This window comes from Hirundo rustica, chromosome 18, assembly GCF_015227805.2.
Source record: "Hirundo rustica isolate bHirRus1 chromosome 18, bHirRus1.pri.v3, whole genome shotgun sequence".
In the NCBI taxonomy this organism is placed as follows: domain Eukaryota; kingdom Metazoa; phylum Chordata; class Aves; order Passeriformes; family Hirundinidae; genus Hirundo; species Hirundo rustica.
Window position 1 is genome coordinate 832,305 of NC_053467.1, and position 139,163 is coordinate 971,467.

At 52.6% G+C, this 139,163-nt stretch overlaps 3 protein-coding genes across 14 annotated transcripts; 2 read left to right on the top strand and 1 right to left on the bottom strand.

Annotated features, from left to right (window-relative positions):
* Window positions 1–1,686: 1,686 nt before the first annotated feature.
* On the top strand, window positions 1,687–90,465 carry MYH10 (myosin heavy chain 10). 7 transcript variants are annotated; one of them, XR_009208419.1, is made up of 44 exons: window positions 2,308–3,788; window positions 4,141–4,521; window positions 15,679–15,835; window positions 31,436–31,463; window positions 42,067–42,169; window positions 46,651–46,680; window positions 50,215–50,307; window positions 52,401–52,464; window positions 54,168–54,266; window positions 55,067–55,210; window positions 55,515–55,610; window positions 59,287–59,405; window positions 59,995–60,147; window positions 60,504–60,677; window positions 61,726–61,899; window positions 62,626–62,740; window positions 63,838–63,900; window positions 66,203–66,396; window positions 66,676–66,797; window positions 67,111–67,180; window positions 67,279–67,439; window positions 68,009–68,117; window positions 68,206–68,337; window positions 68,841–69,047; window positions 70,104–70,241; window positions 70,703–70,826; window positions 73,046–73,217; window positions 73,938–74,150; window positions 74,259–74,403; window positions 77,261–77,467; window positions 78,438–78,542; window positions 79,552–79,704; window positions 79,984–80,232; window positions 80,730–80,942; window positions 81,730–81,942; window positions 83,451–83,612; window positions 84,165–84,293; window positions 84,993–85,081; window positions 85,350–85,473; window positions 85,556–85,764; window positions 86,607–86,715; window positions 87,527–87,699; window positions 88,810–89,153; window positions 89,248–90,465. XR_009208419.1 is itself a non-coding variant. In XM_040081810.2 (43 exons), the coding sequence occupies exons 2-43, from the start codon at window positions 4,177–4,179 to the stop codon at window positions 88,952–88,954; spliced, it is 6,024 nt and encodes a 2,007-aa protein (XP_039937744.1). In that variant the 5' UTR covers window positions 1,687–1,727; window positions 4,141–4,176; the 3' UTR covers window positions 88,955–90,465. The 7 variants fall into 7 exon arrangements, 6 of the variants coding, with proteins under 6 accessions (XP_039937744.1, XP_039937748.1, XP_039937745.1 ...); XM_040081810.2 differs by lacking the exon at window positions 2,308–3,788 and adding an exon at window positions 1,687–1,727 and having other exon boundaries at window positions 88,810–90,465; XM_040081811.2 differs by having other exon boundaries at window positions 88,810–90,465.
* Window positions 90,466–92,974: 2,509 nt separating this feature from the next.
* Window positions 92,975–116,659, bottom strand: NDEL1 (nudE neurodevelopment protein 1 like 1). 6 transcript variants are annotated; one of them, XM_058422902.1, is made up of 10 exons: window positions 112,332–112,936; window positions 108,292–108,389; window positions 106,805–106,958; window positions 105,502–105,650; window positions 104,209–104,345; window positions 102,678–102,851; window positions 101,807–101,898; window positions 98,615–98,766; window positions 95,201–95,235; window positions 92,975–93,224 (listed from the first exon to the last, which is right to left on the bottom strand). In XM_058422902.1, exons 2-10 carry the CDS (start codon window positions 108,375–108,377, stop codon window positions 93,217–93,219), a joined length of 987 nt encoding a protein of 328 aa, XP_058278885.1. In that variant the 5' UTR covers window positions 108,378–108,389; window positions 112,332–112,936; the 3' UTR covers window positions 92,975–93,216. The 6 variants fall into 6 exon arrangements, with proteins under 6 accessions (XP_058278885.1, XP_039937461.1, XP_039937463.1 ...); XM_040081527.2 differs by lacking the exons at window positions 95,201–95,235; window positions 112,332–112,936 and adding an exon at window positions 116,590–116,659; XM_040081529.2 differs by lacking the exon at window positions 95,201–95,235 and having other exon boundaries at window positions 112,332–112,935.
* Window positions 116,660–127,531: 10,872 nt separating this feature from the next.
* RNF222 (ring finger protein 222) lies at window positions 127,532–128,188 on the top strand. The gene has a single exon (XM_040081956.1). It carries the CDS (start codon window positions 127,556–127,558, stop codon window positions 128,186–128,188), a length of 633 nt encoding a protein of 210 aa, XP_039937890.1. The 5' UTR covers window positions 127,532–127,555.
* Window positions 128,189–139,163: the final 10,975 nt, after the last annotated feature.

The window sequence follows — 139,163 nt, forward strand, 5'->3', positions numbered from 1 at the left end:
GTGGCACAGTCCTTGCGCAGCGAAACGCAGGGGAGGAACCAGTTCGAGCCTTTTGGCTTTCATCTGCCTGCGAGTCAACACCCTGATTTTTCGGAGAAACAGGACGTGCAAGACCTCCCACCGCCACGGTAATTAGGAGGGAGACTTTCAGGGAAAGGCGAGCGCCGGGAGCTGCGCAGGGAGCGATGTGTGTGCCGGGGGCTGGGGTGACCCGGTGAGCGCCAGCTCCGTGCCAGCAGCCCGGCACCCCAGCCTGTGTGATTGCCTCCTGCGGCACCCCGCAACCCGCCCAAGAACGGTGGAGTGTAATGGCAGGTGTGGTTTGAAACGCTTCCCTCGCAGATCACGGCAAGCCCTGCTTCCCAAGCACAGGGAAATCGGGAGACATCCCGACTGCTGTCCCCAGCCCGGCCCAGGACCCCCCAAATTCCAGCTCTGCCCCCGGGCAGGTCTGATGCTCCCTCCTGCCGCATCTGCCCTCTCCTGAGCCCGCTCGCAGTCAGGAGGATCCAACACAAATTCCTTCCACCAGAACGGCTTTAATTCCAGAGCCCCTGGCGGGTGGGGATGGCAGGAGCCGCAGCGAGCCCGGAGCTCGGCGCTCGCACGGCGCCGGGGGCACCGCGGGGGATGAGGCGGCGAGGAAACACGGGAAAGGCTCTGGAAAGGCCGGGAAAGGCCGTGGTGCCGGGAAGCTCTCCGCGATGAGAGATGCTCTCCCGCAGCCCCGGGCCGGGGCTCCCAAACCTCGGCGTGATGCTCAGGGAGGGGAAAGCAGGGGCTGGGCCGGGCGGGCTGCGGCAGGGGAGCGGAGTGGGGACACGGGGCCGGGACACCGCGTGTCTGCCACCGTCCGGGGAGCGACCCGGGGGCGGTCACCGAGGGCTGCGGCCGGGTGCGCCGGACGGGCCGCGTGGGAACCGGGCCCGGGCTCCGCACAGCGCGGCTCCGACCGCGGCCGCACTCCCGGTGGCGGGGATGGGGACGGGAATAGGGACAGGGATGAGGACAGGAATGGGGACGGGAATGGGGATGGGGACGGGGATGGGGACGAGAATGGGGATGGGGACGGGGATAGGGACGGGGATGGGGAAGGGGATGGGGACGGGGATGGGAACGGGGATGGGGACGGGGATGGGGACAGGAATGGGGACGGGAACGGGGATGGGGACGGGAACGGGGATGGGGACGGGAACGGCGATGGGGACGGGGATGGGGGCAGGAATGGGGACGGGAACGGGGATGGGGACGGGCCGCGCGGCCGCGCGGGCGGTGCGGGGGAGGCGCGCGGGCGGTGCGGGGGAGGCGCGCGCCCGCCGCTCGCCGCAGCACCGGGGCCGCGCCCCCGCCGGCCGTGCTGCAGCGGGGGGCGCGGCCCGGCCTGACGGGCGCTGCCGCGGGCCAACGGGAGAGGCGCTGCGGGGTGACGGGAGCCAATGGGCGCCGAGGGGGCGCGGCGAGGCGCGGGGGCGGGCCGGCCCACGGCGTGCGGAGGTTGCTATGGCCGTGGCCGGAGAGCGGCCGCGGCGCGGGCCAATGGGAGCGCGCGGAGCCGCCGACGGACGGGCCCGCGGGCCAATGGGCGCGCGGCGCGCGGCGGCGGGGGCGGGCGGCGCGGCGGGGGGCGGCGGGGCCGGCGCGGCGCTAAAGGAGCGCGGCGGGCGCGGGGCGGAGCGGGCGCGGCGGAGCCGGCGGGCGGCGGGCGGGCGGCGGCCGGCGCTGCACAGGTGAGGCTGCGGGGCCGGCGGCGGCGGCTCCGGGTGCGGGGCGGCTTCGTGCTCGTGCTCGGCGGGGACCCGCCCGCGGCGGGGGTGTGGCGGGCCCGGCGCACAAAGACCCCCTTGTTGGGCCGCCCGGCCGCGCCGCCCTCCCCCCCCGCTGCCGGTGCCGGCCGGGAGAGGAGGAGAGGAGGCGAGGAGGGGGCCGTTCGCGGCCATTTTCTGCCTTCCCCGCGGGCTCCGGGCGGGGGGCGCGGGGCTGCGGCCGCTCCGGGCCGAGCCGCGGCCGCCTCTTTGTCCTTCGGGCCCGGCGAGCGGCAGCGCGGCGGCGGCCCCGGGGCGCTGCTCGGGCCGCCCGCGCCCCCGGGGATGCCCCGCCGTGCCCCCCGCCCCCCTTTTTGTTCAGAACGTGTGTAGGCTTTTTTTCTTTCTTTTCTTTTTTTTTTTTTTTTTTAAATTTTTTTTTTCCTGCCTTTATTCGCACGTCGTCTGTTGGGAGTGCTGGATTCCTGCATGATAAATGTGCTCATTTGTGTGTTTCATTTGAATGCCATTGTTAGCGGAGGAGCCCTGGGTAGGGTGAGCTGCAGCTTTGCTTCGCTTCTGCACGGGGTCTTTTGTGATGGGCTTTGAGGGATTGGAAGCCCGAGTGGAAGAATGACCCTGAGTGCTTGTGATCCGCCGGTGTTTACGTTTATTCTCTGGAACTGCTCTAAAGTCAGTTTCACCCTTTGTGTGTGACTGGTGCGTGCGCTCGTATATGAATGAATCCATTTCAGTCTTGGCCCTTTAATCCCGCCGGGGAGCAACACTGGTTAATTTCACCGTGTGAGCTTTATTTGACCTTCAGCTTTCCCTGCCTCTTGGTGGGTGCAGACGGGGTTCTGGCTGCCTTGGGCCGTGTCTCACCTGCCCAGGGAGCGCTCAGGACCTGGCACCGAGGGGCATGGGCACACCAGGGTGGCACTGGCGTTCCAGGGCTTTGCTGGAGCTTGGGCTGGAGTCTGGCACATGGGGACAAGTCGCCTTTCTCACTTGGGCTTTAAAGCTCGGTTATTTAATCCGTGGGCTTCTCCAGCCAAGCGTGGCATTCATTGACTGGACCTTCGTTTTCCTGGCGGAGGAGTCCAGCTATCACTTGAGGTGTCCCTTCGACGGTTCCATCTTTGTTCATGGAAATGTTCTCTGAGAGGCTCTTCTAAAATACTTTGGATGTTGAGTCATCACATCTTGACTTGAATTGAGCCATCTGTGCTATGGGATGTGCTCCTCGCACCTCTGAAGGGTTCAGGGACTTCAGGCTTGCTTTGCAGTAAAGTTGGACAATGTAACAAATCTCTCTGCCTTAGATGGAGCCGCAATTATCCTGGTTAATTATATGCTCCTCTCGGGAGGGTTGGGTTGCAGAACTTCCATCGGGGCGCGTGCGGTAGTAGCAAAGGTGACAAATGCAGTTTGGGAACCTCCCTGGCTTTGTTCCCAAGCTGGCCCTTGGGTTACCTGCTGGAGAAGGATTCCGTAGCCAGTGTGAGGTTCCTCAGCAGGGAGGATGTTGTGTGTTACCAACCAAGAGGTTTAAAGCCCTGAGTACAAGGGGTCAGGCGTTACCTTGGCGCTCCGTGGGCGGTTCCAGATGGATCTGGGGGCTCCAGGAATGCTGGCAGTGCCTATGGAAGGGGCAGGGGCCTCTCTTGGATAGAGGCACGCAGGTAAAATGAGTGTGCTGGGGCTCTTGTCAGTCAGCGGTTTTTCTTTCTGCTTCAAATTACCCGTGGAGTTGTTGGAAAATCCAGCATCATTCCTTGCAGTGTTTTGAGCCTTGAGGTAAACTTGAGATCTGGAGACATTTTTTGGAATATGGTGATGTCAGCACTCAGGACTGAGAACAGGAGCAGGCTGTAGAATTGCAAAGCTTTTCAGGAAGAGCACGAGCAGGGTTTAGCTGCCTTGACGGCCTGCAGAAACCCCAAGTGTCCCAAGTTCTCGTCTGCAGTTGAAAATCCACATTTTAAAAAGTAATCCTCACCGCCTTCTGGTTTCCACAGCAGAATCCCCTGAGCGGATTTATGGGTTTGTATCTATCTCTGTATTTTTTGTTTTTTTTCACTGTTCCATCACAGCTGAGTTTACTGCCAAGCTCCTGCTCTGTTTGCTCTTGTTCCTTATCTCAGCCCAGCACGCAGGTGCGTGTTTTTCCTGCCCGCAGCCCTCGCTGTGATTTCCGTCCCTTGCTGCTGTCCCTGCGCCGGGTTTGGGTGGCACTTGACAGGTCACCGAGCTTCTGTGTGGCAGAGGCGCGTGAGCAGGGCCTCAGGTGTGCAGCAGCTCCTCCAGGCTGGGAGCAGCGCCTGGGCAGATAGAGGGATCATTCCATCCGGGCTGCTGTGTAACGTGCTCCTTGCTCTTCCCTCTGTGCTGGCAGGGTGACTGGGAGCCGAGGACACCTTCTCTTCCCGGGATGGCGCAGAGGTCGGGGCAGGAGGATCCGGAGCGGTACCTCTTCGTGGACAGGGCTGTCATCTACAACCCTGCCACCCAGGCCGACTGGACTGCTAAGAAGCTGGTGTGGATCCCTTCGGAGCGCCACGGCTTCGAGGCAGCCAGCATCAAGGAGGAGAAAGGGGATGAGGTGTTGGTTGAACTGGCGGAGAACGGGAAGAAGGCGCTCGTCAACAAAGATGATGTTCAGAAGATGAATCCTCCCAAGTTCTCTAAGGTGGAAGACATGGCAGAATTAACCTGTTTAAATGAAGCCTCTGTATTGCATAATTTAAAGGATCGCTATTACTCTGGGCTCATCTATGTAAGTATTAATTATGGGATCCGTTCTGGGTGCTAATTCAGCTGACCTTGCCCAATTCCCACCCCTGCTGTTAGAGTAGGTTTGGTCTTTGATTCTTGGCAACCTAAATACTTTGCGTCCCTGGCATTTACATTAGTCCAAAGTCTTTTTCCATGCTGTGTATGGGTCAAGAACTCGGTCATCCAACAGATAATACAATTCTGTGAGCATCCTTCAGCCACAGAACGTGAAATGGCAGCTTGGGGGGGCTCTGCTGGTGCTGCCCCTTGCAGCACTTGCCTCCTGCTGCACTGATCCAGTGGCAAGTGGCTTCCTTGGGCCGAGGGAGGTGACAAACCCTCACTCTGCTGGATTGCTGTGTTTAACTGCTCATGGCAATGGGCACATCTCTCATTTTAACTTGCTGCACGCTAAAAATGGCAGTAAGAGGCTCTGCTGGTATTTAAAAGATGAAGTTTGAGAGTACTGGGAGTGCAAAATGTCCTTTTGGAACCGAGTATCAGCCTGGTGGCCAGGAAGGGATGTGTTCAAGTGCTTAAAATAAACCAATGAGATAAAGCTTTTTTATTTTTTCCAGTGGTTTTGAAGCACTAATTGAACATCTGGCTTATCACCATCTTGCTCTGGAGCTGGGAATCACAGCGCCCTTGGTGCTGTGTCTGGCCCTGCTCCTCCCTTGGGCTCTGTCCCAGGTCTGTGCCTGCAGTTGGGAGCAGCTCCTGCTCTCTTGGCAGACTGATTGCACAGCGACTGGTTGGGTCAGGGAGTCACGAACAGCTACAAGGAGACTTTCTGTCTCAAAAGACACTGGAACATCTGCTTAAATGCTTGGTTCACTTTGTACACACTTAATGCTTAAGTCCGTTTTATTTAGTCCTGATAGTTGGCTCGTTTTCCCCTCCCATCTGGGTACATTTTTAGCTTGACCCTTGATAATATTTGGACATATTAAAAATTATATACAACTTCGAGGTGTTTTTTCTTATTTGTGTGTCTTTGTCAACTTCCTTTTCCAAGGCCTTACACCAAGGTGCTCACAGCAGAGCTGGGTGAAAAATAATTCTGGAATGATTCCTGCATGAGGAAACTAATTGGATAATTAATGGAGACTGGATTGAAAACTAAAAGTAAACAGGTTGATAGGTCAAAAGCTTTCAGTCTGTGTATCAATCCTAATTACGGCTGTTAAGAAATTCATTACAACTATTATAACCCTATTTCATTATGAAGATTAAAAACCTGCAGGCCTTAAATGTCACAGCGAGCTCTAGAGCAGGGAGCGCAGGCAGCGAACACAGCCACGGGTGTTTCTGGGGAGGTGTCAGAACGTGTCACTGCTGTGCACAGAGGCTGCAGGGCTGTCACACCGGGGTGACTGACAGACCTCCCTCTGTGAGGGGCTGGCTGCTCAGGGACCTGGAGTTTGGGACATCCCACAGGTGCCTGACCTTCGTTCTCTTCCCCGAAGGATTCATTCCTTCTCTCTTGAGGCACTGGTGCCTGTTCCTTGGCTGTGTGATGCTGCTGCCACACAGGGGGATCGGTGCCCGTGGGTTTTGTGACAGACCTCCCTGCCCCAGCAGAGAGCTTGGCTGGGGTTATGGAGCTGCAGCGTTCGTTGGGCTTTACTGGAGGCCTGGGTTCCAGGGACATTGCTGGAGGATGCTGCTCTTCCCAAGGGAGCTGTAAGAATTGGCTTCTGGGCTGAAACTGAAGCTGGCTGGCAGTGTGAAGAGCAGGGGTGAGATGTGTGGAGCACTGCAGAGATTCCCAGGCCAGGGAGACGCTGCAAGACCTCGAGCTGGTGGTGTTTGGGTGTCGGGGTCTCTGTTGGACATCCCGAACTTGGTGGATGTGGCGGTGCTGTTGCTGCTGGCACGGCCCAGGAGCAGTGCCCACAATTCCTGTTTGCCTGGTGTAAGGAAAGGAGCTGAAGTGAGTCCTGGTGGTTTGGCAGTGCTGACAGGAGCTGGTTAAAGGTCTGTTTGCATTTCCAAAGAGTACTCCCGTGACAACCAAATGAAAATTGTATATTTTGCTGTTGGTCTCAAGCGGTTGAGGTGCAGGTGGTGAATCTGATTTGGTGTCCTGGTATTTCCCACCAGGCAGCACGGAGTGTTGCCTTTCTAGGAAGTGAAAGATGCAAGAACGTCAACTGAAGCAGACAAATGTTTGCTTTCAATCCCTAGAAAGGAAACAAGCGAGTTGAGGGATTTGGCCGTGGGTCAGTCATCTGTCTGTGATCTCCGTGTCCCGATGACGCTGCTGCAGGAACAGGGAGGCTGACTACAGCCCACAGTGACCTGGGCAGTGGTGCTCGCTTCCAGGAGCTTCATGTAACATCCAAGTAGGGATGGCCAGCAGTTTCTGGAACTTGCAGCATCTCTGCTGCCTGCCAAGTGACATGATCTCAGGCTCCGAGCATCACTGCTGAGCCGTGGGACAGGAACACAAGTGGAGAAGGTGGAGGATCAGGGTCTTGTAAAGGGTGGTTGGAGTGTAAATTATGGTGATCCCAGTTTTGCTTTGGAGATGAAATAACTTTAATTTCTTGCTCCACTTTTAACAACGTCTGTTCCACTGATTGCCACAAGGTTTATTTGGAGTGTAAGTGCTGGTTCTGTGAGGGTGCAGCCACCTGCAGCAGGTAGTTCAGTTGTTTTTATGTTGCTTCTGCCTTTGCTTGGAATTTTCACTGGCCCTTGTGATTCACAGCTGAGCTTCCCCAAATCCTGTGCTTTTCTAGGGATATCAGTGTTTCTTACGTATCACTTGAGTCACTGATGTTCTAAATCGATCCTTGTCTCCTGCTGGAGTGGGTTTTGGTTCCTGTAAATGCTTGTGAACGTTGGCTCTCCAGCTTCAGAGCTGAACTGTTGTGGCTGCCCTGCTTTGGAGTGGCCAGCTTTAATCCTGGCTTCAGGCTGCATTAGTGACATCCTTCAGCTGCAGGTCAGGAGCTGGAGGTGGTTCACTGGGAGGGCACCCAGGAGGAGAACCCACAGGCTTAGGAGGTCCTTGGAAGGTTTGGAATGAACATGATTTTGCTCAGACTGGTTTTATGGTGGCTCTTGAATATCCTTATCCGGTGAGCTGAGTTCCAGGTGTCTTTCTGGGAGTGCTGGTTTAAGAAAGGACTTGTTCTAATCAGGTTTTGGGTCGCTGAGGTCTGGACCCTAGGTCAGGAAACATCTTTATTCTGCATCCTAAATGTAAAATGCCACTGTGGAGGCTTCTAGATATCAGCTCTAGGGTTTGGGTTGTGTTCAAGTTGTGATTTCATGGGGGGAAGTAGTCCATGAATCAGACAATGAGGTGGAGAAATGAGATCCACTGGGGGGAGTGGATGGTGAGGGTCCCTCAGCCCTGCAGGCAGCTCTTTCAACACCACACTGAATTCTTTGTCACAGGCTGTGACAGACAAGATTGCTGCTCCAGTAATTTCCCCTTCATGAGCTTTGGGGTTTTTCATGAGCCACCTTTCAAGCTTGTCATGTTAGTCCTTTTTTTTTTTTTTAACCTTAAGAGCAAGATGACTGTTCTCCTTTTGAACTCAATACAAATTTTAACACAAACTATGCCACTTTTTCAATACAAATTTTAACACAAACTATGCCACTTTTACAGCTGCAAAAAGCAAAGCGGTTCCTGATCGCTCTAAATAATGTCTCAATGCTTTGTTAAGCAGCATTCTGGTCCTAAGTTTTGTAGTATTTTGAGTTTTGAAGTCATAAAACACCAGAGTGGATGTGGTTGGAAGGGATCTTGGAGCTCTTCTTGATCTTCCACCAGACCAGGTGGCTCAGAAGCCTCAGCCAGCCAGACTGGTAAAAAAAGTATGAGAAGCACTTCTTCTGATGAAAATGCAGATAATTGCATGGATCAGGAATGTAAATACCTCGTTCCTACCTCCATGGAAAGCAGCTTGTTCTTGATATTGCAAACCCTGGCTGGAATTGGAATGAATGACTGCTAACTGTTAATGCTTCTCAGTCAGGGCTAGGTGACACTTGACCCAGCAATTTAAAGCTCTTTTGATGGTGAGAAAGACTCAATCCTACTTTTACAGTGTATTTTAAATTTAGAAGCATCACCTTATGTACCTCCTGTGTGCAGAAATATTCTGCCAGAAGCAGTGGTTCTCTCGTGGCTGGACAGGTTTGCCACAAGGTTCTGATTTTCCAGGGAATCCAACACCTGAGCTGCAGATGGCTGTGTTTTAATGGTCTGACAGGTGAGTGCAGGTGAGCATCTGAGCAGTTCTGGGATAAATGGCACTCTTCCCACTCGCTGGGTCTGTAAACTTTTGAGTCTCAGTGCTCTGGCAGGAGCAGAAGTCAGTGTTGTGCAGTCAGAATTTCCCACTGCAGTAGGATGGGATGCAGGAATTGCTCACTCAAACACAGGGTGCAGTTAAGCTGCAGTGAAAACCAAGGTATTCCAAATTCGATGGGCTTTATAGTCATTGATTTTAAAGAACGTTGCTGTTGCCACGTCTGTCGTAGGCCCAGCTTTCCTGCAGGCCCTCGCCCACCGGTGTTTGTGTGGCTTTCTGAGACCCCATAAATCACTGCAGCTACTCCTTAACTGCTTCCTCACCTCCTCCAGGCAGAGGGATTAAAATGAGCAGAGTTCCCAAAGGCTGGACTCGGTGCCACTGCTGGGGGATGCTGGGGGGCCCCTGGGCTGCGTTTGGGGGCTCGGGTGGGACGTGGCAGGTGGGGACAGGTACCCAGGGTGTGTGTGCTGTGGGGAAAGCCAGGCTGGAGCTGATTCGTTTTGCTGTTCCTTGTGGAAGCTGGTGAAGCTCGAGGAAAGGTTTGCATCCAGCTCCAGAGTCCCCAAACTCCAGTGAACCGTGCATTATCTTCCCTGCCCACTCCCCCATGGTTTTTGGTTTTTTTTAAGCCAAGACTTTTGAAAAAGCGTTGGAAGCTGTTTATGTGAGGCTTAGAGTTCTGGAAGCCTCCTGCTGGTTCTGCTCTGGCACGGGGCTGCTGGGTTTTCTTCCCACCAGTGGAGGAGAAAACGTGCTCGCTGTTGTGCAAGTCAAGTGCTGCAGCAGGTATTTGTTGATAATTGCAAGTGTTACCTCCGTAATGAGCCTGCAGCCCTGTTATTCCATTTTTGAATGTACTTTCCATTCTCTTGGAATAGAAGAGGGGGAGAGTGAGAGCTGTGGCACAGTCCCCAGCTCAGAGCCTGCTGTGGGTGGCAGCTCTTACAGCCCTGTGCTGGAGGAGCTCTCTTTAAGCTGTTCCTTCTGTTAAGCCTCCTGTGAGGCCTGAGTGCAGCCTAGAACAATCTGTGGTATTATATAAGCATCTGTGTTCTAATTGCTTTAATTTTCCTGCTGGTCCAGTTGGGAATGTTTCACCTTACTGACTGTCAGAGATTGGTGTTGAAAGAAACCTGTGAGAAGTGGAGTTTGTTTCTTAATTCTGTCTTTTTCCTACCACACACCAGTCACTGGATCTAAAACCCAGCATGTGGCAGCAGAAATGCTGGGGTTCACGTTGGTGGAACTGCTTTGGCATAAGAACTTTTTTTTTTTTTTAATATTGGCTCTGATTTTTGGAAGACTCATAAATGTGATCAAGTTGAGGGAACTCTGTGCAGGCTTAGAAATGTCTGAGGGACTTTAAGAAAGCAAATCAGGCGAGTGAAGGTAGAAAAAGCGCTTGTTCTTGTCAGGCTGTGTGTTTCTCTAAAGAAGGGCGGATGAGGAGCGTAAAAAGGAGCAGCAGTTTGCACTGTTCGCTCCTGTGCGGGTGCGCAGGACACTCCTGCAGCCCCTGCGCGTGTCCCAGCTGCTGTGCAGCGCTCAGGCTCTGCCGTGCAGCCCTTGGGAAGGATGTGGAAGCTGCTGTGGCGCTGCTGCAGGCTCCGCTGGTGTTTTAGCTGTGAGCAGTTGTGAGCCCAGGCTGTGCCTCTGGGTGTGCCTGTGAGAGGAGGAGCTGGCAGGGCAGGGCACTGCTGGGCTCAGGGGGGTTCTCTCCAAACACACCACCTGAAGGCTGTGGATGTGGAAATTCAGCGCTGCTGAGCCCCAGCTGTGGAGAACATTCCCAGACAAATCATCTGTAGTGTGGGCAGAGCTCTTCCACTCCCAGCTGGGGTGTTGTGCTCCTTCCCTTTCTCATTCTCCTGCTGGGCTGCTCTGAGTAAATCTGTGGCTGTCATCCCCCGGGCTCCCTGACCTGCGCTTCCCAGGCTGTTCCTTCCCCTTCTGGAGCAGCCTTTGATTGCAGCGCTGTCCCCAGCCCGGGGCACAGCCTCACCCTCATCCCCTCTGAGGATGAAGAGCTGCCTGCCCTTCTTTAAGGCTTGAATTGGGTAATTTCTGGGAGGAGAGGTGCTCTGTGAGCAAACCACGTCTATCTCAGGGAACTCAGTAGGGCTCAGTGTGACAGGTGAGTCTGTAACCTCAGGAAGTGAAACCAGGCAAAGAGAGCGCTCTGTGGAGGCAATTTATCAACTGGAGAGTGTTCCACTCCATTAGCTGTGGGATATTGCTTGGACCACGTATTGCTCGCTGGGCTGGGAGTGGCTGGTTTGTGTTTCAGGTGATCATGAGAGCTCTCTGGATGCTTGCTTCAGCTTCATTATTTATGCAGTAATTGAGTGAATCTGTCACTTTTTATATTTGAAGGACTGGAGATAAACGCTGAGCCTGCGTTCTGGGGTGATGCAAACTGATTGTTACAAAAGTCCAACCTGTGCCTGCACCTTGCTAATGTGCTCTCAGGTGGTGCTTTAAAGAGGCCTTTCCATGGCACGGCAGAAGAGAGCAGCCCAGCAGCCACAACAGCTTGTTCCTGGCTGCAGGAGCCGTTCATCCAAGGAACAGCACCAGGCTTTTTACCCCGAGCTCCTCCACGTGTGTCTGCACGGGAAGGGCTGATGTGGTTTTAAGGGAGCCACACTCCAGGTGAGGAGCTGAGCTCCCAAGTGTGTTCCCCTGGGAATAACTCACCCTGTTTGTCAGTTGCTCGCTCGCACCCACCTCCCTCCCAGCGTGGAGGGATGGAATGGAGTTTGGGGCAGGCCAGTGCCAGGATCCTGAGCTCTGCAGGTTGGGACAGCTTTCCAGAACCCAAATTGCTCCGTGATAAACTACTGGATACAGGCTGGAAGCATCTGGAAACCTTCAAGCTGCCCATTTAGTGTCCTGGAGGGGAGCTTGTATAACCAAGCTCTCTGTCAGGGCTCTCCTTTACTGTTTGTGTCTGGAGCCCTGCCTGGAGAGCACATTCCAGGGTGTCCTGTGGCTGTGGGCTGGTGCTGGCTGTTCCTGGGTAAAGCAGGAATTCAAACAGCTGATCCATCAGCTCGAGGTGAATCAGCATCTTTGCTTGCCTTTCAATTCTTAATGTGCACATCCACCTCTGTCAGCTGAAAAATGAATGAGGGCTGGTTCTCCCTCCAGCCTGGGCTGTCACTGGAGCTCAGCAGCGCTGAGCCCAGCTCTCGTTCCCATCTGACCGTTCCATCAGAGTCCACCTACCGCAGGATGGAGTTCATTAAATGGGGTGTCCGTTTGCTAAGCAGATGTTTATGTGTTCCTGATAATTCCCCCTCTGGCTGCTCACCAAGAAGCTTCCTTGAGGGGCTTTAAACGGTCTCTTCTTCTCCTGTGTTTGGTTTCCACGCACAAAGCCCTCTTCTGCTTTTTTAGGCACGGTGATGCGCTGTGAGACCTGCAGTTATAAAACAGCTGCGAAAGATTTTGGTGCCATTTGCCTCCCTCCCAATCAAATTTGGCTCATTAAAAGCATTCTTTTTTTTTTCTCTGCCTGCCAAGCCACAAAGACAGCCCACCAATATGTTCATGCATTGCTTTCTGCAAGAGATGACAGGCAGGAAATCGGGAAAATTCAGTTCCATCTTGCTGTGAATCAGTTAAGGCTGTGCAGGGTGGTGCTGGTTTGGGAAAGGTCTCATTTTGAAACTCTGCAGGGAAACAGCAGGAGAATGAACTGGGTGAGATATTCAGGAAATCAAGGTGTTGGATTTCAAGGTGCTGCATGCAAGGAGCTGTCATGGCACAGAGGGAATGGTCTGGGATAAAAGCCTCTCCTTAGATTTAGTTTCAAATAAATGAACTCTAGCACTGAAAAAATGGAGAATTTTGTGCTTCATAACTTCTAATTTGGCCCTGTTCAATATAGAGCTCCATCAATTAACCCTTTTCCATTGCCCTGGATATTTGTTGGCCTTCTCTGGATTGGTTATTTTGGGCTTTGCTTGTTCTGGTCCTTACAGGTTCATCCAGCTGCTTCAGGAGATAACCTGGAAAGGCTGCCAGGTATTATCAGTACAGGTCTGAAGGGTTGTTAAGTTTGTTTTTCTAGGTTATTAATTCTTTATGTAGCCCAAATAGTAACATTTACTCCATGTCTGTGCTGGGGAAGCACACTAAAGATGACAAAGCAACTTGGGGGCAGGAGAGAAGGATAATCTTCAAAGAACTGTTTTATCCCAGCACATAAGATTTTTTTTTTTTTTAAGTTATTTACCAGATTGATATATTTATGTCTGAGGAAGGCCAGTGATTCTGGGGGAAAAACACCAGCTTCCCTTTGGGAACAAAAAATGCCGAAACAAAGTGGAAGTTCTGGATGAACTTGCAGAGGAATCGAGGCGTTGCTGTTGGAAGAGAGTCACCCATGTAGGGGGGTTGCAGCAATTCCCTTACAGCTTAAGCAGCCTCTGCTCTGGGAGTTGTGTCCTTGCTCAGGTGAGGGACAGCAGCCCAGGGAGGGGAAATTGCAAATCCCTGAAGCTGAGTGGGTGAAAAGCTGAGCAGGGCTCGGGGTGCTGCTGGGTGAGAGCCCAGAGCCCTGCTGGCCTCAGCAGCTTTGGTGCCGTGGCTGGCACTGCCCAGGGCACTGCTGGCACAGCTCTGCCTGGGCTCTGGCTCTGGGAATGCCTCTCCCAGGCCCAGCTCTGCCCTGCAGTCAGCAGCTCTCTGCTGGGCTGTGGCTGCTCTGGAGGAGCACAGGGTGGGTGCTGCTCGTGGCTGTGAGCTCTGGTTCTGTGGTGGCCTTGGCAGATGCGTTCTCTCTTCTGGTTACTCTCGTTTGAAGCCTGCACTGGAAGCCAGGCTTGTGGCAGTTCTGACAGCCTCTGTGTCACTGGTGGTGGTGCCACAGGGCTGTGGGTGACCTCAGCTGAGCGCAGGGAAGGTGGCTGGGGACGGGTTCCCACCGTTCAGCACTTAATTAATTGGCTCCTTGGATGGCTGTACCCAGCTGTTCAAATAACTGCCCTGCCTTCCCTCCCTCCCAGTCTCACCATGAGGGGGCTTGGGCAGGGAGCTGCTGCTGTTTCCAGCCCCTTGTGTCTGACGTTTGTCTGCAGGAGTACCGGGGCAGTCAGCAAGGGCAGGAGCGCTGGCACTGCCAAGAGGGACGTGGTGGGAAGGGGGCTGGGGAGGAGCTGCCCACTGGCCAGCAGCCCCTGTTATGTTGAGTTAATGACTGATAAGTTGTTCTTTATGCTTGGGTCAGTTGCCCTGATAAGATCTGTTGCCTTTCTCTTGAGAAATAAATACCTTGTTTAGGTGGTAGGGCGCTGCAGTTATCACCCAGCAGATCTGACCAAAGCAGAGGGAGCGTTTTCCTGCAAGGACATAAGATGTCCCTATGGCAGGATATCTGGCTCAAAACCAAGTTATTTCTCTTTGCTGATGGTGCTCCTGGACTCGGTTCAGAGAACACCTTCTGCCTGTCTTTCCAGAAGCTGGTGGAGGTGTAGAAAGGACAGGGGGGCACCTTTTCCTCCAAATAAAATCATCTATACTTACAAAAGGAAAAAAAAAAAAGGCAGATTGGGACTATCAGCTGCTGTGTTCATAACCAATGTAGCAGATTTAAAATGGACAAATGTTATGTCCTGAGTGACCTGCTCAGGACTCTGGGGTCTCAACAGCTGTTAATGCTTCCTGCTGATTCTCCCCATTCTTTCCCTCCTCTCAACCTGCAAAGGTAAGAAAGGTGGTTTTCCTGACATTCAGAAAGATGCATCCTTACTCCTGCCAATCCTGGTGTCTCTTGCTCGCTCCCTGAGCTGGTAAGGATGGGAATTTCAGTAGTGGAACACACAGTCCAGGCACGTGAGCAGATAACAGTGAAGGGAGAGATTCTGCTCTCTTAAAAGCTCAGTTGTGGTTGCTGCTGAAGGGGCCGGGGCCAACCAGATTCCTTGGGTAGGGAACACCCCGGGAGAGCTGTGGGGTGTGCAGGGAGCAGTGGCTGAGCTCAGCCTCTGATCCTGAGCCAGGCCAGCCTCATCTGTCCCTCCCTCACAGCCGAGTGGCCGTGGCTGCCTGTGCTCCTTCTCCTGCCAGGGATGTTCCTGTCATAAATTCCTTAGGAATACCTGCTGGGGAGCAGGGATGGAGCTCGCTGGAGCAGCCTGTGGTACTTGGATCCCAGGGAGATGCAGCCCCGTGGGCATTGCTTCAGTGTGGGCTCAGTCCTGTGACACTTGAGGCATTTTGGCTGAGCAGAAATGTCTCAGTGAAATCAGCAGTTTGTGCTGGTTCCTTGATATTCCGGTAGTCCACTTCTGCGGAGTGTCAGCTCTGAAAGGAGAGCGTGGAACATCTGCAGGGCTGGGACAGGGCAGGGAATGAGCCCTCTGTGGGGCAGAAAAGGGCTGATGAGCAGGAAAGATGGACAGTTAGAGACAATAACAGAAATAATGGTGGCTTGGAACTGTGCTCTTCCCTCCTCTGGGTTATTTACTAGAGCAATGGGTATTATCAGATCCTTCAAAATGAAAATGCACATTTTACTGGAGGAGTTGAACATCAAAAGGTGTCCATAAAGCTGGAACTTGGCAAACGGAAGAGAGATTTAAATGTCAGTGGGAAAGAGATCAGATACTCCTCTCCAATTTTACCTACGCTTGTTATCTTTAAATTACTTTTTATGCAGGTAATTAAAGAGCCTTTTAAGAGAACTAGAAACCAATATTTGAATATAGCATGTACTTTGAGCTGCTCTACAAAAAACACCTCAATTTTGTTTTGAGATAAATATTATAGAACCTGTGAGAAGGCTTTCTGTTCTTTACGACTTTATTTCAATGCTGTTTACTAACAGAAATGCTTGTTACTTCTCTTTTTTTTTTTTTCCTTTCTTTTTCCAGACCTATTCAGGCCTCTTCTGCGTAGTCATAAACCCTTACAAGAACCTCCCAATTTATTCAGAGAACATCATTGAGATGTACAGGGGGAAGAAGCGCCACGAGATGCCACCGCACATTTACGCCATATCCGAGTCTGCCTACCGCTGCATGCTGCAAGGTAAGGGGCGCTCCCTGGGATTTCACAGCTCCCTGGCACCTCCTCCCTGTGCCCGCAGCTTGGGCTTTCCTTACCCACCTCCCTGGAATCACAGTTTTAAAGAGGGGGAGAGAAGCGCGTTAGTTCGGCTCACTGAGGCGCGGCAGCAAAGCGACGCCAGCGCGTGTCAGGAATTCTTTGTTCCCAAAAAGAAGAAAGAAGAGCTAAGTTGCACGTCAAGAGACGTGCATGGAGGAAGAGTAAAAGAGCGAGATTGGAAAGGCGGTGCTGTGAAAATGTTGGCATTTTGGCAGCCGGCAAATAATGCGAGGTGACAATGGAACAATGGTGTGTTGGAGTTCAGAAGGAGGTCAGGGAAATACTTAACCTGCAGGAATTTCTTTTTTTATTCCTTCCTAAGTGATGCATGTCTGTAGTAGAATAGTGAGTTTATGGAGGTTTGAATTATGTTTTATGAATTATTCATGGTTTGAATTTTGGCTTTAAGGCTGTGCTGGACAAACATGAAAACTGAACCTGATACAGATTTGTTGCGATGCTCACGTGCGGTCGAACCTGCACAGCTGCGTTTCTGACGCTGTTTGGAGGCACAGCTCATTCTGCCCCATACTGATTGATATTTAGGGGGCTGTTGAGGATGTGGGGACAGCAGGGTGTTGTATCCAGACAGGTGTGTGTAACCAAGGTGTGCACACCCTGCTGTGTGCTGTGCTGTGGGTGGACTGGAGGGAGGGGAAAAGCTGTTTGACCTACATCCCACAGGCTGAGGGAGAGCTGTTCCTGCTGCCAGGTTAACCAACCATTTAAATATTCACTTTCTTTTTTTCTCTCTCAGACAATTGATATCTTTAGATGCATCACACAGGTCTTAGTTTCTTGAATTGTGACTTTGTCTTTAGGGCTGCTTAATCATCAACTACAGGTTGCTGAGTGTCCTTTCACCTCAGGAGAGCTGTGCCAGCAGAGTGGGGTGATGCAGGGACAGGCAGGAGAGCAGCAAATTGGGGCCATCAAGAGTTGTTCTGCTTCCCAGGGGATATTTAGGGCTCTGTTTCCATGTGTTTTTGTGAAAGAAACTCTGACTTCCTGACCAGAACAGCAGCCTCTAACAGCTCAGATCAGAGGATCCCTAATTATAAGTGCACATGGGATAACAGCAGAGCAAACCTTAACATTTATTTTAAGGAGTTTATTGTAGCAGTCTCAAGTGGATTGTGATGAAGTGCTTCCCAATCTGAAAGCACCTCTTGAAATGGTCTCAAGGATGCACTGAAATGTTCTTGAGACAAATGTCCTCTAATAAAGTAAGTCAATGTCAGCGGTTACCACACTCCGGGTGCTCCATATATTTGCTCACATACCCTGCTGCTACTGATTTGTATCTCTGGAGATCTTGCTACATGGATAAATGTTACTATTTTTGGAAGGAGCAATTAAAAAAAAAATGCACACGGTGGTGTATGTTTGGTTACAGTCCTTTTTTCTTTCCTTCTGATGCATGGGGGTTCATATTTTGTATCGACTCTCCCTGTGCTTGCTTGCTTTTTGATTTTGAGAGTTTTGAGTTCTCATTTGGGCAAATGAAGGCATAGCTTGGAACAAGAATAGATGAAACCCATGCAATGGGATCCGTTGTTTAGGGAATAACTTGTTTAAGGGTAACTAAATCTGTGTTTCTAGTGCCCTTCACCTGTATGGAGCCAGTCCCTGTTTATTTCAGGAAGCATTTGGAGGAGTTAGTGCATTTCCCATGGATGATTTGTCTGCACAACTGCGTCGCAGGGATAAATAAGAACTGCAGCGCAGGTGTTAGTGCTGGTGAGGGTGAGCAGTGAGTGTTTGTGTCAGGTGGAGTGGGCAGCTCTGGCACCGGCCCTGCTGCTGCTGTGCCTGGAGAGACACTTCGGGGGCCTGACTTTGTCTCCATGTAAATAAAACTTACAACAAGCAAGGTTTTGTAGCCATTAGAGCACCAAATAATATTTCTCTTAACAGTAGCAGATTATGACATTATTCCGTTTGTTTTCCGGTTATCAGTGGCAACACAAGGTCAGCTACGGAGTGTGCCCAGGATTTGGTGAGGATGGGTTTTCCCTATCAAGTATTTAACACAATGTGCAAAACGCCTTTAATCTTCCGGCTCTGCCTCGTGTTTTAGTCGGCCTCCAGTCTTCAGTGGAACAGAAAATACGTGTCAGAGGGTTTTGGCTGGTAGAAATATGTCTCTAACCGAGAACTAGCTGGGTTAATGGAAACGCTTCAGATTAATCATCAGGGCTCCCTGCAAGCGTTTATTTGCAGCAGAATCCTTGGCCAGGATGCTCTTGCTGATAAGTTACTGACACATACTTGTAAAAGTGTTGTTGTGCAGTTCCTGTCTGTGTCTGTGCACGTAGCTGCTGTGGGAGATAGAGCTGGGATGGCAAAGAGAGGAGTTTTTCCAGTACTATTGCAAGTCGTGCTTCTGCTGTTACAGCACATCCATGGGTTTCTTTTGATATGAATGACTGCTGTGTTTCCAGTATTTGACGTCTGAAGTTTAATTATTAGGATTCAAAGCTGAAATTGAAACCGTAGGAATGCAGTTCCTTTGGAGAATATGACCTTCCCCTAATAGAAATATCCTGGCCACTAATTTAGATTAATGAAAGCGGTTGGCTGGATTTTCCTGGCCTGTTCAGTGGTATTTTGTGCAGTATAATCATGTTTATTTTCCTTGCAGCTAATCACAAACTACTCATTTCCAGGTGTTTGTGAGCTGTTTACTGTGATTAACAGGATACCTGGACCTGAGCTGTGACCCTGAGCAACCTGATTTCCTAAACCACAATTTTTCTGTGTGAGAACTGGGCACAGTGAGTAAAGTGTTACTCAGTTTCTTAGTGCTTTCATGCCTCTAATTCAGAGCACGGACAGTCACAGCTCAGCTTCCAGTTTCTGCTTCGCTGAGGTTTTGTATGTTTTAATATTTAAATGAATAAGAAAATGGAGATTTTTATTTAGATTATGAAAGCATACCATTTTCTGGTCAGCAGAACTGGTGCATGTGCACCTCCGTAGTTTTTCCTCGTCCTAAACATTGCTGGAGCCCTCTGGATTTTCCTAAGCTGGGGATACAAACAGATCCCCGCAGCTCTCTACGTGTGCTGTGGTGGGAAGAGTCTGTGTTGGAGGCATTGCTGCCTGCCAGCCATCAACCCCTGCTCTGAATGAGGCCCCCTGAAGAATCTGCTGTCTGGGGGGACCTCGTGCCCCCCCGGCTGCCCAGCTCAGCCCTCCCCGTGCGTGCCCTCTGGGGAGGGAAGGATGGGCTGGAAGCGCGGGTCAGTGCCTGCCAAGCGCAGAGGGCATGTGGTGGGGGAAGAGCTCTGACACACGGAGCAGGTCTGAGAAGCCAGCTGGGAGGGGGATGGATTCCCCAGGGGGACAGAGTGACTTCTGCAGGCTGCCGGGGAGAGGGAGGCGCACGGTTGTTCTCCGGGCTGTGGAGAGGGCGAAGGCAGCGCTCAGGAGGTCAGCAGGGCTCAGTGCTGATCTGAGCGCTGCCTTGGCTGCAGCTGCACTAAGGGTTGAGCTGAAGGAGCTCTTGTTTGAGATGAGCAGGACTTGGGCTGCGTTCTAGTTGTGCCAGTCAGGATTTCTCTTCAGGAAAAGCCTCATTACCCAGAGCCTGACCGCAGAAGATAATAACCTGCAATTCAGCTCTCCAGACTGGATTTCCCCTCTCTTTCCCCCAGTAATTATTTTTCAAAGTGCTGTGGTAGTAGGGTGTTACTTCACAGGTGGTTTAGTGGATTTCTCCTGCACTTTCCCTTCGTTTCCCTGAGGAGGAGGTGGAGCAGGGAGTACCCATGTCCCAGGGGGGATGGAGTGCAATAAACCCCCCAGCAGTGGGGTAGGGCTGCTGCTGGCCCCCCAGAGCACTGACATGATCATGAGGAGTTGCTGTCCTAATCCCTGTGACAATGTTGACCTTAATTCTGTCGGGTTATACAATTTGCGAGCCTTGCTGGCGTTCTTCAGTCCTGCTAAAAGTTAGGGGCCATCGCAATTCGCCACAGACCAGGGTTTTCTTTAAGAAAATGAATTTTCTAGAGCTCATAGGTCTGTGACGATACTTTACCAGCAAGGGAGATCTGATTGTGCAAAAGCAGCACTCGTAAATTTCTCTCTAGTGCTTTTTCCACAGCTGACTTTCTCTTTGCCCTCTTCCTTTCCGATTTTCCCACTGGATTTCTGGAGGAAGCTTGGCTTTGTTTTATTGTTCCTCTTTGCTCAGTGACGTTCCAGTTGCTTCGGAAGAAATCTTGAGGAGAACTTGTTGACTTCTTGTTGCCAAAGCCCAGCTTGCCTATTAACATTACTCTTGTATAATTATGCTTAGTCTCTCCTTTTTATCCTGTTTCCCTGGGGACATCTTGATGAGCACCAAATTAGCACTGATATTTTAGGCTTGCCTTTAATCCCGTGGCAGAGAAGGTTTATCGGAAACAGCGTAAGACGGGAAGGGAACGCTTGGTGTTGGAGGAGCCAGAACTGCCTACAGGTGCAATATTTCTCTCTTCAAAACATCTTATTGATCTATATTTGTCGTTAATCTTGGTTTAAGTCCTCCCTCGGGGGCATATCCGCCCCCAGATACGGAAGAAAAGAACTGAAACTGAAAGAAGAGGATTTTTTCTTTTCTTTTCAAGCTCTATTAAATCTTCAAATGGAAGAGGGGAAAGATTGCTCTGAGACTGAAAAGCTTGGGAGTGGTGGTTGGTGTTCTCTGTTGTGAGGAGCAGATGGAGCCTGATAAATGTGCCATTAATGTTCTTGGTATTTTCATTACATCTTGGATTCCCCAAAGGGTCCCCAAGGCCGTTTAACGAGTTGGGAAGTGCAGGATGATGATCCCAGCAGAACTGGCTGCTTGGTAAATGCCATGTGAAGGATTTACGGGTCCCTTTATTGTTACTTGGAGAATTCTGGGGTTTCACTTGGTGCGCTCAGGCAGGTTTGGAATATAAATACTCAGGTGACAATACCATTAACTTCCAGCTTGCTTGTACACCTCCAGGAGTGTCACATGCAGTGTCTTCATGGCTGAGGGCAGGCAGAGAGGTTCTTGAAGCAAAAACAAAGCGGAAAAAGCTCAAATCCATCATGCTGAAACAGTCTGCTGCCTCGTTATTTTTGAATTTGAAGTAAAATGATAAATACCTCTGTCAGCTGAGCTTGTTTTGCAATATTTCATCTCCTTCCCCTCACTTTTGTCTTCTGTCTCTTGATATTAAACCTGTGTGATTCAGAGGCTGGGAGTTGGCATGATTGCAGTTATTGCACCTTGCTTGGCCAGCTGTGAATGGCATCAGTAGCAAGTACTGACTGGACAAGCTCGCTGGAGCTTACACAATCCAGAAACTGCATTTTAAACTTTTTTCTGTTGTTGTTGGACAAGTTTCAGTTCTTTACTGACCTTTGTCCTTCTCTGTGTCAAAATGTGACTGGATCCCTGTTTATTGTTCAGCCTCAAGGTTGGGCTCTTAATTAGGAATGATGATATTTACAGCGAACTGCCCTCTCTTAAGGCTTAATTGCTTAGAACTTGCCATCTTTTTTTACGTAATTTCAATAACTTTCTTGTATTTGCAGATGAGACAGGAGTGACAATTGTTACATAAGGAATTTTTAGTTTCTCTGGTGCCTTGGTTTTCTTCCCCCTTCTGAAGTGAAGTGCTGCAATAGCTGAGCCACCTCCATGGGCTTTTTTGGTTGATATTCTCAGCAACCAGAGATGACTTCAGTTTCAAAACTTGCTATGCAAGCTGGCCTCATAATTGAATTGTGACTGTGCCTACAGACAGGAATTCGAGACTAAGTGCATCCAACTTGGGAAATCGTTCATGAGATGAATCATTTTGTGCGATTACTCAGTCAGCACCTGCTCCTGCACCGAAGCTTGAGTTTAAATTAAACTCCTTTTATTTCGAGGCCGTTGTGAAATGGATAATTTGCTCCTGCTTGGCTCAAGCCCGGAGATGACGGGCACAAGCAGCGATGCCTTGATGTAACAAACCCTTGGATGCGCTCTGATCTGGAGAGCAGCGTGAGAGCCGGGCCGGGCGCAGCGTGCCGTGCACAAAGCTGCGTTTTGTCAGTCCTGCCTGCGTTCCTCTGGGCTGCTGAGCTGAGTGCAGCCCTGCCACAACCACCACTGCCAGCGCTTGCAGCAGCTCCTGTTTTCCTCCTCCTTCCTCTCGACTTCAGTTTCTTTGCTATGCCTTGGCGAGGAAGCAGGGAGCAGCAGGGCAGGGTTTATCCCTCAGCCAGGGGGAGAGGTGAGGGCTGCTGCTCTCCTGCTCCTCGTCTTTCACCCCAGGCTCACATCAGCAGCACAATTGCTAATTTATACCTTGGTGTATCTCCAGCCTCCTTTCGCCTGTCCAAGCTTGATGCTCTCAGGAATTCCTGGCAGACTTTGGGAGCCTTCCTCAAGGACTCAGAGTTGCAAGGAGTTGTGCATCTGTTTCAGAGAGTTTCATGGCTTTGTGATCACCCTGTGGCATTCAAATTCATCCTGTTCTAGGGCTTTTTCAAAGTGCTGGTGAAGCCATCAGATGGTGTGGAGAAGGAAAATGCAGAAGAGAAAGCAGGAAAAAATAGGTGTCTAGCTGTTCATGCATATCTGCTGTGCGTGATAGGGAAGTTCTTGTGGAAAATTTGAGGAAAATAGCAGGAAATCGTTCTCTGAAGGGCTAGGACATAGAAAATAGAAAACAGAAAATCTGCAAGAACCAAATCCTTCATCTCAGAGATGGAACAGCTGCTGGACTGTGCTGCACAAAAACATTTGGCAGCAGAGCAGCCAGAGGTGAGTCACTGGTGCCATCTCTGAGGGTCCTGCTCAAAATCTGGAGACCACTGTGCTCACAAGCAGCTTTCCTAGAGGAATTTGGGAGCAGTCCTAACCAAAGGAGGGTTGTAAGCAGTGTGAGGAAAGGCCTTCATGTGGGCAAAGAGCTGGTTAAATATTGGTCAATCTTGCCCATTGTTTTGTGCTTTTTATGGTTTGGGAGTTGCTGCAAACCCTGGAACCTGCATTCCTCTGCTCGTGCTCTTTGTGCATAAACTTCTTGGGAAAGATGAATTCCCTTGGCAATGTTAGTGCTTCAGGAGGAGCTGAAGGGATGAAGGGGCTGTGGGCATCTAAATGCAGCTGTCAGCTGTGGTTGTAAATCAGGTACAGAATGTGAGGAGTAAGTGGAAAAGGGATCAATCCAGGAGGCAGTTTAACCAGAGGCTTGACGTATTTTCTTTCTATTTCCATAACACATATCATCAATCTATAATAAGTAATATTTTTATGATACATAGGGTGCACCCCAAGCACAAAGAGAGGTGAGACCCCACCTGCAGAGCTGCCTCCAGCACAGGGAGGACGTGGAGCTGCTGGAGCCAGGCCAGAGGAGGCAGCAGCACGATGCTCTGGGAACTGGAGAGGAGAAGGCTCTGGGGAGACCTTGGAGCTCCTTCAGTGCCCAAAGGGCTCTGAGAGAGCTGGAGAGGGACGAGGGATGGAGTGGGGGACATGGGGGGATGGATTTAAACTTGAAAAAGCTGAAGTTTAAATTAGAAGTTAGGAAAAAAATTGTTCCCTGGGAGGGTGGGCAGGCCCTGGCACAGGGTGGGATCCCTGGCAGTGCCCAAGGCCGGGTTGGAGCAGCCTGGGACAGTGGGAGGTGTCCCTGCCATGGCAGGGGTGGCACCGGATGATCGCTGACGTTCCTTCCAACCCAAACCATTCTGGGATTTAATCTGCACTTTGTACAGCCCTGGGCTGCCCTGCTTTGAGCAGAGAGGAAATGGAACAGGAGACATTGAAAGAGCAAGCAGAATGAACAAAACTGTTCAGTGAGGAAGTGACAATTCAGGTCAGATGGAATAGAAGTCTAAATCTGAAGTGGCACAGGGAATAGGGAGCCTCCTCCACCCATCTCTTTCTATGCAGGAACAGAGTCATTACTTGAAATTTGCAGATACCGTGTCCAAAACAGCAAAAAGAAGCATTTTTTTAACAGCAGAGCTAAACTGTGGTAGTCTGTGCCCCAGGATACCGTGGGGGCTTACAGCCTGTGCGAGGAATACCTGAACAGCAGTAGTTGGGTGAGGAAGGTGCAGAATTTGCTGGCTGCCGTGAGAGCACGTGGCTGGCCTTGCTTTGGGGTGGTGTGCGGGGTGATGCGTGCCCCGTGTGTGGCTGAACGCGGCGCCCAGCCGTGCCCCTGCCGTGCCCCTGCCGGCACACTCGCCGTCTCTCCAAACCCCTGGAGCTGAGGCGTGGGCACACAGCCTGGGAAGGAGGGCACTGCCGTGGAAGCTGCCAGCCCCTTTGGTTAAGTGGTTTGTGCTCGGTTGTTTGTCTGGAAAGGAGGAGAGCAAAAGTGAAATGAGGGAGCTTACACGGCAGATCTCACAGCTGAAGGGCCTCCTTGAATCATTGTCTCAGCTGACAGTGTAATCTTTGTCTAAACAAAATTATTCTACGTGGGAAGTAGAACAACTTAAGCGGGATTGATGGAGAAGGGAAACCGCTGCTGTGCTGAGTGCTCTGCAGTTCAAATAAACCTCGTCCAGCCTGTGGCTTGCCAGCTCCTGCTAATCTTAGGTTACCTCTGAGCAGAATGCAAATAAGAGCCGAAGTGTGAGTGTAGGGACGGCCTGTGTGGGTTTTCCTTTCTCCTGGGAGAGCTCCTTGGGAGGCACAGGTCAGGGAGGCAGGGATGCGCTGCTGTGCGTCGCTGGCTGCACAGGGAGCAGGTCAGGTCCTGGCAGCTCTGCCCGGGGCGCTTGGAGAGGTTTTTCCCTCTGGATTGTCTCTGCCCTTCAGCTGAGCTGCTGAAGCCCTGCTGTGTGCCTTGGCCTGGGCAGTGAGCTGTGCCTGGCCCCCAGCTTGGCGCTGTGGCCATCGGGGGCACCCAGGGGAGTCTGCCCTGATTGTCTCCAGCCTGAAGGTGCCTCGTGTGCTCTGCTCATCTCCTAAGTTACAGCGTCTCCCCTTTTGAAAAGGCTGGAGAAATCAACCCAGACCTGCTGGAATCTGTTAGGGGAGCATAACAGATGCTGTATTACCTATGAGCTGCTGTTGGCAAATGCAGCAGCTCTTGGTGTTATTTCTAAATTAGACCTACTAAAGCTTCTCTTAATGATCGTTAATAAAGGCAGTGAAAGACAGTGACAACTGCACCATATTTAAGGTTCTTCCAGCTTAAAATTCGGGCTAAAAAGTCAAATAAAATTGCATTTCTCGCTGGTCTGTGGGAGAAGCTACCCTCAGTTGGCAGGACAGAGTCCTGTTTGTTTTGTCCTCTTGTGCTGACTCAGCCCTGGCTGGCAGCGCTCAGCACGTCACACTTCTCTCCTCAGGAATTTGGGGAATTTCAAGCTAATGTTGCAAATGCCTCACTCGTGATTTCTAAAATAGTCACAGTTCCCGGCTTGGCTGAGTCCTCCCGGGCTGGGGCTGTGCTGGGTGAGGGAATTATGAGCGTGGGCACCTCGTGTGCTGCAGACATGCAAAAAATCCCTGTATCCAGTGCTCTGGGTCACTGTAACGAGTGGCAGGGTAAGCCAGGACTGGGCTCTGGGTGACCTCTGCTATGTGTCCCTGCTAATTATTAACTGAATGTGCCAGCCAGCAGCAAACCTGGAGCGTGGCTCTTGTGATTTATCTCAGATGTTCCCGAGGAAGGGATAGAACCGCATTATTATTATATTTTTTTTCCCCCTCCTGTTTAATAAAAGCTGTTGTTCTTTGAACTTCACAAATAGCAGGAATACCTGGAGTGTTTCCGTCGGTGCGGGGTTATTTCATTGACTGGGGGTCTCCTGCGGTGAGAGGCAGGAGCGGAGCGCCGCTTCGTCCGGAGGGTTTGTGGCAGCTGGAGCTGCGGTTCCCAGGCAGGCAGAGGAAATGCAGGAGACACTGGCTGTGCCTGTGGTGTTCAGGCTGGGTGGGAAATGCCAGGTGAGCTCCCGGGGCTGGGACTGCTGAGTGATCTAAAGCAGCGCTGGTGGGATTGCCTTTGAAGCTGGGCTGCAGCGACAGGGTTGATGTAATTCCCCACGGAGTGGTGTCTGAGCAGTGCTGGGGGTTTGAGACAGGGCTGTCTGGGCACTGATGGAGCAAAGCTGATAAATGTTGTTATTCTAGGAGTTAAAACCACTGGATGCCCACAAGGAGTGGGCTGCACCCGAATTTGATCTTTGCTCTGGTATAAATTAATGTTACACCTTTTAGGACAAAGAATGAGAATTGCTGCCAGTTCATTGCTTGACAGCTTCAAAGAAATAGGAGTTGGATGTAAAACCTGACCAACAGATGAATGAGCTGATGATGATGACAAGGCAAGAAGAAAAAAAAAATGAAATGCAGTTTGAAGGTGAACCAAGAGAGGTGGCTTCTCCTGAAGTGCCCTTGAGAATTTCTGACTCCCAGAGGTTCCTTTCAGCTTTTGGGAGGATAGGTCAGTGATCCTGCTCACGTTTCCTGGGGATAGCTGTGATGTTTCCATGCTTTAGTCACCTGAAACCTCCCTGGGTAACCTGACAGCGATCCTGCCCAGCTCCCTGCTGCGTGTGTCACATCAGATGCTTTGGGCGTGTGTGGGTTCCGCTTCTCTAAAGCTTTGAACAGTTTTAACTTGGTGAAACTGAAGTGTTAAAATTTAAAATATGGACTGCAAATGTCCCTCTTCCTGCAGGGTTCCCTGGGGTGTTTGGTGGGTCACTGGGGGCACAGTGCTGATTTATCCCTGCAAACTGCCCTGGCTTTGGGAAGCTGCACAGGAGCACTGGGGAGGGAGGGAGCTGCTGCCCAGGGAGGTGAAATGTGGGATAACCAGAAATCTGGTGGTGCCCAGAAGTGTGTCAGGGCACATTTCGGCTGGTGAGAGCCCAGCAAGCAAACTTGTGCCTGTCACTCTTCCTCTTGGCTCTGGCTAGAGGTGTTTGTTGCAGGTCACTTCACGGTGCTAAGTGTTTGATGATAGTTTAGGGAGTAACCAGGCAACATTTTAAAGACAAACACAAATTAAAACGGCATGCTTCATCTCTGTAACCAGATCTCTTCCCATGCTTATCAGCCCAGCAGGAAAATAGGAAAAAGAAGATAATTGGAAGCTTGGAGTTGAAGAGTGGCAGGCTGTGGGACAGCTGTGTGCTCTTCTTGTCAGGTAGAATTCGTGCAGCAGTGCTGGCGGTGCTCTGGCAGCAGCAAAATCCGTGCAGGTGGGGAGGTCTCTGTCCCCCAGGCACTGAGCCCTTCTCACAGAACTTGTCAGGAATGCAATTTCTAAATGACCTTGGGTAGATTGACATCTGAGCTGTTCACCTAGAGCACGGGGCACGCACACAACAGCTCCTTGGAGCCTGCATCCACAACAAACAAGGGCCATCCACCAGGGAGCTTTTCCTGGGATGTGCTCCGTGGCACCTGGGCATGAACCAGCACCTGCAAATAAACACCAGCCCTCCCTTCCCCTCCACAGGGACTCCTTTTGGACTGCCAGGGATTTCTCCAGTTTGAGAAATATCAAAGAACTCGCTTCCTCCACCTCCCAAAAAGGCAGGATTTTTTTTTTGTGTCTGCTCCAGAAATAGGGCTGGCATTTGGTCACTGCTCTGGACAGGGAAAAGGAAAGGCTGTGCCAAAGTGAATGATCCACAAGAATTTTGTGCCTGGATTTGAGGAAGGACAAATAATTACCTGCAAATATGTTAGATCATCCATCTTATATCAGTTTATAAATGACTACAGTGTGACCAGAGCAGAACAAAGTCACGCTTTGAAGAAAAGCTGCTTTTAAAATACTGTAGTTCTTTTGTAGACTGAGTCTATAACTTTGAAGCAGAACTTTTCAGAACATCCTGCCTGAACCAACTACCCAGTAAATGTTGAATGTACATCTGGAGCCTTCCCCTGGAGTTCACAGGGGGTTTATCAGCTCTGGTCTATTTTGGGAGATACAGCTTGGTGAATGAAGAGCTGTAAAGACAAATGTTTTTGTGTCTGATAGTCGAAACTTCCTGCGTTCTGTTATAACATCAGGATCTCTTTGGACTGGATTTCTAAAAACCCTTTTGCAGCTGAGCACCAGGTTTGTTTGAGCAGCTGCCAGCTGCTGTCCCCAGAGCTAATTCCTCTGGGGAGGGCAGAGCAGAGTAGGTAAAAAAGACTTTTAGAGCTGTAATTCTTCCTGTGTAGTGTTCTGGTAATTCTCCTCGGCCTCTCTTCCAAGGGTTTGTCGTGATGGATCCGGGATTTCAGCCCTGGGCTGGCTCTGGCTGCGGGGCTGCTCCTCACCTGGGCTCAGATCCTGCCTGGGGGTGCAGGAGAGAGGGGCAGGCTGAAAAACGTTCACTCCTGCGGTGGGAGGAGGTGGAACCTTCTGCTGGGGATGGTTTGCAGCTCACCTGAGCTGGGCTTTTCACAGCGGCTTTTGTGTGTCCAGAGCCCCAGCAGCTGCCACAAGAGGTGGTTCTCATTTTCCATATGCTCATTCCCGTGTTGGTCTGGCTCTGTTACAAACTCCACCGGGGAGCTGGTCTGGTCCAAAACTCAATTTTGCTGTTCCATCAGCTACTGTGCATGTGCCCAGTCAGCTGCTGGTTCCAAGGGAGGAATGGGATGGGACAGGGCTCAAGTGGAATTACAGCAGCAGGGGAGCTCCAGCCTGAAGCTGGAAGTTTTTGGAATATCAGGTGGTGTTGCCTTTGTGCTTCCAGGTTCTTCCATTCTAAAGGATATCCTGGTCTAGAGAAAGTCTGTATTTTTCTTCATTGGCGGAAAATGTTTTTTATTTTTTTATTCATGGACTCTGCATATCTTTAACTCTGGTTTTCAGATTAGGAATATTATAGAAAATCTTTTCTGTACAATTTGAATGTTGTGGTCTTCAGTGTCACTAGAAGACCTTGGATTGTATTTAAATCCAGGCTGCATAAGTGGTAGATTCCAGTGGGACTTGCCTGTTTTGGTTTGTGATTAAAACCAAAAAGCTGTCTTATGATGTTACTTAATTTAAGAGCTTGGTGTTATTTCATTACCTCTTCAGTGTCCCCATCCTCGTGCTTCTGTTCACCTGATGGAGCTGCATTGATTTTCTGAGCATCTTCGATTAGTGAGCTGCTTTAACCCCTGCTCAGCCAAGCCCTCGGAGGAGTTCAGAGCTTTCCCCAGCTGGGCTCAGCCGCTCTGGGACCAAGGCTGCAGACACATTGTGTTATCTGGGGCAGGACAGGAGCCACAGGAACCAGCCATAAATGGCCCTGCCACCTTGGGCATGTTGTCAGAGGCTTTTTCAGAGTGACCCTGGGGAGATGAGCTCGCTCTTGGGCCAGAGGACCCCTGGCATTGGGCACTGTGTGTGGCATCACCCCGAGCCTTCGTGTGGAGGGTTGGCTATTGTCAGTGCCAGGGAGGCACAGCTTGGACCTTGCTGTTGTCTTCCTTCCACTCCCTTGGTCTGTGAGGTTCAGGGTCCAGGTGGACACAGAGAAATGGGTTTGGAGAGAAATACTCGAGTGCAGATAATTGACTTTATTAGGGCTCTGTCAATTCAGGCTCCTGGACAGAGAAAGTTAAAAAGCTTGGCTGCTCTTGCTGGAGCTTCTGGCAATTCCAAATAAATACAACTTTGTGGACTCGTAGATTTTCTCTAGGACTAATGGGGTAAGAAAATTCATTCATAGTGTGCCCTGCGTGTTGTGGCACAGCAGCATTGCGTGGTAGATGCACAGGTAACAAATGTCATGATACAAAGCATTGACAAACTCACGCTGTCTTTAAATAAATTAAACTTCAAGGCAAATGCTAGCCGTGTTAACTTTTTTGAAGTGCTAAGCTGAAGAGGTCTGGTTCAGAGGAGACTGTGTTTTTTGAGGTAATGTCCCAGCTTCACTGCCAAAATTAGAGTGAAGTTATTCCTGGGAAGAAAGAAAGGGAAAAATCAACTTGTCACTTTAAAGAAATGCCTCAGTAAATACCAAAGCTACGAACTACTAACTTTGAGCTCCGCTCAGGGTACCAGCTTGGCTTTCATTCAGCTGTTTCTTGTGAAAGGACAAATGCTCTGTGCTGTCCTGCGTCACCTTGGGCTTGTGCTGGCGCAGGGAGCTGCTTCAGTGCCTGAGTCACTGCTGGCTGCCCTGGGAGCAGGTCAGGGTCACAGAGCTGCTCTGTCTGTGCAGGACATGCAGCTGCGCCTGGGCCCTGCCCTGCCTCTGCTCCTGCCACCAAAAACCTACTTTTGGTAGGTCTTGCGAGACCTGCTGCCCGATGTCAAACCCAGAAGAACATAAATCAATGTTTTCTTAATGCTTTTGCCCCCTCTCATCTTTCATTTCTTGCAGTCCCAGGCTTCCCATTCCTTTTATTTTTTTTTTTTTTGGTGTGCAGGAGTTGCTGCAGCTCGTGCAGCTGTGGGGAATGACCCAGAAGCATCCCTGCAGGCTTGTCAGGAGGGTCACCAACGCTTGGAATTTTTCTTTCCTGCTTCTGATAACCTAAACTACTCTTCCTCAGTTCTCCTGCCTCATTCTGCTGTTGGTTCCCCTTAGGAGGGGTTTTTGGAGCTCACAGCTGCTTGCAGGCCACGGTGACGGGCAGGATTCACCTGGTGATGCCCCAGCAGCTGCTCTGCCCAGCAGCCCAGGGATCACTCCCAGCTCTGAGTGTGAACAACGGGCTCAAAGTACAACTGACCGCACGTTTTTAACATTATTTCAGCCAGAAAGCACCTCCATTTTCTGTCATCCTTGGTGTTAACGCAACCTAAAACTTGCCAGGGGTGGCATCTGTGGCTCAGCCTGTGCTGGCGGTGTGCAGGAGCATCTGCCTGCTCTGGAAGGCTTTAACTGAAATGTTGTGCTTGCTGCGGGCACGTTCGAATGTTTTGATCACATAGTTTTTAATATGGTGCTGAAATACCTTCTGGGCAGCTCTTGCCATGATGAAATAGCCCTTGCAGGCTGTACCTGACCTTCAGGAGCTCCTCTCAGAGGTTCTGCGTGGCACGGGAGCGCTGAGCTGCAGAGTTTTCTGGTTCCCCTGGGTGGCCTTTAGACGAGGATTTCATGAATAACCTGAATTCTGGGAGCTCTTTGGGCCTGCATGTTCATTTGAAAAAGAAAACAAAAGGCTGGGGAGGGAAGCACTTGTTTGCTGGAGATGGCAGTGCTCTCTCCAAGTGCGTGGTTGTCGATATTGCGTGCTCGAAACTGTTTCTCTGCTCATGTAAGGTTTTATATTCTTCATGCATTCAGAATAAGAAGTGTTAGGTGCACTTTATCTGGAAATACAGTTAAAAACCTTACCGTGGATGATTATTAAATTTAACCAGAGTTTTGACTTTGTTATCTGCAATGTCAGGACTTTTGGGAACTTCTAAGCTGCTGTTTGAGGGGTGTGTGCATGTGAAATGGGGATATTATTAAAGGGATGTTATTAAAATTGCTTCAGAGTGTCCTTAGAATTGTTAAACTGAAAAGATGACTGTTTTGCAGATGACAGAACGGTGTAAGCAAAGCCCTGTAACCATGTTTGTTCTTGTTTTGCAGACCGTGAGGACCAATCCATTCTCTGCACGTGAGTGACAATTTTTCATTTGGGCACTTTTGGGGGTCTGTATTGTGAGAGGGGGCTTTGATACAGCTGTGGGAGTCAAAGCTTGGTTCTCAGTCCTGACAGGCACTGGGAAAAGATGTAGCATGAAGCAGTATTTAATATGGCGATACAATCTTTTAATACTGTAATTCACTTTATTGAGTTTTCTGGGCATGTGCTACATAAGAAATGTAATTTTAAAATGTCAGTGAAGAGCTCTGCGTCCAACCCAAAAGCTTTAAGGAGTTCCCATCTCTGCAGTGCTGGGCTGTAACTGGGAAGTGCCTGGGGAATACAAGACCCAAAAGTGGCTCTGGCTGTGCCTGAGCAGCAGCTGGGCTCTGGCTGTGCCTGAGCAGCAGCTGGGCTCTGGCTGTGCCTGAGCAGCAGCTGGGCTCTGGCTGTGCCTGAGCAGCAGCTCAGCTCTGGCTGTGCCTGAGCAGCAGCAGCTCAGCTCTGGATGTTCCTGAGCAGCAGCTCGGCTCTGGCTGTGCCTGAGCAGCAGCAGCTCAGCTCTGGCTGTGCCTGAGCAGCAGCAGCTCAGCTCTGGCTGTGCCTGAGCAGCAGCTCGGCTCTGGCTGTGCCTGAGCAGCAGCTCAGCTCTGGCTGTGCCTGAGCAGCAGCTCAGCTCTGGCTGTGCCTGAGCAGCAGCAGCTCAGCTCTGGCTGTGCCTGAGCAGCAGCTCGGCTCTGGCTGTGCCTGAGCAGCAGCAGCTCAGCTCTGGCTGTGCCTGAGCAGCAGCAGCTCAGCTCTGGCTGTGCCTGAGCAGCAGCAGCTCAGCTCTGGATGTGGCTCATCAGCAGCTCGGCTCTGGCTGTGCCTGAGCAGCAGCAGCTCAGCTCTGGCTGTGCCTGAGCAGCGGCTCAGCTCTGGCTGTGCCTGAGCAGCAGCTCGGCTCTGGCTGTGCCTGAGCAGCAGCTCGGCTCTGGCTGTGCCTGAGCAGCAGCAGCTCGGCTCTGGCTGTGCCTGAGCAGCAGCTCAGCTCTGGCTGTGCCTGAGCAGCAGCTCAGCTCTGGCTGTGCCTGAGCAGCAGCAGCTCAGCTCTGGCTGTGCCTGAGCAGCAGCTCAGCTCTTGGTCTACCTTGAGCAGCAGCTCAGCTCTGGCTGTGCCTCCGAGGGGCTCTCTGAGGAAGGTGACACGAAGGTTCCCTTTTAGCTGAGCTCACCCCCCTGCAAACAGCAAACTTCTCGTGTAGCTGAGGTTTTCCTGGGGCCTGGAGCTGCGGTGCTTGGGAAGCCAGAGCACAAGTGGGATTTCAGGAGCCTTGTGTCCCTGCTGAGCTGTTGTGTGCTTGGAGTGCAGCTGGAAGGGGAGATGCAGCTTCCTTCCCTCTCCCCCTGGACTGTGTGTTCCTGCAGCTTCCTGTGCTGCTGCTGGGAGTGTCAGCAGTGTGATAAGGATTCCCTGCGTGCTCAGGGGCCGGGCTGGCCCAGCCCCAGCCCTGCACAGAGCGGTGCTGCTCGTGTTCCGTCCCTGGGCACTCCGTGTGCCAGCCCGAGGGTGCAGGAGGGAAATTGTCCCAGGGAGCAGCCGGGGGTCGGGATGGCTCCTCTGTGCTGGAAACCACAGCCTGGCTCTGTCCTGAGACAGGCCTGGGTAGAACACAGCAAGCTGAGGTGTCTGAGGGACAGGGCAGGGGTGCCAGTGTGCTGGGGACGTGGTTTGGGAGGATCCTGCTGCCCGGAATAGCTCAGTGGGGAGACTGGCTGCTGGAAGAGGCCTGGCTTCAGTTTCCTTCTTGACATGGGAGGATTCAGATCTCCATCTACTGCTGCCTACAGCAGTGCCTTAGCTCTCAGAGTCTGTACAAGACTGAGGATGGAGCCTTTCAAGCCACGCTTTTTCCAGCTCTGGATGCCACAAATACAAGATTCTCGGGGCCTAAGGACACAGGAGCAGAAAGAGTTCTGTACTTAAGATAAAAGTGGATCCAGTTAACTCAGGCTTGTCTAGGTCTGTGGTTCTTGCTCCTAGCAGGACTTCTGTTTTGTGTGATGACTATTTCATGTGCAACGCACCAAGCAGCCCTGAAGCAGGGCTGGCATCCCAGGGTGAGAAGAAACGCTTTGTTCTCGTGTTTGTGGATGCTTTGGCAGCGTGTGCTTGCCCCAGGTGAATGTTTTGAAGTAGCTTTGTGTGAACTTCAGTCTCCTTTGCGTGGTCAGCCGAGCCCACAAGGTTGGAATGGCAGCTCTTGGATTTGGTGGATGTCCAATCTGATCATTTACAAATTGGAAAGCCTCGAAGCTCTCCTGCTCTTCAGCTTTGTCATTACCTCACCTCCAAGGCTCCCGTGAGCTTTTGATCCATCTGTGCTGCGTGCACACTTGGTCCCTGTGTGTATCTGGCACATGGAATTTGGAAGAGTGTGGAATTTGTGCATCTCGTGCTGGGTTCCTCCTCGTCTGGGCTCGGCTCTGCCCTGCGGAGGAGCTGGAGCTCAGGTGGAGAGGGGTGGGAAGGGGCACATGTCCTTGCAGCCAGACCTTGGGAGAGTGTCACTGTACTTCCCGGGAGAGCCTTATTCTTTTGCAGCTCTGCGTTATAAACTGGGATTTGGGGATGTTAAATCCTCCTCACGACTGGGACAGGGCCACGGGGAGCTCCCTGGTGTAGCACGCTGGGAAGAGATGCCGTGTTTTCATCAGGGGTGGGAAAGTGTCCAGGACTCCCCTTGCTTTGCTGCTTCTGGTGAGGAGGTAAATTGTGTGTTCCCCTTCATGCCAGTGGTTTTGCAGGTCCTAGACCAAGGCAGGAATAAATAAAGTGCAAGGAGAACGTCAACCACACCAGAGGTGGTTTCAGAAGCTCCTGTGGCAGTTCATGAGACTCATCTTCTCATCCCAAACTTGCTGTCTCAGGACCTGGATCGCCTGATTGAACCTGATGTGTAGCAGAGCTGGAACCCTCAGAATACTTTCTCATTTCTCCAGCAGGAGTGGTTCAGGGCAGCTAATGGGGAATAAACCACGTCCTGGGTGCACGGCTGTGGCGTGCCTGTCATCTCCTGGCTCCGGCTGCCTGGACAGGAATTGTCTGCACACAAAGCTCTCCCACTGCTTGCTGAAGCTCTGCTTTGCATCTTCACCTCTCTCCCCCTGCCCCTTGCTGCAGTTTCCTGGTTTTTTACCTTCCGTGCCTTTGGAGGAGGGGCAGTCACTTCTGCAGCAGTGCTGTTTGAAGGACACTCTGCCAGGTCTCTGGATCCAGCCCCCTGTTCTTCTTGCCAGCCAGGAGTGCTGCTTTTGGGGGAATCCCTGGCTTTAGGGTTGGTGCTGTGACAAGCCTTTGGCTTCTTGGTCTTCAGAGATTGTCTCTGCAGTTTTCCAGATGCCTTCCCTTGGTTCTGACTTAGTGAATGTCCGATCCATTTGTACTTATCTTGTGAAACTTTAAACACTCTGGTCTTCAGTTTTGTTGTCTCCTCACCTGCAAGGTGACCATAAACTTTTGATCTCCTGAGCTCAACAGACAACTGAATGCTGATTTGAATGTGGCACACATGGCATTTTTATCCTTGGCACGAGAGTGTGTAACTGTCTGGGGTTGAGGCAGTTTCCTTCTCTTCCCCTGTGCAGATCTTTAGGGAACACCAGGCTGTTTCCCCAAAATGGCATGTTCTAGTAAAACAAGAATTCACTAATCTAGTAAATAACCAGCTCTGTGAAGAAGGTGAATGCAAGGATCTTCTTGAGGAATTCACTTTGCTGAAAGTTCTCTGAATTTTTTTTTTTTTTTTTTGAGAGTTGTGCTGAAGAAAAACCTTTTCATTTCACTGAGCTGCTGCAGGAGCAGGGATTTATCTCAGTGCGTGCTTGGTGTGGGTTAGCCCGCATGGATGATTCTCCAGGCATGTCTCTCATAACATCTCAGTGTTTGGAAGGCAGTGGGATTACCTGCAGGTTTCCTGCCTCAGCCTCATCACCTGCTGATGTTCCATCAGGAGTCCTGCATGAGCTGCTGGTTTTAAAGTCAGTAATATTTTCCCAGAGGAGGTAAAAAACCCCTCCACCAAACTGCGCTGCTGCGTTGTCTGGCTGCAGAACACCTTGTCCTGACGTGGGATCTGGTTCTTAGCGCGGATTGCTGGCACTGGCAGCTGCTGTGCCTGCCCTGCACCTCTCCACCCCAGACTCATGGCAGATGCCTTCCTGCTCCTGCTGTAGACAGGAGGTGTCTCTGAGCACGGGCTGTTGTGCTGTCTTGCTCTCTTTGTTACCTTCTTCTCTCTTCCCTTTCTGCTCCCCACCTTTTAGGCGCCCAGATTTTGACAATTGTGTTGTTGCACAATTGGACCTGTGTTCCAGAGCCTGACTGGGAGTTACTGGTGTGTGACAGACACTGACTCCCTGGTTTCTGGTTTTTATCTTGGTTCCTGGTGGCACATCCCCTTCCCCGTCTGGCTGGGTGAGTTGGGCACTACAGAGCCCAGGGACGAAATTTGTAGGAGAAACTTCTTGATGAAATTACTCATTATGGGTGGGCTTTTCTCAGAGTGAACCAAAAGCCCTTTTCCCATCTCCAGCAGCCTCTGCTGCTCCATGGCATCCCCCTGATTTCCTCAGGAGCAGTGATGGGATTTCTTCTGAGCCTTTTGGCCTTTCACCACCCAAAAAACCCAAATATGTCCAGAGAGAGGAGCATCTCCAGCTCCCAAATCCATTGGACAATCCATGGGTGAAAGCCAGATTATTGCCTGGCTGAAGATGAGATGGGAGGAGCTGAACAAACAGTAATGGTGAGAATTTCTTTTTAGCTTTGGGGTTGGATGGTTTAATCTTGGGCTGCTAACCACTAACAGATGGTGAGAAAGGCTGCTGGAGCTCTCCTCTGCTTTGGAGTTTTGTTCATCCAGCTTTTCAACGAAAAGCAAACGAGCAGCCCTCAAAAGCAGCACTTTTCTGGGAAGCTGGACTTAACCAGCTTCCATCTCATCGCTCCCCCTTGACTGAACTGCAAACGAAAGTTTATTTTGGACCTTGTCTCTGTAAATCCTTAGTTTGCTGAAAAGAAAGGAAAATATGTGTAGTTCCAGAAACTTCATGTTCTTTCTAGCTTATAGGTAATATATATATATAAAATATAAGTAATATGTATATATTTATATATCTCAGAGCAGTAGCTTTCAGCCTGGGTTGACTCAGCATCCATCAGTGATTTGTGCAGAGATGTGATGCCAACACTGCAGCATTCCCAGACCCTGCACCTTTTCCTGTTTCTGTGGGATGTGGAGCTGTGCTGAGCAGCTTTTCAGGGTGTTGGTTTTCTGTTGTTTTTGTCTTTCTTGGAGAAGCTGCAGCCGCTATTTTGTTACGTTTCGGTGTTTCTCTGCTCTCTGCGGATGCCAGGCTGATGACCAAGATGAAGAAATTCGTGCTGTGGCAATTGGGAATTTGGGAAATACTGAAGAAAGTCAACTCTGAGAATGTGCTGCGCTGCAATTTTAAAGGCAGCGTGTTCTGAAGTGGAGACTCTTACCACAGACTTCTGGTATTCCCAAAACCTGGCCCCGGCTGATAAATAGGTGTTTAGCAGATGCTTGCAGCCCTACAAGGATATCTAATCTGAGCTGGCTTCCGTAGGAGTGATGGGGTGTGGAGGGAATAGAGGCTGCTTATTACAGGCCAACAGCAGCAAATACCAAAGATTTTTGTATACAACCCCTGGCTGGAGGCCAGCTGGGAACATTCCCATGGTGTGGAGATGATGGGAAGCATCAGGAGGGAAAGGAAGCAGCTCTAAAGCAGCCACGTAAATGGGAAAGCCAATTAATGACTCTTTTCCAAACTATCAGTTATACCTCTTGCAAAATATAAGCCAGGTGATTAAGGCACCCTTTAATTACAGGCCTTGTCTGTAAATATCTGTCAATTTGTAACTGGCAGATGATCTGCTCAGTTGTGCCTGAGAATAAGCGTCTCCTCTGTTCTTCGCAACTGCTGTTGTGAGGAGGACAAAAGGCCATTGTTGGGGCTCTTACATAGGCAGTTACTTTCTCCTCCAAACAATTCAGGTGCATATTTCCATATTTCCATGGTTTGGAGCCTTCTGTGAGTGGCTGCTGCCGTGTTAGGAGGCGTTGCTGGCCAGGGGAGCTGTGAGCTGCAGGTTGGGTTCTGTGCTGGGAGCTGGTGCCAAGGCACTGGTGCCACTTCTGCACAGGAGGGGACCCTCTGCTGCCACGTGAACTTCTCATCCCATTGTTCCTGATCATGTCATCACTGAAATTCCTGGGGCAGAGGAAGGGTTTGAGTGACCCAGTCATCCAAAATGTAAAACCCTGGTTTGGTCTGGGTTAGCTTTTCAGGAATTTAAATCACAGTGATGATCTCCAACTGCTTCTGACCGTCCTAACACATTCCACATCTTCAGGAGTATTGTTAGTGTGCAGACTGTGCCCAGGCAGAAAGATAAGGAAGCCTGTCTTGGGATTTCAAAGCTTTCTTTGGACGTGTGGGTTTGTGTCCCTGTGTCCTGTGCTGCTCGTGGCACTTTGTACCTCCCGGGAAGCCTCTGCTCATGGAATTTATGGCTCTCTGGGGAAGGGGGCTGGAAAAGGGCCAACCTGTGCAGTGGGCCTTCAGTAAACAGCTTTAACCTCCTCTGATTTCCCTGGAGTCCGTAAGGCATTTCCCAGGCCAGGGAGAGGTGCTGTCACTGTCACGAGATGTGTGAACGTTCAAACCTGCCTGACAGCGAGGGAAGCAGCTGTTCACTGCTGCGTTCCTTCAGAAGCGGTGTTTCCTCTCGGAGCAGATCCCCTGGAAGGGGCACTCGAGCTGTTCCTGGGATAATAGCTGCTGTTGGAGGTGATGCTGGGGCACAGGAGCCGTTCCCTGGGAGGAGCAGCTCCCCTCCCTGCCTGCTGCCTGTGCTTCATCACCTGCCATCCTCTCCCTCTCTGATCTGCCTGCTCTCCACACGAGAATCCATTCAGTGCTGGAAGTGCTTCTCCTGCAAGGTTTGGGCTCCAGCTGCTCAGGGAAAGAGCTGCAGCTGGTTGAGTCAGTGCCTGGATTTTCCTAACCAAATCCGAGCTGGGATGAATTTGCCTGGAGAGTTCTGGGCTTTGCTGAAAATGACACTCCAGCTTTACATGCAATGAATTCAAAACCATGTTAAACTTTAAAGTGCTCATGCTGGCTAAACTTTTCCTATTTTAAATGTGCATGAAGCTGCTTCAAAGCAGCAGCTTTGCTGCTCGGGGGAAAGATCCCTTGGACATGGGATCCTGCCTGAATTCACCAGGCACTGTCAGATTTTGTTTGACCTGTCCCTGCAAGGTGGTTTCCAAGGGACAAATCCCTCAGTGAACGGATGGAATAACCTCATCTTTCCAACTGGAGGCTGTAGCTGAGGAGGGTTTGCTTCGCTGGCAGCACTGGCACGGCCCATGGCTGGAGCTGAGCGTTCCCATTCAGAACCAGAAGGTTTTGGTTCTGCCAGTGGAGCTGAGCCTGAAATGAGGGAGGTGAAATCATTTAGCAGAGCTGCCACTGACTGAGGTGAGGCTGCTTCTCTGCCCAGGGCTTTGTTTAATTTATGTTAACAGATGGAGTTGTATTAAAACAAGGTTTAGAAAAAGTTAAGCTTTAGCTTGGTGATTCCATCCCCATTCCATAAATACTGCACACGGTGTTGCTCGGAGTTTACCTTTTTTGGGCAGGTTGATAGAGGTAGAAGGGTTTAATTTATTTTTATAATCCGTGTGTTTGCACTCCTGGGAAAGAACCGAAGTATGCAGATGTCATTATTCCTATAAATGCAAAGGGCTTTATCCTAAATCTTCTAATTCTTTCACAGTAAATGGCAGCAGAGCTATTTGCCACGATGCTGCAGGAAATACTTGGCATTCTTGTAAGCTCCAGGGCGAGCAGGACTGGGATGATAACATCCTCTAGTGCTGCTTTTGAATGAGGTCTTGCATAAAGACTCTCTATAAAATACCCCTCTGTTAGATTTGGAGGGTTTTTAACACAAGGAATGTGTTTCAAGCTGCTCCTTTTCCTGTGCTTGTGTCTGCAGCTGACTCTTCCAGCCCCGTGCTGCCCTTTTCCAAAGCTGACATCTGAGCTGTGTTTATTGTACCAGCTTCTCGGCACTGCCTGTGTTACAGGAGATTTGCCTCCTTTTAAATGTAACGACCTTTCTTCGTGTGATCTGACAGAAAAGATTATTTCTGTAGCTTTACAGGCACGGCTAATAGTGCATTCCCAAGCCCTGCTGACAATAAGAACAAATTGTATTGTTTTAAAATGTAAATGTATATTTTGCTGCGCTTCTTACTTCTCTTACCTGCTGGAATAGTTTTAGCATTAGCATATTTTAGTACACATCTAGAAACAGGCAAAGCTGCTTTTATTATTGCTCATGGTCATGAATTATGTTAATGTAAACACTGCAGCGAAAGGGAAATGAGAAATAAAGACCTGAGAAGCAAGAATTGGCACCTGATGGTTTGGTGGTTTTTTGCTTTTTTTTTTTTTTTTCTGCTTATCAGCATTCACATTTGTCTTGTTTGTGGGGACTCTGGGCTGGGTGGAAATGGGATTTTTCATGAAGTCAGAGGGTGTTGTTCCACTCGTAGCGGTCCCAAAGTACACCCAGTTTCTGGGTTTCACCCTGATGGTATCTGGCAAAAAGGAAACCCAGTTATCCCTTAGCCAGTTCTCAGAGTAATCTCCTTTGCAACCAGCTTTTCAGGTAGGACCTTCCAGGTTTTTCCATGCTCTGAGCAAAGGCAGCCCAGTCAACAAATCTGCAGGGAACTCCCTTTTCTCTGGAAAGCTCGGCGTGACTGAGCGCAGTGCTTTCTGATCTTTCATATTCTGTGTTCTCTTCCAACGATTGGGAGGAAGAATGGAACCAAGGTGGTTTTAGACAGGCTGAGGGAGTTGCTTCCGAGAAGCAGATGCCATCAATAAACCAGTGAACTTGGTTAGTGCTTTGGAACTACAGCCCACAGCTGGCTGAGCCAGGCTCTGCGCTGTCCCGCTGCTCATCTGCAGCTCCTTTGTTGCTGCAGCTCCTTTTTGCTCAGGGTTTTCCAGCCACACCTGGCGTTGCTGCTGTTCTGTCAGGCCAAACAGGAGCTGTTTCACCCAAGGCTCTTGTGAGGAGTCCCACGAGCTGCAGTCAGTGAAGGTTTTGCTGCTGGGTGCAGAAATGCCCATGCTGCCATGCCTTAGCAGAGGTTCCCCTCTCTTAGCGCCGTTCCCTGGGGGGTCTCTGTGATTTTGGACTGTTGGAAGCAATGAGGGTGTTTGAGTCTTGAAAATCTGAGCTGGTATCGCTGTCCTTCCTGTACATGCAGAACTGAAATTCCGAGTGCTCTCCCTCCTCCTCTCTGCTGAGCGCAGTGTGAGGATGGGGATGCTCCTCAGCTCTTACCTGATCAAGAAGGGCAGGTCTGGAGGTGCTGAATCCCCAGGCAAATGCAGGTTAGCTACAAAACTGGGGTGTATGATGGAAAAGGCTGCACAAGGATGTGCCTGAATTCCCCTGGTAAGTGGACATTTCCATTAGAAGTAGCTTAGAGGAGAAATGAGGGGCAGGGAAAACGTGTGCTTGTCTTCTTACAAAGGAGCTGGCTTCCAAACTGTTAATTTTTGAACAACTGTTGAATGACAGGAGTGCCTCCACTCTTTCCATGCAAATCCCTGTAATAAAGCCCTTTTTAGCTTCCCACACTTCAGAGCTGTCTCCCTGGAAATCCTCTTCAGCGGCTCTCACTGTTTGAGTCCTGCCTGAGGCAGCCCTGGGTCCCTCTGGGGGTGGATTTGTCTGAAGATCAGACCCAGGTTAGGGAAAAAAAACCCAAACTGTCATTTTCAGAGCTGCAGTAACATCGTTTGTGATTGCAGGACATGAACTTGGTCACATTTCCTGCCTCGAGTATCTCCTGTAAACCTCTCCATAAATTCTGTCTAAACGTGGTCTGCTTTAAATCCACCCCTGCCTTGAAAATGAAATGTGCATTTGCTGTCTTTATTGATCTGTGAACTCTGCCACTCTACACTGATAAATTCATTTCTTCTTGGTTTCATGTAGCCCTGTGCAATTTAATATGTTTTTAACCTAGCAAAGGTTCTGAGATGAGCAGTGGAGAGAATCTCTTGTTTAAAATGTGTTTTGCTGCACTTTATTCCTGGCTCCTGCAGGTACTGAGTGCTTCCCTTAACTTGGTAATCCCCATAACCAGATCCTGGTTATTAAAATCATGCTAAATGTAAAAGTGTGTGTGTGTGTATCTCATGATTTAAAAATGAAAACGCATCAGCACCCCGAAACCTTCTGTCTGCAGTGATGCGGGCAGGGCACAAGCGTTTCACGTCGCCTTGGGCAGCGAAGGAGTTCAGGCACAAAGCCCTTGATCAAACTGCTCTCACACCTTGTTTGAACATCCTGAAGCTCAGGAGATCCTTGGGACGAGGGAAGGATTTTAAACAAATGCCTTGCAGTTCCTGCAGCGTGCCTGCCGTTGGCTTTTTGCTCTGTAAATGGGATGGAGCGAGGTGCTGGGAGCAAAGGCTTGCTGACCTGGTGACGATGCATTTTGAAGGAAATGTCTGCCCTGTTTTGCAGAGGTGAATCTGGTGCTGGGAAGACTGAGAACACCAAGAAGGTTATTCAATACCTTGCTCACGTTGCTTCCTCCCATAAAGGAAGAAAGGACCATAATATTCCTGTAAGTTGGGGTATTTTCTCATTTCTTTATTGCTCTTTTTGCAAATTGCCATTTTTGCATTTGAAAAAAGTGACTTTTTCTTTATTAAGCTGTAATATAATCTGTGTAATTTTGTCTCAACGATTATTTTCTCTTTAGCAGTGGCTGAAACGAGCAGTTACATCAAAATTTCTAGTCCACGTCAGCTGCCTAAATGCTGTTGTGAAATTAAAGGCTTTACACAAATCAGAACCAAGCTTTCTGATGCAATAAACCCCATTTTTCAAAAAGATTCAATAAACCCAGGCAGTTCTAACTGAATTTAGTTCCCACTGGCTGCAGTTTTCAGTACTATCTTTGTGAACAAGCTTTCTGTGCTTTCAAAAATTAACTTGTAAATGGGAAAAATCCTCCAGCTTAAAAACTGCTGTACACGTGCTATATCTAGAAGCCAGCATCTAATTAAGAGCTCAGATTTTATTACACTATAAACAAGTGAGTATGTACTTTTATATCAGAGAATATTGGTTTTTATGGTAGCTCGAAACCAACTCTGATTTATATAGAACTTTCTTCAGATTTCCTGCCAGGCTTCAACATTTGCACTGATTTTTTAGCGATTCTTTGCTTTTAAAAAACAGGGAATGGATTTGAATATTCTTTGTTATGCACACTTGGATCTCTTTGCAGTGAAGTTTTAATTCAGCTTTGCTACGAACAGTGTCTTGCTGTAATCACAAACGGCACGTTCCTGGTTTTCCAGTAGTAATCCTGGAGTCTGGAGCCTTCAAACTACGTTATCTCATGGAGTTATAGCTTTATTGTAGGATTAGAGACGTACAAAATTCTAGCAAAGACTTCTGAGATCCAGTGCAGCCTTTGACCGATGCCCACTCCCATGAAGTGTCGCCTGCGCTCCTTTGTGAGCCCCTGCAGGGATTCCTGGCTGGAATCCTGCTCCTCCCTGGGCAATGTTTGACCGCTCTGTCCGGGGAGGAATCTCTGCTGAGATCCAGCCTGAACCTCCCGTGGCCATTTCCCCCTGCAGCAGCTCCAGGTCCTGTCAGTTTAGTGCAGGGCGCTTCATATCGAGGCATTCCTGAATGTGCCAAGGCTCAGACTCCTCCTGGAGCACAAAGTGGCTTTTTACCAGTCTGTGAAGGAAAAAAAAAAATAGGTGAGGATTTGAAGTGGGAGAGAGGGAAAGGTTGCAGGTAGATTTGGAGAAATCTGCTGAGGTCTGTGGGGAAAATTGACCCTCTGCTTTAATCAGGAGTGAATAATGTGAGCCTGTGCATCGATGCTTATTCAGACTGGTGCTGGTTTTTCACAGAGAAAGGATGAAAATCAGTCTTTGTAAGTGTTTGCTGAGCAGGCTGAGAGTGCTGCAGGTCTCAGGGGGAGGTTTCTCAGGGCTGGAGTGTCAGCAGAGGGAGGTTGTGACTCTGGGTGACGCTGGCTGGGACATCATCCCCCAGAAGTGATTTTCTGTGCAGGTTTTGAGTTGTGCATTTTCTTGGCTTTAGCTCTGCGCAGCCTCCAACGAGCCCAGCGTTATTTCAGTTTCTACAGGAGCAAAATTGCCAACAGGCTTTCGGAGAGAAGGGAATTGTGCAGGGTTTGCACCGAGTACTTCTAAATAAATATATTGTTGGCAACTTTGGAACGCCTCAGGCTGAAAGACACCTCTGGAAGCCTCTCGTCCAGACACCTTTCAAATTGTGCCTTCCTTCAAGGTGGGACTGCATTGCCCAAGCCCCACAACAGCTGGGGTTTGAAAACCTTCAGGGATGGAGATGCTGCAACTTCTCAGGGAGCCTGTGAAGGCACGGGAAAGGAAGGGGAAAGCTGGGATGTGAGCAGGAAGAGCAGGGAGTGTCCTGGATAAAAGTCTTGGGTCGTGCCCTCCATTCGATGCAGTGCCACAGTGAGCCCTGGATTTGCCATGTATCCTTGAAAACCAATTTTGAAAATATAAATGAGTCTCCTTTGTTCTGCAACAATTAGTTTTTCTTTTATGTGTTGGAAACAAAGAATGTCTGACCCTCAGAGGTGCCACTGGAAAGGTAGGAAGTGTCAGAATGGGGGTTACAGGAGCAGCCCTAATTTGGTCCTGTTTGCATTTTCATTAGAAAGCTGTGGAGGGCTGGTGGTGATCACAGATCCACCTGTGCATTGCCCCGTGCACAACAAGATGCTAAATAGGCTTGTTAAATTAATCCATGACCTGCAGGGTGTCTGTGCCCGTCCTGTTACAGATAATTATCAGTGACGTGTACATTTCTGAGCCTGTTTGAATGTCTCATTGATTTTTTTTTTTTTTTTTTTTTTTGAACAAAACAATTAGCGTGCTGAGCCTGGGGTTATCTTTGATTTGCCTGACAGAGTGCTGTAGAAATAGAACAAAGCAAAGGAGCCCCAGTGTGACAGCTCAGAGCAGCCCTGGTGGCACAGGGGCTCACCAGGCTCCATCCATAGCTGTCCATGAGGATTCTCTATCCCAAAATCCCTCTTTCCTCCGAGCTGACCAAATCCTGCACAGCCCTTTGCACGCTGTCCTTGGAAACACTGGAATTTCAGCCTGAGCACTGATGATTCCTCATTTTTGAGTGTTGGAATCCGTGGCCCCAGTGTCTCATTTCCTGTGGAATCCCAAATTGTTGTCTTGGGCGCTGCGCTCGGAAGTGTGGGGAGGAGGAGGAGGTGCTAGAAGTGTACAAGAGAAACTTCAGTAATTGTGGGGTTTGGCAGAGCCAGGTGAGGCTGCAGCAGTCCCTGCAGTTGGGAATGGAGCCTGGGCTCTCCAGAGCAGAGCAGGAGGGAGGGGGAGAGAGAGAGGTGCTTGGCAGTGGGTCAGAAACCAGAGCTGCTGGGGGTGGGGTGAAGGCAAAACCTTGCACGGTGTCGAGTGTCCAGACATGAAACCTTGGATTGAAGGGCAGATCACAGAATCCCAGAATGGTTTGGCTTGGAAGGGATGCTCCAGATTGTCCAGTGCCACCCTGCCATGGCAGGGACACCTCCCACTGTCCCAGGGAGCTCCCAGCCCCAGTGTCCAGCCTGGCCTTGGGCACTGCCAGGGATCCAGGGGCAGCCACAGCTGCTCTGGGAATTCCATCCCAGCCCCTCCCCACCCTCCCAGGGAACAATTCCTGCCCAAAATCCCATCCAGCCCTGCCCCTCTTCAGCTTCAGGCCATTCCCTGTGTCCTGTCCCCCCATCCCTTGTCCCCAGTCCCTGTCCTGGAGCCCCTTTAGGTCCTGGAAGGGGCTTTAAGGTTTCCCCAAAGTGTCTCTGTTTTCACTAAACCCAGCTTTCATGTGGATGCTATTTTAGACTTCAGAGCTCATTACTGGCGCTTTCAGGTTAATGATTGCTTTCAGTGGTAAAATGCTAAATTGCTTAAATTGTTTTATTAATTTCTAAAGAAACAGAAATAGTTTTTGAAGGGCAGGATCTCGGGTAGGCTCACTCAGGCTAAAGCTCCCCTGGGTTTCCCAAGTGGGCTTTAGCTGCCCCAATTTAAACCCAGGGAAGTTAAATCTGTGCCTGAGCGTGCTCAGTTCTGTTTCTGTAGGACAAGAGTGGACACCCAAGAGTGCAACTCATCTTTTCTAAACAGAAACAACTGAAACTCCTCTGAAATCCGAGGTGTTCCCATGATCCCAGGAGGGGCAGTTCTCTTCTTGAAAATTCCCATCACTTACCTGACCAAGCCAAACCTCTGCCAGCTGCTTTGCAGACCTCTGTCAAAATCTGCCATTCTGCATTAATAAAATAAGAGTCACAGAAAGAGGGACTGCATTGGGCTTGGTACAAAAAATCTCTTGTAGTGTGTGTCGTTTCTCCACAATATTTTGCCTCGGGCTCTCGGATATGAAGCTTAAGATTATTAAACTCACAGACTGAGCCAAGGAAGAAAGAATGGAATTGAAAATTTCTGCCAGAGCTGTGCAGATTTGAGTTTCGAAGGGTTTTTATTTTACCCTATTGCCTTCGCGTTCCCTTTGTCCTCCTTGCTGGCAAAACTCCAGCGCCAGGTTGTGCTGCTGCTCGTGCTGGCGCTTGCGAAGAAGGAGCGAAGGTCTTGTCTCGGATGTGGCTTTGCATTTCTTAAATATTTGTGCAAAACCAGCCCCTGTGCCTCCTTGGTGTTGCTTCCCTGGTGTTGTTCCGTGAGCTCCGTGGGTGTTGAGGACAGTGCTCATCTCCTCCCTTTCTGGGGAGAAAGGCACTCGGGGTTGGGCTTCCTCTGGAAAGCGGTGCCCAAATAACGCAGCTCCTGCCCTTCCCCTCGCTGCTCAAGGGCCACCTCGGGTTGAATGAGTGTTCTGCACGTGCCAGTAACTCGTGTTCCGAAGTGGATTTGGGCAGTTTCTGTGAAACTTTCTGTGAAGTGAGTGAGTGCGTGGTTCAACGTGCTGACGGTGCTAATTCGGGATGTGACGTGCAGCTGGAATGCCTGCTTGCTAACTTATCATTTGTTTGTTTGCAATGAACAGCCTGAATCACCCAAACCCGTGAAACACCAGGCAAGTGGTTTTTTTTTTTTTTAATGCTTTTAAAGTTATGTAGGACAACTGATGTATATTCTTCTCTTTGTGCTGATAATGTGGGAAACCTTGAGGGAGCACGCCGCTAATAGAGAATTTTGGAAATGTTTAGCTGGCTTTGAGAGAGGGAAGAGCGAGCAGCTCGTGAGTTCCTCAGCATTGCAAAGGATTTTAACCACTTTGAAGCCCTGAAATGGAAGGTTTGCCCTCTCTCCAGCCACCCTCCTCCAAAATACCCTGTGCATATTGGGTAGTGCTGTTGAGAGAGTGCAGGACACTTTTTAAATAGTAAACAAAGCACTAAATAGAAGATTGGATTAATGGGAGCTACAAAACTCTTTTGATTAAGCATTTTGTCTGAATATTTTTATAGTTTCTCAAATCCCCAAACAAAGACTTTGATCTCAAGCGTAAAAGGCTTGGCATAACCCAAAACCTTCCGAAATCGAGAGTTTCCCCTGACTTTCTAGGACGAGTGGTGCGAGCAGAGTGGGCTCTGCTGCCTGAGGTGATGTTTGCAGATTTATCTGCAGCTGCCCTCGCTGCTCAGGCTGCTGGGCAGGTGACACTGCCCATCCCATGCCCCTGGTCCCCCGGCCCTGGGCACTGCTCTCTTTGATCCCGCTTTTCTGGGTGAGAGAAGCAATTGCAGTGCTCCAGGTGGAGCTCACCCGAAGGAGGCTGAGGTGGAAGTCGAGGGCAGGAGTGTGCAAAGGGATAAACAATTGCTGCCACAAGAGAGATGCCCCACTCGAACCCCGGCTGGGAATGATGCCTTTGTGCTGGGCACCAGCTTTTAAACCAAGACAAAGCTTTGCCCCAGCTCCTCAGGGTGTAAGCAACCACAGAAACTGAAGCAGGGTTCTTTAGCTGGGTGAATCCCCCCGTGCATTTCTCTGAAGCTGCTTAGTGCAGTGTAACTGTAGTGCAGAAGGAAATGGTAAAGGAAGCTCCAAGTGTGATCTGTGGGAAGCAAAGAGGCGATCCCTGCACACTGTGATGCCTCTGGGAGCGTGTGGTGCACGTTAAACCTCTGCACCCCAAGTGTGTGTCTGAGCCCATGGTCTCACTTTCAGAAGCTGCAGACTTTCCTAGTGTTTAACTGAATCCTCCCTCCTTGCACACATCAGTCAGTTCTAGGGGTTTTTACTGAAATATTTGTCAAGTCCAAAAAGAGACGGGGCGGTGTTTGGTTTAACCCTCCTTCTGCTTGGAGCTGGCGCGCCAGGGCTGGCATAAAACGTTTGCTGGTGAACATTTTAACTGTGTCCGTGGAAAATGCTAATCCCAAGCTGTTGGTAGTGCATAAGGCATGGAACCATTAACATCTCTGTTTCAATGTCATTTGGAAGTCCAGAGCGGATCCCTGTTGTATGTGAGTAGCATGGAGCTGGGCTGCTGGTTTTCCTGGAGCTGAGACAACAACCTTGTCTTCGTGGTGCCTGCATGAACTCCTGCATGACCTCACTTCTCCCATGGCTCCCAAACTGCTTTTTCCAAGTTCTGGGGAGATGCCTGTGCAGGAGCCGTGCCCAGGGGCCAAACTGACGCTCTGCACTTCGGCAGCGTCTTTGCAAAACAGCGAGCTCCTCAGAAAGGGGATTGCTTCTGGCTGAAAGCAGTCCCTGGAGAGAGGAAAACTCCCAAATCAGGAGCCTTTTTCCACAGTGAGGGGTGTGCTCTCCTCGGTGTGCAGCTCCGCTCGTTCCCATGGTTCTCACCCACGGCCGAGGCTCCGACTGCTCCCTTCAGCTCCTCAGAGGCGATGGCAGAAACGAGCTGCTGAGCCCTTCCTGCCTCCACTCAGAGGGTGTGGATCCATGTGTTCGTGCCCATTCTCTGCTGCTTTGTTCCAGGTTTATTCCAGGCCTATCCCACCCCTGCTGCCCTGCTGTGCACAGCCCCGGCCGTGCCCGTGGAGCGCTCAGGGCGTTTCTTTCCCAAAATATTCCAGAGCTGGATGTGCCAGCTGTGCCACCCTCCCTGCCTTTGCTGGGCATGCTGGGCTTTATCCCAGCAGCAGTGATGGGGGAATGCTCCCTTGGATCTTGGGGTGCCCGCGGGAGCTGGCAGGAGAGGGGAGGGGAGCTTGGAGCGTTCCCAGGATCTGAGGCTTTTCCATGGGAAATTTGGGGAATGTCAACTGCAGACAGCACAGAGTGGGTGTAACAGGCATCCAGTTTCTCTCCAGTTGCAGGGTTTTTGTCATTTTGGCATTAAAAGCCCATTTTTTAAAATGTGCTTTTAAACCGTCACCTTGGCAGCCCTGCCATGGCACTGCTGGGTCTGCTCTGGGCTGACACTCACATTTGTTCCTTCTTTACTTACCCCAGGATTTAGAGAATGTAAAATTCCCTAAAGAGAATACAGTTGGAAGTAAGCAGCTTCTGAGCAGACAACGTGAGGTCACATAAGAGAGGGAGCAGCCATTTATTGCCGGGCAAGCTTGAAATATATTTCAATATACAAATAAAACCCTTTCAGGTGTTAAGTAGTGAATTCTTAAAATTCCTGTCCAAGAACTGACCCGGTGTGGAAGCCTTAGGAGACTTAATGCTTCCTGTTCTTTGATGCTTGCTCTGGGGCCTTTATTCATCAAGACTATAAATAATTGGAAAAAGCAGGTTCATGGAATGTCAGATTTGGAGACTACATTCCAGACAGCTTCACTTAATTTTTTTTTTTTCCCCCAAACCATCCTTCAGAGCAAGAAGACAATATATTTTCCTGTGTACATTTGTGCCCCCTGGGCTCTTGGAAGCAGCACAGACTTTTTTTTGTTACCAGACCTCCTGACGGACAGCGCTTGCAAAAGCTGTTGTGCAATTTCCTTGAGATAAGTACCTCAAATTCTAAACTCTTTGGCCAGAACTTAGAGAAACATGGAGCAAATTCGTGAAGCATCCTGAGCAGCGCTGGCAGGGTTGAGCAATTTGAAAGCAGGGTTTGTAGCTGGCGTTGCTCTCAGGTGTGGGCAGCTCAGAGGTGATGCAATGAGATGAGTTTCAGTCTGGCTGACTGAAGCGGAGTTTCACTCATCTGAAAGTGACTTTGAGCAGTTTCTGAGTTTGAAAAGAGGTGTTCTGAGGCAGCTGTATTGTCAACACGAAGTTTAAGTCTAAAACCTTCAATCAGTTCAGGTGGTTTCTTTCCCTGACGCGCTCAAGGTCTGTGCCGGATTTCATCAGCCCTAAATGTGAATTTTCTTTCCCATCTTCGGTGACTTTCACATCCATCAAGTCCTGTCTGGTCCCTGCTCTGTCTTTGTGTGTCTCTGTGTGTGTTTTAACAAGCAAACCCCAGCCAGAAAAGCACCACCAAAACTCCAGCCGCGTTCACCCCTGGATGGAGGAGACCCTGCAGGTTTGGGAGTGAGGAAGGACGAGAATCCCCTTCTGGAGGTGGTGGCACTGCCACAGCCGGGGCAGTGGCTGTGAGGAGAGGCAGAGTGCTGAGCCCTGCGCAGGTGCTCTGGGATAAACGTGGCTGTTTTTCTGTCTCTGTGGTTTTTAGGGGGAGCTGGAGCGGCAGCTTCTTCAGGCCAACCCCATCCTGGAATCCTTTGGGAACGCAAAGACAGTGAAAAACGACAACTCCTCCCGCTTTGTGAGTGCCTCCTTGTCCCTCCAGAGTCTGGAAATCCCTCTGCTGTTTGTGGAGAAATCCCCTTTTTCAGCTGCTTCTCTCATTAGTGTCAGAGGGTTGCTCTGTTCTCTTCCTCCATGAATCCAGGTGCTCCTGTGATGCCTTCTGCATTTTTGGGCTCCATGAATCCAGGTGCTCCTGTGATGCCTTCTGCATTTTTGGGCTCCATGAATCCAGGTGCTCCTGTGATGCCTTCTGCATTTTTGGGCTCACCGGAGGCACCTCCTCACTGGCTCTTGGCAGAACATGATTTTATTGTGACTCCAGCCGTCCCTGAGCTGGCAGCAGTTCACAATCTAACAAATGTCACTCTGCTGGGGAGCTGAGCTGGGGTTTGTGTGCACGAACCCTGCTGGATTGCTGTGAAGGGGCCGGGACTGTGGCATCCCCATGGAGCTGTCAAAGCCTGCAGCCTTCCTGTCCGTGGCTGTGACTTTATCCATTGATTGGATCGGTGAGAACATCCTGAATTTCTACAGGAGGGCAGAATTCACATATAAAATGAACTGCCACAGTGTGACCTAGCCCAGGTGTCAGGCACTGCTGTCGCTGCTCCGTGTTTTTGTTGGGTCCCTGCCTGCTGTTCACAGAGTGTTTTGGTGGCTGATAACCACTTCTGATGGGTTCCATTGTTCTAAAAGTTGTGGTGGAACTCAGGACGACTAAATAGCTTTTTTACCACTTCTTAGAACTTCCTTTGCTTTGAAGGAAAAAAAAAAAAAAAAAAAAGCTGTCTCCTATTTCAGGGGGAAGATGTTTTTAGTACAACTTCAAAAGTGTACAGGAGGTATTAAATCTTTTTGCTTGCGAGAACAGCACTAAAATCTACAGAACAAATGAAAGATTTCTTGTCTGCCTTTGACATTTCAACAGTTGCTTGGATTTATAATGCATGAACTCAACTCCACGATAAGAGCTCTGGAGGACTGTATGACTAAATCCTTCAGCCCTTTCAGCTGAGAAGGGAGAGTTTTGTGGAAATTCAGCGTTTTTAATTTTACAGCCTGTAATTTATAATGTTGCCCGATGCTTATAGAAGCTGGGTGCAGGATTTATAACATCAACAGGTTTCACTGCACAATGAAACTCCACTTTGTTACCTGTCTCGAGTCCATCAGAGGCTGTACTAATTTAACGAGAATACTTCTTTCCCTGGAAGATGTTAGCATCTGGTTTGTGTTATTTCGAGCTCTGCATTGCCATCATGAACATAATCACTCTGATGGCTCCAGCTCTGTTTTCATAAAGGAGCAAGTATAATTCATTCCAGATGGTCTCATCTCATGCAGGACAAAAAAATAAAAAATCATCTTTAACAGCCATTTTAAAACCTGACTTTAAAAACCCTCTCTCCTCCCACGAAGTGAGAGGTGTTGTTGTTCAGCTCCTGAGAACCCAGGGAGGACTCAGAGAAGCCCAGTGGCCAATGGGTTTTATTTTTTCCCCTTTTTTTTCCTTCTACCAAAGGCAGTTCTCTTGTGTTCCAGGGAATAAATCTCTGGTTTGCATTGCATAGGAGAGTGGGCTCGCTGGATTTATGGGGCAGCACCGAATGCTTCCCTCTGATGTGGTTTTCCCAAAGCCCTGGGCTCAGTGCTGTGATGGTGTCAACAGAATTCAGCCCTTGATGAGCTGAAGAGAGAGGCCGTGGAGGCCTTTTGGAAAAGGGAGGAGAAATCTTTTGGGCCAGGCAGCACCCGGGATTCGGGGGTGGGAGCCCCTTCAGGCAGCAGAGAATGCAGTGGAAATGTGCACACCTGCAATCTCAGCTTTGCTCCCCACCTCAGCCAGAGCGTTTGCTCAGGGAAAACTGAGCCTCACGTTCAGAGGAGCTTTGCTAAGTCTGGATCCCAAATGAATCTGCCCCAGGAGCTGCTCAGTCTTTGGAGCGTGGTTGTGTGCAGCGTGCTCTGTTGGAATGATGGCCGAGCCCGTGGAAAGGGAGAAATCCTTGATCCATGGGTGCATTTGGATTATGTTTGGTGTGAACGGCATTGTCTTAATTAACAACAAAAAAAAAGTAATTAAGAAAAAATATCTTCTTTTCTTTGCAGGGCAAATTCATCAGGATTAACTTCGATGTCACTGGTTACATTGTTGGGGCCAACATTGAGACCTGTATCCTTTTTCCTGCCACATCCCTGCAAAAAGTGCAGCTTCCCTGCTTTGTTTTGCCTAGAGCCCTAGGATTCACTGGAATGCAGTGAAAGGTTGCCACACTTGGGCATTCCTTTGACAGCATCCATCCCTTCCTTTGTTTCAAAATAACCGATCAAATGTCACGCATTCAGCAGCTCGGAAATCCAGAACTCCCGAATTCCACGCTCTGAGACCTGCAGGATTTCCAGACTGGCCTTAAACCCGGGGTGTGTTAGCAAGGGAAATGATGTCAAATGTGCTTGCTAATGTTTCTGAAAATCCCCCAACGCCTTCCTGAGGAGGAGCTGGGCCGGGAGCAGCCCCTGCCTGGAGAGGGATGCTCCTGCTCCAGGGACACAGCTGGGCCACCTCCTGCCTGCTCAGCTCTCCAGCTACCCATGGAGGTTCAATAACACAAGGCCTTCTATCATACTTCATGAATTATAATGAATTCCAAGGCAAATTCAGTTTCAGCTCAATGATTCGTTTTTATTTACGAGTGTAAAACCAAGTCAAAATTACTGGCAGTGAAAGCCATTCTCTGAAGTTGTTTTCTCTGTGCTAAAAACGTTTTCGTTGTGTAATTTTGAGTTTTCTGGGAGGATAGCAGTGGACTGGTCATAAAATGATGGAGTTGGAGGCCTTGGTAAACATTGTTCAGTGAATATTGATCATAAACAATGCTGTAGTTAAGTTTCCATTTGGTTGCTGGGTTTTGAAACCGCTTGATCTGAAGTTCATTCAGTGTTTGGAATTGTCAGAAGATGTGATTTCCCAATAAGGCTGGGAAAGATCTATAGTTGTTCAAAATATGTCGCAATGATAAGTGAGGTTTTTTTTTTTTTCATTCACCACAGCAGAGGAATGAAGGCAGCTTTTAGGAAAGTCCATGAATTGTTTTGCCCAGAGCTCTGTGAAAGCAGAAGGATTTAACTCTTGGGGAGTTTCTTCTTCATCACAGAAACTCATCCATGCCACTGTCATTTCAAATCCCTGACCTACATTTGCTTTACAATATGGAATATCAAGAAATGAAAAAAAAATTGAATAAGATTACAGCTCATGGCAGCTAATCAGGCACTACCTGCTGCAGAAATTGAATTTGGGAGCTGTTTAAAGGCAGTGTGGATTGTCATGGAAAAATGCAATGCTTGGAAGGAATGAGAAATGCACTTTGGATGACAAAGGACTTCTGAGTTCAGCAGCTGCTGCATTTTTGGGATTAAGAGTTCAGCTATGACCTCGATGGAAGAGATGGAGATGGGTGGGAGCTGCCCTGACCAAAACTGCAGCTGATCCACGGCAGGCAGCGGTGGCTGCAGGGGATGCAGGGGAATGCAGGGGAAACAGCCAAGGGATGGGAGTGTTGGAATGTCAGGAGTTTGCAGAGATGAGAAGTGGGTTTCTGCCAGTCTCAGCTGGAAATCTCTAACTTAGTCACTACAGGTTCATATTGGCCCTGGCCCAGTCACAGGATCCCAGGCTGGTTTGGGTTGGGGGGGACCTCAAAGTCCCTCCTGCCATGCAGGGACACCTCCCGCTGTCCCAGGCTGCTCCAGCCCGGCCCTGGGCGCTGCCAGGGATCCTTGCTCCCCAAATTCCACAGGCTGCTTTGAGCTCTTGTTGCTCTGTGGGTTTTTAGGCCGAGTTTGCAGGTGAGCCTTGACTCCAGGCGCTCCCAGACTTGCTGGAGAAGTCTCGTGCCGTGCGTCAGGCCAAGGACGAGCGGACGTTCCACATCTTCTATCAGCTCCTGGCTGGAGCAGGAGAGCACCTCAAGTGTAAGCTGGGAGGGGCCGTTTGCAACCTGCTGGGTGCTGCATTTGTTGTTTCCCTGGGACAGGGTGGGTTTGAATCGTTCTTTGCTGGTGAGTGGTGAGTTTTAAAGAAAGGAGAGGCTGGGTAGCTTTGCTCTGAAATAACTCCTGTGATTTAGCACACGTGCTGGGGAGCCACTCTGGCATCTCAGTTTCCAAAGCCCAGTTTGGAATCCCCGGATTGGAGCTGCAAAATTCCCAGCTGAAAACAGCCCCATCTCCTCCAGCCTGCAGAGAAATGTAACCCAAACTTCATGAAAGCCTGGGGCTTTCTTCAAGCCGTTGCAGTGGCTTGGGGTGGCTATCTCAACTCTGTTGGGGTTTTTTCCCCCATCTTAGGGGATTTCTGGTGGGTTGTGATAAGTGAAGCTGATAAAGGTACAGACTTCAGGGTCTGACCCACTCCTCGTGTATGAGAGGAGCTGGTGTTCAGCATCCTTGATGTGATCATCAGTCCCCATTTCTGCCTGGGTCTGGTACCCTTCAGTAGAGATCTTCCTTTCAGGATGTTCCAGATGAGGATTTGAGATGATGCTGGATCTGGGTGATGCTCTGTGGGCTGGTTTGGTGCATTAATGAGCTGATGGAGAGAGAGTCTGAGTCTGGCCTCAGCCTGGGAGGTGCACTTGTATTTTTAGGGTTTCACAAGCTGCTGGCCTGGCTTGTAGCCACGTCTGAGGAGCGGAGTGAGAACAGAGCACCAGTGGGTGTGAACAGCATTTCTGAGCTTATTTTTCTGTCTCTTCCCCTTTCCCCCAACACAGCTGACCTGCTGCTCGAAGGATTTAACAATTACAGATTTTTGTCTAATGGCTACATCCCCATCCCCGGGCAGCAAGACAAGGATAACTTCCAGGAGACGATGGAAGCCATGCACATCATGGGCTTTTCACACGATGAGATCCTGTGTAAGTTACGGAGCCTCTGGAATTCTCAGAGTGTTCTTTTCTCTCTTACACACGCTCCCTCTGCTAATTTCATGTCACCAAATTTAACGTTGCTTCAGTGTCTTTGACGGCCTGAAGAAAATGTTTGCTTAACTCCAGCTGGAGTTGAATTCCAAGCCCTTTGCCCAAAAAGCACAGTACAAACTGTGATTCCTCCCCTAATTCCTCCTTGGAATCTGGAAGGAAGGTGACACAAGAAACAGAAGAATTTGTTGAGCTGAGCCCTGTGCCCTGAAACTGATGCAGGTGTCTCTTGTTGTCACAGCGATGCTCAAAGTGGTGTCCTCAGTGCTGCAGTTCGGGAACATCTCCTTTAAGAAGGAGAGGAACACGGATCAGGCCTCCATGCCGGAGAACACCGGTGAGTTGCTCGCGTCTGGAGGGCGTCCTTTGGCCTGTGCCGAGTTCTGCTGCAGTTTGCCAAGCTCAGAGCAGTGCTCAGCATCCCTGGGAGAGCTCTGGGCCAGAGTGGGGCCAGGCCTGGGCTGATGGCATCCACAGGCAATTCCTGAACCTCTCCCCTTCCATCTCCTCCTGCGGACAAACGCGAATGCCCGTCAGGGGAATCGATGCTGTTTGCATTGAACAAGTATTTTGGTTGTAATCTTGTTTATTGCTCTCTCCGAAGATTTAAGCCCTAGGAAGGAGTTCGTGCTTAAATCAGTTTGTTTTCTTTGGTTGCTGAGAGGGGTTTTGTTGCCAATGATAAGAGCCCTGGAGCCAAGCACAACTTCCACGGTGCAGTGGCTGAGGACAGGAATGCTGCATTTAGAGCAAGCTGATTTCTGGAGTGTCCTGGCGGTGTGGCTGACACTGGATTTATCAGCGCCTGCAATGCAATCAGCATTTTGAAGGATATATTTCTTCCCCCGCCCAAAAAAAAAAAAAAAAAAAAAAATGCTGCTGAGGCACATTTGAGGTTTTTATTTAAGGATCCAGCGCCAGCCTTTGAAATGTTCTCATGGAAAGACAGTTTGGAGAGCTGACAGCAGTGGGAAGAGCAGTGGGAACCCCAGTTCCCAGGAGCTGCTGCGCAGGGACAGCTCAGGTTCTTGGCTGGCTCTCAGTCTGTAAGTGTCCCAAATTGCACGTGCAGTTTGGGCACGTGGGGCACTTGCAGGGCCCAAACTTGTCCTTCCTGAGAGCAGGGTTGTCCTGCTGCCCAGCTGGGCAGTACAGGCCAGTAGTTACTGGCTTTTGGCACTTTCTGTGGGGCAGTGAAGAGAAAAAATTCATTTTCTGGGTTTTTCCTGCTGGTTTAGAGAACCCACCTGGGTCATTGTCTGTGTGGAAAGACAGAGGTGCTTCCTGACTGCCTTCACTTCACTTGCATTCCCATTGCTTTTTAGACATCAATTCTGAATTACAGCACTGGCTATTGATGCTCTTGGATATTTAGAGTACTGGATACAAAATTCTGGCTTCTAAAGTCAAAAGGATGAAAAGCTCAGATCACAGTTAAAGCATGTTTTTGTCCTCTTGTATTTAAAATTTTGGTGATGTGGGCTATGTTATTGCATCTTTCTGAAGAAACTGAGTGTGACTGATCTCTCTTTTCTTGTCACATCTCATTGTGAGGGGTTTCCCTGCATCCTCTGGAGAAATCGGTGTGTCCTGATAGGGACTCCTCTTGTTGAGAGGCTGGGTGTGATACGGGTCAGGCTTTGTCCCTGTGGATGGGAAGGAGTTTGTGTGGGCAGTGGAGATGGGAACCAACTCAAATTCTCCCCTGTAGATGGTAAATGCAGATAAACAAATCCTGGCTTCAGGTCCAGATGTCAGAGGAGCCACAGAGCCTTTGTGGGTTAGGAGGATGGAGAAGCTGTAGCTGGAGAATCATTTCATGCTCACCAGATTGGGAAGGAGCCTTTCTGCTGAGGGCAGGAGTTCAGAGCAATCTCGTAAAGCTCACGTTCCCCTCTGACAGCAGCTCCTCGGTACCTTGGCCTTGTAATTAAATCAGACTTTTCTGTGCAAACCCCAGCGGTAATAAAACCTGAGCCAGGACACTCAGGCTCTTCTCCAGTCACACCTTTTAAATGGCCCTTTCTGGTTACAAGCACACGAGGAGCTGCCCCTGCCTGTGCCAGGGGCTGGGACTGGGTGGTGTTTGAGGTCCCTGCCGCCACGAACCATCCCGTGGTGCTCAGATGGATGGTGCTTGTTTCCAAGTGCAAGGTGAACCCAGCTGAGCTCGTGTGACCCAGTCCTGCCCTTAGACGTGGCACTTGGCACTTGGCAGTGGCATCGTTTTGTTTTCTTCAGAGGAAGCTCAGGAGTGCCGGCTGCAGCCTCCTCCAGGGGCTCAGCAGATGTGATGGCCAGGATTCCCCCTGCTGTGTTTGTTGGTATTGTTCTCACCTCAGCTACAGTTTCTTCCTGACTGGGAAGGGCTGGGACAATAAATTCCATGTCCCTGGTTTGTGCAAGGAGCTGAGTGTGGAATTTGGGGCCCTCTGGGAGAGGGGGACCCCCCTTCCTTGCCCCCAAATATCCTTTACAGTATCCAGTGTGTCACTGCACCGAGCTCGTGGCTGCTTAAAATCTTCAATTCCTTGTTCTATTTGATTGCTTTAAAGATCCTGATAGCGCTTTCTGCCTGGCCCCTGAGGTTGTGAGCTTTGTCTGATGTGCTGGTGCGTGTTTTTCTACTCAGGGCCCAGAAATGCTCCTGGTTGGAGCTCGAGTGAAGGAGTGCTGTGTGTGGGACACTCCCCTGATTTCTCTGGTTGTGTGTCAGGTCATGAACCCTTCTGGTGAGCACATGGCCACACACAGAATCTCAACAGTAAAGAGCAATAATAGGGTTTTTTCTAATATTAAAGGAAAAAATAACGCAGCAGAAGCTCTCATATATTTAGTATGAAAACCTGTTTCCCAATGCTGATTTGAAAAAACAGCTTTTCCTTTTCATTTTGACAGTAAAAGAAGCTATCAGATGATAAAGATAAGGGGCCAAGTGCTTACTGGGTGGCATGGAGAGCTTCCTGCTAAAGGGCAACACTTCCCTGCACCTAAAAATACCTTCAGTATCACTGTCATTTTTAGAAGTGTGGAATCACAACCCCCCAGCCTCATGGGCCACGTGTTTAGGGAAAGGGATTGATGCAACAGGAGTCTGTAGGGCTGGCGTGGGTAATGCACTATTTAAATAATGAAATGACACCAGGAGGGTTCTGCTGTTAAAGTGCACTGGTGCCTGTGGTGTTTGTTACTCCAAAATACCTGGAATCCCAGACTGCTTTGGGTTGGGAGGGACCTTAAAGATTATCCCATCCCACCCCTGCCGTGGCAGGGACACCTTCCACTGTCCCAGGCTGCTCCAAGCCCTGTCCAGCCTGGCCTGGGGCACTGCCAGGGCTGGGGAGTGCTCAGCTCCCTGGACAAGGTCACAGGTCCCTGCACTGCAGTTTTTTAAGCCACCCTTAGGATGATGGGTTTGATGTGTGATGTCCCCATGCCGTCCTTTTTACCCGGGGATGAGAAAAGGGGATGCTTTTCCTTTTAAAGTAATTAAAGGAGCAATTGTACCTGAGCTGTTAATGAGCTGGCACCTCACAAAATCCAGCATTTCCCTGCTCCCCGAGGACATCCAGCTGTGTCCCCAGGGAGAGCTCTGCCAGCCTCGGGGACAGAGCCCCTGAGGACGGGCACTGTCCTGGGGTGGGGGGCTCCTGAGATGCCAGTTCCTGGTGAGGAGCTGCTCCCAGGTCCGGGCAGGGTCTCAGAGCTCCCTCTGTCCCCGTGTCCCTGTGTCCCTGTGTCCCTGTGTCCCCGTGTCCCTCTGTCCCTCTGTCCCCGTGTCCCTCTGTCCCCGTGTCCCTCTGTCCCTCTGTCCCCGTGTCCCTCTGTCCCCATGTCCTTCTGTCCCTCTGTCCCCGTGTCCCTCTGTCCCTGTGTCCCCGTGTCCCTCTGTCCCTCTGTCCCTCTGTCCCCGTGTCCCTCTGTCCCTCTGTCCCCGTGTCCCTCTGTCCCCCTGTCCCTCTGTCCCCGTGTCCCTGTGTCCCTCTGTCCCCGTGTCCCTCTGTCCCCCACAGTCGCACAGAAGCTCTGCCACCTGCTGGGAATGAACGTCATGGAGTTCACCCGCGCCATCCTCACCCCCCGCATCAAAGTGGGCAGGGACTACGTCCAGAAAGCGCAGACCAAAGAGCAGGTGAGCTTCCAAAGGTGCTCCAAAGACCCAGGGGAGCAGACCAAAGAGCAGGTGAGCTTCCAAAGGTGCTCCAAACACCCAGGGGAGCAGACCAAAGAGCAGGTGAGCTTCCAGAGGTGCTCCAAAGACCCTGTGGAGCAGACCAAAGAGCAGGTGAGCTTCCAAAGGTGCTCCAAAGACCCAGTGCAGCTGCCTCATCCTCATTAGCTCCTGACAAAGAAAATCGGCTCGGAGTGTTTGCTGCTCCGTTCAAGCTTTGCTGTCTTCATGAAATGTGCTTATATGGTAAAAAAACATTTGTAGAATAGAAGGAACCTTTCCCTTTCCTTGACTTTCTCCTGGTTTCATCCTTTTGTGTTGTGACATGATCAAATACTTGGAGACCTTTTGTTTTTATGGAACAGTTCAGAAAGACGTTTTTCTTCACGTTGATCAAACTCCAGACTGTTCCTACTGCTTGTTTTCATTCCTCGCTGGTATTGACTCCATCCAGCTCCTGCTTTTACTGAGTTATTTGTGATAACATCCATGTCTGTGTCCTTTTGATGGCTTTTCCAGGGTAAATAAATGTTCCTGTTTGGATTTGCAGGCGGACTTTGCGGTGGAAGCTTTGGCAAAGGCCACCTACGAGCGCCTCTTCCGCTGGCTCGTTCACCGCATCAACAAAGCCCTGGACAGGACCAAACGGCAGGGAGCCTCCTTCATTGGAATCCTGGATATTGCTGGCTTTGAGATCTTCGAGGTACTTGGAAATATCCGCGCTCAGGTTTTCCTTTTCCCTGGTTTTGTGGGATCGGGATGCACTGCAGAGGTTCTGAGCGCAGCGTGTTACACCAGGGGATTGTTCGGGGTGGACAAGGGCTTTGACAGTGCCCAAACGTCATCATTTAATCTTTAATCCTTCTTTGATGTGTGACAGTTGTTCCCACTATGATTTATGTAAATGGAGGTTTGTAGAATCTCTTCCCAGTTTTCTTTACGTTACATTCGAACTTTGCAGAGTTTTGGAGAATTTCCTTACAAAGTCAAATCTTTGGCTCCCAGATCTGCGGTGTCTTGTCACTGCCTCATTCTTGAGCACTGATGTTGTTCTTGCAGCTGAACTCCTTTGAGCAGCTCTGCATTAACTACACCAACGAGAAGCTGCAGCAATTATTCAACCACACCATGTTTATCCTGGAGCAAGAGGAATATCAGCGGGAGGGGATCGAGTGGAACTTCATCGATTTTGGCCTGGATCTGCAGCCTTGCATTGACTTGATTGAGAGGCCGGTAAGTTTGCACAGGAATAATGCTCTGAGGAGGAGAGCTTGCAGTGCTGGCTGTGTCTTCTGCTGCTTGCAAATGAGACGTTTCTTGTGGAGCTGTCATTGAAAAGGAATTAACAGGAATGCTGGAGTTCAAATCTAAAATACAGTGTATTGTTAACAAAAGGATTTATCCAGGGGGGATTTTGCCCTTACATCAGTGTGAAACACTGAGCTCACGATACGAAGTTGCTGCTTTTATACCTTTTTCCCTGGTGCTAATGAAGCCATTAATCCTGTCAGTGTCATTAAACTGTGCCATTGTGGTGTAGGAGCTTTGGGACTCAGGTAGGAAGTTTTTCCAAGGCTTGTGCTAGACTTCCTTCATTTGAAATCGATAGCAAAATTCCCAAAACTTTGCGTAGAGTTTTCCCTCAGAAAATTGCCTTGCAAATAGGAAAGCAGGATCTTACAAATGGTTTTAGGCGCTGTGGTTTTTAACATCCTCCTCCAGCTGCTCAATTTATGGAAGCTGAAGAGGCCTTTAAGGAGCAGGAGGAGCAGATGGGGAGAACAGAGACTCCTCAAGGTTTCTCCTTTCCATCTCAGAACCTTTTAAATTAAGCCTGAGCCATGGCACTTACTCCTCCCTGCTTGGGCTTGAATCGTTTTGGACTACCCTTATTGTGATGTTGAGTGGTGTGTTGGGAATATTAAACTTAAAATATCCCTATATCGCTATCTCTATATATATATTTATGTAAAAATATATTAATATATATTTTATATAAATATACAATATATATTAATAATTATATATACAATATATTTACTATATATATTTATATAAAAATTTATTTAAAATATCATATAGAATAGATCTATAATATTACATTATATTGTATTATATTATAATTATCTATGAAGAAATAAAATAGATATAAAATATGTTTATATATACATTTATATAACATATACATATATATTATATGTTGTTTTTTATATATTATATAAAATATAAAATAAATATAAATATATCTCAAGCATGATCACATTATCAAACTGCATTTCAGGCCAATCCTCCTGGTGTGTTGGCACTGCTGGATGAAGAGTGCTGGTTCCCTAAAGCTACTGACAAGACATTTGTGGAGAAGTTGGTCCAAGAGCAAGGAACTCATTCCAAGTTCCAAAAGCCAAGACAGCTGAAGGACAAAGCAGACTTCTGCATTATTCACTATGCAGGGAAGGTGAGGGTTCAGTATGAAGTTCTTGTTTGGAGAGGTTGGTTTGGGAAAATACTCTGCTTTCCTTCCAGAGCCTGGATGCAAAAATAGACAACTTCTGTCCTGGTTGAGGCAGAACCATGCCAGTCCACAGAGATTTTGTTGGACTCAGGGAGTTTTTGTGTTCCCTGGGTTGGGATGAAACCCAGGTTGGTGTCAATGATTTTTTAGCTGCTGAGCTGGGGTTTATTTGCAAACCACGGGTTTGAATCTTTCAAGACAAAACCTTTGTTTTCTGTATAGAACCAAGTGTTTAAATGTAAATACTGTGGAGAAACTTTTAAAAATCATGCTGCAGCATGTCCTTAATTTACTCCCCAGTAATGGAGATAAAATAATTGGTGTCTATCCTAGAGCTGCTTTTACATCTTCACAGTGAAACCTTATTTTGGCAATAAACTGGGCAGCAAATAAACACCCAGCTGTCAGTAAGAAAGAGTTTTCAAGAGAAAACTCCCACTTACTCTTTGAAAAGCATAACAGACTGTTCTGAGGAGGCTCAGCAAGCAGATGTGAGCAGCCAGGGCTGCTGTGGCCAGGCAGGGTTGGACCCTGAGCTCCAAGACCTTTTCCAACCTTTGTGGTTCTGAGCGCTGACAGCGAGAGGAGAGCACCAGTGGTGTTTGATGCTGAGAAACAGAATCCTGCAGCTGGCTGTGCTCTGAGCCTGTGGCCCTGGCTGCTCTGCAGGTGGACTACAAGGCAGATGAGTGGCTGATGAAGAACATGGACCCCCTGAACGACAACGTGGCCACGCTCCTGCACCAGTCCTCGGACAAATTCGTGGCTGAGCTTTGGAAGGATGGTAAGAGAGCTCTGAGCACAGATTGTCGGTGATTTCACCTTGCTGGATGAGTTGTTTGGGGCTTTTTTTTTTTTTTTTTTTTTTTTTTTTTTAATGCCTGTTTCTTCCTCACCCTCCAGTTCTCCACTGTAAATATCTAGAGCGTTTTCTCTCTTATTTAGTGCCCAAAGTGCACCAAGGAAGCTGAGCTGCACCTCTGGTCCCTTGCACATGTACCATTTCTGAGTAGCTGCTTCTCATGTTCATTACTGGAACTGATGCACACTTATTACTTGTTTCTCTGTGTCCAGTTTCATGTGGATTCTTGTCCAAAACTCTTGGTTGGGACTTGCTGCAGTGGAGTCCTGAGTGTGAGCAGCTGTAGTGGTTCTTGCTGTTGGTAAAACATTGTAAACATTGTCTCCTGTGAGCACCAGCAGTTATTTCCTGTGCAGTGGTGGGTGGTACTCTGCAAATCCACGTCTCCTAAAATTAATTGCATTAACAGCTGTAGCAGTGCTGAGGTACTGCACGTTAAAATCAAATCCTGTTTTAGCCGCACACTGCTGCTCAGCCAGGTTACCTGCCCACAACCTGGAAGTATTTATCAGTACTTCTACCTAATGACTCGAAAAAGCAGAAATAGCCACATAAATACTTAGCAGGGACTTTTCTATTCTGCTTTTTAACATCACAGTCACAGATTACGTAAATACACAGATTAGAGTGTATTTACGTGTCACAGGATATAAACGCTGTAGTTTGTTACTTGAGGAGGAAATGAAGCTTTTGATCGAGGTGCTGCTGGAGGTGAATGCTGAGTTTCCCTCGTTGGGCAGCCACGGAGAGCAGCTTTAATGAATCTATAAAGAACTTTTTGGTTGGGATATCTGCTCCTTTCCCTCGGAGGACACACACAGAGCAATTGTGTTTCTGTCCAAATCCTCAAGCCCCGTTCCCACAGACCATTGAAATGTGCATGGAATATGTTGTGGCCTGACTGCTTCTGTAGCACAGTGAAGTGTGTTTGCAATTGATGAACCTGTTGTTTTTACTAACTCGAGTGTCTTGTGTATCTGCTCTTCTGTCTTTCTGTTTCTGCTGTTTCTCTGCCTTAGAGATTCAGAATATTCAGAGAGCCTGTTTCTATGACAATATTTCTGGTCTTCATGAGCCACCAGGTGAATGGATATAAAACAGTAGGCCTACTAAAGGCAGGGCTGTGGTACCTCCAGGAGAACCATTTTTGCTCGTAGGCTTGCATGAACTTCTCATTTCATGCTGAATTTAGGTGAAACCCCCCCAGCCCCCGTGGGGCCCCCAGTGCATTCCTGTCCAGCTGCTGCTGCACACACACAAAGCATCTCCAGTTATGCCTTGCAGATGGAAAGGTTTGTTGCTTCCTGGTTCCATGAGGAGATGTAGAATTGCCTCTAAGTGACAATTCTGGTAGCTCCCAGCATCTGAGAGAATGCAAAAGCTTTGTAACACTATCGAGCTTCTTTCTGCAGTCCAACATTGACAAAACCCCGGGATGGTTTAGGACGTGGCTGTGTCCTTTTGGGAGGAGAGCTCAGGAATGTTTTGAAGTACCAGGATGAGTGCTGCAGTTTTAGTGGGGGTAGAAGGCAAAATGAACTTCTTCCAGCCTTGTTGGAATTGTTCTTTTATTTAAAAACCTCTTGATTTTAATATTTGTATAAGCTGCAGATGTTTTTTGGGGTATTGAGAAATCAAGACATGCACTTGGAATGTATTTGAAGACACTTTAGATATTTAATTCAACTTCCTCATCCTGCTTGGATTCCTCTCCCCAAGCTTAGAAACACATGGATGTGAAGGTTGTGCCTTCAGATTTTGGGTTTATCTTTCCCTACTCCTGATACATCCCATCCCTGAGGAAACCAGGGGAACCCCAAGGAATTCCTGGGGAGCTTTATTCCAGGGGCTTCAGCCAGGGGTGATGGTCCAGGCACGCAGTTCAGGCTCTAAACCTATAGGCAGAGTTTACATTTAACTCCAATAATCCTGTCTGGGATGGAAATCACCCTCCTTGAGCTGGAGCACAGGGGGGAGCGAAACAAAACTGTGCAAGATCAGATCTGTTTGCCAGATTGTAGGAAGCACACGGTGCAAAGAAGCTGAGTAATTGCAGTCCTTAGTGGGGCCTGGTGGGCGCAGGTTCCTGACACTGACAATCATTTCACCCTCTATAAACCCGACTCCCTGTAATCCCCATCCCACGTCTGATTTGGGACAGAATTCTGCTTAAAATATTTGGAATATGATCTTATAAACACCTTACCACCTACGTGTTTCTCCAACTTTAATAAGTTGAATTTTTGTGTTCAAAACCCTGTGGAGGATCTGGGCTCTGCTCTACATGCAAGACTTACAACTGATTATTCAAATTTGCTGCCCTGTGTTTCTCTGCTTTTCTTTTTTTTTTTTTTTAATAGACCTTTGACCAGTTGAATATTAGGAAGAAGTTAAATAGTGTCCCTTATTTGTCAGATAATCCTGGTAGCAAATCGTAATTCTCTCTGCCTTGGTTTAAATGAATTTGCGGATAACGTGACAAAATCAAAGCTGTAGCCTACAAACAGTTGCTTGTTTCTGGCTGCCCAGCTTGGATTTCATGGAGAACCCACAAATGTTGGGATTTGCTCAGTCCTAGGAAGCACCAGCTGTAATTATTGAGGTGTTAAAACACCTGTGTATCTTTTAGTGAACAGTTTGCATCATTCCATGCACATGGAATAATCACCTTCAAGGTTTTAATCATGGCAGTCACGTTTCTAATCGTGCTTCTGAAGAACAAACCCCTGAGATCCTTACCGAAAACGTCCAAAAAAACTCAAAGAAAAATCTCTATTGTGACGATTTATGGCAGCTTGGAAGTGCTTTGGTGTGGAGTTTTCCTGGTTTGAAACTTTTCTTTTGGGTAGGGAGGTCTTTGCAGGTGTATTTAAAAATGGGAAGAGCTCTTCCAAGTAGATACTTCTTCCCCTCTTGTCACTGAGATAACACTATTTCCAAGTCTTCTGTAAATTCCTGTTAAAACATGAATTAAACTCAGGTTTAATCCATCTCATTGTCCTAAGTGACTTTCCACGCGCAGATCTGTAACTCCAAACGTTCAGCCCAGGGATATTGCGCGCTGTAAGAGCTCAGATAGGAAGCTGCCTGGCAGCCGGGGTTCCCACCTCTCTAAAGTCGCCTTTAAAACCCAGAGAACGGCTTTCCTGGTCATGTAGAACTGCAAGCAAAGAGCTGGATATTTCAGCCTGTACCTCCTGAGGCTACACTCCCGCGCTGGATGAGTTTGTGGCTTTCGGTCCCCGAGCTTGCGCGCGGCGTCCCCGGCCCCGCTGGCGTCCCGCGGCGCTCCCGGCACTGTCCCCAAGCTTCCGCTGCCGCCCCCGTGCCGCCCGCGCCCGCCGGCCCCGGGGACGCTCAGCCCTTGCCTCCTGTCCCCGCCAGTGGATCGCATCGTGGGGCTGGACCAGGTCACCGGCATCACCGAGACGGCCTTTGGCTCGGCCTACAAGACCAAGAAGGGGATGTTCCGCACCGTGGGCCAGCTCTACAAGGAGTCTCTCACCAAGCTGATGGCCACGCTCCGCAACACCAACCCCAACTTCGTGCGCTGCATCATCCCCAACCACGAGAAGAGGGTAGGGCCTTCTTTGCCCTCGTTCTTTTGTTTTTTATTTTTTCTGTGGTTCTTGCTTCTCGTTGCTTTCCGCCTGCACCGAGTCCTGCGCCCTGTCCCGCTCTTCCTTCTCCGGTCACAGCTGGATCATCACGGCTGTCACGCTGAGCAGTGTCCTCTCAGAATTCCCTGCACGTCCCCTGAGTCACGCAGCTGGCTCTGTAGAGCAGCCTGAGGAACTGAAAGCTCAGTTTGCCCCTGATGCCAATTCAAACCATCCTTTTTGTTTCGTTTTGTGCAGGCCGGAAAACTGGACCCGCACCTGGTTCTCGATCAGCTCCGGTGCAACGGGGTTTTGGAAGGAATAAGGATCTGTCGGCAAGGATTCCCAAACAGGATCGTGTTCCAGGAATTCAGGCAGAGGTAACAGCAGCAACAGCCTCTGGAGTTCTGAGGAGCTGAAGCTCCTTGTTAGATAACTGAGGACCCCGCACTCCTCCCTCCTCCCCCAGCCCAGCTCAAAGAAAATCAGAACCTGATTGTGAGGCCTTGAGCTCCAAACTACTGCAGTTTACTCTAAAGACAGTAGGGAAGGGGAGACAATCCAAAACTGGCTGCTGGAAAAGCTTCCTGGAGAAATTCCCTAAGTGTGCACTTGGTCACAAGCTATAAATTTATACTGTAAATCACACTGCTTATTGCTGAACGTAAAGGTGTTTTTTCATTTGCCCTCAAGGTATGAAATCCTCACTCCCAATGCAATTCCCAAAGGTTTCATGGATGGTAAGCAAGCCTGTGAGCGTATGGTAAGTGTTTGTAGCTAAATATTGTCAAACCATTGGAAAATTCCCCCAAGTTTGTCCTTTTCATGGTGTAACAACAACGCCCTTGCCTGTCTGTTTAGATCAGAGCCTTGGAGCTGGACCCCAACTTGTACAGAATTGGACAGAGCAAGATCTTCTTCCGAGCTGGAGTCCTGGCACACCTGGAAGAGGAGCGGGATCTGAAGATCACAGACATCATCATCTTCTTCCAGGCAGTGTGCAGGGGATACCTGGCCAGGAAGTGAGTGTGCTCTTGGGGCTGGGGCTTCCTCTGGGTCTCTCGAGCCTCTCTGACAGGGAGCTGTGCGTTAAAACTGCTGTTTCAGGAGAGATTTTCTCAGTGTGTCACCTGAGGAGCTGTGATTGTATCCTGGGTATTATGAGGATTTTTGCCTGGGAAGAATTTGCACCTTCATTTCTTAACAATATCTCCTTTCCCTGCTCTTGCCTTTGTGGCACACACAGCCCTTGACAGTGGCTGCAAATTCCTTGGTCTCTCCTCCTGTCCCGCTGGAGGTTCTTGGAAGTACTCTGGAAAGCTGCGTCTTAAAAATCAAAGCAGCCAATCCATCCTGATTTTGTCTTTTTAAGAAAAAAGCCTGTTGAGAGTAAGAGCAAACAGCATTTTTAATTATTGGAGATGGTGAATCCAGCTCTTGCTCTGACTCTATAGGAGCAAGAACTCATAAATTCAGTGTAGTTACTGAAACTTATTTATAAGCCTGTTCATGGTCTGTAAGTGTTGTGGGGTAACCTAAAAATTAAATGATGGTCAAGCTTTATTTAACACAAACGTCTTGCTGTCTTCAGGGCCTTTGCAAAGAAGCAGCAGCAGCTGAGTGCACTGAAAATCCTGCAGAGGAATTGTGCTGCATATTTGAAGCTGAGGCACTGGCAGTGGTGGAGAGTCTTCACCAAGGTTCCTTCTGTTCTGATCTGTTCTGTTTCATTCACCTGTAAATAGGTGAGGGCCGGGTCTCACATTTTCACTCCAAACCTTTTTGCAGGTGAAGCCTCTTCTTCAGGTCACTCGTCAGGAGGAAGAGCTTCAGGCCAAGGATGAGGAGCTGATGAAGGTGAAAGAAAAACAGACAAAAGTGGAGGCAGAACTTGAGGAAATGGAAAGGAAACATCAACAGGTTTGTGTCCAAGAGCAGCTTTTGATGTGCAGGACATGAACTATGCTTTGTCCCATGTGAGGGAGCAAAAGAGAATCAGCTGAACTGATTCCCACTCTGCTGGAGTGTGGAATGTTGTTCTGTGCCTGGGCTGGGCAAGCTGTGGGCAAACACTTGGGACAGCTCCAGAGATTTGCTGGCCTTCTGTGATGGCTGAAATTTGGTGAATAAAAGAAAAGCAGTTTCAGTGTCATCTTCCTGCACTTGTGCATTTGGCACTGTCCCACGTGGCATCCTGGTCTCTAAACTGGAGAGACACAGAGTTCATGGATGTGGATAAGGAGCTGGCTGGATCATCACTGTATGGTTGTCCATCACTTCATGATCCTTGGGGCACTCCAGGGGTGTCAGGAACTGGAGCAGAACATGGCCTTTAAGTACCTTTGCAGCTGTCACGGGTGTAATGTCTCACAAGAGGCTTTGAAGTGTCATTTTTAAAGCTTTACGGCCTCCTGTTCTTGCAGGTTCTGGAGGAGAAGAACATCCTTGCAGAGCAGCTCCAGGCTGAGACAGAGCTCTTTGCAGAGGCTGAGGAGATGAGGGCTCGCTTGGCTGCCAAAAAGCAAGAGTTGGAAGAAATCCTCCATGATTTGGAGTCCAGGGTTGAGGAGGAGGAGGAAAGAAACCAAATACTGCAGAATGAGAAGAAGAAAATGCAGGGCCATATCCAGGTATGGATCTCAGTGACTGGAGGCGGAGGAGTGGGATGGGGAAGCTCCCTCAGCATCTCTGCAGGACAGAGGAGTCCAGCTCCTGAGTGGAATAAGATGAATTTCTCTTTCCTCTTCCCGTTCTCTGTGTGGTCTCAGGCGGGTGAGGCTGAGGACAGAAAGGGGAGCCAGGATGCCCTGCCAGTGTGTGCTCGAGATAATTAAAGGCAGCAAAGTGCTCTGAGAGGACAGGAACCAGGCAGGGCTGACAGACAGACTGATGGGATGGTGTCACTCGGGAGAGAAACGTTCCTTTTTGACCGAAATCCAGGGAGCATCATGAAGGAAATTCCTCATTTGACTTGACTAAGACAATGTCATTTCCTCCAAGTTACTTGATGGAGGTTTTTTTGAAAATCAGGTTATTTAGATGCTTCCTTTTAAATTAATGGTGACCCTGAAAAAGCTGAGAACTTACCTATCTCTCAAAATATTAAAAGTAGTTGAAGAGGAAATAAACTCCACTTCTCACAGCTTTTGATGCCTTTTTGTAGATGCCTGTTAATGATATTTCAATGAATCTTATTTAAACCCTCAGAATCAGAGTGCATTATTGCTTTTTCACTCTTTGTGTCAATGGCTGAGCTGTCTCAGCTGTGATACTGAAATAAGGAGGGTTGTTTCCTGTGGGATCTCTTTCCCACCAGGTGCCCCATTCAGGTGCAGTGTGCTGGGAAGTCTCTGATGAAAAGCCTGATCTAATTAATTACAGATTTTTTATTTAACAGTTGGAATTAGGAAGGTGAGGACTGTGGCAGTGAGTGTGTGTTTCCTGGACAGCACACTTCACCCAGAGCTGGGAATTCAGAGCATCCAAAGTTCCATGTGTATCCCATGACCCTTCACTTACCAGATCATTGATCCTGTAAATGAATCTGACAAAGCAAATGTGGGATCAGTGTGTGTTAGGGCAAGAGGCTTTTCAAAACAGCACATCTTGTCACTAAGTTAAAAACCCAAAATGTTCCCACATGGATAACCTGGAAAATGCACAGATGCAGTTCTCTCTCTTCCCAGGACCTGGAGGAACAACTTGATGAGGAGGAGGGAGCTCGACAGAAGCTGCAGCTTGAAAAAGTGACAGCTGAAGCAAAGATCAAGAAGATGGAGGAGGAGATCCTACTGTTGGAGGACCAAAATTCCAAATTTCTGAAGGTGAGAGCGGTGTGCAGGGTGGAGATGCCAAGGCACAGCTCCCACAGCTGCTGTCACAGGATCATTTGCACCTGGACACTTGTGGGGTGTGACCAGGGCAAAGCTGAGACACTGCAGATGAGTTTGGGCTGACATTCCAGAGGGAGTTTGTCATGCACTCTTCCCAAACCTTACAGCTGGAAAAATTGTGTTCTCTGCAGACAGATTTCCAATGCTGTCCCAAAGCCAGGCCTGCTGTGTGCTGAATTCCAGGTCTCTCTTGGGAAATTAGTGTTCACGTTTCCAAACAATTCCAATTGATCCTGAATATTGAAATGAAACCTGTGTGAGAAACAAAACCTGCAATAGAATGCCGTGCTCTGAGACACCCCTCTGTGGGTTTTGTACGTTCCTTTATTTGCAGTGCCTAGGCACTCCTCAGGTTGAGTTTAGGTTATTTTTCCTCCCCTTCTCCTCCCCAGGAAAAGAAGCTGATGGAGGATCGGATTGCTGAATGCTCTTCTCAGCTGGCTGAAGAAGAAGAAAAAGCCAAAAACTTGGCCAAGCTGAAGAACAAGCAGGAAATGATGATCACTGATTTGGAAGGTTCGTGGTGCCTGGGGTGGCCTGGGAGCAGCCTGGACGTGCTGCCAGGAGGGGATGGATCACTGGGGCAGTGTCTGCTCGGCCTGGGCTCCAGCCTGAGCTCTGGGTGCTCCAGAGCTGCTGTTCCAGCCAGTTCCTGAGGGAAATTCCTGTCCCTTGCAGGACTTGTGGCACCTGGCTGCTCAATCTTCTCCTGTTGAACTTGTCGGGTTTTCATTTTGGAGAATCCATTTCCTTTGTGGACACCCAGAAATTCCTGCTGTGTCCATTAGCTCCAAGGGAAAACATCCTGGCTCCTGGGAAGTTTCTCCCACTTTTCTCTAACACCAGAGCGGTGTATTCCTGCAGGAATGGCAGCAGGCACTCTTTAGGCTTCCAGGATTGTTTCTCAACAAGCAAATCTCAATTGTTTTGCTTTTCTTAATTTTCTTTTATTTTATAGTGTTTTATTTTTATTGAGCAGCCTGCTCTGGTGGAAGGTGTCCTGCCCAAGGACTGGAATGAGCTGAGCTTTAAGGTTTCTTCCAACCCAAACCATTCCATGATTCCACCTGAAATGGTTCCATTCCTTTAACCATTCATTTCTGACTGTTTTGCCAGTGTTGTCCCTGCCCCACGTGCGGCCTTTCTTGATTTTATGTCAGGTTTTTTTTTTTAATTACTATAGATACTGTGCAACATTAATGAGCTGCCAAGTCAAGGTTGCAAAAGAACAGAGAAAGTTGTTCTCTGTGCCCTAATTTGGGAATAATTCTTGCACTTGGTGTGTTGTGGCCTGTCTTGCTGCATATTTTAAGGGTGATGTGCTTCTGGAAGAGCATCAGGGTTTCACCTTATCTGTGTAGGAAGGTGTTGAGCTACCAGGGGTAGCAGTGACTGATGAACCTTGTCTTTAACACCTGCATTCAGAGACTTTAAGGTGGGTCTAAGTCAGCTTTACTCACTGGGAAATAATGCTGGAGTGGCTCTGGGCTTGAATCAGGGCTAGGAGCTCACAGATGTGTTTGGTTACAGAGCCATTCCGAGACTGATGACCTTAGAAGTGGAAATTAAAGCTTATATTTAAGGCATGCGATTTCTTGGCTAGGAAAGCAGAGTAAAATGATATTTACTCTTGGAGATGATTCAAGAAGCCATTAAGGTCTCTCTGCTAGAGTCTTGGCACTGCTAGGCACTGATATTTTGGGGAAAAAAAAATTAATTCAGTTTGCTGTGAACTTTCTCAGTTACAAAATTGGGTCTTGTGACACGGCTGTAACTGTCACTCACCAGGAACTTCGTGTAAAAACAGAGGGGAAGGTACAATTCCACTGGACTGGAAGCTGTTTGGAGAAAAGCAGTGTTACTTTAGGTTGTCTGGAAAATCCCAGATAGCCCAGGGTGGCTCTGAGGTGATTCTTGACCATGGCTCCCTTTCCATGTCAAAGATGCTGGTCCAGAAGGAGCTCTAGGAAGGGAATGAGGGAAATCTCTGCGCTGAGGAGGCACAGAGTATTGAACAGGGGTAATAACTCCTGCTGTCAGTTAGAATTCAGTGCCTTTAGACCTGTGCTCGGGCTCTGCTCAGCAAAACCTTCTGAGATCTGCTCCAGCCCTGCTGGTGTGGGCAGGATCTGCCTTTCTTCTGCCACAGGCAGGAATAACTAAATGTCTGCGATTGCTGTGGCCCTGCTGATGGGATGGTTGTCCCAGAGAATTCCTCAGGGCTGGAGTATCCCAGCCACACAAATAAATCACTGGCAGGGAGCTCTCAGGGTTGCAGGGTTCTGCTCAGTGTTGATGGGATGTGATTAGGCAGCACAGATTCTTGTAAAATGGTTTGTGCACGTTCACTTTAAGCTGTGCCATTTTCCAGCAGACATTTTGGAGTCTGGCCTGGCCCTTCCAAAGCCAGCATTTGTTCCAGGCCACAGTTTATCTTCTTTTTTGAGTGTCGATGTCTGTGGTTATCTGGCCTAACAGCTCAAGCTGCTCTCTTCGAGCCCACTCTTTATTTTCCACCAAGATGTTTCTGTGGCCTCATCTCAAACTCCTCACTGACTTTCCCCTGACTCTCTGGCTAAGTCATGCCGTTCTCCTTTGCTATTTCATTTTTCTACAGACTGGAGAAAGAATGGAGGCAGCATAAATTAAACTTCCCACCCTTCCTGCCACCCCAGACTCCCTGAGGGTGGCAAGAGGAACAATTCCATAGGAATTTAATTCTTTGCTTCCTTTAGAACGCCTGAAAAAGGAGGAGAAGACCCGTCAGGAGTTAGAAAAAGCTAAAAGAAAACTGGATGGGGAAACAACAGACCTGCAGGACCAAATAGCTGAGCTGCAAGCCCAGATTGAGGAGCTGAAGATCCAGCTGGCCAAGAAAGAGGAGGAGCTGCAGGCTGCTGTGGCCAGGTCAGTGTGGCACAGAGCGGGTTTCACCTGGCAGCACTCGGAGCTGGGAATGCTGCACTGGCTCCAGAGCCCTGTGCTGTGCACAGACCTGGCAAATTTCAGAGAGCTCAGGGACCCCTCGGCATCCTCGCTCTGCAAACCTGCAAAAAGAGGTTGTTTCACGTGGTGTAACGGCATTTGGGCTCTGGAAGCTGTTTTAATCGCCCAAAAATCCCTCCTCAGGAGGGAAAAATGTGTATTTCTCAGTGGGTCTTAACAAAGTGCTGGGCAGGGTTTGTGTGACACAGCAGTCCCGTGTTATGCTGAACACCGCCTGTGTTTTTTAAGGATAATTTTGCAGGAAGAGGAAATTCTACAGATGGAATTCTCCAGATTTCTGGGGCAGTGTTGAGATCTACAAGATTAGAACGGTTGACTGCAAACCAAAGCTTGATAATTCCGATAGTGCACCTTGGTTTTATCTGTGGTATCTTTCATCCATCCCTGGAGGTGTTCGAGCTGGCAGGGGCTTGGAGCAGCCTGGGACACTGAAAGGTGTCCCTGCCCGTGGGAGGGGTGGGAGTTTGATGATGTTTCAGGTCCCTTCCAACCCAACCATTCCATAGCGTTTTATATTTATTCTATTGTAGTGGAAAGGTTAAGCTGTCTCTGTGGATAGTTGAAGCCGATGGTTAGGAGGGGAGGTGAGATCCCAGTAACTGTGGTGCCTGTGTTTGACAGAGGGGATGAGGAAGCAGTTCAGAAGAACAATGCCCTGAAGGTGATCAGGGAGCTGCAGGCTCAGATTGCAGAGCTCCAGGAGGACCTGGAGTCTGAGAAGGCGTCACGGAACAAGGCAGAAAAGCAGAAAAGGGATCTGAGCGAAGAGCTGGAGGCTTTAAAAACTGAACTGGAAGATACCTTGGATACCACTGCAGCACAGCAGGAGCTGAGGTAGGATCGTGCTCTGTGTGGGAAAACACCATTGAAATTCATCTTGGGTTTACAGAAAAACTGAAATGTTGATTTTTTTTTTTTGGTGACCCTTCGTGCTTCCCCCAGGACAAAGCGAGAGCAGGAGGTGGCTGAACTGAAGAAAGCAATTGAAGAGGAAACCAAAAACCATGAAGCCCAGATCCAGGAGATCAGGCAGAGGCACGCCACTGCCCTGGAGGAGCTCTCTGAGCAGCTTGAGCAGGCCAAGAGGGTGAGGAGAACATGAACTTTCTGCTCTTGGGGGTTTTATAATTACCATGGGCAGCGTGGTTCCCTCCAGGACACCTGAGCTGAGGTTTTCCATGATCACAGAGCTAAGCTGTCCTCTAAAAATAGCTCAGATGTTGAGCTTGATGATGTTGGTTTGACAATACTGCAGCCATTCAGCAGCACATCTGTGCTGTGTCCTCTGGTGACCAGCAGCAGAGCAGGCAGCAGCAGGATCACATGGCTCCTGTTCCTGTTCGCAAGGAGAATTATTCCAAAAAAAGAAATGTCTAGTTTTTGAAATTACAGCTGAGGTCATTCACAGGTGTTTGTGTGGATGGCTCCTGTCGTCTGGTGATGTTTTTATGTACTGTATTTATGTATTGTGTTTTTATGTATTGTGAATGCTGCACAAGCCTCCTCAGTATTCTAAATCGAGTGGGAAATGTAGTAGTACTGTGATTTTCACCTGAAAATCTTCTGCATGTCTTCTGCTCCTTATTCAATAAATACTCTCAATAAAAGCATGAAAAGATGGAAAAATACCCTGTAATCTGAAACAAAGCTCCTGTGACAAGGTGGTGTCAGCTCTGGTGATACAGCAAAAATGACACTTACGCCAATTACTGCTTTTTTAAAGGTTTTTGACAAATGCCAGAGAGTTGCTTTGTTCTGCACTTCCAGGCTGCTCTGCCTACTCAAATCAGGGCAGCTCTGGTTCCTATCTTCCCTTTTATTCCTGTGAGATGAGCCATGCTGATCTGTTAATGGGCACATTCCTTCCTCCTCGCAGCGCTACTGAAACAATCCTTTCCAGTGCTGCCATCGCAGATCCGGCCTGTGCTGCTCCTCGGTGTTCCCTGTGCTGCTCTCGGTGTTCCCTGTGCTGCTCTCAGTGTTCCCTGTGCTGCTCTCAGTGTTCCCTGTGCTGCTCCTCGGTGTTCCCTGTGCTGCTCTCAGTGTTCCCTGTGCTGCTCTCAGTGTTCCCTGTGCTGCTCTCAGTGTTCCCTGTGCTGCTCTCAGTGTTCCCTGTGCTGCTCTCAGTGTTCCCTGTGCTGCTCTCAGTGTTCCCTGTGCTCCTCTCAGTGTTACCTGTGCTGCTCCTCGGTGTTCCCTGTGCTGCTCTCGGTGTTCCCTGTGCTGCTCTCAGTGTTCCCTGTGCTGCTCTCAGTGTTACTGGTGCTGCTCTCAGTGTTCCCTGTGCTGCTCTCGGTGTTCCCTGTGCTGCTCTCAGTGTTACCTGTGCTGCTCTGTGTTACCTGTGCTGCTCCTCGGTGTTCCCTGTGCTGCTCTCAGTGTTACCTGTGCTGCTCTCAGTGTTCCCTGTGCTGCTCCTCGGTGTTCCCTGTGCTGCTCTTGGTGTTCCCTGTGCTCCTCTCAGTGTTCCCTGTGCTGCTCTCGGTGTTCCCTGTGCTGCTCTCAGTGTTCCCTGTGCTGCTCTCAGTGTTACCTGTGCTGCTCTCAGTGTTCCCTGTGCTGCTCTCAGTGTTCCCTGTGCTGCTCTCAGTGTTCCCTGTGCTGCTCTCAGTGTTCCCTGTGCTGCTCTCGGTGTTCCCTGTGCTCCTCTCAGTGTTCCCTGTGCTGCTCTCAGTGTTACCTGTGCTGCTCTCAGTGTTCCCTGTGCTGCTCTCAGTGTTACCTGTGCTGCTCTCAGTGTTCCCTGTGCTGCTCTCAGTGTTCCCTGTGCTGCTCTCAGTGTTCCCTGTGCTGCTCTCAGCGTTCCCTGTGCTGCTCTCGGTGTTCCCTGTGCTGCTCCTCGGTGTTCCCTGTGCTGCTCTCAGTGTTCCCTGTGCTGCTCTCAGTGTTCCCTGTGCTGCTCTCAGTGTTCCCTGTGCTGCTCTCAGTGTTCCCTGTGCTGCTCTCAGTGTTACCTGTGCTGCTCTCAGTGTTACCTGTGCTGCTCTCAGTGTTCCCTGTGCTGCTCTCAGTGTTACTGGTGCTGCTCTCAGTGTTCCCTGTGCTGCTCTCAGTGTTCCCTGTGCTGCTCCTCGGTGTTCCCTGTGCTGCTCTCAGTGTTCCCTGTGCTGCTCCTCGGTGTTCCCTGTGCTGCTCCTCGGTGTTCCCTGTGCTGCTCTCGGTGTTCCCTGTGCTGCTCTCAGTGTTCCCTGTGCTGCTCTCAGTGTTCCCTGTGCTGCTCCTCGGTGTTCCCTGTGCTGCTCTCAGTGTTACCTGTGCTGCTCTCAGTGTTCCCTGTGCTGCTCTCAGTGTTCCCTGTGCTGCTCTCAGTGTTCCCTGTGCTGCTCTCAGTGTTCCCTGTGCTGCTCTCAGCGTTCCCTGTGCTGCTCTCGGTGTTCCCTGTGCTGCTCCTCGGTGTTCCCTGTGCTGCTCTCAGTGTTCCCTGTGCTGCTCTCAGTGTTCCCTGTGCTGCTCTCAGTGTTCCCTGTGCTGCTCTCAGTGTTCCCTGTGCTGCTCTCAGTGTTCCCTGTGCTGCTCTCAGTGTTCCCTGTGCTGCTCTCAGTGTTACCTGTGCTGCTCTCAGTGTTCCCTGTGCTGCTCTCAGTGTTCCCTGTGCTGCTCTCAGTGTTCCCTGTGCTGCTCCTCGGTGTTCCCTGTGCTGCTCTCAGTGTTACCTGTGCTGCTCTCAGTGTTCCCTGTGCTGCTCTCAGTGTTCCCTGTGCTGCTCTCAGTGTTCCCTGTGCTGCTCTCAGTGTTACCTGTGCTGCCTGGGAGGAAGCCCTGAGTTCCCTCAGTCCTTCCCTGACACTCACAGTGTCACACAGAGTTCCAAACACTCCCTGCTCACATCTTGCTGAGCGCTTGGCTCCTCTCTGAACGCAGAAGACTGATCTGCAGGGTCGTTTGTAGCAGGAAATATTCACCTGCTGCGAGGAACTGAACCTCTTTCCTTTTGTCCTTCACAGTTCAAAGCAAACCTTGAAAAGAACAAGCAAGGCTTAGAGTCTGACAACAAGGAGCTGGCCTGTGAGGTGAAGGTGCTGCAGCAGGTCAAGGCAGAGTCCGAGCACAAGAGGAAGAAACTCGATGCTCAGGTGCAGGAGCTGACTGCAAAGGTGTCAGAAGGGGAGAGGCTGAGGGTGGAGCTTGCAGAGAAGGCGAACAAGCTGCAGGTAAGGCCCTGGAAGTCCTAAAATCCCGGGAAACGGGCAAGGAACTCAGAGGTGTAACCACGTGCAGAAACGCCCTTTTGGCCGGTGTGTGAGGTGACCTCAGCAAGGGCTCTCATGGATTTGGGAGGCCTCAGAGTGGTGATGTGCCTCAGGTGGGGACAGCTGGACAGCTGTGACATCAGTCCTGACCGTCCTGGGCTGTGGGAGAGTTCCAGAGGCTTGGAAGGATGTGCCTTCCATCCCGGAGAGCAAACCCTGCCGGGAGCTCTGCACAGTCCAGCTGGGCTACGGGACTTTGGCTTGGCTGTGGAATTGAGGAGATTGGGCTGAGCTTTTCCATAGGGATGAGCAAAAACTGCTGGTGGCCACAGGTTTGCTTTGTGCTCCAAGCTGGGAGCCTGGCAGGGAGGGGTTGCAAGCACAGGCTCATGTTTTGGGAAATGGAGCAAAGAGGCAAAGTGCAGCCATGGCTGTCTTCTGAGGACTTCAGGTAAATGCAGCTAAAGCACTTCAGAAAGGGAATGGCCCAGCTCTCTGTGGAGGAAGCTTTCAGGCTGTTTCTCACTGTACAGAAAACAATGTGGCCCAAAATAATGAGCTGGCACGTGCCAGTAACCTTTTCCCTTGCAGTAGTGCTTCAGACCCAGCTGCCACCCTGACGATCCCTGCGTTAATATATGAAATGTATGGTCCTGGAATTAAAACCAGCATTGAAGTGTGAATGCAGGGATCAGAGCAAAGAGCTGAATATCAGAGCTCAATAACCTAACCCTTGTTTTGTTCCTGCACTTCAGGGCTGACATTCAGCTTCCATTTTGCAGCCAGGTGTCAGTGTTTCACCGTGCTGTCTCCCTCTGTTGGGCTCTGTTGCCATCCTGCCGTGGAACCTGCTGGGGTTTTTGTGCTGCGCAGTTGCAGCCCGCAGTGGGGTTTGGGCTGTGCTGTTACCTCTGGGCTGCTTGCTTTGCAGAATGAGCTGGACAATGTCTCCAGTCTGCTGGAGGAGGCAGAGAAGAAAGGCATCAAGTTTGCCAAGGATGCAGCCAGTTTGGAATCTCAGCTCCAGGATACACAGGTGTGTGAGCAGCAAAGCCGAGCTTGGCACTGGAGCCCTGCTCCTCGGGGAGATGCTGACTGCTGACAGAAAATGCACTTTCATTCGTGCTCTGGGAAGTCCCCTGGGTAGGAGCTGAGTTTCCTGTTCAGCCCAGAGAAGTGGGATGGATTGGGATGGCTCAGCTACGTGCGGAACCAAGTTTTCATTATTTGAGCTTCGCTACCTGATAGTTGGTAGTTCTGTTTTATGTCTTTGTCTCTGAGGGAGATAAGAATCAAATTAAAAAATCCCTTTCCAGGCAGAATTTAATGTCAGTATCCTGGGGATATATGAGGAAAAATACCCTGTCTTCTACTGACAGCTTCAGATTCTTACAGCTGAAGTTCAAACTGTCAGGTTTTGGTTCTTAATTAAGAAAATGCAGCTTTCTGCAGATAGTCATCGCGTCAATACATTTTATCTTCCCTGTATTAAAGTTCTAATGGTGACCACTTAACTCTGGATAACGTTGATCACAGCTGGAGGGGGTTGTGGGGAGCAGGACTGGGGAGAAGGGATGGGATGGGACTTAAACCTTTCATTACTTTGTTATGACACAAGTTTCCACCTTTAAAGTGACCTTTATATTTAAAGAGTGCAGAAAACCTGGAAGCATGCTGCCATTGCAGGATTTGCTGCTCCACGTTCTTCCCAGGTGGTTTCAAATAGGTGCTCTGTGCTTGTCTGAAAAAAGAAAAAAAATACATTTTGAAGGTGACTTCTGTGCTAGTCCCTTGCAGGATGGAAAAGTATCATCCATCAACTTCTAGAACAGACTCTGGTGTGGCTTCCCTGACCAGAAATGTGCTTTTTGGAGGTTCAAATGTGCCCAAAATGAACGGTCAGGGGCTTGCTGAAAAACCCAAGTAACAGATGTCTTCATAAAGCATGTCCTTGTCCCAAAATCAGAGGGGAAAATAAACCTGGGATTTCCCCCCTGGAGTTGTGGGGGTTTCAGAGCTGAGCCCTGCCCATGCCTGTGTTCCAGGAGCTGCTCCAGGAGGAGACCCGCCAGAAGCTCAACCTCAGCAGCAGGATAAGGCAGCTGGAAGAGGAGAAGAACAACCTGCAGGAGCAGCAGGAGGAGGAAGAGGAGGCCAGGAAGAACCTGGAGAAGCAGATGCTGGCCTTGCAGGCCCAGGTGAGCTGCTGGGAGTGGCAGCACTTGTCCCAAACCGGTGCCCCAGAGCTTTGGGGAACACATCATGAGCTGCCACAGGTGCTGGGTGGAGCAGGTTTTGGAATCGAGTTTCCTGTGGCCTTTCTCCATCGCAGTAGCCATGTGTACACTGAGAATTCCCAGTTTTTGTGTTCCCTGAGCGTGCAGGAACACCTGTTCCTGCTTTTGCACTTTGCCCCGGGTGCCTTTCCTCCCTCTGGTGATGCACGAGGGACTTCACCTGCTTTTACTGAATTTCAGCTGGCTGAGGCCAAGAAGAAGGTGGATGATGACGTGGGAACCATTGAAGGCCTGGAGGAGACGAAGAAGAAGCTGTTGAAGGACGTGGAGTCCCTCAGCCAGCGCCTGGAGGAGAAGGCTCTGGCTTATGACAAACTGGAGAAGACCAAGAACCGCCTGCAGCAGGAGCTGGATGACCTGATGGTGGATCTGGATCACCAGCGCCAGATTGTCTCCAACCTGGAGAAAAAGCAGAAGAAGTTTGATCAGGTACTGCAGCCTTGCTGTCGCCTTCCTGGTTTTTGAGGGGTTTTCAAATCTTGTTATTGCTGCTGAGCCTCTGACTGTGGTTATTGATAAATCTGTGAGCCTTTGTCAGGAGTTCTGGGAGCCAAGTGCCACCTCTGGGGCTTGTTAGGTCAAGTAATCAGCTCTTCATCTAGGAAAAGAGAATTATGCCAGAAAAAAGACTCAAGAGTTTTATTGTAATCCCTCAAGGTAGAGTAAAAAAGAGTCTGACGAGTGGAAGATGGCAATCACATCGATCATATGAGACTTGAGTCTCGATGTGTAGCTTGCTTTCCTCCTCTCACCCCAGAGCTGCTCTCTTACTGGCACTGGGAGCAGACGGAGGGACCAGGCAGCTCCTGCAGGCCAGTTAAACTCAGAGCATGAGCCACATCCCAAATAAAACACCTGAGGCAGGAAGGACCTGACTGTGGAGCTGAGATGGATTGAGTGTTCCATTAATTGTTCCTTATGTTCAGATGCTGGCTGAAGAAAAGAACATTTCTGCCAGATACGCAGAGGAGCGAGACCGTGCTGAGGCTGAGGCGAGGGAGAAGGAAACCAAAGCCCTGTCCCTGGCCCGGGCCCTGGAGGAGGCCCTGGAAGCCAAGGAGGAATTCGAAAGGCAGAACAAGCAGCTGCGTGCAGATATGGAAGACTTGATGAGCTCCAAAGATGATGTGGGCAAAAATGTGAGTATGGTTCCGCAGCCCGGGAATGCCGGGGGAAACTCCCTGGCTGCAGAGGGGTCTGTGCACAAGAGCAGAGCTTCCTGAAGCTCCCCCAAAATGCTGGAGGAGTTAATGGCCAGCATTAGGGGGTGGTCCCTGTGTCCTCAGCCTGGTGGAGATCCCAGGTATCAGTGGAGGTGGGACTGCAGTCACACAGAGCCGGTTATGTGCTGCAGCTGGGAGAGAAGGGGGCTGACACTTCCTCATTTTTGTCTTGCTGGGTGTATTTTTTGTGTGTAAACGAGGGATAATGAGGATTTCTGTTACCTTTGCTCAAGCTGAGTTGCTTGGAGCTGAGGAGGAGAATGAGACTCCACTGATGGGTCTGAGAGTGTCCTGGATTTATCCTCTGCTCAAAACTCATCCTTTTAGGGAATCACAGAATGGCTGGGGTCAGAGGGGGCCCTGAAGCTTGTCCCAAACTCCCCTGCCACTCTCCACATCCCTGGAGGCGTCCAAGGACGTGGCTGAACCAGGGGCAGAGCAGAGCTGTGACCGCTCAGTGTCCTCCCTCCTGCACCCAGCTGGGGCGGCAGCAGAGGCCCCCTGCCCTTCCCTGATGCTCTCTGCTGTGTCACCGTGTCCCAAACCCCACATTTCCCCTTCTGCCAGGCCTGGCTGAGGGCAGGGGGTCTGTTTCAGCCCAGAGCTGCTGCCCTGGCTGTGCTGGGTCACTGCCCTGCCCTGCTCGTGGAGCTGCTGCTGTCAGGCCCCTGAGGGACCGCTCTCATCACTGTTCGTGCCTTAGGTCCACGAGCTGGAGAAGTCCAAGAGAACCCTGGAGCAGCAGGTGGAGGAGATGAGGACTCAGCTGGAGGAGCTGGAAGATGAGCTGCAGGCCACAGAAGATGCCAAACTCCGTCTGGAGGTGAACATGCAGGCCATGAAAGCCCAGTTTGACCGAGATCTGCAAGCCAGAGATGAGCAGAACGAGGAGAAGAAGAGGATGCTGGTGAAGCAAGTACGTCTGTTTGCTCTGTGTTGTAGCCAGAAGGGGAGGAAGGTCTTTGGCCAGAATTCTGGGCCTCTGTGCTACCAGAAAAATAAAACCTCTTTATTTAAACACTCCATCCTGTGGAAATCCCAAACCATAGCAGTCTTACAAACCAGACAATAGTTGTGGCTGAGGGCTGGCCACTGTCACCAGGCAGTGTCACGTGGAGCTGGTGGCCTCCAAACCCACTCCACGAGGTTTTCCTGGTGCTGCCTGGGTGTATTCCCAGCACTGGAATATCTCAGTTGCATTTTCAAGCCCATCCTATTTGATGTCCAGGAACAAATCCGTGGATGCTGAGATAGACTTTTAAATTAAGTGAACAGTTTCCTAAATGCAAATCATGGCAGAGCTTCCAGGTTTGCCAGACTTGAGAATTCTGGGAACACAGAGATCAGGAGAGCCTCAAGAAATGCCTTTGGAGGTTCATGCTTGGTTCTAAATTAACATTATGTGTTGAGGAATAAACCGGCCAATATTTCAAGATTTATCCCAAGAACACAAAACCCGAGAATCACCAGTGTGGAGATATCTCGGGAATAAACTTGGCCTGCAGGGTTTGGAAAGTCGCTGCAGTAAGAAGTTGCTGTTGTCTGAACTGGACCAGAGCTCCTGACCTTGCACTGGGAGGGAGTTTGCTTCAAAACAGAATATTCTTTCATGTTGGTAACCTGTGGCATTTCTGGCTCGGTTTATTTTTGCATGTGTTTGGCTCGGTCTGTGTGGCCTGGCTGTTCACAGACTCCTGTTTTGGTTTGGGAAAAGAACTCGTGGTGTATAAATGCCATTAAGAGGCTGTTCAAAGCGAATGGTTTCATTGTTTTCTCAGAGACAATGAAGTGATTCTGCTTCTTATTTTCCATCAGAGTTAGTGCCATCTGCCCTGGAGCCATCCATCCATCCATCCCTCCATCCCTCCATCCATCCATCCCTCCATCCATCCCTCCATCCATCCATCCATCCATCCATCCATCCACCATCCCTCCATCCATCCATCCATCATCCATCCATCATCCATCCATCCATCATCCATCCATCCATCATCCATCCATCCATCCATCATCCATCCATCATCCATCCATCCATCCATCCATCATCCATCCATCCATCCATCCACCCATCCATCCATCCATCCATCCATCCATCCATCATCCATCCATCCATCATCCATCCATCCATCCATCATCCATCCATCCATCCATCCATCCATCCCTCCATCCACCATCCATCCATCTCTCCCTCCCTCCCTCCCTCCCTCCATCCCCTCTGGTGGTGGTGGGCAGGAGGCTGCCGTGGGAGCGCTCCCCATGCCCCGTTCTCTCCTCGTGTTCCCCTTTGGGGTTTGGCCTTGCCCTGGGCCGTCCTTGCCCTTGGGTGCCGTGGCCTTTTCCCCCGGGGAGCCGTCCCTGTGCCCTGGCAGGGCCCGGCTGCCCCGGCTGCCCTGCGGGGGCTGACGCTGCCCCTGCCTGTGCCAGGTGCGGGAGCTGGAGGCCGAGCTGGAGGACGAGCGCAAGCAGCGCGCGCTGGCCGTGGCAGCCAAGAAGAAACTGGAGATGGACCTGAAGGACCTAGAGGGGCAGATAGAGGCTGCAAACAAGGCTCGGGATGAAGCCATCAAACAGCTCAGGAAGCTCCAGGTAGGCACAGCTGAGCAGGGAGCTGGGTTCTGTCCAGGGAGCTGCTGCCATTCCGTGCAGGACCCTCAGACTCCGCTGAGGGTCTGAGGGTGCCCAGCCTGCATTTATCCTCTGCTCAAAACTCATCCTTTCAGAGAATCGCAGAGTGGATTGGGTTGGAGAGGACCCTGAAGCTAATCTTGTTCCAAACTCCCCTTTCCCACTTTCCACATCCCTTGGAGCAACCTGGGATAGTGGAAAGTGTCCCTGCCCATGGCTGGGGTGGCACTGGATGATAATTAAGAGCCTTTCCAGCTCAGGTCATTCTAAGATTCCACTCTATGGAGCGCTTGAAGTCTGGGAATGTGATATTTCTGATCAGGCATTGAGGGGTGGAAAGAGGAGAAAGTGAAATTTTACAGTACAGAAGAACTGGAAATGCCTTTAGGGGGAATGAAGCCGCTTTAGGAGAACAGCCTTACGTCTGAGGGCTGAAATGCTTCAGAGCTGGGATGGATCTTGGGATTGTCCTGGCACAGCCTGGCTGCTCCTCACCCTGCTCTCCACCTGCAGGCTCAGATGAAGGACTACCAGCGGGAGCTGGAGGAGGCCCGAGCATCCAGGGATGAGATCTTTGCCCAGTCCAAAGAGAGTGAGAAGAAGCTCAAAAGTCTCGAAGCAGAAATACTCCAGCTCCAAGAGGTGAGGTGGAAATCCAAGAGATTTTTCTTGTTTGGAGTAAGGCAAAGATGAGAGGTCAAGGTCGGACCCTGCAGTGTCCCTGTGCCTCTCCTGTCTGCTGCAGCTGCAGGGCAAGGCTTGCACCAGACTCACCACACTTCCCTTGGAGCCTTCACAGAGAACCTGGCACTGCCTGGAGCTTCTCCAGGTGGACGTGGGTGGCCTTCAGACCTCAGTGTGGCACTTCCAGAGCATTTCATTGTCCTTAGGAAATGCTTGAGTGTTTCTGCCACTTAATGCAGATGTATAATCCAAGGTTCAGTGCTGCGTGTGCTGCTGTGCTGAAGATTTTTCACTTTTATTCTCTTCTTGTCTTCGTGCTGAGAACTCTGTGAGAACCTAAAACATTTGCTTGATTTAACAGCTACTTTACACTGTGTCTATCAGAGCACGTGGCACAGTGGTTTCTCCTGCGGCTGAGGGATGGGGTGTTGCTGATCTTCGTGGATTTTTCCCTTTGCTTTGTGTGGGGAGCACTTCAGGGACAGGGAGACAGGGACAGGACTCCACTGCAGTGCCAGGGCAGTGAGGAATACCCAGCTGGTGTGTCCTGCTGGTTTATCCATTAAACCCCCCAGGGGTATCCCAAGCATCTCCCAGAGGCTGTTGGTGTGCAGGAGCTGGTTCCTGGGGCCGCTCTGACCCTTCTCCCCCCGGCAGGAGTTTGCGGCGTCGGAGCGCGCCCGGCGGCACGCGGAGCAGGAGCGCGACGAGCTGGCAGACGAGATCGCCAACAGCGCCTCTGGGAAGTGAGTCAGCCTGGGGCCGGGCCAGGATGGACACCAGGGAAAGGCCCTTCCCTCCAGAGGCTCCCCAGGGGATGGGCACGGCCCCAGCGCTCCAGGAGAGCTTGGGCAGCGCTCCAGGGATGCCCAGGGTGGGATTGCTGGGGGGTCTGGGCAGGGCCGGGAGCTGGATCTTGGTGGGTCCCTTCCAGCTCAGGGGACTCCCTGCTCCTGGGTGCCGTCCAGGAGCTCTGTGGGCTCCGGACACGCCCTGACACGCTGCCCCGTGCAGGTCGGCGCTGCTGGACGAGAAGCGCCGGCTGGAGGCTCGGATTGCCCAGCTGGAGGAGGAGCTGGAGGAGGAGCAGAGCAACATGGAGCTGCTCAACGAGCGCTTCCGCAAGACCACGCTGCAGGTGAGCCCGGGGCCGGCTGGGCTGGCTGAGACACCCACAGAGGCTCTGGTGGCACCGAGTGACCCTGGCCCCTCCCTGCCAGGTGGACACGCTCAACTCGGAGCTGGCCGGCGAGCGCAGCGCGGCCCAGAAGAGCGAGAACGCGCGGCAGCAGCTGGAGAGGCAGAACAAGGAGCTCAAGGCCAAGCTGCAGGAACTGGAGGGATCTGTCAAGTCCAAATTCAAGGCAACAATCTCTACTCTAGAGGCCAAGATTGCACAGCTTGAGGAACAACTCGAGCAGGAAGCCAAGTAAGGGGGAAAGACCTGGTTGCCTGTGTGGGTGGGTTGGATGGCTCAAAGTTCCGTGCTGGAAGTTTCTGGAGGGTTCTTTGGGTTTATTGTCTGGAGGCTCCTGTTTAGGGGATAAACTTTAACAAGGCAGCTGTAGAGTGACAGGGGTTGGGAGTTCCAGGATGGATTTGCTTCCTGGCAGCTGGATGAACTCTGCAGGGTGTTGATGTCCCAGAGCCACGGGGTGCTGCAGGAGTTTCCTGGGACAAGGGGAAATGTCCCCTTGAGACCCCTGGTTGTTTACAGGAGCAGCTTGAGATGAATCCTGTGCTCTCCAGAAGTCTTTCTGCAGTGAATTATCCACCTGTCCTTGCAACCCTATTCTCAAAATTCCCTTTTTTAGCTGCTTCCTCCCCCTATTTGCAGGTGGGGCTTGTCCCACCCCCACCTCTGTCTGTTCTGTGCTCTGGGCTCTGCAGCAGGATTGTGTTAGTGGTTGAGCAGCAGCTTTAAAGCTGCTCTGTGCAATCTCCTTGTGAACCCCTGAGCCCTCTGTCCCATGCTCACATTGCACCAGGGCTGAGGCTTTGTGCTCTGTGCATCCTTGTATTCCTGCACCCCTGCGCCTCTGCACCTCTGCATCCCTGAATCCCTGCACCCCTGAATCCCTGCATCCCTGCACCCCTGCACCCCTGCATCCTTGTATTCCTGCACCTCTGCACCCCGTGGCACAGGGATCAGTTCCGTTGCCGTGTCCGGCACGTTCAGAGCTCTGGAGCAGTGGCACCTCCAGGGGGAAGGATCTCCTCGTGTTCCCAGCCCCAGGCACTGGGACAGACGGCGGCTTTGGGCTCTTGCAGGGAGAGGGCAGCTGCCAACAAGCTGGTGCGCCGCACCGAGAAGAAGCTGAAGGAGGTCTTCATGCAGGTGGAGGACGAGCGGCGCCACGCAGACCAGTACAAGGAGCAGGTGGGAGCGGGCTCGGTGAAACCTCCCCGGGGTGGGAACAGCAGCTGCAGTGGAAGGGTGTGAAGGTCGAGAGCTCGAGCCTCACACGGGGCACCGTTAAAATGTGAGGGGGTTTTATCTTCTTCGCTTTGTGTTAGAGCTGGGATTAGCACACGGGAGTCAAAGTTTCGTGTTCGGAGTCGGTGTTTATTCATTCTTATCTATAGCACAATCTCACCAGTCGTGATCTCTAACTTGCAAGGTCGAAAATGGAGCACCTCTAACCCTTTCCAAGGTCTTTTAAGAGCTAATTACCCAATAATGAGGTGACACGTATTATTTATACTTTTAACCCAATAGTGACCACCCAAGGCCCACAATGAGGGCCTTTTTCACTCAATTAGAAAAAAACCACCTGAAACCAAGAAGGTGAAGAAGAAGGATTTAGACAACACCTTAAATCCTCCATCTTTCCCCATATCTATCACTATATACTAAAATCCCAAATTCTGATTTTTCCACCCTGCGAGATCACACAGTACCATTCGAACTCCACACCCACAACCCCAGTGCCATCACTCGATTTTGGGAGCCTGTTCCACGGCCTCAGGTCAAATGCAGTGCTTGCTTTTAGCAGTCACTGCCTTTTAGCACAGAAATTCTCAGCCTCCAGAGTTCCACCAGAAAGGGGATCTACAGTGGAGAAGAAAGCAGCAGGGAAAGCCCAGCAGGGATGTTCCTGCGTGCGTGAGCTGTGCTGGGATGGGCTGTTGCACCCAGAGCTCCTGCACAAGGAGCAGGGCAGGGCTGACCCCAGGCTGGGCTGTTGCAGATGGAGAAGGCCAACGCCAGGATGAAGCAGCTGAAGCGGCAGCTGGAGGAGGCGGAGGAGGAGGCCACGCGCGCCAACGCGTCCCGGCGCAAGCTGCAGCGGGAGCTGGACGATGCCACGGAGGCCAACGAGGGGCTGAGCAGGGAGGTCAGCACCCTCAAAAACAGGCTAAGGTCAGTGCACTGCAGCGCTGGGACTGGGGTGGAGCTGAGCCCTTCCGGGCCCACAGGGCTCCGTGGGGCGTCATCCCTGGGGAAAATCCGGCTGGGATCAGGGGATGGGTCACACTGGAGCCTGGTGAAGGAAACTGCCAGATAACTCCACAGGGATATTCCTGACAGCTCTTGGGCTCAGGCTCCTCAGAGGTTACACTGGCAGTTCAACCCGGCCCTAGGTAAATGTGACAGAGGAGGTGGCTCGGTTGTGCTTTTCCAGTGGCTGCTGTTGATGCTGTTTTCCCTGGCCCTTTCACTTTTGGGAATGTTGCAGCAGTTTCCTTGAGAGCAGGTCTGTGGGATCCAGGTCTGTGCCAGGACAGGGGGGGGCCAGCAGGGGTGAGGCTCCTGCAGCTCCTGAGGCACAGAGGGGCTCAGCCTGGCTGGATGCTGCTGGACTGAGCTGAGCTTCCTTGGAATTTAGTACAGAACCCGTCTGTGCTTGGTGCTCCTGCAGAGACAGCATTTCAGGTTACTTGACACTTGCAAACCTCAGGTGATGGTGTAAACTAAGCAGGAATTCCAGAGAGCCAAAGGTGTTGGGGCTCAGGGTTCTGCCTCCTTGGGGAGGGAGGAGGATTTGAGAATCCCTGTGGGAAATATTCCCCCCTGCAGCCTGGGGCTGAGCTCCCTGTTCCCTGGTGGAGCAGGGAGAGCCACCAGGGCGACCTCATTGTGACCTTTCAGTATCTGAAGCGACTTTGGACAGAGGATGGAGGGAGAGGACACAGGGAATGGTTCCCACTGATAGAGGGCAGGGATGGATGGAAGGATGGAGGGATGGAGGGATGGATGGATGGGATATTGGGAAGGAATTGTTCCCTGGGAGGTGGGGGAGGCGCTGGGATGAATTCCCAGAGCAGCTGTGGCTGCCCCTGGATCCCTGGCAGTGCCCAAGGCCAGGCTGGACACTGGGGCTGGGAGCAGCGTGGGAGAGTGGGAGGTGTCCCTGCCATGGCAGGGCTGGGCTGGGCTCAGCTTTAAGCTCCCCCCAGCCCAGGCCAAGCCCTGCCATGCCCCTGGGCTGGCCGGGGCCGTGCAGGATCCTCACCCAGCGCCGCTCCGCAGGAGGGGGGGACCCATCACCTTCTCCTCGAGCCGCTCGGGCCGGCGGCAGCTGCACATCGAGGGAGCCTCGCTGGAGCTGTCGGACGACGACGCCGAGAGCAAAGGCAGCGACGTGAACGAGGCTCCGGCCGCCCCCGCCGAGTAAAGCCCGGCCCCATGCATGCGGAGACCTTTCCAGCCCCGGCAGGAGCCGCTGCGCCCTGCCCTGCCCTGCCCTCGGAACTGCCTTGTGGCCGGAAAGCTGCCTTACGACCCTCGGCATGTGCTACAAGGTTCCTTATCATAGGTCAACCATGTCTTAAGGCTCTCCAGCCTCACCACACTGTACCCTGCTTCAGATATAGGTACAACCGCTTTTTTTTTTTTTTTTTTTTTTTTTTTTTAATATAAATAGTAAACAACCGGGATCGTCTCTGTTCGGTGCATCTCTTTTTCCAGATACTCATTGTAAAGCCATTTTATAAAGCATCATGTGAAGGATGAAACTTTTTTTTTTTAACGGATCCAGAAGCGTCATTCCCAGCGGGTGGGTGGCCAGGACAGCCCCCTCGCCGTGGCTGTGCGTGCCTCGCGTCCAGCAGCATCCTTCGGGCTCCGGGCCGGGCGCAGCCTCTGCCATCAGTGAAGACCAAACCGCACCCGTCCCTTTCTTTTCTCCCGATCGATCCTTGTGATTTCCGCACACGAGCCCTGAGCGAACTGTGAAAAACGGCCTTGGGAAGTGTTAGAGGGGAGTGTAGGGGTGAGCGAGCAGTGTCCATTTTTACCCTGCGATCCCGTTCGAAGCGTTCTCAGCACCCGCTCCATCCGTTCGTGTCCATGCAGTCCAGGCACACCGAGGTGGGTCCCCGTCCCCCGCACAGCCCGGAGCGCCCAGAGCCCCCTGCAGACACCCGGGCTGGGAAAATGTGAACACCAGTGGGAAATAAACACACAGCACAGGCAAAACTAATTTATTCTTGTCAGGCCGAGCCAGGCCGTGGGAGGCTGGGGCAGCCCCGGGGTCCTGCGGGGCCGGGGCTCCCTGGATGGATGGATGGATGTTGCCTGCCTACAGTTAACATGCCAGTGGATGTGAATCCTTTTTTTTGTTGTTGTTGTTGTTGTTTTGTTTTTGTTTTTTTTATTTTATTTTGAGCAGTATTACAGCGAGTAGTTAGCGTTCTTTTTTGTTTAAATAGCTGAAAACTGACATTACAGAAAGTGCCTTAGACACTACAGTACTAAGACAACGTTACATATATAATTTGCCTATATAACAATGATTTAATGTATTAATTTTGACTGTGCTTCATATCATGTACCTCTCTAGTCCAAGTGGTATTATTGATATTAGTGACAATGAATCAGTGTTAACTAGGAAACTTCCTCTGCCACATGCTCCAAACCCACGGATTTCCCTTTTTGGTTAAAAGCTTTAACATCTGTCGCAAAGGTTTTGTTGTGTGTGTTTGGATATTTTTAATCAAACTGGCTGTTGACCACCAGGCGTCTGACTGCAAATATCTTGTTTTCTTGTATACCCATATTTCTAGACAATGATTTTTGTAAGACAATAAATTTATTCATTATAGATGCGGCCGCCTGCTCTGTTTACTTACTGGAAGAGCTCTCCCGAGGCTGGCATAGACCTTAATAAACGAGATATGACTGGAAGCTGCCTTTTCCCTTCTTCCTGTTTTGTTTGCTTGCCTTTTTTTTTTTTTTTTTTTTTTTTTTTTTTCCCTCTTCTATTTTGACCTAAATACAGCATCAATGGCTTGGTCCGAGCTGAGCCTTTGCCTTTGAAGGCCACTGCCAGGGCTCAGCTGGAGCACAAAGAGACTCTGAGCTCTCCTGCTGCCACTCAGTGCTGTGGCACAGCCCTACCCCTGCCTGCAGCAGGCTCAGGCTCCTGCCTGAGCATCACATCCTGTTTTTTGGGCTCTTGGGGTGCAGAACCTGCCCTGGAGCTGGGGCTGGAAAGGCCTGGGAGCTTCTGTCTGGGTCTGGGAGCAGGGAGAGGGGAGAGTGTGAGGGAATGAGGAGACGGAGCAGACAGCGGGGCTGGGTGGGTGCTGCTCTCACCCTTCCCATGGGACCTGCGGTTCCAGGCTTGGGGCTGGAGCCTCCAGCACTGGGGCTGCTGGGGCACAGGGACAGAGCTGAACATGGGCACAGGGACAGAGCTGGACATGGGCACAGAGCTGGACAAGGGCACAGGCACAGCCCCGGGGCTGGACAGCGGCTCCAGCAGGAGCTGAGCCTGGCCAGAGAGCGGCAGCAGCGGCACAGGCACAGCCCCGGGCAGGGAAGGGATGGAACACCCGGAAAGGGATGGAGCAGCTGTGGAAGGGATGCAGCAGCCCAGAAAGGGCCCCAGCCCGGCTCCTGTGCACTGGAAACTCCTTCCAGCTGCTCCAAGGAGGCAAAAAACCCCCAGAAGGGAGCTGTAGGCTTCCAGCGCTTCCCCAGCTGAAACACCGTGTGCGGGATAATGGGGCACTGCCTGAACACCAGCCCCTCCCTGGGGCTTGGCAGAAAACCCTACGGGACAAAGTAAGAGCCACGGCCACTGGTTCTGCAAAATCCACTGATTCCACATTAAAAGAACTTTATTTTTGGAAGATTACTCTCATTTGTTTTCATTCTTTTGAAACCACATCATGTCAGTGGCACCAGGGTGGAACGTACATCCTATGGAAACATGCCAGAGAGAGGCTGAATAAATAAAGCTACAAAGCCCAAGTTATGTACAAAGACCTCAGGCAAAGGTATCATGTTTACAAATCTATGTACAATAAAACAAATGTAAACAGTCAAATGCAGCAGAGGATGCACAGGAAGGAAGGACCATACAAACCCTAATGGCAAAGGGACAATCCCACCTCCACTGCTGGGCCAGTGGGGTTTTATTCTCAGCATTTGTAACTCAAACCACCTGGGAGCTGCAGAGCCCCTGAACGATTGCCGAACCCTCAGCTCCAACCCTGGCTCCATTTGCTGGTTCAGTCTGAAAAATCCACTGACTCTGAGGCACATGGACAGAGAAACCACACGGATGCGTTGCTTCAAAGACCCACGAGGTTCAGTCGCCCCAAAGTGCCCCAGAAGCCCGCAGGTGAGGCTGCACAGTCCAGTCCTACAGCACAGGGGGTGACGGGCAGGGGCTTCCTGGGGCCAGCAGCAGCTTCCTAAAGCTCCCGTGGGGTCGCTGCGTGTGGGGCGAGGGACACGGGCCGAGCGCAGCAGGGCTGTGGGGCAGCGCCGAGGGCACAGCCCCGGACACAGCGCCGAGGGCACAGCCCCGGACACGGCGCCGAGGGCACAGCCCCGGACACGGCGCCGAGGGCACAGCCCCGGACACAGCCCCAGGCACAGCCCCGGACACAGCGCCGAGGGCACGGCCCCGGACACAGCGCCGAGGGCACAGCGCCGAGGGCACAGCCCCGGACACAGCGCCGAGGGCACAGCGCCGAGGGCACAGCCCCGGACACCGCGCCGAGGGCACAGCCCCGGACACGGCGCCGAGGGCACAGCCCCGGACACCGCGCCGAGGGCACAGCCCCAGACACGGCACCGAGGGCACGGCCCCAGACACGGCACCGAGGGCACGGCCCCGGACACGGCGCCGAGGGCACGGCCCCGGACACCGCGCCGAGGGCACGGCCCCGAGGGCACGGCCCCGGACACAGCGCCGAGGGCACGGCCCCAGACACAGCGCCGAGGGCACGGCCCCAGACACAGCGCCGAGGGCACGGCCCCGGACACCGCTGCCCACCCCTGCGGCAGGGCACGAGAACGGCTCAGCCACGCTGGGCCCTGCCCGGGCATCGGGAGGGGCTGGGATGGGCACCCCAGGTGTGCTGCCAGCCCCTCTCCGTCCCTGTCCCCGCGGGGCCCGGCTCTGTGTGTGCCCAGCAGGGATGGAGCTGCCTGGCTCCCAGTGCCAATGGCCCCAGGGCCACCGCTGGCCTCCCCCAGGGCACCTCCAGGAGCTCCGGGAGGGGACAGGGCCAGGGGAGCTGTCAGACCTAAGTGAGAGGAGAGGGAAAGCCAAGGGGGCGAGGCTGGTCTGTGCCCCAGGCACAGCAGGACTCGGTGTCCCCAGAGCAGGACTCGGTGTCCCCAAGCGCAGCAGAGGGTGGCAGCTCGTGGGGCCGGGGCAGAGAACGTCCACTAGAGCGACAGCAGAAAACAAACTGTATTGACAGGACATGGAGGGCCGCGGGCTCGGGGCCTCCCCTCAGGGTTCACGTTCCACCGGGGTGGGAATGGGGAGGAAAATCAGGAGCACTTCTTCTGGAGGCGAGCCGAGAAAAGCATCCGAGTCCAAACTCCCGCGGGCTCATACGCTCAGGGGGAGCATTCCCGGCGCCGAGGACGGTCGGGAGCCCCCCAGGCCGGGGGGGCCTTGGTCAAAGCCGTTCACTGCCCTGGGAACGAGAGACAGCCCCGTTAGGGGAGGAGCGGCCGCGACAGGGCACCGTGCCCCTGCCCGGCACCTCCGAGCCCGACCCGCTCCTCCCTGGAGCCGGGCACGACAGGGGAAAGGGGAAAGGGGAAAGGGGAAAAGGGGAAAGGGGAAAGGGGAAGGGGAAAGGGGGAAAGGGGGAAGGGGGAAGGGGGAAGGGGGGAAGGGGGGAAGGGGAAGGGGGAAGGGGGAAGGGGGAAGGGGAAGGGGGAAGGGGGAAGGGGGAAGGGGGAAGGGGGAAGGGGGAAAGGGGAATGGGGAATGGGGAATGGGGAAAGGGGAAGGGGGAATGGGAAATGGGGAATGGGGAATGGGGAAAGGGGAATGGGGAATGGGGAATGGGGAAAGGGGAAGGGGAAAGGGGGAAGGGGAGGGCAGGGGAGGATAGGGCAGGGCAGGGGAGGGGAGGATAGGATAGGGCAGGGCAGGGGAGGGCCAGACACACCATCACAGCTCTGGCTGCCAGCTCAGTGCCCACCCAGCGCCGCAGCCGGCACGTCCTGGCCGAGGTGACTCCCCAGAGCACCCCCAGAGCCTGAGGCAGTGGGGCCGTGCAGGGTCAGGACATCCCGGGGCCTGTGCCCGTGTCCCCCAGGACACACACACACACACACACACACACACACACACGCTCTGAGGGCTCGGCAGTGGCACAGCTCAGCAGAGCTGTCTCTGTGCCACACCAGCCCCCAAGGGCTGCAGGGAGGGCTCCCAGAGCCCCCCCAGATCCACCGGCTCCCCCTGGCCCTGCCTTCCCCGTGGGCTGGGAGAGCAGCCGCTGGCTCCGGCAGCTTTTCCATCCGTGCTCTGAGCCCCAGGAGTGCTGAGATCCCCCAAAGCAGCCCGGCAATACTCGGGGTGGGGAGAAACCCCAGCCCTGCAGCACCTCCCCAGCTCTGCCTTTCTTCACCCAAGGTGAAGCAGCAGCCTGGATGTGCTGGGCCACAGCAAAAGGCACCAAACTGGGCGAGACTGGGAGCTGGCACTAAGGCTGAGCTCAGGAGGGCTTGCCCAGCCTCGGCTTTCTGGTGGTAGCACGAAAAGGCACCAAAAAAAGGGAGAGAAATCAGCATTACTGCACTGCGAGACAGAATGAAAGGAAAAGAAAATACCTTAAACACAGCAACTGTAAAAAATAACCGACAAAAGGTCCTGCCTAAGCTTCCAGGAGTGAGCTGGGAAAAGCTCTGGAGCTCCAGCTCCAAGGACTTGGGCAGCTCTGGGAGGTGTCCATGTCCAACCACTCTCTGCTCCGATTACTAATTTGGGCTCATTAAACTGCATTTCAGGCTGTATTTGGTACTTGGCACCTCATGCCCAAGACTCCCTCAGCTCTAAGTATCCAACCAGCCCTCAGTGGAAGATTCTCGTGGAGCTGGACAGCCTGGCCTGAAGGGAGCTGGTAAAGCACATCTGGAGACCTGGCACTGCCCCAGCTGTGCTGGGCAGGGACAGTGACGCTGAGCAGGGACACTGCTGTCCCCTCCCTCACTGTCCCCTCCCTGCTCTAGCCCTGGCCATCTCCCAGCCACCCGTGCCCTTGGCTGCTTTCCTGTCAGCCACAACCACACCACTGCACATCAGCAAGTCAAGAGGCACAAAACGCTGAAGGAAAATCCCAACCAGAGGGCAAACCTTCCAAACGAGCTCCATCCATCCCTGCTGTGACCAGTTCAATCGGGAACATGCACTCAGTTTGAAGTATTGAACAGATCAAGAAAGCAAGCAGCACTCGGGCTTACGTTTGCAACAGGTCACAGCAGCAGAGAGAGGCTTATTTCGAGTCAGGAGAAAGAGCAATTGCAGCCCCAGGCTTTGATCAGGGCCATTAGTGTGTGGCACTACCAACTACCTCGTGCAGTTAGCGGAGCCCCCAGAGCTGCCCCAAGGCCCAGGTTACACCACATGCAGCCAATCAGTGCAAATGAATTCATTTACCCATGACCAAGGTGGGGAATATCACCTTCTCACGCCTAGTGGAGAGAAAGGGAAAGTTTATGCACACAAAAACGACATTCCTGAGCACAACCCTTGAGGCAACGGCTGGGGCCAAGCAAAGGTGTTCAAGCAAAGCTCAGCAAACCCGGCTGAGCTCTGCATGGGCAATCCAGCAGAGCACAGAGCACTGCCCCCGAGCCTCCCACAGCTCCCTCTCTGCCAGGACACCTCCAAACCAGGTGGGGCAGGGGCTGAACAGCGGCCCAGATCTCCCAGCCTGGTGCGCTCTGCTCAGGGTAACAGCGCAGACACAGCTCTGGCTGCTGCGTGTCAGCACAGGCACTCACTCCTCACACTCCACTCCAGCTCGTTTCATTGAAACAAAGCCCCAGGGATTCACCAAAAATAACCAAGAACAAACACCAGCCGAGAGGACACTGGCATTCAGGAGCGCAGGAAGGGGAACAAGCACCTCAGGTTGGCTGTCCCAGTGCCAGGGCCCTGCAGAGCCCAGAGCAGCTTTGCTTCCTGGACAAGGCTGGACGGACATTAACAACCAATTAACAATAATTACAACAGCTAACACAAGTATCCATCCTGAGGACCATCCTCAGGTGCTGCTCTGCCACTCCCTGGCATCTGGACAGAACCTGCATCTTCCTGAAGGGACAAATCTGCAGGAAACTGACCTTACACCAGACACTGCTGAGTTTTCAACGAGCAGGCAAACCCTGACTCCTGTGCTGCAGCCAAGCTTCGGTGCATGCCCTGCTGTGCTCCAGGCCCCCCCTAAAGCTGCCCTGTTCCCCTCTGAGCAGAGAGCAGGGCCTTGGCAAGAGCTGGAAACACCCCAAATATTTCAACCACTGAAATGGCAGGAGGAAAGCAGAAGAGCTGTAATGATGGGGCTGAGTTATCTCTGAGCCAACCCCACCAGTCAGGCACCAGCTGCTCCTGGCTGCAGACTGGAGCAGGGTCACACTCCCACCTGGAGCAGGGTCACACTCACACCTGGAGCAGGGTCACACTCACACCTGAGCAGGGTCACACTCCCACCTGGAGCAGGGTCACACTCCCACCTGGAGCAGGCTCACACTCACACCTGATCAGGGCACACTCACACCTGGAGCAGGGTCACATTCACACCTGGAGCAGGGTCACACTCACACCTGGAGCAGGGTCACACTCACACCTGGAGCAGGGTCACACTCACACCTGGAGCAGGGTCACACTCACACCTGGGTCAGGGTCACACTCACACCTGGAGCAGGCTCACACTCACACCCGGCTCAGGGTCACACTCGCACCTGATCAGGGTCACACTCACACCTGGAGCAGGCTCACACTCACACCTGAGCAGGGTCACACTCACACCTGGGTCAGGGTCACACTCACACCTGGAGCAGGCTCACACTCACACCTGAGCAGGGTCACACTCACACCTGAGCAGGGTCACACTCACACCTGGAGCAGGCTCACACTCACACCTGAGCAGGGTCACACTCACACCTGAGCAGGGTCACACTCACACCTGATCAGGGTCACACTCACACCTGAGCAGGGTCACACTCACACCTGAGCAGGGTCACACTCACACCTGGAGCAGGCTCACACTCACACCTGAGCAGGGTCACACTCACACCTGGAGCAGGCCCACACTCACACCCGGCTCAGGGTCACACTCACACCTGGAGCAGGGTCACACTCACACCTGGAGCAGGGTCACACTCGCACCTGGAGCAGGGTCACACTCACACCTGATCAGGGTCACACTCACACCTGAGCAGGGTCACACTCACACCTGAGCAGGGTCACACTCACACCTGAGCAGGGTCACACTCACACCTGGAGCAGGGTCACACTCACACCTGGAGCAGGGTCACACTCACACCTGGAGCAGGCCCACACTCACACCTGGAGCAGGGTCACACTCACACTCACCACTGCCCCAGCACAGCCACCACGGGCTGTCCTGGGCTGGGGCCAGCTCCCAGTGCAGCTGCCAGGGCTGAGCCAGGCTTTCCTCAGCAGCCCTGGAGCACAGCACGGGCACTGGGAGCACCCCCTGGCACAGGGCAGGGAGCAGGAGGGGCTCAAGGGACAGCACAGGGGGGTACAAGGACAAGGACAGCGCAGCGGGACCGTGCAGCATCCCTGGCAATTCACAGATCAGCACATGAACCACCTGCAGCCCTTTTCCTGCCCACTAACACCCCCAGCTCTGCTGCAGCATTTCCTTCCAGGCTTTTCAAGCCTCCCTCAGCCCCAGCCTGCTCCTCCCTCCAGGCAACCAGCTCAGCTAAGGAGTGTGATGGCAATCTGCATAATTAAAAGTGATCCCCCACCCCACGGAGCAATCAGCTTATTTGTCACACCACGCCTCAATATAGCCCCGCTGCCTGCCAGGGGCTGCCATAATCCCTCCCCAGCACTCCCCTGCTCCCTGCAGCTGCAGGAGCACTGCTGGGGGATGCAGAGCCCCCTGTGCCCTGCAGCACACACCGCCCAAAAGGCTGATTGGAACGCGACTTTAAGGCTCTGAACTCTTCCCTTCCAAAAGCAGCCAACACCAGCGGCTCCAGAAGCTCTCAGTGCCAGATTTTAAGGCACAGCTCTTGCCCTGCTCCCCACACAGCCCCACCGAGGATGAATGTGGGAAGCTCAGCCGGCTGCTCTGGCACTTCCAGGCTGGAAACAGCTCCTCTCATTCCCTGAAATAAACGCAGGATGGAGGAAGCGCTTGAGTATCAGCATCACACGGCGCTGATGACACGAGGGGAGCACGGAGGGTGTCTGCCCGCAGCACCCCTGGAGAACTCGGTGCTTTCCACCCCTGCACACCCACAGGGCCCTGTGCTGTGGGGAGCTGGGGAAAACTCTCCTACAGACGCATTCCCCCCGTCCCGGAGGGAGCTCTGAGCACGGCACACAGCGGGGTCCTCGCTCCCAGGAAAGCAGGCTGGCTCACAGCAGGGAGGAGCCACAATTCCACCACCAACGCTCCATCCCTCCCCTCCCGGAGGGGGTGTGAGCACCCAGGATCCCCTCCCTCCCAGGGAACACCCCTGCCCGCTCTCAGCGGCTGCAGGGAATCTCCAGGTGTGGCTCTGTGCTTCCCCAGAGCACACCCGCAGCCTGGGCAGCCCCTCCTCTGCTCCTGAGGAGCTCTCAGAGGGCACGGGGGCTGAGCTGAGATGCTCCCCTCGCTGCCTGGGCTTGGTGACAGCTACCGAGAGATGGGGCAGGACTGGCACTGCCACCCCCCTCACCTGCTTTTCCCTGTGCTTCCCAGACACCCCCCGCACACCCTGCCCTTTCTCCTACAGGCTGGGAGCTGCGGTGGGCTGAGGACAAACAAGGCCTGAGAGGTGCCCCCAGTGTCCCTCCCCGAGGGCAGAGCTGTGCCCGGCTCACCCCTTGTCGAAGAAGGACGTGTGCCCTGGGTGTGGGTACTTTGTGCTGCTGCTGCTCATCACGGCGCCGCTGACGTTCCCTGAAATGTAGGATTTCCGCGATGCCTGGTCCTTCGCAAAATTCCTGCAAGCAGCTAATTTGGATTCTAAGGCCTGCGAAGGGAGAGGGGGGAAAAAAAAATAGTGTTAAGAAAGTAATAATTAAGAGGAAGCATTTTGCTGCTCGTGAGCCCGAGATTGCCAGGATCAGGACTGCAGCGTGATCACCCTTGGCAAAAAAACGGGAACAAAGCTGTCATTTCCTCTGTCACCCCACCACAAAGGAAACACACAGCCGCTGATGCAGACTGCCAGACATTACTCAGCTCCACGAGGGCTCGGATTCTAGAACAGATGAACTCTGAAATAATTACCCCAGATAAGGAAGCCAAATCCTAGCAGAAGTTACCCAAACTTCTTGCTTCAGCAGCTGCCTTGAGCTGATCAGAACACTGAGAGCCTAAAGCAGAATCCTCAAGTTATGAGAAGAACCGTGCATTTGGAAAGTTGGGGTTTTTTCACCAGGACAATTCCTCCTGGAATGTCTTCCTTCATCTTGGCTTGCAAAATAAAGTCAATTTCTAAAGCTTCACTGCCACCCTTCCAAACAGGCCTGGTGAGGCTTTTTTCCTCTACGTGAAGTGACAGTGACTCCTGGAAGGAGGAGCAACATCCTGATTCTCTCCTTTACTCCAGAACATCACCTGCCCTTTCTGCAACCATCAGGGGCTGGATATCCACCTGATCCTGAATATCCATGTGGTGTGGATCCACCTGATCCTGAATATCCACGTGGTGTGGATCCGCTTTATCCTTAATATTCACGTGGTGTGGATCCACCTCATCCTAAATATCCACATGGTGTGGATCCACCTGATCCCAAATATCCATGTGGTGTGGATCCACCTGATCCTGAATATCCACGTGGTGTGGATCCACCTGATCCTGAATATCCATGTGGTGTGGATCCACCTGATCCTGAATATCCACGTGGTGTGGATCCACCTGATCCTGAATATCCACATGGTGTGGAACCACCTCATCCTGAATATCCACATGGTGTGGATCCACCTCATCCTGAATATCCACATGGTGTGGATCCACCTCATCCTGAATATCCACGTGGTGTGGAACCACCTGATCCCGAATATCCACGTGGTGTGGATCCACCTGATCCCAAATATTCACGTGGTGTGGATCCGCTTTATCCTTAATATTCACGTGGTGTGGATCCACCTCATCCTAAATATCCACGTGGTGTGGATCCACCTGATCCTGAATATCCACGTGGTGTGGATCCACCTGATCCTGAATATCCACGTGGTGTGGATCCACCTGATCCCGAATATCCACGTGGTGTGGATCCACCTGATCCCGAATATCCACGTGGTGTGGATCCACCTGATCCCGAATATCCACGTGGTGTGGATCCACCTGATCCCAAATATCCACGTGGTGTGGATCCACCTGATCCTGAATATCCACATGGTGTGGATGCACTTTATCCTTAATATCCACGTGGTGTGGATCCACCTGATCCCGAATATCCACGTGGTGTGGATCCACCTGATCCTGAATATCCACGTGGTGTGGATCCACCTGATCCCAAATATCCACGTGGTGTGGATCCACCTGATCCTGAATATCCACGTGGTGTGGATCCACCTGATCCCAAATATCCACGTGGTGTGGATCCACCTGATCCTGAATATCCATGTGGTGTGGATCCACCTGATCCCGAATATCCACGTGGTGTGGATCCACCTGATCCCAAATATCCACGTGTTGTGGATCCACCTGATCCCGAATATCCACGTGGTGTGGCAGGAAGTCCTTACTCATTACAGCCCCCTGGTCACAGGGGCGTTCAGAACACTGCACATGCCTGCACTGCAAACTGAAATTCATCTCCCCCCTGGGGGGTTTGCTCCTGTTCTGCACAGAATATTCCACTGATGTGCTGCCACAGCTACGTGAACCCTGTGCAGACCCCAGGAATCCGTGGGAGCTCATCCAGGGCCGATGGACTGTACAGGCAGCTGTGGGTAGCTCGGGGTGTCACAGATCATCCCCTGGCCCGGGCAGTGTGCTCCGAGCCAAGGACTCCCCGTCCAAGCTGCAGGCAGGGGAGCAGGGAGTGCAAAGCCCGGGATGAGGCACAGCCAAACCCCAGAGAACCTGAGCACCCCCTGATTGTTCCTAGGGCAGTGCATGGGCTGCAGCCCCGGCTCAGCGGCCCAGCTGCGAGCAGCTCGCTTGTTTGGCATTTCCTGTCCTTGCAGAGTAATCACATGGGATTGGCACTAAGCTCCCTAAATCCCCCGCAGACTCTTCCTCACAATGATCCCCTTTTAAACGTGTCACTGCTAACCCCGAGCTGTCCTGCTGCCCTTTCAGACCGAGGCTGAGCTCGCTGCCTCCAAATGGGAGCAGCCAGGCGATTTCTCACCTCCAGCTTTGCTAAAACAACTGTCTGTACTGCAGCTCCTGCCAGGCTCAGCGTGGTGACACAGGCACAGCCACAGCTGCCCTGAGCTCCACTCACACACAAACCACCAAGGCTCATCCACAAGCTGCTGGGAGCTCAAAAGTCATTTCTTCTTCCAAGAGGAAAGCCTGGGTCCTGAACAACACCGCAGCAGATGTTTAAAGAGCTTCTTGCCTGCTCACAGTGTAATCCCTTTAAAGGCTCATGCATTTCACTTCCCCACCAACCACAGATGGGAGCATTTGGCTTTCTCCTCGTTTGTTTTCTCACTTTCTTACCGAAGGTTTCCAGGCTGGTTTTTCTTTCAGTATCTGTGGCAGATCTCCATGGGAGAGGAGCTCTCCCACCAGGAGACCCTGGCAGGGTGATCCCAGCTCCTCCCTCACACAGGGCCAGCTGCAGGCCCAGTTAAGGCCAGAACAAGTTGACAGTGTCTAACTCAGCACTTGAAAAAATTTTTATTCCAAATATGAAACCTGTCACCCCAAACTGGATCAGAACCATAGGATCAGGCTTTAAAAATCAAAAGAATATAAATAAAAAATGCATTATCGAGTACCAAGCAGCGACTGTGGATGACTTGGCGGCTCCAGCACGGGCCAAGGCTGTGCTGTGACAGCACAGGGACAGGAGCCCCAGGGAGAGCCCAGAGCTCAGAGCACTCACCCCCACTTTCCGCAGCAGATCTCCCACAATGTTGAGCGCAGATATTCGAGCTGAAGGAGTCAGTGGACTGGTACCAAACCCATTTGGTATAGCTGCAAACACAGACACATCTCAGTACTTCACTCCTCCACAGTTCGGCTTTTGAAAAAATTTAAATGAAACAGCTTCTACATTAAAAAAAAAAAACCCAAATATATCTACAACCCTGCTGCAGACATTTCATACAATTACCCACAGTAACTGCAGGATCACTAGCCAGGGAAAATTATGATAAAGCTTAATTCCTGCCCACTGCCCTGGTTCCCATTAGCCCCCAAAGCAGAGTTCATGCACTCTCCATCTGCGAGGCCACTGACTGCAATCCATCTAATCCAGCCAGAGCTCCCTCTGCAACCCACTCTTCCTCTCTAAAAAATCAAGTATTAATCCCTGGGACTGTCCAGAGCCTTCCAGATGGGAAAGGGAAACAGAGGAAGGGGTGTTTTCCTCATGGAGGAAACAGGAGCCCTGAGAAGTCAGTGTGGTAACAGAGACTCCAAATTCCTGACCATGCTCACCGGCCACTGCCGCTGCGTATTTGAGCAGAATTGATCAAGGTTTGATCATCTGAGCAGAATGATCAGCCCCTGCACTTCCCTGCATTCCTAAATATCTTCAGGGCTCTGCAGCAGGCACCCCCTGCAGAGTGCAGAGCCCCCAAAGGCAATGTCTGAGCTTCACTGTCCTTTTCCCATGCTATTTACTCCTGAAATGCACCTGGTGCTCCCCTGGGATTCAAACACGCCTCATGGAAGTGTGTGAGATCCACGTTCCCACATCCCCCTTGGGCTCCCTAAGGAGCACAGCCAGGCCCCATTCCTTTGGGTGATACCTTTTGGGGAAGGAAAACTATTTTCTGATCCTTTTCCAACGGGTGTAGCTGGCAAGGAGAGCGAGGCCTGGACAGCTGAATCCATCTTCTCACAGTCCAGAGTGGGGGAGCTGGGTGCTGATTTCCGAGTCACCTCCTGCTGCCTTTCCCTCACAGCCAGCTCCTGCCGTAGGTCTGAGGGTTGAGAGAAGGCAAAAACCCCACAAAATCCCATTTCAGTGATTGATTCTCTCACCAACACTCTCTCTGTTCATTTGGGAGGGGCAGCAGGGGACACTTCCCAAGAATCCTGCTGCTGCTTCCTCCAGCAGCGGGGACACCCTCAGAGCAGCCCCATTCCATCCCATCCCGGACAGGAGGGAGCAAACAGCCCTCCCTGCCTGCCCCACACAGCTCCCTGGCATGGGGACAGCTGATTTCCCTCAGGATTCCTCCCCATTTGCAGTGTGAGCCCCCCGTTACCGAAACCGCTGGTGCTGAGCCCAGCTCCTGCTCACACACAGCTGGGAAAAGCAGAGCAATGCTCTGTTCTGTGTTTCCCCTTCCCTGCATTCCCCTCCCAATTCATCATCCACACACGCCAAAGGCAGTGCAAGGCTTGCCTCCAGTTTCCTGGTGCCCTGACAAGTGCGAGAGCAGACTGGAGGCCAGTCCAAAGGACAGGGCATTAGAAAAGCCTGGTTTTATTCTCACCTCCTCCCCAGACTTATCTCTACCTCGTCCCTTCCCTTTCCACAGCTTCTGGAAATTTCCCCATCCAGCACAGCCCTGCCATGGATCTCTCAGATCCTCATTACAAGTGAGCTGTTCCTTTTTGGGCAGAGCAACTTCATTTCCACAGACCCTGCACGTCACAGCTTCTAAGGTGTAACAAACACCTGGAACTGATTTCAGGTAAAACAGCAGAGCTGAACTGAAAATCTGCCTGGGCTCCCAGCAGAGGAACCGAGGCTGTTCAATCAGAAACGTCACATCTGACTTGGACAGTTCTTTTAGAGGCTACTGCTCCTGCTCGCTGCCAGGGGGAATAACTCACAAATGCTAAAAGTGTCCAAATGACTCATCTAAGAAACAACATGTCTGTTTTGCTGATTGTTCCACTGTTCTAGAAAACAGCCCCCTGGGTTTTGCTGGTTTTTCCAGTTTTATTGCAACTTTAAGGCAATTTCCAAGGGGCTTAGAAGGAACACAGGAGAGATTTTTTTTAAGAGTTACTTTATCATTTATCCAGCATTTCCCTGTCATTTTGTGTGCTTATAAACCCACAGCAAGAGGAACTTTTGAAGCAACGTCCTCAATTCGCTTATATCCGTGCAACAGAGTATTTTTGTGTTAAAAAACCTGAATTCATCTACTATTAATTCTGCCCTAAATGAGGAAATTTTTGTCTTCAGCTACACTGGACATACAAAGCATCCAGCTCAAGTCTCATCATGTGAGGCTTTCTAGAAACATCAGCTTTGCTTGCTGCACATCTCTTTGAGCAAACCAAGCCTGCACCAGGACCCAGAACCAACCAGACCAGCCATACCTCTTGCTTCATCCTTTAATCTCTGTACAGAGACCAGCAATGACTCCTTGTCATCCAGTTCGCTTTCTAAAAATGCATTTCTCTCAATAGCTTGGTTCAGCCTTTGTTCAAAGTCTTCCAATGAAACTATTGTTGCCCTAGAAACAAAATCCAGAATATTAGGTTCTTCAGCTCAGCCAGCATAAAAGCTCATTCAAAAGCATAACAGAAGGAAAATGTTAGCAGGGCTATGTTCGAGGTAAGCATCTGAAAGCCACGGAAATGCTTCTCAGAAAGGAGAAATCAGCTGCAGAGGAGCAGGGAGAAAAGATGAGGGGAACACGATCTGACTCTCAGAGATGGACCAAAGATGTGGGAAAGAGCCAGCCCAGAGCAGCCAGCTCCTTTTTCCCCAGGCCATGCTCCAAAGCTATGCACTGATCAGTGCCCCAGCTCCAAATCTGGGCATTGATCAGTGCCCCAGCTCCAAATCTGGGCACTGATCAGTGCCCCAGCTCCAAATCTGGGCACTGATCAGTGCCCCAGCTCCAAAACTGCACTGATCAGTGCCCCAGCTCCAAATCTGGGCACTGATCAGTGCCCCAGCTCCGGTGGGGCCAGGCTCCCAGGGCTCTGCACAGGCACAGCCCAGCCAAGGTGGCAGCAGAGCACTGGGACATTACCTCAGACCCAAATCCTCCCCAAATCAGTGTCAAAAGTCAGTCATGAGCTTAAGAGCCTTGTGCAAACAGGGCCTCAGCTCTCAGATCTTTTTTTCCCAGCTAGCCAGAGGCTCTTTCCTGCTCTCCCTGAATCAGTGGCAGAATTCCCACTCAGCAGAAGGGAAGCAGGACCTCCTCCCAAGCCGGGCGTTCCCTGCCCATTCCAGGCTCTTGGAAAGGGCAGGATTGTCGCCTCCAGCTGTTCTGCAAGGGACCAGGAGACTCCTCTGGCCTGTTTGATTTAACAGGGACTATGGAAAGCAGCAGCTTCTGACTTCAAAGGGGCTCTGAGGCAGCGGCACCACAAACATCAGTCACTGAGCTGGGGGTACAAGGGCACTGCAGTGGCCTGGCTGGCTCTGGGCTTGTTCCTCACAAGGCACCCTGTCCCACTGCCCCTCCTGCTGCAACAGGAACCAGCTGCTGACGAGGGACAACTGCACTGGTCAAACAATCCAAACTCCTGGGGCTGTTTGGGGCTCTTCTGATTGCTGTTTTCCCTTTAAGGAACAATGAAATGCTGGAGCTGAGCAGCAAAGGAAAGATCTCTGTGGCGCAAACTTGGAGGGAAGAGGAGGTTTGCAGCCTTCACCTCTTTGCACGTTCCAGGTCATCGTTGGCCTGCTCCAGCTCCCTCACATATTTGTGCAGCTGATCCTTGATGGCCCTTGTCTGGCTCAGGTCATCCTCCAACAACGACACCTGCTTGTAACTCTGGGCGTACTGGTGCTCCAGCTTCTCCTGAAACAAGGGACAGGGAGATAAACATCAGCTGCTGGCGCTGGCCAAGCCATCGGCACGAAGAGGGCACAAAAAGTATCACTGTCTGCGCAGAATGCTGGCTTGGGAGCGCTGCTAATTCAGAGCAGAAACCGGAGAGGGAGAAGGAACACGCTGTGAATATCAGAGCTGGCCACGGTACCAAATCCCATCCCATGGCACAGCTGCCTCTCAGGGATGCATCCCTGCATCTGCTCCCACAGCCTGCACTGACAGCTGCTCCAGGAGGGCAGAGAGAAACGCAACTGCACCGCCTCCCCTCTGTGCTCCTGCCTCGGCAGCACCCACCCTGAGAGCAGGAACTCTCTGATGAGTCCATCAGCAAAATGGGGCCACTGAAATCTGCCACGAAACCTCCAGGCCCACAGAGCCACCCTCAAAGACTGCAGAGCTCACTGCCAAACACCCTCTGAGGGCACTGGCAGGGAGAAGCTCATGAAACACATCCTGAGCCCGCAGTACAGCTGGGACTGGAGACACAAAGTGATCCCACAAACCCTCCTTCCACTGAGGGAATTTCTAACCTCTGTCTTCACCAAATAGGCCAAGACTGCCCCAAATGATGCTTTTTCAAGATTTCAAGAACTTGTTAAGACAGAGGCATCGATTCAGAGCTACCTTCTGCAGATCCTTGAGCAATTCCTGGCTCCACAGACACAGCTGTGCATGGACCTGGAGACTCCCTGAAAGATGTGCACAAATCCCCCAGTTTCTGGCTTCTTTGGGGTCTCATAAAAGCAAGGAGACCCCGAGGGCAGCAGGACTGGTTTGCAAAGCAAGGTGACAGGGCAGAGGCCTGACAACACCCCTGTGTTGTGCCCTGTTGCTATGCTGACGTTCCCTGTGGAACAAATAAAGCTCCTCCTTGGCACGGCCTCGGGAATTCAAACCAGAACAAACTCCAGGACCGAGTTTCATGACGTGAACAAGAAAAATTCTGCCACAAACGTCCCTGGCCTTATTTGGGGTACATGCCGCGCTTCAGTGTGGCTCTTAAGCAGACAACTCCTTTTTAATTTGGATATTCGGTGCCCAGGAGCAGCCCAGATGATCCAAAATGAGATCCAAGACGAAGCTGAAAGGAAAATCAACACTACCACAGGAAAAAACCCTACCTTTAATGTTTCCACTTCATATTTCAGTCTTTGGTTATCTGCTTGCAAATCTCTGTTCCTCTGCTCAGCTTGCACTAGCTGTGCCTCCAACTCAGCTTCTAACTCCCTGCTTCCCTCCTGGAATTCAGCCAGCTCTTCACGAGCCTCCTGGAAGCTGCAAGGAGAGGATTTCATCAGTGGGAAAGCCAGCAGCTCCCAAGTTAAAACAAAACCTGCAGCTCTTCTGAAATAAAATGCTGAAAAACGGGAGTTTTAAAGCACTTAAGTGTCATCCATAGACCTCTAAGGGGAAAAAAGGAAAATGGGGAAACAGAGCAATGACATTAAGCTAAGCTATCAAAGGAAATTAATTCTCTTACATCAAACCCAGCAGCCACCTTGAATGCCTGTGTGGAATCAAAGCTATTTGCAGGATTCAGGGGAGCCTGAGAAGCACTTTGTGCTCCATTAGCTTTCACTGCTGGCAGGCTTGATGGAACAGACAATGAATTAAGCAAACATTTAACCAGATTTTGGTCAGAAACCGAAGAGAGAACAACAGTTTCTGCATCTCTGCACCAGCTGGAAAATTAATGTTTGTAAAAATCCTGCAGAGTCAGGAAGGCAGGACATGCCTACCTCATATTGCTGTGAGTTATTAAATACTAGAAGTAGCCACTCCACATACTTTGCTTATTAAATTTGCATCTTTACCTCACCTAATAGCTCAGCCCTGAGAAAACCACCCAGGCTTTAGGGAACAACACATCCAGCGGTGTCTCAGATGGAATTTGTGACACACAGGAACAGCTCAGGGTTCTCCACAGGGACAGGCCCCTCCACATTCCCGACACGTCCCTCCCAAAAAACCCCAAACCAAACCAAAAAAAGCCCCTTGGGCTCTTCAGGCTCGGGAGAGGGATTTAACTCCAAAAAAACCTCAGCCCACCCTCCAGTCCCTCCAGATGCACAGCATTACTCCAGAGAGCAGCTCCTCTTGGCACTTCTGTAACAAAAAGTCCTGTGTCCCCTAAGGGATGCAGACCACTGGCACAGGCAGGACCAGGAGCTATGAAACACTTGAATAAAATGCAGCAGACACCAAATCAGCCACTTTTCATACCAGTAATTCCACTACAAGAAGCTTGAGGGAACAGGAATGATACAAGGCAAGCCCAAAGGTGCCCTTCTTATGATAAAACATGAAGACACCACTTAAGGCAGCACTTTAATTACACAAAGGTGTACATGATCATAAAAAGGCTCTGCTCTTGCTCAAACATGCTCAAAACATAGCCTGCAGTTCTTGGCACGGCGACACTGGGCAAGAAACACCCAGCTCCCACAGAGGTGGGAATTTTAAAGCTGGAAATCCTTTCCTGAGAATTCTCTTCTCACGGGTTTTCTCTAAAGTATCTAATAACCATCTTGGTGTGGCCTCGCAGAGGGGCAGATTAAACAGAGTTCTGATCATTAAGAACCAAACTCAGCTTGCAAATCCACAATACCTTTGCTTGTACTTCAAGGAAAGCTCTTTCCAATAGGCAGTTTCCTCCTTTGGACTCGAAAAAGTAGGGATTTCTTCACTGTCCATGATCAACACGGCCTGCAGGACACCAGCACAGGAATACAGTCAGGACAAACCCAGGCAGATCAGCCCCAAAACCTCTGCTCAACCCTGGGCTTCCCAGCCAGGGCACCAGCACTTGGCACCCACCCCCAGGATGCTCAGAGCCCCTCCCAGGGCTCACCCAGACCTGCCCCAACGAGCCCCAGGATCTCACCCAGCCTCTGGAAGTGCTTGTGGAGCAGCCTGAACCGAGTTCTGGCTGCATTTTGTACCTGCCACCGAAACTCCAGCTGGTGTCACAAGCCCACTCAGGACCGCAGGTGGTGACGCACTGAAATTTACAGCTCTCAGTTTCCACTTCATTCAAGGTTTTTAAGAGATTTTGCCTCCTGCCACCACACAGTGACTGCAGCACAGCTGCTTTTAGAGCTGCAAAGGTGAGCACTGAAGGAGGATGGACACCCCAGGTGAGGTAACCACAAACAGCTCTGTGCGGAGATCAAAACTCAAATTATTCCTCCTGCAGCAAGTCCTGGCTAAGTCCTGCTTGTGTCACAGGCAGGTAACAGCAATTACCCACGCAGTGCTGCTGCCTCAGACAGACACAAGGAAGGTCAGCCTCTCCCACAAACGACACCAGCACGTCACAGAGGAGTGTTCCCAGCCTGGAGGTGCTCAGAGGAGAAGATTCCCACACCAAGGCCCTGGTGAGCTGCTCTCCATGAGGATCCTCCTTTCTTGGAGCTCCCCAGGCTATCAGGAAACACAACCCCACGTACTTTTTGTATGGTTTTATATATGGTCCAGGGGACACGAGACATTAGAGGTCTCAGAGGTGGCGAGGGAGACAGAATGAGGAGCAGGTCCAGGAGGATGCTCAGACCCCAGGCAGGAGATGCAGCATTGCTGAGCGCTCCCCAAGCAATCCCACAGCTCTTCAAGGCTTTTGGGTTTTTTCCTCCTCAAAAAGCCAAGCCTCAAATTCTGTCCTTCCCACCCAGAAAAAGGATGGGGTGAACCCAACCTCCCCTGTGCTCCAAGCAGAGGCTCTGAACAACACTGATCAGAAGAGCTGACCTAAAAGTCGTGCCTTTCACACTCCAAGAGCATCACTTCTCAGCCAGCTCTGTCCCTTCAGGCTAAAATTGTCACGCTAATGTGCTCTGTATCTCAGTGACCCATTTCTGACACCTCAAAGTGGGCCAGAACAATCCCGTGCTTTCGTCAGAGGGCAGCCAGGCCAAACACAGAGAGGCAGAACTGGCACACTGGTTCTCCAGCTGAGCTTGCAGCTGCCACAACCAAGAGCAAATTTATCCAGAGGGTGCCAAGCCCTTCGAAAACACCTCGAATCTCACATGTGTTTATTTAACTCCACAGCTTTACTGCAGAAGCAAACATGTCACGGCTCAGGTCTTCACACTGCCCAGGAGAACGGATGGTGCTTCCTGCCCTGCCCTGAGAAAATGAGAAGTACCTGTGGAGCCATTCCCATCACCAATTTCAGACAGGATTTTCTTCGGGAGCACTTGCATCAGCCGTTACCAAGGCAGCTCAGTCACTCCACAGGGACAAATCCCAAGCTCTGTGCAGGAGCTGTGGATGTGGAGCTCGGCATTCCTGCCCGAACTGCTGCAGCTCCACGGTGGGAGCAGACACCTGACAAAGCTCAGGTGTGTCCAGCAGCTCCTGGACGGTGATTCCCGCTGCCAGGACAAGGCGCTTGTCAAGCACTGATCCAACCCTTCCATAGATCCCTTCAACCTTTCCCTGAACGGCTCTAGACCAGCAGGGAGCACATTCATCCCAGAATCAATCAGATAAAGCACAACGCAGCCTCAGCTCCCACAGCTCCAGAGGAGCTGAGCTCAAAAGGTGAGGAGCTGAGCTCAAAAGGTGAGCAGCCAAGCCGGCTGTCAGTAAAATTCAGGATGTGGCAAGAAAAAAAGCACCTTACATCATTTCCTAGAAGTGTCTGAGATAAGGCACACGACTCCTTCCTGTCTGCTCACACGGGGCACACCCTTGGAAATCAACACCAAGGGATCCCTGCAAGCACAGCGGCCTGTGAAGAGCAGGAAGGGCTCCCAAGGACAGGAGGGGTGTTTGCTCCCCGCTCCTTGTCCAAACACCTTTTCCTTTCACACACTGGAGGGAGGAGATTCAGCCCAGTGCTGGCCCAGGCCCTGGGCAGGAATTCTTCCTTCCCAACCCATCCAGATCTTCTCCAGCTCTCTCATCCTGCCTTGGTGAGGCGGGGGGCAGGTCATGACTGCCCCTGCTCCGTGTCTCCCACCATCCCTAATGCTATCAGCAGGGATTTGGGATCTGCTGACTGCCCTGCATAAAGCCCTGCTCCCGGTGCCAACGCCAGCATGCACTGCTGAGCTCCAGCACCCATATCCTGCTTTTTGTCCCTTGTATTCCCACGAGGGGCAGGAGAGGGGGTTAGGAGCACACAGACACCCTGCAAACACAGGGCTTTGTGGCCAAAACATCAACCTGGGAGATGCTGGCAGCTTCCAAACCTGCTCCCAGCACACATGTGGCCACGGGAAAATCCTTCACCCCGCCGACCTTCGGCCGTTCCCTCAGAACGACGGCACAAAAACCATGGATTGTGCAAGCAGGGAGCAAATCCCAGGAGTTATCAGGACACAACCAGACAATTCCACACATCTCACGTGTGGGAGAGCGCATGCCCACGGAATACCAAGGGTTTAACAAGAACTGCTTTGCCTCAGCCTGCTGCCTGTTGTCCCGGCCCTGGGAATTCTGTCGGGAGCTGAGAACCAGCACGGCCAGTCCTTCCTATTCAGGGCTTCTCTGCATACGTGGCACTGGCAGAATCCAGCCTTTGACAAGCAACACTGAGCCTTTCAGGGAGCAGACAAGACAATGCAGCGGCGTCTTCCAGGGAAAATGAGAGCAGGCTTAGGCTGCTGCCCACTCAAATTCATTCCGACACAGCTTAGCATTCACACGGTGCCCTGGGAAAACACAGCTCCGTGGGCACAGCTCCAGCTCCAAAGCTGCTCCCAGACAAGAACTACGTTCAGAACACCGGGGCTCCTTTCAAGCCCCCCCGACAAAGTCAGCAGGACAGAGAAACCCTCCGCTGTGAAAAGGAAAGAACTCTTCCACGCTGCAATGACTCTGAAAAAACACAGTGTGGAGGTTAAGAGCTTGTCTAAATCCAGAGGGGTTTGTACAGGATGAATCTGTTTTCCCACCTTGAAAGCATCCTTAAAATGAGAGGAGCAGTATCCTCCGGATATCACGAGAGCCAAAGGTTCAAGAATGCACCACGAGTAACCAAACCAACATGCAGATGGTATTTTTCAAGGAATCTTGCATCCAAGGCCAACCCCAAACCTTTCTGGAGCCACCTTCCAGCCGAGCCACGAAAACACAAACACAGCTTGAAATGTCACACGGTACCTTAAAAAAACCTTCCCGGGCTCTCCATGTGATGGGAGACTGCAGCGAAGCTCGGGATGAAATGTAAGACCAAAACACTCAGCCTGAAATCCAACACGACCTCTCAGCTGGGACCCACCCCTTCCCACAGTGGGGAATCCACTCCTCCCCGCTCTCAAAGTCACTCAGTCCCTCACACGTCACGGCAGGGATGACTTGGAGCACTGCAATTCACCCTGGGTGTACCTGCAGCATTCTCAAGCGGCTGCAGGAAGAATTCCTCCTGATTTTAATTGCCTCCCACTCTCCCATATAAAACCAGCTCACAAATACTGCCTTACATAGAGAATTAATATTATTTGGTCTTCAGGAACAGGTCGTTTTTCCACACATTTTTCAGCTTTCTTCCTCGCAACCCCGCTTGCCCAATATTTCCAGACACCAAACACGAAAAAACAAGCAGAAGCAAAGCCAGGCCACTCAAACAGGACCAACCACAGGGCTGAACTCCCCCAGCTACGCTTGCCTGATCCCCCCTCCCTGCAAGGCACCACTGACCTTTGGAATTAAACAAGCAACCAGCTCAAGTGGGACTTGATCAAGAAGCTCTGCCAAGCTCACACGTGGCCTTCAGCTGTCGAGATAACAACCCACTCTGGCTATCAGAAAACCTCCAAGCGCCTGCTGGCTGCCAGTCCCCCCTTGTCGGGGGCAGTGACGCCGTCACCGAGGGCTGGCACCACAGCAGGACTGTCCACAGCCAGCTCTTCTTCCTCTTCCCCCTCCTTGCTGATTCACAGGCAGAAAAGCAGAAGAAATCTTGTTCCCGTCATTCTTCACCTTCTCAAACCGTCAGGACCAACAGGAAACCTCCAGCTCCTGAAGCTCCGGATTTTTTGCCCCGCAAACCCAATCGAGACTCAAAGCAAGGCGACACGAGCACTTCAGCCAAAACTCAGAGCAAATGTGCGTGGTCTTATCAGAAGGTGGGAAAACAAACAAGCAGAAGCCGTGGATTAGATTTCCCCAATCGATTTGGGCTCGTTCTGCTCACGCTGGAATAGGAGCCGGCGGATTTCCACATGCCTCTGGACGTGTGCCTGCCTCCATCGCCGGGATGAAACTGAACCTCTGGGAAGTGAACCTTCTCCTGCAGTGCTATTTTTGAACTGAACGTTCTCGAGTGAACCACAACAAATGCCTCCTTCTCTCTTACGACAGCAGCACGGGAGCTTTCAGGAAGAGAAGAAAGTCACCGAGCACGGCGTCAGCACAACGCTCCTCGCTCTGCTGCAATAATAAATCCCGCATTTCCAATTTGGGCAGCACGGGAGGCAGGAGATAACCGATTCCTACCTGCAGGAGCCTGCTGCCAAACTCAGAAAAGCCTTTAAGATAAACCAAGCACCACACAGCAAAGCCTTGTTATCTCGACAGCCTCATTAATCAAATATAACATGTCTGTTCTACACCACATGGCCAAGACTCATCTGTCTGGTGAATATTTGATATCCAGTCACAGGAAAACCCTTGAAGAGTGAGCCAGCACTGGGTAACAAGCCTTGAAACCAGCAGAAATGCGCTGATGCAAAAAGCCTCTTCTCAGAAATCAAGCCACGACTACCAAAAGTTTCAGAATTTTGTATTAAAAAACATTTATTGCTTTCACAAACATGGGAAGTTTCAGGCATTTGACCTCTGTTCCTTCCCAAGTAATCACTGAAGTGGCTAAAAAAGAAGAGGCTGGTGCTCCTGCTGCAGGTTCAGTACCTGCAGAGGTGAAGGAAAGGCTCCTGGAGATGTGCCTGTCCCAGAACACTTGGCCTGAGCACGGGGACAGTCTGCTCCCAGCTCCAGGAACACCAGAGGGGTGAACCCACACCCAGAGGAGTAAACAGCAGACTGAGAAGGAAATTCAGGCCCTGGAAAGGATCGGCTTGTCCCTGCCTTGTCCCTGCTCGCTCCTAGGCAGGCTGGTGAGGTGTGACAGGAGCTCTGACCCTCACCCACGCCAGCCTGCCACGGACCTGAACCCCTCTGGGGACCACCCAGCCAGCTCCACCTTCTCCGGCTCCGCCTGCTTTCCCTTTAAACCTTCAGGAATGCTGGGGCATCCCACCCAGCAGCAACGATTTACCTGCGAGGCTGTGGCACACAGAGCCCAGAGCCTGCAGCAGGGACAGCTCCATGCCCCCTGGGCCTCCCTGCCATCCCAGCAATCCAAAGCACCCCGATGACAACATCTCCCGGGAAGGCGCTGGCCAGAGCGTCAGATGCTTCTGGACACCACAGGATGAACAAGGAATTCCAAGGGAAGAGCACCCGGCAAGGATTTCTGCCAAAAGGACTGAATTCTGTTGCTTTTACACCTCTGAAGTTCTACCAGTGCCAGGGGTGGCGAATTGGATTTGAAAAATGCCCCCCAAAATGGCATCACAGAGCAGCCCCCGGCAGAGAGGGGCTCTGCAGCGAGCACTTAACGACAGGAATATCAAAAATAACCCCCCAAACTCTGTGTTTATTGGGAGAAGGAACCAGCACAACCTTCCACTGAGCTGTGGGGACAGAAGAGCCCTCGAGGGACACAACCACATCATGAAAAATCTGCTCTGATGGGTCTGGCTGGCTTTGCCCGGGGGTCAGGGCAGCACAGCAGTGCAGGCAGTCTGCTGAACACACTCCCCAGTTTATCTTGATTATGTTTGTGGTGTCGCAGACATCAAGGGCTGCAAAAACACCATTTCCTTTCTGCAGTCTGACTTTCCTGGCACCTAAAAAAAACCCACTGTAATGGACTGAGGGCATAAACTGTACTTTGTTGCTGTACCTCTTGGCAGCCTGCTGCCAGCAGCGTCTCCAGAGACAAGATTCCTTGTGACACCAAGGTCACAGACATCATCAGTCTCGTGCTTTCTCTCCACTTTCTTATTTTCCTTTCTCTTTGTCCTTCTCCACCAAATGAGGAAATATCTTACGGATATGAAAAAATCTAAAGAGTCAGGGGAAAGGGAAAATGGGGAAAAAATCTAAAGAATCAGGGGAAAGGGGAAAAAAAATCTAAAGAGTCTTCCCCTGAAGAGGAAGGAAAGCAACTCAAACACTGCCTCTGAACACTTCCTTCACTTCTGGGACTTCCAGTGACAAGTGGCATTAAATCTTCTCTGCCCCAAACAATACAGAAATGCACAGGCCAGGTAGGAAACAGGACAAGCAGGGGATCTCTTCCAGGGCAGACCTAACACCATCAACCCCAGATCCACACTATTTACCCACCTCTGCCTCATCCTGCGCAGCTAACTGGCACCATCAACCAGCCTCTGTCTGCGCAGTCACGCTGCAGGCACGGCAAAGTGACATTTAAATACATAAATATAGAAGCACAGAACCATTCAGGTTGGAAAAGACCTCTGAGATCATCAAGTCAACCTCTGACTAATCACCACCTTGTCAACCAGAGCACTGAGTGCCACATCCAGGAGTTTCTTGAGCATCTCCAGGGATGGAGACTCCACCACTTTTCTGGGCAGCCCTGTCCAAAATATCTGAAAGTGTCCCAATCTCTTTTCTGCCTTGGGACAGCTTCTTCCTCTTACAGTTACTGATATCTCTAACAGAACACCAACCTTGGAAAGACCACCAGCTCTCTGCAGTGCCCAGGAATTTTCTTGAGGGGAGGTTGGCAAAAAAAATATATAATGGAAGAAAAAAAAAAAAATCTGAAGTATCCAAGGAACTCTTCTCCATCAGTTTCTTGTGTTTAACCACCTCTGAGTAAAGAAATGCCACAGGCATCCAAAAGTGCCCGGCAGCCCCTGCACTTGTGAGAAGTCAGGAGCGTGGCAGAGGGAGGAGAGAAGCCCTGAGTCACTCCAGCGCAGACTGGGCTGCGGGTGGGAGAGCACAGCTCTCCTCCTGCCGGGAAGGAGAGCGATGTGGATGTGTCGCTGGGAGCCGCTGGCTGCGGGCTGCTCGGGGAATGGCTCTGCTCTGCCGGCAGCAGCGCATCCTCTCCAGCACGTCTGCTGCAATTCGGGTCACGCTCATCACCCGGGCACGTCCATATACAACACAGCAGGGCCGGGAGGGATAACGACCTCGGAGAAGAACCCTGCCTGAATTACTGACAAACACCCAAGGGAGACCACGGCATGGCAGGAAGGACCTGAGATCACCCGTGACCAAACAGCCCCTGTCACCCAGCAGGGCACCGCGCTCCACCGGCCCTTCCCTGAACGTCCCCAGGGAGGATGACTCCACCACCACCTCCCTGCCCATTCCAGCATCCAATCACCAATTCCGGGAGGAATTTCTTCCTAAAACAGACGCTGACTGCGCCGGGCATAGGGATCGATCAGGGATTTGACCAGAACAGGGGCAAACCACGCGCCCAGCTGCCTGCCAGTGACGGGAAAAGGCGCGGGCTGGGGGCCGAGGCGGGCGGAGCGGCGGGCAGGGCCCGGAGCGGCGGGCAGGGCCCGGGGCAGCTCCGAGCCCCGCTGCGGCCGGGCCGGCCCCGCACCCGGCGCGGTCCCGGCGGGGGGAGCCGGTCAGGGCGGCGGCCGAGCGGGGGCCGCGCCGTGACCGACGGCGCCCGCGGCCAATGGGAGGCAGCGGCGCCGCGCCCGCGGCCAATGGCGCGGCTCGGGGGCGGGCCCTGCCCCGTTGTCAGTTCCCGGCCAATCGCGGCGCGCAGCGGGGCCCGCGGCGCCCCCGGCCCCGTCCCCGCCCGCCCCGCGCCCCCCGCCCGCCGCGCCGGGCCCGATCCGCCGGAGCCGCCGCGGGGGCCCCCCGGGCCGGCCCCGGCCCCGCCGCTCACCGGAGCGCATCCCCTGCCACAGCCGCCGCAGCGCGCGCCGCCGGGGCCGCCTCATCCGGGGACTGGGGGGGCGTGGCCGGCGCGTGATGCAAGAGCCGCCGGGGCGGGGGCGCAGTCGCCGAGGGGGGGCGTGACCGGGATGGAGGGGGCGTGGCTTCGGCTGTCCCCCGTGCCGATTCCCCGGTGCCAGTCCCCGGTGCCGATTCCCCGGTGCCGGTCCCCGGTGCCGATTCCCCGGTGCCGATTCCCCGGTGCCGGTCCCCGGTGCCGCCGCTGGTTAGCCTCCCGTTCGCCCCCGGCCCCCGTCCCGCACGGTGAGGGGATCCTTCGTTCGTCCCCATCCCACCGGTCGCCCCCGGGGTGAGGAGGTCCCGCCCTCCTCCCTTTGCGGCCTTCGGGAACTGCCCCCTGCCCGTCCTCCGCCGCTCTGTGCCCGGTGACGCCGGCAGGGGCACACCCAGACACGGGCCCATGGACACATCCCTTGGGGTGCCTGGACATCCATCCCTCGGGGCCACTGGACATTCCATCCATCCCTCCCTTGGGGTGCCCGGACATCCCTCCCTCCGGGCAAACGCTGGAGCGGGCCGGGGCAGCTCCGCCTTCTTCCTCCTCATCCTGCGCCCGCTGCCTCGCTCCCCGCACAGCTTCTCTGTCCGTGAAGCGAGGAATCCTGTGAACAGAGGCTTTCGGAACTCCCACAGGGACCCCCGAGCCGAGTTTAGGAGAGCTGGCATCCCCCACGGCCGTCCCTGTCCATCGCGGCTTTCTCATTCCCTGTTTTCCCGGCACAGCGTGCCCCGCTGGCGGGGCTCCCCCGCTGCCCCATCGCTGTCCCCGGGCTGCTCGGGTTCCCCTGCCGGGGTTCCTCTGCCCGGGTTTCTCTGCCCAGGTTCCTCCGCAGGGCTTTCCGGCCGGGCCGTGCCCGCAGCGGCTCCCTGGCACTGCCCCGATACTGGGGCTGGCTTTGCGTGTTTAATTTCCTGCCCTGTAATTAGCCGCCCGGGCTGTCATTAGCGCCGGGAGATGCCCTCGTGCTTCCCTTGCCGAGGGCCGGTGCTGCCGTGTCCCAAGCCGCATCTGGGACAGCCGGGACGGCCGGTGTCCTCCACGGGCACGGTGCCACCAGGGCCGCCTCTGTCCCCATATCCGCGTCCCGTCCATTTGTGCATGGGCTTTGTGCGTGTCCCATCATTTTGCGCATCCACGGTTTTCCTGCGTTTCCCGTGGATTGTTGCAGACAGCCCGAGGGTGAAGAGCACTCACCTCTCCCCAGCCAGCCGTGGCTCCCCTGACACCTGCAGGGGCCTTTCTGGGTCACCCTGTGTGACCTGGCTGTCACACGAGGCCACAAAGGCCGCGGAGCCACGTCAGAGCGGCGGGGCAGGACGTGCAGCACAGCACGGCCCCGAGACTCCTGAATTAGAGGCCGTGCCAGGAGGGGAAGCCACAGCGTCCTGGGAGCGGTCACCCTTCGGTGACAAACTGCCCTTGGAGCCTGCTGGGAGCAGAGCCTTGTCCCAGAGCGCCTTCCACTGCGCTCTGTTCCCAGAGGGTGATGCTGGCTCTGGCACAGCCTGGGCCACCTCCTCCCTCCCAGTGACCATCCCCAGGGCTCGCTGACACCCGCTCTGGAGGGCGGGGAGGGACATCGAGGTGGCTCTGCAGAATCTGGAGGCCTGTCTGGGAGAACATCTCCTTTCCCAGGATCCAGCCCTGAGATGTCCGGAGCTGGGAAGAGGCAGAGCTGGTGGTGCTGGGCTCTGGGGCAGGCTGGGCACCTATCCCTGTGCTCTGGGGCAGAGCTGGGCACCTATCCCTGTGCTCTGAGGCAGAGCTGGGTGCCCATCCTTGTGCTCTGAGGCAGAGCTGGGCACCCATCCTTGTGCTCTGAGGCAGAGCTGGGCACCCATCCCTGTGCTCTGAGGCAGAGCTGGGTGCCCATCCTTGTGCTCTGAGGCAGAGCTGGGCACCCAATCCTGTGCTCTGAGGCAGAGCTGGGTGCCCATCCCTGTGCTCTGAGGCAGAGCTGGGTGCCCATCCCGGTGCTCTGAGGCAGCCTGGAGCAGGCTGGATGCCCGGATTTCCCGCTGCACTTCAGAAGTTGTAAAGAAATGCCATGTGTTTTTTGCCCTGTGCATCCCACGTGGACTTGGTGCAGCTTTTCCTCACTCTTCAATGACAGCGCAGCCCCTGTGAGGGGACAGACGTGTCCCTGCGAGGGAAAGAGCCGAGCTGAGGTGTCCCTGGCGGGCTGTGGGGGTGAGAGGGCTCTGTCTGCACATCTGCCTGCACCTCTGGCTGTTTGTCCATGGGAGGTGAGGGTCGGTGCTGCTCTGCTCCAGGAGCTTTGGGGAGCCTCGCTCTGCTGGATAGTGCTCCGTGCTGGATGTGCATGGACCTGCAACCATCCCATAACCAGAACACAGATCCCAAATTGGGAGGCAGCTGGAAATGAGCTCTGTGAAGGAGGGCTTCTCCTCTGTAGAAAAGCCAAGGCTGTGTCTGTTCAACCCTAAATTAATTCCCCAAGAAATTCATTCCTTGGGGAATTATCTACCGTTTATCCCAATGGGTAAATTAAATTATTTCCTTCTATTTCCTCCCTAATGTGTATATATACACACACACACATATACATATATACACACTCACTCTCTCTATATAATGCATATTTATATAATGTATATAAATATTTATACATACAGATAGCTATGTACAGAGATGTATATACACAGTAGCGTGTGTATATATATACTATGGGTTAATTAATATACTAGTAATATATAATATATTATAATATTATGTATTTACATTATATATTATAATGACTATATTATACTAATCTATAATCCATAAATTATATTTGAAAGGTTAATTTCCCATTTAATTTATAAATTATATTTGAAAATGTAATTTCCCGTTAATCCCAATCCCTTGTCTTTAGAGAAAAGCCAAGGCTGTGCGTCTATTCAACCCTAAATTAATTCCCCGAGGAATTAATCAATGCACCACCGACCCACGGAGCAGCTCCCTCCTGGTTTCTTTCCTCTCCAGTGGGATCCTTTAAACCCCAGCCCGTGCTCCTCGTGTCTCGTTTCCCAGGACCAGGCAGGGCAGCTCCATCAAAGCCCCCTCTGCCAGCCGGCTCTGTCGCGGCCGCTGGTGACAAAGGCTCGGGGGCCGCGGTTCTCGGGGGTGCGGGGTCCGTGCCTGGGTAACAGCGGCCGTAGGTCAGTGTTTGAGCTCAGCCCCGCATTGTGTGCGGAGCTGCGGTTCCCAGGGGTGCGGGGTCCGTGCCTGGGTAACAGCGGCTGTAGGTCAGTGTTTGAGCTCAGCCCCGCATTGTGTGCGGAGCTGCGGTTCCCAGGGGTGCGGGGTCCGTGCCTGGGTAACAGCGGCTGTAGGTCAGTGTTTGCTCTGGGCTCAGCCCCGCATTGTGTGCGGGGCCGTTCCCGTGCGGGGTGCGGGGTCCGTGCCTGGTTAACAGCGGCTGTAGGTCAGTGTTTGCTCTGGGCTCAGCCCATTGTGTGCGGGGCCGTTCCCGTGCGGGGTGCGGGGTCCGTGCCTGGGTAACAGCGGCCGTAGGTCAGTGTTTGCTCTGGGCTCAGCCCCGCATTGTGTGCGGGGCCGTTCCCAGGGGTGCGGGGTCCGTGCCTGGTTAACAGCGGCCGTAGGTCAGTGTTTGAGCTCAGCCCCGCATTGTGTGCGGAGCCGTTCCCGTGCGGGGTGCGGGGTCCGTGCCTGGGTAACAGCGGCCGTAGGTCAGTGTTTGCTCTGGGCTCAGCCCCGCATTGTGTGCGGAGCTGCGGTTCCCAGGGGTGCGGGGTCCGTGCCTGGTTAACAGCGGCTGTAGGTCAGTGTTTGAGCTCAGCCCCGCATTGTGTGCGGGGCCGTTCCCGTGCGGGGTGCGGGGTCCGTGCCTGGGTAACAGCGGCCGTAGGTCAGTGTTTGCTCTGGGCTCAGCCCCGCATTGTGTGCGGGGCCGTTCCCATGCGGGGTGCGGGGTCCGTGCCTGGTTAACAGCGGCCGTAGGTCAGTGTTTGCTCTGGGCTCAGCCCCGCATTGTGTGCGGGGCCGTTCCCATGCGGGGTGCGGGGTCCGTGCCTGGTTAACAGCGGCCGTAGGTCAGTGTTTGCTCTGGGCTCAGCCCATTGTGTGCGGGGCCGTTCCCATGCGGGCCGGGCGCTGCGGGCCGCACAAAGGAGCAGTCACTCAGCATTAGCGGCAGCACAATGCGGCTCCTGCTGCATCCCCCACCAAAAAAAAAAGCCCTCCAGGAAAGGCCGGGGAGAGACAGGGATCCCAGCGGAAGGGGGGCTCTCCCTGGGGCGCTGGGAATCGGCTGGGGGTGTCCCACAGTCCGTGTGTGGGTGGGAGGATTTGAGGGCAGGGTGGCTTTGTGCTGGTGCAGAGACCCGAGGATGAGACAGGGTGGGTGTGGGGGATCGGTTTTGGGCTGGGAGTTACGGATCCAGACGTGGGGCCCTTCAAGGAGCAGGCACACTGGGGGTTACCTCGGAGTGGCACCGGTGAAGGTTCGGTGAACTGTCCCCTCTTGTCTCCGAGCCCTCAAAACCGCCTTGTTTCCCCGTTAGGCACTCGGGATTCCCACCGCGGCCGCTCCATCCCGTGGGAGCCGGCATCCCGGCGGGCTGGGAGCGGGAATGCACGGGAGGGGCAGCCCGGGGACAGGGGAGGGGACACGGGCCAGGTGGTGCCACTGCCACATCCTCAGGGAGCTCCTCAGCCTCTCGGGGGGCTGCGCTGGGGCCGCCCCCAGACTCACTCGAGGCAGCTCCGGGGTGATTTTGGGGAGGGAAAGCACCTTTGGTGAGGAATAACCGGAGAAGGAGCCCCCGGAGACTGGAGCTGCCCTTCCAGGCACGGGAATCCCCAGGGAGCGTGGGGCTGTGCGGCTCTGCACGGCGGGATGGGAAAATTCCCGGTATTCGGGGTCAGAATAAGAGTCGGGGTCATCCCCGGCAGCAGCAGCCAGGCAGGGGCAGGGCAGGGCAGGGCTGTGACACCGCTCTGACAGCGCAGCAGAGACCAGAGCAGGGTTTGGGGGCACACCCAGCTGTTCCTTGGCGTGGGATAAGCATTCACCCCGTGGAATGGCAGGAGCAAGAGCAGGTCCCACGGACGCCAGCTGCTGGGGACCGTCACCTCCTCACCTCGGCGCTCCCGGACTTTGCTTCCGTGCTCCCCGCGCTGTTTTCGGGTGCCAGAGCGCATCCGAGAGCACCATCTCCTGGGCACCATGGAAATCATCGAGCAGGAGCTGAAGGGAGGAGCTTTCCTTGTGCATTTTGGGCTGCCTCGGCTAAAGGGGCAGCCGGGTGGTAACCTTAAAGAGAGTTAAAAGCGCCCCATCTTACCTGGTTTCTCTGTCTTAGCAGTTAGAGCTCACGCCCCGTAAGTCTGTAAATAAATAAAATATAATAAACAAACAAATTCAAACTCGAAATCTACATCTCCATGTCTTAATCCTAACCCTAGAAAGAAAGAAAGAAAGAAAGAAAAAAACAAAAACCAAAACCAAAACAAAACCAAACCAACCAACCAACCAAACAAAACCCCCAACAAACCAAAAAAACCAAACCCAAGAAAAATACCCAGAACTGTAACAGTTGTTGGTGTCCATCCTGCCAGGTGCCTGAGGAGCAGGATGGGTACCCCCAGAAGGAACAAACGCTGATTTTCCCACTCTGATTCAAGCAAAGCGAGCGTGGGGGAAGGTGAATAAGCTCGAGTTCCTTTTGAAAATCCTGGATTCCCGTGAGGTTGTCCAACTTTTCCATCTGCTTGAGTTTATTTTGACAGCATGGAAGTGGATGTAACCCAGGGCCCAGCACTCTTGGACCCTCCACCAGCACAGTGCAGCCCTGGAAAATCAATTTTGCTCCACTGAGCTTCTTCCCTGGGTGGGAATATCTCCCTGGGCTGGGATCAAACATGGATTTACCCTTTCCTGCCCTCACCTCCTTCCCAGGACTCGCTGCGTTTGAGCTGGGGCTGGGAAGGGTGGGAGGAGATTGAGCTGAGCAGGAACTCCTATAAAACCTCAGGTTTGCAGGTTGAACACGGCCAGGGGAAAAGCTGAGGGGCTTTGGGTGTGAGCTGGGAGGGGTGGGGCAGGCACCAGGCACCCCCAGAGGGACGGGAAAGGGTGCAAAGGTGCCATGGATCCAGCGTGGGAAGGGTGGAGCGTCCCTTCTCCTCTGCCGGCAGCGCTGCCCTGCTCTGGGACACCCTGGGGCCGCTGGGCAGGGACACAGCCCACCAGAGCCACCCTTCCGTGGGGCACTCAGGGCTCTGGGGCAGGAGAACACAGACACGGGCACGGCTCTGGTGCAGGAGAACACAACACGGGCATGGCTCTGGGGCAGGAGAACACAGACACAGGCACGGCTCTGGGGCAGGAGAACATGGAACAGGGGCACGGCTCTGGGGCAGGAGAACATGGAACAGGGGCATGGCTCTGGGGCAGGAGAACATGGAACAGGGGCATGGCTCTGGGGCAGAACATGACACAGGCATGGCTCTGGGGCAGGAGAACATGGACACAGGCATGGCTCTGGGGCAGGAGAACATGGAACAGGGGCATGGCTCTGGGGCAGGAGAACATGGAACAGGGGCATGGCTCTGGGGCAGGAGAACACGGACACGGGCACGGCTCTGGGGCAGGAGAACATGGACACGGGCACGGCTCTGGGGCAGGAGAACATGGACACGGGCATGGCTCTGGTGCAGGAGAACATGGAACAGGGGCATGGCTCTGGGGCAGGAGAACATGGACACGGGCATGGCTCTGGGGCAGGAGAACATGGACACAGGCATGGCTCTGGTGCAGGAGAACATGGAACAGGGGCATGGCTCTGGGGCAGGAGAACATGGACACAGGCATGGCTCTGGGGCAGGAGAACACGGACATGGGCACGGCTCTGGGGCAGGAGAACATGGACACGGGGACGGCTCTGGGGCAGGAGAACATGGACACGAGCTTGGCGAGCCCTCAGCAGCTTTTGGCGATCGAGCGCTCGTTTACACAATTCCCAAGGCACAATCCTCACCCAGCCCAGCCCGCATGGCAAAGCTGCCGCCAAAATTCCAGCTGGGATTTTCTCCCCAGGGTCCCAGACCTAGCTGAATGCGGGGATGTAGGACACTGAAACATCCCTGATTCATCATCCAGGATCCAGGGATTTGCAGCGTGGATTTGACATGGAAATATCGAGACCTGTAGTGATTTTTTAGCCTGGCACCAGCTCAGATGTGGAGCAACCTTGTGGCTTTGAACGAGCTGTGAAAATAAACACTTCCACATAACTCATTGTCCCTCCTCCACACCCGGCCAAGGGAAAGTTTGGGTGCTGCTGTGGAACTCCAGGGCTGTCCCTGCACCCTCCTGTCCTTGCCAAAGGCTGCAGAGCTCTTCCCAGCTGCTGCTGGGGTTGCAGGGAAGGGACCTTGGTCACCCCAAACTCTCTGGAGAGGGCTGTGTCCTCCTCTGGCTCAGAAATGTCCTTTGGTCACTGGCAGCCACTGACCTCAGCACAGAGAAAGTCTCATTTGTGGTCTCTGGAGAGGAGCTGAGCCTGGAGCCGCTTTCCTGCTGGGATCAAAGGATCCTGGAGCCTGAGGGCACTGAACCATGAGCTGGACTTGTTAAAACCTAGGGAGAGAAAATGCAGGCAGTGTTTAGGGACTTGCTTTGCCCTGAAGTTGGATTCTTGTCCTGAGGGCACTGTCAGACTCAGCCTTGTCCCCCAGTGAAGGTTCTGCTGCTGGAAGTGAGGGAAAGGCACTGAGGAGAGCCGGGCCTGGGGAAGACTGAAACTGCTGACAGAGCCGGGGCTCGGATATGCCCAAATCCCTTTGATTTTGGTGTGGTCCGAGCAACAAAGGGAGGCAGACTCGTTTTTCCAGCGCCTATGAATAGAGCCGTGAGCTCATCGTTCCCAACCGCGGGGAGCATTCAAAGAATGGGAAACAGGAATTTCCACCCCACCTGGGCGCAGGCAGGGAGCGGACTGGGGCTGGGGAGAAGCTTGGCTGCCCCAAATCTCTGCTCTGGCTGGCCCAGATCACTCACTGGAGATCTGTGTGGGTGCAGGCAGCCCTGGCACGGCCAGCAGCCTCCAGAGGGAGCGGGACATGGGGATGGCTGTCTGTCCCAGCAGGGAGCAGGGCATGGGGATGTTTGTCTGTCCCAGCAGGGCATGGGGATGTCTGTCTGTCCCAGCAGGGCATGGGGATGTCTGTCTGTCCCAGCAGGGCATGGGGATGTCTGTCTGTCCCAGCAGGGCATGGGGATGTCTGTCTGTCCCAGCAGGGCATGGGGATGTCTGTCTGTCCTAGCAGGGCATGGGGATGTCTGTCTGTCCCAGCAGGGCATGGGGATGTTTGTCTGTCCCAGCAGGGCATGGGGATGTCTGTCTGTCCCAGCAGGGCATGGGGATGTCTGTCCTAGCAGGGCATGGGGATGTCTGTCTGTCCCAGCAGGGCATGGGGATGGCTGTCTGTCCCAGCAGGGCATGGGGATGGCTGTCTGTCCTAGCAAGGAGCAGGACATGGGGATGTCTGTGCCAGCAGGACATGAGGCTCTCTGTCTGTCCCAGCAGGACACGGGGCTGTCTGTCTGTCCCAGCAGGGCATGGGGATGGCTGTCTGTCCTAGCAGGGAGCAGGGGATGGGGATGTCCAGCAGGACACGGGGATGTCTGTCTGTCCCAGCAGGACACAGGGCTGTCTGTCTGTCCCAGCAGGCAAGGTGCAGCCCCAGCCCCTCACAACCTCCCTGGAGAGGTTTCACCTGCATTTTCGGATCCTCTCAGCAGAACCGGGATAACAAGTGAAGCAGCCCGACCCCCCGAGCCTGGGAGGTGAGCAAGGTCCGGGTGTGCTCAGGGTGTCCCTGCAGAGATCCAGGGATCCAGAGCTGGAGAGGGCACCGGGGTGCCCCGCTGGGGCTGCACCCACACTTCTCCTTCCAGAAACCAGCGCTGTGCTGCAAGCCCTGCACCCACGGGTGCCGATACTGCTGCCCACGCCCAGCCCTGCCCGGGGCACCGCAGCGCCTTTCCCTGGGCTTTGGGTGCCAGGGGTCATCTCCTCTTCCCCCTGTCCCACACAGCCCTGGGGACCTTCCTGGGGCTGGGAGGGGCTGGGGGGGAGAAGGAGAGGGGCGAGGGCAGGGTGAGGGGTGGGCAGGGCAGGTGAGGAGCGCAGCCCCGCTGCAGGAGCCGCTGCAGGACGTGCAGCTCCCCCAGCCCTGCGGCTCCAGAGGGTCCCAGCATCCCCACGGCGAGCCCGGGGACACGGCGGAGGGCAGGACGGTGCCTGCCGTCCCTGCCCACCACGCCTGACGCCAGCTCCTCGCCCACTCCCTGCCCAAGCGGGCCAGTGGGAGCCCTTTAAAACCCGAACGGGTTCCTCCGCATTCACTCTGCGGGAGCTGTCCTTGCCCTGTCCCTGTCCCTGCCCTGTCCCTGCCCTGTCCCCGCTCCAGCCTTCCCCTCCTCAGACGCAGCCGGCACCTGCAGCCCCAAAGGTGTCCCGGTGTCCCGAAGGTGTCCCGGTGTCCCGAAGGTGTCCCGGTGTCCCGGAGCTGTCCCGGTGTCCCGAAGGTGTCCCGGTGTCCCGAAGCTGTCCCGGTGCTCTCCCGTGCATGGAGGGGCAGCTGCCCTGGGGCCCTAGAGCAGGTAAGGGGATTTTGGGGCACGGGGGAGCTCGGGCGGAGGTGAGCAGCAGTCCCTGATCCCTGCTAAAGCACGGCAGGAGTTGGATGTGTCCTGGTGCCTGGGGAGGGGGCGGCTCGTGGTGTCCTTGCCGGGGCAGGGGTGACAGGAGGAGGGGACCACAGGGCATGGCAGAACCTCCAGACGGGCTGGGAGGGTGTCCATGGCGCAGTCACACGTGAGAACAAGGGCGCAGCCTGGGTGGGGTCTGGAAACGCCATCAGGGCTGGAAAAACCTGCGGCTTTGATGAAGGTCTGGTTCCTGGGCTGGTCTGAGAGAGCTGAGCTGAGCATCCCTCTCTCTTCTCTTCTCCGGCCTCTCCCTTGGTGCCCGGGGAGATGCAGGGCAGAGCTTCAGCCCCATCTGGGGCTCAGGGCACCTCACACTGCTCCTGGAGCCAGGGCTGGGCTGGCTCTGCCTCCCCTCCTCTCTGACTAACCCTGACTCGGGCGGGCACCAGCTGCAGCCTGAGCAGGGACACAGCCTGGAGATGCCACGGCATGGACACCAGCATGGAGTGGCCACCAGCATGGACTGGCCACCACCTTGGCAAGGCCACCAGCATGGACTGGTCACCACCTTGGCATGGCCACCAGCATGGACTGGCCACCAGCATGGACTGGCCACCACCTTGGCATGGCCACCACCTTGGCATGGCCACCACCTTGGCATGGCCACCAGCATGGCCTGGCCACCACCTTGGCCTGGCCACCAGCATGGCCTGGAAGGAGCCCGGTGGGGGTGTTTGCTGCCTGCCCTGGCTGTGTCACCTCCCTGTGCCTCCCGCCTGCCGCACCGGCCTGGCTGCTCCGAGCTGCCCCTCTGAGCTCTCTGGGACGGGAGCATCTCCCTGTCCTGGGTGGGTTCCGTGCTGGGACGGGCACTCCCAGCTCCCGGCCGAGCACGGAGGCACTCGTGACACGATCTGTGCCTGGGGTGACGCAGCCTGCACCGGGAATTCAGCAGACACGGGGCTCAGCCCTCTGCCCCGGTGCCTTTGGAGCCGGGGATTCTCACCCTGGAGCTGGGATGCTCCCCAGGTTTGACCTGCTGAGGGTGCTCAGGCGCCCCATGTGAGGGGTGAAGGGCAGTGCCGAGAGAGCAGGGAGGAGCAGGAGGAGAGCTGAGGAGATGCACGGTGCTAAGCGCTGCCACCAGACCCCGATTAACCCCTCGTGCCTCTCCCCGGCAGCCGGGGAGCTCCCGCGGCCACCACAGCGGCGATGTCCGAGACCTCCTCCAGCAAGGAGGGTCCCCCGGCCGAGTGCCCCGTGTGCTACGAGAAATTCCAGCCCCTGGAGGCCACGCACCGGCGGCTCAGCTGCGGCCACACCTTCTGCCACGACTGCCTGGTGAAGTGCCTGCTGTCGGCCAAGCTGGACGGGCACGTCCAGAGCAGCATCATCTGCCCCGTGTGCCGCTACGTCACCTTCCTCAGCGAGAAGAAGGCTCTGCGGCCGCCCGGCGCCAACCCCCGGACGCTGGAGATGCCCCTGTCGCCGTCCTCCTTGTCCCACCCGGCCAAAAGCCAGGCCACCAACACGCTGGTTGTGCCCAGCCACTTCGTGCTGCCCGTGCAGAGCCTGGGGCGCTGCTCCCGGGGGCTCCCGGGGGTGCTGGCACGGGAAGCTCACGTCTTCGTCATCAGCGACCAGGGCATGCCGCTGGTGGCCGCGGACTGCGGCCCGCTGGCCGGGAGGAGCAGGGAGGACGCGGCCAGCTCGGTGTCATCGGGCCCGGCCCTGGGGCTGCAGTGCTGCCAGTCCCCCATGGCTCTGGCCGTGATGCTGGTGCTGACCGTGGCCATGCTGGCGGCCGTGCTGCCCTGGCTGCTGCTGGTCAGGAGGGACCTGTAGCGCGTTTGGGGTCGGCTGGGGCACCAGAGCGGTGTCACCGCGCCTGGGACACGGCTGGGGCTGGAGCCTCTCTCTGAGGGCTCCTGGAGAAAGCCCGGGAGCGGCTCTGGGTGAAGCTCTCTCATCTGGCCAAGGGCTGAATGGAACTTTCAGACATTCCTGCGGATCTCCAGGTGTCACAGCGTCACTGGTGGCATTTTCTGTCCTTTTTGGTTAAAATATGGCAGGCCAAACCCCGCTGGGGTTTTTGTGGAGAGGATCCTCCTGCAGCCTGTGACAGACCCTGCAGGGCCTGAGGGGCCGTGCCACTCCTGCCCAGCTCTGGCTGTGGCACCGGGCACAGCCTGGGGCTCTGGGGGTCAAGGCTGCCAGGCTGTGGGAATGCTGGAGGTCCCCAGGCTCCCAGGATCGTCAGAATTGTGGTGATGCAGCCAGCCTGGAGCAGAAACTCACAGCTTCCATCCCAGGGATGACTCTGACTGCTGGGCACGAGGGCAGTGAAACCAGAGCGTGGAGAGAGCGGTGCTGGCGCTGCTGAGCTCCCCTTCCCCTCTGCCAGCCTCCCTGGGGTGCCCTGGGGCGGGAAGGGAGGCCAGCTCATCCCACAGGCAGTCCCAGCCGTGCCCTCCCTCCCCTCTCTCTGAGCTCCCCAGGGTGGTGGCTCCTCCTTCTGTCACAGCATCGCCCTGCCCAGGGCACCCGGGGACAGGGGCTGGGAGCAAACCCGAGTTGAAGGGGGCAGATTTGGGATCCCACCCTGCTGTCCTGGCCAGAGCCCTGTGGCAGAGTGACATTTCCTTGTCCCTGAGGTCTCACAGCTCATTTTCACCCGTGCCAAACAAGCTGGGCACTGCTCAACCCCCCCAAGCCTCCTGGCTTTGCCCTCTTTGGGACTGGTCCCACCTGAGGGGACCCCAGCGTCAGCCCCCAGCCCAGGGCCTGCTTTGGGAGGGCAGCGGGCAGCAGGGGGGCACAGCTGGGATTTGGGAAGCTCTGAACCTGCTCTCCAGGGAAGGAAAAAATGGATTGCTGTACACGTGCCCCTGCTGGTGCGGGTGTCACCATGGCGTGGGGTGTGTCCTCAGCCCAGTGTGCACCCTCATCACCTTTGTCCCCCTGACCCTGACCCAGTCCCTGTAGGTGCTGCTCTCACTCTGTCACCTGGGAATGCGTCACTTCATGGGCACCCCACTGTGAAGAGGACATCCTCACTGTCACCTCAAGGTGAGCAGGACATCCTCACTGTCACCTCAAGGTGAGCAGGACATCCTCACTGCCACCCCAATGTGAGCAGGACATCCTCACTGCCACCCCAATGTGAGCAGGATGTCCCTCACTGTCACCTCAAGGTGAGCAGGACGTCCTCATTGCCACCCCAGTGTGAGCAGGATGTCCTCACTGCCACCCCAATGTGAGCAGGACATCTTCACTGCCACCCCAATGTGAGCAGGACATCTTCACTGTCACCTCAAGGTGAGCAGGACATCCTCACTGCCACCCCAGTGTGAGCAGGACATCCTCACTGCCACCCCAGTGTGAGCAGGATGTCCCTCACTGTCACCTCAAGGTGAGCAGGACACCCTCACTGCCACCCCAGTGTGAGCAGGACATCCTCACTGTCACCCCAATGTGAGCAGGACATCCTCACTGTCACCTCAAGGTGAGCAGGGCGTCCTCACTGCCACCCCAGTGTGAGCAGGACATCCTCACTGCCACCCCAATGTGAGCAGGACATCTTCACTGCCACCCCAATGTGAGCAGGACATCTTCACTGTCACCTCAAGGTGAGCAGGACATCCTCACTGCCACCCCAGTGTGAGCAGGACACCCTCACTGTCACCCCAATATGAGCAGGACATCCTCACTGTCACCTCAAGGTGAGCAGGGCGTCCTCACTGCCACCCCAGTGTGAGCAGGATGTCCCTCACTGTCACCTCAAGGTGAGCAGGGCACCCTCACTGTCCCCCAGGGGAGGTGACAGTGGGGCACAGGGCTGGCACAGGGCTGGCACAGGGCTCCCACGCTCCCAAGGGAGGGACAAACAGGGCCAGCAGTGCCACCGAGGTGGCTTTGGGAGCACACAGAACTCTTCAGGGTAACAAATAAAGACAACGTGGGGCTGGGAAGGGGGAGCAGTGTGGGGCAGAGGAGCTGATGGTGTCCCCCGCCATCCCTGGGGTCACAGCTGGGGACACTGCCCTGCTGCTCCCTGAGATGTTCCCCCAGCCCTGTCCCAGCGTCCCCACGACCCCGAGCCCGGTGTGCAGCCCTGGGAAAAGCGCCCGAGGCGCAGCTGGGATGGAAACGCCGTTTCACAAGAAACCCTGACCCCATCGCGTCCACGCCTCGTTATTTAATGACGAACCCCATCATTAGTCTGTCTGGGCAATTAATGCCGGGTGCCAGGGCACCACCCCCTTGGCACAGGGCTGCCGGGAGGTGGCACAGGGTGGCTGCAGCCCTGGGGGGATTTGGGGAGGCGGTGGGCACCGGGAAGAGCTGCGGCGGCACACGGGGAGGGCTTGGGGATGTCCTGTGCTGTGTCGGGGCCGCGCTCAGCACCAGGGGAAGGGGACAGAGGCCGGCAGGGAGGGACATCCCTGGCCCCGGAGGACAGGAGGCTGTTTTCCACAGGGTGGCACTGCTTGGCCAGGGATGGCGGGACAGCCGCAGAGCCCCCAGCCCCGGGTGGGCGAGGGCCAGGCGGCAGGGACAGGAGATACCCCGGGAAATGCTGTGCCGAGGATGCGGTCCCTGCTCCAGGGGTGGCGTTTCCTGCGCCCGTGGCAGCTCCTGGTGCCCAGGGCCACTGTCCCCATGTCCTCGCTGTCCCCACCCCAGCTCCAGGCCTTGGGGCTCACAGGGAGGGCTCCCCCAGGGAATGTGCCCGCTGTTTGAGGCTGGAATCCGCCTGGATGTGGGAAAGCCGCTCCCAGATCCTCCCTCTGCAGATGGACAAACTGCTCTGAAGCCGTTTGAGGGCTGGTGAAGCAGAGCCAGACCCTTCTGAGCCCTTTTCTGCTGATGTCCTGCGGGAGATGTTTGGGTCTCCCTGCTCCTCCTCTCCCCTTCCCATCGCTGAGGAGGGCTGGGAAGGGGATGAGCTCCCATCCCCTCTCCCAGGTGACACTGGAGCCTTGTCCTGTGACAGTTCTGGCTTCTTTTTCTGCCAAGGTCGGTCATACACAGGAGTCCCAATTCCATGTTCGGACTTGGTGTCCAGCACCTCTTACCCCCATTACAGGCTCAGGAGCCGGGAGCTCTGCAGCACCCCAATTAACAAGGTGCAGAGTGGAGCACCTCTCTATCTCCACAAGGCCTTTTCAAGGACAGTCTGCCCAACTGGGAAATGCCAGCTAAATTATTTTTACCTTAAACCCAAGAACTAACCACTTGAAATCTGCAGTGCGGACTTTATTAACCAGTTACAGAAAACCGCCCAAACCCACGACGAAGAGAGAAGATGAAAAAAAGAAGAGCCAGCCTCCACCCCAAAGTCTCCACCTTGCCACAGATAGATTACTATATACAAATAACTAAACTTCCAGCTCCCAGAGTTCCAACAGTGCCCTGCCCGGTGTCCAGGCTGTGGTCAGCAGCAGCCAGGGGTCACCCAAGGCCGTGGCCAGTGCAGTGCCCGGGCCAGGAGAGCCCATTAGGGCAATTATTGCCTAAAGCGAGTGTGAGTGGCTCTCCTGCAGCTGGGGAGGGCCAGGGCTGCGCACACGGATCTCAGCTAATGGCGCTGGCGTGGCTGCAGGGCCGGGAACACTCCCTGCAGGCGGGGAGCGCTCCCTGCCCTGGGCTGCTGCAGGAGCAGGGTGAAAAGCTGGCCTCCATCTCTTCCAAGTGCTGATAACAGGCAATCTGTAAGTTCACACATGAAGCTGCTCCAGAATGAGAAGTTCCTCTAACACAACAATCCATTCTGAGGGAGATAAATAAATACACTTGTAATAACAAGGGATGTGTCCCATGAGAATCAGGAAAGAAAATATGTAAACAATCCCAGAATGGATAGATTTGACGGACTAGTAAAATGCCTTTTACTAACCAATAGGATGTTTAACAAGAAGCTTTTAACTGATTAGAAATTGCCCTGGAGGTTTGTAAAAACTGCATAAAAGACAACGCGGGGCCGTAATAAAGAGAAGCTTTCTGTACTTTTATGGTGTCACTCTTTGTGTCGTGACCATCCCTACAACAGGCTGGGGCTCCCGCGGGTGCTGGGACACCCCCGGGTGTCCCCTGCCACCTCCGTCCCTTCCTCTGCCCAAAGCCGGGCTCTGTGCAAGCCCAGCCGTGCCCCTGCTCTGCGGCACACAGCTAAAACCTCAGCAAACCCCGCCTTGCTCAGCTGAATTAGCACTTACCCTGCTAAGTTCCCACGAGAAAGAATTATAAGAATGAGAATCAGTCTGTGTAACAATTTTTCTTGTGACAAAAATAGAATGCACCTGCAAAAACTGGAAGTCCATCCCGTGTGAATCTGCGAAGAAAACATGTAAAATATCCAGAAATGGGGAGGTTTGATGGACGTGCAAAATGCCATTTACGGAGCAGTGAACTGAGTCTCAGTGGATCAACCAATTGGATTTAATACGGTGCCTTCTGTTATCCCTATAAAAATATGAGCTACGCATATTTATTAAGATGCAGAAAGATTTATCTAAATCTTCGTATAACATATAAAGATTTAGATAATAAATAATAAAAATAAATATAAATAGTAATAAAATATATTGTATTCTTTTCTATTATATTACATTATATTATATTCGTATTAAAATACATGATACAACATGTATTATATATTATGTAGTACATAGTATGTATTATGTATTATATAGTATATAGTATATATTATATATAAAAATAGATAAGATTATATAAACCTTACATAACGATTTAGATAAGATTTAATAAAGATTCGGTTTTTTTCATGAACAAAACAAGTGTCCTGCCTATCTCGGCAGGATAATATAATATATATTGTATATTGAATGTTACATATTGCATATTACATATTACATATTACATATTACATATTACATATTACATATTACACACTATATACTATATACTATACACTATATACTATATACTATATACTATATACTATATACTATATACTATATACTATATACTATATACTATCTACTATCTACTATCTACTATATACTGTATACTATATACTATATACTATATATAAACCACTATACTATCTTATATGACAATTTAGCTAAGATTTAATACAGATTCAGCTTTTTTCGTGAACAAAACAAGTGTCCTGCCCATCTCTGCAGTGGCCGCTCCTCCCTGGGCTGGTCTCGGCTGGGCTGTGGCTGCTCCGTCGGAATCCTGGCCGGTGCCAGCGTGTGCCGTTGCCCTGGCTGGGGCGGGCGGTGCCCTCCCACACCCCAGGTCTCCGCAGGATGGCAGCGGGCTCTGAGCCCAGCAGGCGCTGTGTAACGCACCATTAGCGGCAGGAGGTGGCATTTCATGGCACGGGGATGGGAGGAGTGGGAATTGTGCGGGCGCAGGAGTGCTCGCCGGGCAGGCAGGGCTGCAGGCTCCATTAGGGATCGGCCCCAGGGAGCCCCGGCTCCATCAGGCAGAGCTGGCCATGAATAATTGAGCAGGAGGCTCCTGCGAGCTGCCTGCCCTGCCCTGCCCTGCCCTGCAGCCAGCCCGCACAGCCACCCGCAGCTGGGGCTGGGCCGGTGGGGGACAGGGCAGGAGGGGACACTCACCTGCCTGTCCCCACCCCTGGGGCTCCCCTGCCAAGATCCCTTGGCTCCATCTCCAGCAGACATTCAGATTCCCTTTTCTGCTGCCCACCCTCTTCCACTGTCCACCTTTTTCCATTCCCACTCTTTTCCATTGCCCACTCTTTTCTTCTCCCTATCCTTTCCCATTCCCACCCTTTCCCATTCCCACCCTTTCTCATTCCCACCCTTTCCCATTCCCACCCTTTCCCACAGTCCAGTCCGTGGGTGGCCTCTCCTGGGGCACTGCAGGACAGGGGGTTTCTGTGCCTGAGGGGCTCCGCCGCTGTCCCCGCTGTGACAGCAGTGCCACGGCAGGGCTGGCGCAGCTGGAGGAGATCCCTGAGCCATCAGGGACCATGGGGACAGGAGCGGGGCTGGAGCTGTCCCTCGGAGCCGGGCTGATTTCTGTCCCTGTGGCTGCTGGCCACGGACAAAGCTGAGGAGCAGAGGAGGGTGGGGCCATCCCTGCCCTCCGCAGCATTCCCTGGGTCACTTCAGCATTCCCTGGGTCACTTCAGCACCCTGGGTCACATCCTGGACAGACTCTAGGCTTCCCTGTGTCATCCTTACAGATCCTTTTTGTCAAAAATTCAGCGATCTACCGTGGAAAAAACCTCTGGAATATCACCGGAGGTGCCTTCACTCTTCTTCCAGTAACGGCTGGCAAAGAGCAGCGAATGCATTTTCTGGGAAGAGCTCCTTTTGAGCAGGTTTTGCCTTAACCGATGTCCCATTTCCCAACAGGAAACTGAGCCCGGAGAGCGTTTTCCTTGTCTCCGGGGTGATTAATCCGCTGGCTGATGGCAGATCTCCCCTGGGCAGACCTGTGCCCCACCAGGGCTGTGTGCCCCTGACCAGCCCTTCCTGCCGGGCTGAAGCCAAGCAGGGTCTGGAACACCCCGGGAGTGCCCGAGGGAGGGATTCAGGGTTCGGAGAGAAGCTGAGGTACATTCCTGTGGTCTAGGGAAGCCTGGGGTCACTTTGCTTACCTTTAAGGTGTGGAGGCTCCTCGGAAACCCTCCTTGGGTGCCCCAGGGGTTGGAGCTGGCAGCCCCCGGCACAGCCCACCCAGGACAATCCCAGGTGGCTGCTGCGGTGCCTGGGACCTTCAGGGAATCCTCGTGGTGGCATCTCCTCGGGGACAGCTGATGACAGGGGCTGCTGGAGTGAGACCTCACCTCCATCCTGCAGGACCCTGCCCGATGGAAGGGTTTGGGGCAAGGTTTTGTCCCCTGTGGCCAGCCCAGCTCCCATCCCTGCTGTGGCTGCCCCGAGTGACAGCAGCTGCTGGCCCCAGGACAATGAGCCGGCCCGGAGCGCCGAGTGCGGAGTGCGGAGCTGTCCCTGCTGAATCCCACCCCAAATCGGCCCTCGGGGGCACCTCCAGGGCTGGGCAGGGTGAAATCCCAGCTCCGAGCCCATCCCTGCGGCTCGGCTGGGCTGGAACCAGCTGGGACCGGGGCTGCGGTGGGGACCGGACATCCCCAGCTCCGGGGTGGGTTCTGCTGTGCACGGAGAGCGGGGATGGCTGCGGGAGGCCGGGAGAACCAGTTCCTCCAGGATGTACAAATCCTGCTTGTCCCGCACCCCAGCGCCCGGCTGCAGGGGAGCCCCAGGGGGCTGGGGGAGTTTGGGGTGCCCTGTCAGGTCAGAGGGTGCCGGTCCCTCTGCAAACCCCCCGGGCAAGGCTGGGGTGAGCAAAGGTGGCCCTGGAGGCAGCAGGGGCAGCCCTGCGTTTGCACGGACGCTTCATTTGCTGAAATCCCTGGCTGCAGGCTGTGTCCCTCCTGCGTGTGTGGATGTGGCTGGCAGGCTGCCCTGGGCAGAGGGCACTGCTGCAGAGATAACACACTGCTCATCTGGCTGATAAGGCTCCCGATCTCCTGACACCGGCTTCCAGAGCCTTAGGAACCAGCGAAAACCTTGGGAATCCTTGGCATGATTTTGTATTTGGAAAGAATTCATTCATGTCCTACTGCCTCATTGATTGCAAATGCAGCAGAGCCAACAGAGCCTGTATTTTATAAAAATTATTTAAAAAAATATTTTTTTTCCTTGCACTGGAGGGGTCTCTCCATGTTGCCAGGGAGGAGCTGATGATGCTGATGTTTGTCACTGGTGGTCTGACTCTGATTTATCCCACCAGTGCTACCCCAGCTTCCAGCTCTCATCCTCCCCTGTGCACGAGCTGCTCCTCCACGGAGCCACTGCAGCCAGAGGTTCCTGTTCACCTCACCGCCCCTGCCAGGGCACAAACAGACCTGGGCAGGAAGGCAGCAACTTCACTGAAACAGTCCCAGGGAAGTGGCACCAAACCAGTGTCCCCAGGACAGAGCAAACCCCAGGCACAGGCTCTGCCCTGCACCCCTGGACCTGCTCACCGTGCTTGGGGACATCCCTTGGGGACATTTCTCAGGGTGACACTCTCTGGTGGATGCTCTGGGGAACTGGAGGAGGTCTCTGTCCTGTCCAGGACAGGACTGGGGCACAAACTCACCACTCTTTCAAACTGAAGTCATTTTCGTGCTTTGAGGCTGTGGGTCCTGCCCAGCACTGCTGTGGGGGTGAGCAGGGAGCTTTCCTCCCACGGCTGGAGGACAGAGAGCCACAGGGAGCTCCAGATCCCTCCTCTGATGCCAGCCCTCATCACCCCATGCCCCAGGAACTGGAGGGAGAGGAGAGCTGCTGGTTCCCCCCGAACAGTTCCCACACTGCACAGCTCCCCCAAACCCCACTGCCCTTGCTGTGGGGCAAAGTGCTAAAACCAGGGACAGCAAGGACACCAAAGGCCTGATGTCACCTGTAAAGCCCTGCCTGTCCCAGGCTGTGCTCGGGTGAGTGTCAGTCCCCGAGTGCCAGCACTGTCCTGCCAGCTGCTCTGCAGAGAACCAAACTCCACCTCAGAGGCAGATCCTCCAGGACGGGAAATCACAATGGAATGAATCCTGGCGAGGTTCGAAACAGCCGAGAGAGGTGCCTGCAGAGTAAAGTGCTGAACAACCTCTTGGCTGTTATATAATTGAGAGGTGTTATTTTTGATAGGTGTTATATATTTGAGAGGTGTGGTATATTTGATGTGTGGTATATTTGAGAGGTGTTATATGTTTGAGAGGTGTGATAGATTTGATGTGTGGTATATATGAGAGGTGTAATATATTTGATGTGTGGTAGATTTGATGTGTGGTAGATTTGATGTGTGGTAGATTTGATGTGTGGTGTATTTGAGAGGTGTTATATATTTGAGAGGTGTGATATATTTGATGTGTGGTATATTTGAGAGGTGTGATATATTTGATGTGTGGTATATTTGAGAGGTGTGGTAGATTTGATGTGTGGTATATTTGAGAGGTGTGATAGATTTGAGAGGTGTTATATATTTGAGAGGTGTGATATATTTGATGTGTGGTATATTTGAGAGGTGTGATATATTTGATGTGTGGTAGATTTGATGTGTGGTAGATTTGATGTGTGGTGTATTTGAGAGGTGTGATAGATTTGAGAGGTGTTATATATTTGAGAGGTGTGATATATTTGATGTGTGGTATATTTGAGAGGTGTGATATATTTGATGTGTGCTATATTTGAGAGGTGTGATATATTTGATGTGTGGTATATTTGAGAGGTGTGATATATTTGATGTGGTATATTTGAGAGGTGTGATATATTTGATGTGTGGTATATTTGAGAGGTGTGATACATTTGATGTGTGGTATACTTGAGAGGTGTGGCAGATTTGATAGTGGTATAAATGCTTCCATCCTACACTGGTGTCTTCATGGTCAGCTGAACTCAGCCTCAGGAGCACAGGAGGATGGAGATGTGGGACGCAAGGATTCCTCCACTCCTCTTCTCTGCTGTCTCCCGAGGTTTGGATTTGGGCTGAGCCAGGGCTCTGTCCCCGTGCTGAGCCACCCCTGGTTCGGCAGCTGCAGCACTGAATCCTCTCCTGGCCTTTGCAGCTCTGCCCAGCTCCAGTAGCTCCTTGGACTGAGGTTTTCTGAGCACTTCCTGAAATGCCCTTAGAGAGCACCAGGGACCTTGGGTGGAACACACCTGACACCTCCAGCAGCTGCATTTTGCTCCGGGAATCTTCCGTCCTGCCTGATTTTGTTGTCTGTCTCTCCCATCAGTGCACAGAGCAGGTCCCAGCCCGGGCACCCGGCTGTGCCTGGGGCTGTGTGTGCAGGGCTGAGCCCTGCTGGGCCGTCCCAGCCCGCAGGGAGGGTGCCAGAGCTGTCAGCTGGTCCCTGTGGGTCCGTGTCCCCCGGTCAGGACGGCGGGAAGAGGCTCTGCTGCCGGCAGCCTGCTGGTGCTGGGCCCTGTGAGCCAGCAGCGGGCAGGGGAGCAGTGCAAAGGGATTGCAGAGGGTGCAGAGGGGGTGTCCATCCTTCAGGGGCCCCCTGAGTGGCCGTGCCAGTGTCCCCAGCGCAGCAGAGTGGCACAGCTCCTTCTGTGCTCCCGGTGCTGCTTGTGCACGGGCGGCACAGCTGAGTCCTGGTGTGGAGCTGCTCCTCTTCATCTGCTCACTCCTGACAGCCACTCCTGTCCTTTCCTCTCTCCCTGTAAACAGAGAGTGAAAGGAAAGGTGAAGGGTTGAAAAAAACCCTGATAATAGCTAAGAAATTGAAGTTCTCTTCAAGGAAGAGCTGTGGAATCAAAACACTGGGACTCAGGAGTGGGTTTCCTGCATTTCCCACCAGCCAGATCCCAGACAGGAGCACCCGCACCTGGGTGCAAAAAAATCGCCCAGGGATGTTCAGGATCAGCCCAGCTCAAGGTACAAGTGAGGCTGGTAACATCTGGGCACAGGTGGAGGATTTTTCCCTCCCTGGAAGATCCATGAGCAAACCCCTGCACTGCTGGGGCTGATATTCCCCCTGGTGCCTGTCCCGGTGCCCAGTGAGGGATCCACAGGGGCAAAGAGTGGGAAGGAGCCCAAACTGCTGAGAGCAGGTCTGAGTCACAAGGTGGGGGGACTACTGGAGTCACCCCACAGCATTTTGGGGTTTCCAGCACAGTGTGAACTGGAGGCTGCTGAGTTTTGTGCCACGGGTGGCACTGGGGTGACTGGGGGAGCACAGACTGGTCAGGGAGCAGAGGGAGCTGCTGGTTCCCAGTGCCCACGTGGGCTCTGTGCCAAGCCCCAGGATCTGGAAAAAAACCCAGCGTGGAGCAAACAGACCAAGCACAAAACCGCAGGAACC

What these genes read in the sequence shown, in the direction of transcription:
- NDEL1 (XM_040081527.2), bottom strand. Translation starts at nt 108,377, where the DNA reads ATGGACAGTGAAGAAATCCCTACTTTTTCGAGTCCAAAGGAGGAAACT. An exon ending in ATGAAGTGGAAACATTAAAG is followed by an intron (nt 105,651 to 106,804) that starts GTAGGGTTTTTT and finishes CCCTTGTTTCAG; the next exon opens with GAGAAGCTGGAGCACCAGTA. An exon ending in ACGTCCTTCTTCGACAAGGG is followed by an intron (nt 93,225 to 98,614) that starts GTGAGCCGGGCA and finishes TCTCGTTCCCAG; the next exon opens with GGCAGTGAACGGCTTTGACC.
- MYH10 (XM_040081810.2), top strand. Translation starts at nt 4,177, where the DNA reads ATGGCGCAGAGGTCGGGGCAGGAGGATCCGGAGCGGTACCTCTTCGTG. An exon ending in TTCCAGGAATTCAGGCAGAG is followed by an intron (nt 66,798 to 67,110) that starts GTAACAGCAGCA and finishes TTTGCCCTCAAG; the next exon opens with GTATGAAATCCTCACTCCCA. An exon ending in GGTGGAGAGTCTTCACCAAG is followed by an intron (nt 68,118 to 68,205) that starts GTTCCTTCTGTT and finishes ACCTTTTTGCAG; the next exon opens with GTGAAGCCTCTTCTTCAGGT.
- RNF222 (XM_040081956.1), top strand. Translation starts at nt 127,556, where the DNA reads ATGTCCGAGACCTCCTCCAGCAAGGAGGGTCCCCCGGCCGAGTGCCCC.